The sequence below is a fragment of the Callospermophilus lateralis genome, chromosome X, assembly GCF_048772815.1.
Source record: "Callospermophilus lateralis isolate mCalLat2 chromosome X, mCalLat2.hap1, whole genome shotgun sequence".
NCBI classification, from domain to species: domain Eukaryota; kingdom Metazoa; phylum Chordata; class Mammalia; order Rodentia; family Sciuridae; genus Callospermophilus; species Callospermophilus lateralis.
Window position 1 is genome coordinate 93,164,528 of NC_135325.1, and position 144,179 is coordinate 93,308,706.

General features: G+C 37.5%; 1 protein-coding gene across 2 annotated transcripts; it reads left to right on the plus strand.

The window, feature by feature from the left end:
• Positions 1 to 21,565: 21,565 nt before the first annotated feature.
• Pls3 (plastin 3) lies at positions 21,566 to 108,015 on the plus strand. 2 transcript variants are annotated; one of them, XM_077106769.1, is made up of 16 exons: positions 21,566 to 21,683; positions 68,082 to 68,162; positions 81,023 to 81,186; positions 87,953 to 88,082; positions 88,777 to 88,909; positions 91,164 to 91,245; positions 91,944 to 92,109; positions 94,702 to 94,844; positions 98,109 to 98,204; positions 99,937 to 100,132; positions 101,003 to 101,081; positions 101,898 to 102,012; positions 102,342 to 102,475; positions 103,161 to 103,284; positions 103,494 to 103,618; positions 106,773 to 108,015. In XM_077106769.1, exons 2-16 carry the CDS (start codon positions 68,090 to 68,092, stop codon positions 106,903 to 106,905), a joined length of 1,893 nt encoding a protein of 630 aa, XP_076962884.1. In that variant the 5' UTR covers positions 21,566 to 21,683; positions 68,082 to 68,089; the 3' UTR covers positions 106,906 to 108,015. The 2 variants fall into 2 exon arrangements, with proteins under 2 accessions (XP_076962884.1, XP_076962885.1); XM_077106770.1 differs by lacking the exon at positions 21,566 to 21,683 and adding an exon at positions 54,000 to 54,079.
• Positions 108,016 to 144,179: the final 36,164 nt, after the last annotated feature.

Sequence of the window (144,179 nt, forward strand, 5' to 3'; positions counted from 1 at the left end):
CTAGCACCCCCTCCCCCACAAAAAAATAACCCTATGTATATGCTAGTCTACTTGTTACTTACTGACACTTGATGACACTGATATATAAAAATTTTGCAATGTCAACTGAAATCCTATAGAGGAGGGAAGTCAAAAGGGAAATTAAATTGTTCAGAATGCATAGCACCTATTTCCTGAGGTTTTGACAACAGAAAATATACATATACATAGATTCCTTCCACCTCCCCTCCATCCCTATATCCATCTTCTAATTCTAAGAACTTGATTTACTTATTCTCTTCTTACAGGTGTACCCTCACCTTCTACCCTAGATGAATCCTGATTCATCTAGGGACAACTTGTCAGCTATTGTTCACATCACATCACTCAGAGGGAGACCACTGAAAGAGTCCCACACCTTCCCCCTTTCTCTGATGTAGGTCTAGCAATAGCTTATGGTCCTAGTTTGAATAGCCCTTCAACTATGAGTTCTACTTGTCCCTTCTCTCTCTAACCATCTACTTCAAGTTCTCCCAGGAACTGGTTTCTTAACCCAAAACTCTACACTTGTCAACACTGAACCAGTGTTATCTGGTGCCCCATCTTCTAGATGTTCACCACCACCAGTATGTTCTTTGATTCTATCACTAAAAATTACAAAACTGATGAAGTTTACAAAGCACCATTCCATTTGTTATTTCACCCAATCCCTAAAATCTTGTATGCTTGGATATATATTTCTTCTTTTTAAAAATTGCTGTCAGTTGGTATATTTAATAGGCCATCATATTTCATTAATTTAGTAACTCATTAAGCCTAATCAGACATGGAAAACAAAAAGCTAATGATCAAAGTTAGAAAGTAAAATCTGAATTCCAGAGTTGTCATTTGCAATACAGACCCTTGAGTTCCTCAGAAATGGCTTGTTTATTCCAGAAGATTCTTCCCCCCAAATAAAGAAAATCCCTACATGATTCCTTGGCATAGTATCAGACCTTACAAAAAGAATCTTCTAGTACATGTACTTCTTTATTTTTTCCCTTGGTACTGGGGATGGGACCCAGAGCCTCATTCATGCTTGGCTAGCATTCTATCGTTGAGCTACATCCCCAGCCCCTGTTACAAGTATTTCTTATCCTCATTTTAAGGATAAGAAGCCTGAAGAATTGTGACTTCTTCTAGGACAAAAGGATATTAAGCTACCAGAACTCATTTTTCTGATAGATCTGTGCTCTTTCACCTACACCCTATTGCCTACTGACTGTCCCTCTCCCTATCTTTGACCTCAAGTTCTCACATACTTGCTTTGTGTCCTTTGCCTCCATATTCCATTTCTTAAATTACTGTACCTCCTAAACCCACAGATTCTCAAACTTTAGGGTCATCCAAAATTATCTAGGATGCTTATTCACTTGTGGATTCTGGAACCTCAACCCCAAGGAATCTGATTTAGTATAGTTGGAACAGGGACTCAGAATCTCCATTTGAGCAAGGATTCTTGGTGATTATGATGCAGAGTGTCCAAGATTTCCCTTGGAGAAATTCTGTCTTAACTATTCTGAAATAAGGCTACAATCAGATAATCCTCAAAGTAAAAATGCAGGGGGATTCTTTAGTTTGAGTGTTATGTTGCCTTGAGTTACAGGGCTCTTACCCAATGTGAAATGAATAATGTGGAACATTCAATCAACACCAGTTGTTCACCACAATAAAATGTCAACATTTCATGTCTTCTTTTCAAAATACTTCTTAAGAATTGCTCTTTCCACAGGGTCCTGTTTAAAAGAATTACAGTCATGCCTACTTTTACAACTAACACTTCCAAATCTGTCTAAAAATATATTTAAAGTGAACAAAAGTGCAGCTATAGCTATATTTGCAGTTGTGTGGAACAAATCCATTGCCTTCAAAATTATAAAGCTGGCTAATTAAAACTAGGAAACAAAAAAATCTCTACTGAATAAAAATAGAATTTTTAGGCATATAAGCAATGGAATAAATCACACATATGGAAAAATCAATAATTTGAATTATGAAAAAATGGAAAAAAATTGAAGCTCAAAAGCCATTACCGGCCAGGCACAGTGGCACACACCTATAATTCCAGCAAATCGGGAGCCTGAGGCAGGAGAATCATGATTTCAAAGCCAGCCTCAACAAAAGCAAGGTGCTAAGTAACTCAATGAGACCCTGTCTCTAAACAAAATACAAAATAGGGCTGGGGATGTGGCTCAGTGGTCAAGTGCGCCTATGTTCAATCCCTGATACCCCCCCCACAAAAAGCCATTACCAAGGAGAAGATCCCAAAAGACAAGCCACAAACTGGGAAAATATTTGCAACAAACATTGAAAAAGGATGATAGATTTGATTTTAAAAACCCACAAAAATCAAAAAAGGAAAATAACAAAAAGCAAGAGCAGAAATAAATATGCATTAGACAAGTTTAGAATTTAATGGATATTTATACATATATTTATGTATGTATGTGCTTTTCAGTGCTGGGGATAAAACCACCAACCCAGAGCATGTTAGGCAAATAATCTGCCACTGAGCTACATCTACAGCCCTGTGGATTTGTATTTTAAATGTTCAGCATTTTAAAGCACCAGTGATATGTATAATTTTGTCAATCAGATTAGGAACTTTTAAATAATTAATTAGGAGAGAGTCAGTGAAATGGACAAACACAACTCAAACATTGCTAGTAGTTAGGTAAGTTGGTACAAAATTTCTTTTAAAAAATTAAAATTTCTTATGACTGCTTCTTGAAAAAAAAACACCACACATTCTTAAACCTAGTAAGTTCCTTTCTAGGGTTTTAGTCTAAGGAAATAACAAGCAATTCAAATACAGGATTAAGAAGAGAATTATTACTATTATAATTATTATTATCATTATTATTTTTGCAGTGCTGGAGATCTAACCAAGTGCTAGGCAAGTGTTCTGCCACTGGGTTACACCCACAGCCCCAGATTTTTTTCTTTTTGTCAGTACTGGTGATTAAGCCTAAGGACATTCTACCACATTTTTATTCTGAAATAGGGTCTGGCTTGGAACTTGCAAACCTCCTGCTTCAGCCTCCCAAGTCACCGGATCACAGGCAGCACCACCACACTTGGCCTCAGAATTATTATTATTATTTTTTGCAACACGGGGAATTGAACCCAGGGCCTCATGCATGTGAGGCAAGCACTCTTATCACTGAGCTACATCTCTAGCCTCCCAGAATTTTTTTTAAAACCTACTAGAAATGTAATAAGGCCAAGTCCTCAAATAAGTTTTGGGCATTTAAAAAAATATTTTATTAGTTGTTGATAAACCTTTATTAGTTGTTGATGGACACAGTGCCTCACACACACTAGGCAAGCACTCTACCAGTGAGCCACTATCCAGCCCCCAGAATTATTTTTAAGAGGGAAAAATTATAATCAAATTACATGTCCAACAATAAAAGAATGCCTTAAAATAAACAATCCATCATATATCCACATATCAGAATGTTATGTAGCAATTTTAAATGGTGTTCTCAAGCATTTAACTTCACTTAAAAATGTTTCAAAAGGACACTTTGAAAAAGCAAGATACAGAATTTTATATATAATATGACCACAATTTTCTTCTAAAAGATTTTATATGAACATAAAAAGCTGTAAATAAATACATTAAAATGCTAACAGCTGTTATCTCTGAGTGTTGAAATTTTTATTCTCCTTTTAGTACTTTTCTGTGCTATCAATTCTCTATAATGACCATATGTTAGTTTTATAATCAGAAAATGCAATAAAAGATATTTCAAAAGTCCCTCTGAAAACATAACCAAACAAAGGAAAAGTTGTCAACTTAATTAATTTATAGTTTGCAAGTGACAGAGAACACTCACCATTTGTTTCTGTAGCAGGCACTGGAATCCATTTATGGAATGCCAGTGACCTTAGTCTCAAGACAACTGCTTATCTGTCTCCCTAATTGAAAGAGGAGGATATGGAGAAAAGACAACAGTCTCTGGGAACAGATGTCTGGAGGGAGATAAAACAAGTATCAGAATAAAGTAAAAGGAAATTTTTTACTAACAATACTTAGTCTAACTTTGTTCTTTGTTAGGATTCTTAGACCAAAACATTTGACCTTGTACACACTGGTACGCCAATTGATCGATCTAACTAACACCATTAATATTTACAATTTCTTTAATTTAACAGGAAAGACTTTCCTGCAAAATTTTTAAAAATGTAAACATGAAAAATGTTTTAACCTTAAAATATAAGGGTTAATTTTGATAACTGAAGGACTGAAAAGGAAGATGATATGTGCTAGATTACTTGACCCACCTCATCAGAAACCAACTTTGCATGAGAAAATACCAAAGTACCTAGTCAATATCTATATTCATTATTTTATTTTGCAGTACTGGGGAATCAATTCAGGGCCTCATAAATGCTAGGCAAGTGCTCTACCACTGAGCTAAATTGCCATATTGTATAGGCTAATGTAAAACTCCTGGGCTCAAATGATCCTCCTACCTCGGCCTCTAAGTAGCTATGACTGCAGGCATGGCCACTATGTTTGGTTCCATGATAATTTTATATTGATAATGCTATCTAGAAAGACCCAGGGGATAGAAATAATTCTGATATATTATTTGTTATCTGAATACTCAACTAGAACCTAAATTTCTTCATATTAAAATCAGCTGGACAGGGGCTGGGGTTATGGTTCAGCTGAAGAGCACTCGCCTAGCATGTGTGAGGCCCTGGGTTCGATCCTCAGCACCACTTAAAAATAGATAAATAAAATAAAGGTATTGTATCCAACTATAACTAAAAAATAAAAAATATTTTTTAAAAAATCAGGTAGACAAAGAAAAATAAAATGGGATTGCTTCACGTGATGCGTGGGAGGGAGGCAGAATCAACATTTTCTTCCTAGCTCCATAGGAGCTCATTATTGGAGCATTCACAAACTCAAAGGAGGAAATTTGACTTGGCAAGTATAATTGTCCATACTCAAAGGACAAGTTCAAAACTGAGGATTCTTTTGGTTTGCACTAGGATAAAAAGAGGAAAAAAACATGAGCTTTTTGTCTGTTTTTAGGTGGCCCAAATTGAAATAGGGCATGCATGTATCTGTTAAAAAAAAAATCATGAAAGAGCTGGTGGTATGGTATACACCTGCAATCCCAGGTACTCCAGGTACTGAGGCATGAGGATCCTAAATTAGTGAGACCATATCTCAAAATAAAAAATAAAAAGGATTGGGAGTGTAGTTCAGTGGTAGAGCACCCCTGTGTTCAATTGCCCAGGCCAAAAAAAAAAAAAAAAAAAAGTATAGCCAAGGGACAGAGGATGTATCTCAGTGGTAGAGCACATGACTACCATAAATGAACCTCAATCCCCAGTACTGTGAAGAAACAAATTTAAACCAAACCCAATATTTTGGTAAAACTTCTGGCAGTCAACTCAGTCTCTTAATGTTTTATCAAATATTTATTTGCTCTATAATCAAATTTAACAGCCCATCAAAAAGATCATATACCATCATCAGGTTGGCTTCATTCCAAGGATGCAAGGGTGGTTCAACATATGCAAACCAACAAAGTAATGCATCACACAAATAGAATGATGGATAAAAATCACATGATCATCCCAATAGATACAGCTGAGGTGCCTGTTAAAGAAGGATAAAAAAAGGGGGGGGGGGTGCCTATATGCACAATGGAATATTATTCAACCATAAAGAAGATTGAAAAAAAATAAAATTGAAATCTTGTTATTTGCAAGAAAATAGAACTGGAGGACATCATTTTAGTAAAATAAGCCAAACACAGAAAGACAAGTATCACATGTTCTCTGTCATATGTGGAAATTGGAGGGGGGGGGCCTGAAAGTAGGAGAGGGGTTACTAGGGACAAGGAAGGGGACTAGGAGGAGCAGAGAAGGGAGGGATGACAAAGATATAAGGATGTATAGACATGATCAATGCATAATGTATGCATGTATACAAATATCACAGTGAATCCCATTAATTTATACGATTAATATATGTTAATGACTACCATAATAAAAATATATTTATTTGTTCTATTGTATACCTGGGTCTTAGGAACCATAAATACAAAGACCCATAAGAAAGGTTCACTGCCTTTATGGAGCTATTGCAGCCAAGTAGGGGAAGTAGACAAATCAACAATAACAATAGCAATAAGAGCTATGTTATGAGAATGCAGAAATAAAGCTTTATCTCTGCCCAGAAAGGCTGAAGAACTAATCTCAAAGGCATGTCATTTGATGTAAGGATTGAAGGGTAGGTAAGGGTAGGTAAGTGAAAAAGCAACATAAGAGAGCTGAGGATATAGTTCAGTTGGTAGAGGACTTACCTGGCATGCATGAAGTCCTAGGTTCAGTCCCCAGAGGAGGGAAAAAATAGGGAACATGAAGGCAGGTCTCACAGAGGGAAAGAGGGTAAGTGGTAAGTGATGAGGTACTATGTACCAACAATTTCTATTTAGGCACTATATTCGGTACTTTATATATGTTATATTTGATCCTTCATTCAATAGCAATTTATTGAGCACATGCTATATACCTAAATCTATGATGAAGTGCTAATTTTCATGTGAGGATACCAAGGCATACAGAAACAAAGTAATTTTCCCAAAGCTACATAGATAGTAAGAGACAAACAGATTTAAAGATCTGACTCTCTTCTAAACACCCATCTTCCATTCTATCTCCCAAAGCTAGATTATACAGGTATATAGGCATATTCCGGAAATGATGGAATATCTGGTTTGGCTTGAATATATAAGGGAATGTGGGAGGGAGAGATGGGGTGAGAAATGGAAGTAGACAATTCATGAAATGTTCCACTACTTTGCATGTTAAGGTTTACATATCTGATCATTTGCATTTGATTATAGAAATGGATAAATCATTCCTTTTTTGTGACTTTCCAGGAAGATCCTGGATCGGGTACAATAAAAACTTTCTGAAGTTTTTAAAAACTTATGACCCCACAAAGTTGAAGGGAAAAAAGTCAAGAAAGAATTAAAATTGATTCTCAATGCTGCCATATTTTTTACTTGCCATTAATTTAAAACATCACAAAGCATGAATATTTATCACAATATTGCTTTCTAATCAATATTCTAGGACCTAAGCAATGATCAGAGAACAGCTATCTTCCTGGTACAGTGTCACATACCTGTAATCCCTGGGACTTGGGAGGCCAAGGCAGGAGGATTGCCAAATTGGAGACTAGCCTCAGCAACAATAGCAAGACCTGGTCTCAAAAAAAATATTTAAAAAGGACTGGAGATGTAGCACATGGGTAAAGCACCCATGGGTTAATCCTCAGTACCAAAAAAGAGAGAGGAAGAGGGAAAACGGCTATCTGAAGCAAATATGAAGAGTACTAAACAAAAATAACAGTGATATGTTGCATCATAACCACATTGTATTTAGTTATTTTAATGTTTTTACATATCTACAAATTTTCCAAAATCTGCATATTCCTTGAAAACTCATTGCTTATAAAATTATGCATCATAAAATGATCTATAAACATTTTAAGTAATGTTGCAAAGTGTTTTACAATAAAAATTGAATTGGGGGCTGGGGATGTGGCTCAGGTGGTAGCGTGTTCCCCTGACATGCGTGAGGCACTGGGTTCGATCCTCAGCACCACATAACAATAAAATAAAGATATTGTGTCCACCTAAAGCTAAAAAAAATTTTTTTAAAAATTGAGTTGTCAAGTACTACAAACCAGCAGTCATTTAATGGGATTTATATTAAGGTGTCAGGCAGTAAATGATCATGGAAAAGAATCATGCTCCATATTGAGATTGAAAACATTTGTTTTAAGTTTGTAGATGTCAATGTTTAAGCAAATATTTGGTTGCCCTGGAATATCAAAGCATTTTATTAACTTAATTTTAAAAAATTTTATTAGTTCTTTTTAGTTATACATGACAATAGAATTCATTTTTATTTTTTTTTATTAGTTGCTCAAGACAATACAATGATCTTGACATATCATACATTTGATTCAAATGGGGTATGAATTCTTATTTTTCCATGTGTACAGATTGCAGGATCACATTGATTATACGGCCACGTATATACATACAGCAATACTAGTGTCTGTTGTATTCTGCTGCCCTTCCTATCCCCCCTCCCCTCCCCTCCCCTCCCATCACCTCTCTCTACCCAATCTACTGTGACACATTTCTCTCTCTTTTTTTAATAGAAATAAAACAAATTAGCTTATGAATATGATACAATCATTTTATATAATTTTTAATAATTGAAAAATGTTATTAATAGTTATGTACTTCTTGAACTTATATAACTTTGTGCTTTCATGCATGTTATAAATTATGCATCATTTTCCCTTTTAGAAATGAAATTTGTATTTCTCATTATTTATGAAATGCTGTAAGACATTTAAAACAAAAATTACAGTACTAACCATAAGCATTCAATTAGCCCAATTTTCTGACCCTGCACTTTGGAGGCTGAGCTGCTCCAAACCTTCAGAGAGTTTTCTTACCTACAAACAATATTGGGTTGATATAAATATTAATGAAGGTGTTGATTTATTTTTGAAAATATGCATTTAATTCAAAAAAAGGAAAATAAGTATAGGAAAGACCTTAACATTCTGAATCATTTCTGGTAAAGAATAATAATAAATCGCTAATTTAAGTATTGCAAGATAAATTTAAAGGGAGAAAGAATTATCCATAACTGGTTCTAGTCTTGCACCTCCACTCTGTACATCTGGGGAGCTCCAATATATGTTGCTGGGAGATAGGCCAGGCAGGTAGTCATACTGGGATTTTAAGGATGTAGTGTGGGGCCGGGGGTATAGTTCAGTGGTAGAGCACTTGCCTAGCATATATGAGGCCCTGGGTTCCACAAGGAGGGAAAAATAGGGAATATGAAGGAGGTCTCACAGAGGGAAAGAGGGTAAACGTACCACAAAATAAATATCCATGCATGACCAAAAATCATCTCGGGCCACCAGGAACTCCAGACCTGCCTTACATACCTGTGGCACCACAAAATACTCCCAATCCTTTGCAGTTTGTTACTGATGCTTCTCTCTTTGGTGGATTTTTTTTGCTCTGTCAATGTTAAAATTTACATTAATCCAGAATGATTCTGACATTTTAACAAGAAGTACCTGCTTCAATCAAGGTAAAAAAGAAATCTAAAGGAATAAATAAGGATGAAATTTATTTCTCAGATTTGATGAAGAGAAAGGGTTTCTTTCTGCTTTAACAGAACAGAGAGGATCTTGTATATTTAAAGGGAAGGGAAGGGGAAAAAAGAGAATTAAGAAAGCAAAGTAAATGAAGTCTTCCTATTGTATGACAGAATGACTTGACATGGGACCTCTTCCTATTGATGTGAATAATTTACTTCAGCCTTCATTCAATGTAGTGAATTTCACGTCTCTTAGTTTCTTTCTTTTTTTTTTTATTTTATTTTTTATTAACAGCCTGACCAGGTGGATTTGATGCTAACCACCTGGGCTTACCGATGCTGTTTATGGTCTTGTATGTAGGTATCAAGGAAAAGAGTGCATGGGTGCAGGTCTTTATGCAGAGTAACTCTACCTCCCAGGAAGTATGTCCCTGTTGATTCCACACTGGGTTCTGGCCAGTTACACAGGGTGTTCCTCCTCTTCTTAGTTTCAAAGTCATTAGTTAGACAACAGACTGAAGGGATGCTCCAAATAAGGGATCTTTGCACTGTTGTGTGATCATTTGGGACACTGTCTCAAAACTAACAAATCAGGTTGGGGCTGTAGCTCAGTTCCATGCCCTGGGCTCTGTCCCCAGCACCTTCAGAAACAAAACAAAAACAAATACCTCTCTGCTGAGGTTCTATTCAGGTTTCCTTTGCCTTCCTTGCTTCCTTCTCAGATTAGATCTTTAAAGCTCAGATTTTGCATTTCCTTTGGTAATTCTTTACCTGCTATTTGAATTCAGCCAGTCCCCTATTGTTTGTTTGTTGAGCCAGGGTCTTCCATATTTTCCCAGGCTATCCTTGAACTCCTGGGGCCCAAGGATCCTACCTCTTCAGTCTTCCAAGCCCCTAGGACTATAGACATGTGTCACCACTGCCTGCCAGTCCCCAATGGTTGACTTATACAGGAAACCCACAACTGGAAGTAACTCCACCCTACTACATGGCATGAATTATGACAATGTCATGGGAATGCATCATTATCTAGCATATTCGCAAAGCCACACTTAAAATGGAAAAATATAGAAAGAAAATTATAATCCTCCAGAATGCCACCTGTTAAAGTAACTTTATAAAAGGACTTCAAAAGAACCAAAAGATTGAAGCAAGTCATTTTATTCCTGTGGGCCTCGGTTTTACTAATCTATAAAAGCCAGAGTGATAGTCTATGTTTTCTCTAATACAGAAAGCTTATAATTTTAGAGCTGGGGATATAGCTCAGTGGTAGAGCACTTGTCTAGCATGCACAAGGCCCTGGTTTGGATACCCAAGGACCAAAACAAAACAACAAAAGGAACAACAGCCAAAAAAAGACCACTTATGATTTTTTTAAAATTTTCTAGTTGTAGATGGACAGAATGCCTTCATTTTATTTGTATATGGTGCTAAGGATCAAACACAGTGCCTCGTACATGATAGCCAAGCGCTCTGCCACTGAGCTATAGCCCCAGCCCCCACTTATGATTTTTAATTATAAAATTAGTTACATTTTTAAAATTTATGTATATATTCACAGTGCTAAGGATCTAACCCAGGGCCTCAGATGTGCTAGGCAAATGCTGTACCTCGACCTATACCCCCACTTCTCAAATTATTTCACTTTTTAAATTTGATACTTCAGGAGACTCTATTAGGTAAAATTAAAGGGAATATCACACATGTGCTTTGGGTGTTTTGTTATAAACACATATTTTAGAATCTATTCCATTTGCTTAAGTGAATTATGATTGATGAAATCCATAATTTAGAGTTCATCAGGTAGGAGAAATTGGGCTGTACCAGTACATTTTCTGAAAAAATTGATAAATTATGCCTGTGTCTATAATGTACCTAGAGGATACATTATAGAAATTTTGTTGTTTGGTATTTGTAGCAAATGACTGGCTTAACTAAACCTTTCACTGAAATTATCTTATATTTTAATATTCTATAGAATACAGCCTAAAAATAGAACACCCTTAATTTTTGGTCTTCATAATGATGAAATAGCTCTATTATTATTCCTGAGTATAACCTAAAAATATTACTAAGTAGTAAGGTAGAATTATATTCTTTCTGCTGTCATTGGCATACATTACTATTACATGAATTCATTTGCTTAGCCTTCAAAGTTGATAATTTGATTTTGTGAAAAGAAAATACCATGAGTAGAATTATGAAAAAATAAATACATGCTATTACACACAGCTAACAGTAGATTAACCATTAGTGTATTGTCTTAGTCTTTTTGTGAAAGCTTAGACTAGGTAATTTATAAACAATTTAGATTTATTGCTCACAGTTCTATTGGCTGTGAAATTCAAAAGACAGGAGCTGATTTAGTGCCAGGTGAGGACTCTGCATAGCATAGTGCCTTCAAAAGGCCTCATCTGTCATTTGTGCAAATCAGTTCTGTGGAGTCTCTTTAATGAGGGCACCAATTGCAATCACTAGGGCTCCATCCTCATGACCTAATCACCTCCTAAAGACCTCACCTGCTAATACCATTGCCTTGGTGATTAGGTTTCAATTTGGGTGAAGAGGCACAAATATTCAGACCATAGAATTAAATAAATGTGTCTGCTAATCTACAAAATTTACTGCCAGTGGGCTAACCAATTTTCCGTGGAAGTCAAAAGAAGGTGGTCAGCAGTGTTCCCACCTGTGCTTCATTTCATAAGATAAAAGTACAATAAATATTTCCCATAAAATCCGATGGGTCTGCCAGGTGCAGTGGTGCACACCTGAAATCCCAACAGCTCTAGAGGTTGAGGCAGGAGGATTGCAAGTTCAAGGCCAGCCAGCCTCAGCAATTTACAGAGGCCCTAAGCAACTTAGCCAGACCCTATCTCAAAATAAAAAGTAAAAAGGGCTGGGGATCTGGCTCAGTGGTTAAGCACCCCTGCATTCCTAGTATCAAAAAAAAAAAAAAAAATCCTGTGGGTCTAATCACAGGCTGTAGAGTCAGATATGAAATGGGGCCATTCCCCACCTACCAGCACACCTCAGCTCCTGCATCTCTAGACAAAATGATGTCAGACAAAAGTTACTTATTCTGTAAACCTTATTTATCTCATCTTAAAATGGCAATAATGTTTTCAACTATGGGAGAGAGTTATTAATCTTAAGTGAGATAATGTATGTAAAATTTCTAGAAGGCAGCTTACCACATAGAAGCAACTCACTAAGGATTAGTCTTAATGGTTGTCATTTATCCTCCTTCCCCAGTGGAATTTTGTCATTATGGTTACATTCAAATTTAAAAGGTGAAAAAGAAGAGAGTAAATAGCTCTTTGTTGGTTGCTTGGTGTTGAAGACTGTGAAGACCTAAGATTGGCTCATTTCTATTTTATTTAATTTTTTAAATTTTTAAAAAATATTTTTAGATGTTGATTAACTTTGTTTTATTCATTTATTTATACACAGTGCTGAGAATCGAACCCAGTGCCTCACACATGCTAGGCAAGCGCTCTAATGCTGGGCCACAACCCCAGCCCTTATTTCTATTTTAATCTCTTTCATATCTTTACTCATGAACCAACTCTTAAATACCCCTTTAAGGACACAGCTCCAGGCTGAGGATATAGCTCAGTTGGTAAGAGTGCTTGCCTAGCTTGCACAAGGCCCTGGGTTCAATCCCCAGCACCACAGAAAAAAGAAGAAGAAGAAGAAGAACACAGCCCCAGATGGGTGCAGTGGTACAAGGCCTGTAATCCCAGCTACTCCAGGGACTGAGGATCAAAAATTTGAAGCTAGCCTGGGCAACTTAGTAAGACCTTGTCTCAAAATAAAATTAAAAACTGCTCAGGATATATCTCTGTGATAGAGCACATCCCCAGCATTTGTAGATCCTAGGTTCAAATCCCCAGGACCACAAAAACACAGCTCATCCAGATGCCAAGACCATACTAGAGTAAGCACAGAAATCTAGACAGTGGTTGGCAAACTATAGTCCACAAGTCCCATCTGTTGCTGCCTATTCTTGTAAACAGTTTTATTGGCATATCAACTGTGCCCATTTGTTTATTTTCTATGGCTGTTCAACAGCAAAGTTGAGAAGTTGTAACAGAGACTGTGTGGCCTGCATGCAAAAAAAAAATATTTACTATCCAGTCCTTTACAGACAATGTTTGCTGACTCTTTACCTAAAATATTTCTTAGGAGTCTGATCTCATTTCCTATGATGTTCTTTCCAAAGGACCCTCAAATGTGTTTTTAAAAATTTTAAATCTTGGGGCTGTGGTTGTGGTTCAGCGGTAGAGTGCTCGCCTAGCATGTACAAGGCCCTGTGTTCGATCCTCAGCACCACCTAAAAATATAATAAAGATATTGTGTCCAATTGCAACTAAAAATATATATATATTTTAAAAAATTAAAATCTTAGTTAAACTTAGTTATATGCCTACTCCATTCCATCCAGGGAACGAGATTTATCCTACCAGGATGCTACTCAGTATGTGATAGGAATGGAATCTTCAAATGGACAGCTTTACATTCTATTTGTGCCCTTGTTAGGTGACTCTGTGACACTGATAAACAAGCCAGTGAAAGTATTCTTGGTGTTAATTACAAAGAGATGGTGATTTGAAAGGGAACTTATATTCTCAACTCTTCTGTAACACTTCCTAAGGAATCTCTTAATTTGTTGAGATGAAATATCCAATTATCTTTATAACTACTGTTTATTAAAACCATGCCATGATTGAAATATTTAGACCAATTGTCACATGATGATTCAAACCTTTCTAAAAGTGAAAGAAGAAATATAATTCTTGTTATCTGGGTTATTTCTGGCATATTTGGCATAAAGTGGTTTTTATATACCATTTAACTTAAATCCTTTGTGGTAAATCGAAGCACTTTGTACTTCTCTCTATGACAGTGGCAAACAAGGGATCATGATGACCAAGTGACCTTTTAAATCCCTTTATGGGGGGGGGGGGTGGGCAACAGGGATGGAACTCAAGAGCACTCAACCACTGAATCACATCCCATCCCAATTTTTATTTAGACACAGGGTCTCACTGAGTTGCTTAGCGCCTGGCTTTTGCTCAGGCTGGCTTTGAAATCGCGATCTTCCTGCCTCAGCCTCCAGAGCCGCTGGGATTACAGATATGCCCCACCATGCCCCGCTCTTATCGCTTTTGACTTCTATGAGTTTAGTTCATTTTCTGCAGTTATAGATGCTTTCTCTAATTTATGTCTGCCATCATACATATCCACATTAATATGGTTTTCCATGTGCTTGAGCAGCTTAATTCTGTCAATCTCAGGGTTTTTTTAAAAAAGTAATAGCCTTATTAAGATATAATGCACATACCATGCAGTTCATTCATTTAAATGGTTCAATTCAATGGTAGAGTGAGCACTTTGCATTCCCCAGGCTCCCAGCTCCTAAAAAGAAACAACAACAACAAAAAAAAAAAAAAAAGAAGGACAAGATGATAACTCCTGTAATGCCAGCTACTCTAGAGGCTGAGGCAGGAAGACAAGAAGTTTGAGACCAGTCCGGGTAATTTTGTGAGACACTGTCTCAAAATAAAAAATAGATAAAAGGGCTGGGGATACAGCTCAGTGGAAGACAGCCACTGTGTTCAATCTTCAGTTCTATAAATAAGTAAATAACCAAAATGGTATGATTCAATAGCTTTTAGTTGATTCATAAAGTTGTACAAATACCAAACAATCTATTTTAGATTTCCATTATCACCACCCCCCCACCCCCCCACCCCCCACCCCCACACAAAAGAACCCCACACCCATTAGCAGTGACTCCCTGGTTTTCTCCAACTCTTCTCCTTTCCAGTCCCTAGCAACCATTAATTTACTTTCTGTCTCTTCAGATTTTCTCTTTTTGTACTTTTCATATAAATGGAATCGTACAATCTGAGGTCTTTTGTAAATGGCTTCTTTCAGTTAGCATAATGTTTTCAAGGTTCGTCCATGCTATAGTGCTGTCAATCTCCTTTTAAAGTCACATTTTGCATATTCAGTAGACACAGACTCAAATATTTAACCATGACCATTCTTTGAAGAATAAATAGTAATAGCATTTAAAAATGTGATTATATGCTTTCTCTCTCTCTCTCTCTCTCTCTCTCTCTCTCTCTCTCTCTCTGTGTCTCTCTGTCTGTCTCTCTGTCTTACTCTCTCTCTGGAAGACACTCCTAAGTTCACCAAAATCTATTCTAACATAGTAGACTGGACATGACTGTTTCTTTCTGGTTAATGGTGTGGAGAATCATGGATAATCTGTTCTATTTTTAAATGTGCTCTGTAATTTATCCTGAAGGGTCTTTAGGATATCTTTAACAGAACCTTCTCATCAGAAATCCCCAATATTTGAAATTACATTCTGACAAAGATTTAAATTAAAGATATCATCAAAATGAGTACCTTATATCCAAGATATACAAAAGGATAAAATCAAGATGTGTTTGAGCTGTTACACTCACCTACCTTTACATTCCTGTAAGTTTCAGGCATGTTTATATTTATTTAAGAAGCAAAATGCAATGTGTGGGACTGAGAATGTTGCTTAGTTTGTAGAGTACTTGCCTAACACACACAAGGCTCTGGGTTCCATTAATAAATCCAAACAAAAGTGATGTGTGTCAATTGGTTACATAGATCTCATAGGAGAGGTGGGGATTAATAGGCTATATAGAAAGTAACTGTCAAAATTACTGTAGCCAAAAGCAAAATTTTCTGTGACTTGTAGTTAAAATACTATAAAGTCACAAGTCTTTAATCACTAAAGTAAGTTTAACAAATACGTAGTTCTCCCTCTGTATCCACAATGGAATTGGTTCCAGGCCTCCTGCAAATAACAAAATCCTTTATATAAAAGTCCCCTATAGAAAATGGCCCACAATATTTGCATATAACCTGCATATCCTTTATCTCTAGATGTTTTATAATACCCAATACACTGCAAATGCTCTGTTAATAGTTGTTATACTGTATTGTTTAGGAAACAATGACAAGAAAAGTCTGTACATGTTCAATAGAGACACTCTTTTATTTTTCATTTTCATATTTTTTATCTGTGGTTGACTGAATCCAATGGATAGAGAGGGCTGATGGCCTACTGTATTTTATCTTTTTTAAAAAATATTTTTTAGTTGTTGATAGACCTTTATTTCATTTATTTATATGTGGTGCTTAGAATCAAACCTGGTGCCTCAAATATGCCAGGCAAGTGCTCTATCGCAGAGTCCCAGGTCCAGCCCCTGTATTTTATCTTTTAAATGATTTAAATAGAGGAGATCTCGAGTAACCTTTCCAATTGATGTTATCACTGGATCTTTATTTTAAGCAAATTCTCAGCTTTTGTTTTGCATACAGAGAAATAGAAGTCTAGAAAAGAAGCCCAATTCCAGAAAGTCACCTAAAACTTGCCCCTTTTGTTTTTTTCCCAGGAATGGCATGTTTTACATTTCTACTTAGCCTTTTAAAAATTTACCCATTTCTTTCAAGCCTCCTTGAATCCCACTGTACAAAGGATGCCTTCTCTACTTCAGCCTATCATTTTCATTCTTTTCAGAGTTCTCACAGCACCCCTTATATATTCAATCTTAAATTGTTTTCAATGATTTTAGTTGATTTTGCTATTTGAATTAGTATTAGACTATTAATTCTTTGTGTATTGAGACCATATTTTTTCTATCCTGCTTATAATACTTAATTGAATACTAGAACCTAATAGGCTCTTAAAAGAATATTGTTAATTAATTATAAATTTAATAGACAGCAAAATCAGGGAAATGCATTTGTTTTAATAATTTCCAATGATGGTAGTGATCTTCATTGGATCTACATAAATGGATCTAATTTGATGTTGATTAAATATGTCCTAATCCTAATAAATATATTCCAATTAATTTTGTCTTTAAATCTTAATTTTTCAACAATTGAAAATCTAAAGTAACCTTGGACATGTCACAGTAACTTCTTTATGACAATGGGTTTGTAAAATAATTGACCCATAATAACCTTGAATGTTTGAAAAGTGTTTGCCAAATGTCCATTAAAGGAATTAGCATTCATGTACTATGCTGGTATATATTTTGAGTTATAAACATGAAAAATATTCTACATTTACTAAACAATGGAGATAACTGTTCGAATTTTTATCCTTTGGTTGAAAAAATTTTAAGAATTTCCAGATCTACTAAGATTTCCTCAGTGCCTAATATTGTAATTATAAAAGAATTTTCTAAAAATTCATGTCACAATATGTTAATAAAAAGAAGACTAAAGGATTGATTCAATACTTTAACATGGAATATAATTATCATATAAACTATAAGATGAAAGAAAAAATAAATGAGTTCTTAGAGGCAAACTGATAAAATAAGAAACAAAACAGATTAGTATGCAATTCTATATTTATTTTTTCACATTTTTATTGGTGCAAATGATGAAATTTGTTGTGACATATTCAAACATGCACACAATGTAACAATATCACTTCCACATTTAGACACTGATAAAACAGATGAGTTAGAAAAATGATTCAGCATTAAATCAATCAAGATTCTTTAAATTATTCCTTACTTCTATTATATAAAGTTTGTGCAGCAAATTACTTTTTAAAAATGTTTATATTTCATTTTTATTTATTTATTTAGCCTAGCTGAGGATTGAACCCAGGGCCTCAAGAATGATAAGCAAGCACTTTGCCACTGAGCTACATACCTGTCCCCAAAAGGTTTTCCTGTTTTATTTATTTATTTATTTTTGTACTGGAGATTGAATCCAGGGGCACTTTACCGCTGAGCTAGATTCACAGCTCTTTTTATTTTTTTTATTTTAAGACAGGATCTCACTAAATTGATGAGGCTGGCCTTGAATTAACTATCCCCTTGCCTCAGCCTCCTGAGTCAATGGAGAACTACACCTGTGCCACTGCACCCAGCCCAGAAGGGTTTTTTTTTTTTTTTTTTAATACTTTTAGTTGTAGATGGACACAATAACTTTATTTTTTTTTAAGGTGTTTTTTTTTTTTTTTTTTTTTTTTGTGGTGCTGGGGATTGAACCCAGTGCCTCCCATGTGCTCAGCAAGCGCTGTACCACTGAAAACAATCCCAGGCCCCAGAAAGATTTTTAAAAATAGATTAAAAGGAAACTGACAGCCACAAGCGGTAGCCCACACCTGTAATTCCAACAATTTGGGAGATTGAGGCAGGAGGATGGCAAGTTCCAGGCCAGCCCAGGCAATTTAGCAAAACCCTGTCTCAAAATAAAAAATAACAAAGGCTGGGGATTAGAGCTCAGTGGCAGAGTGCCCCTGCGTTCAATCCCCAGTACTGCAATAAATAAATGAATAACAATGAAAGAAAGAACAAAGGAGCCAGGTGTGGTGGCTGGCGCACACCTGTAATCCCAGTGGCTCCTGTGCCTGAGGCAGGAGGATCACAAGTTCAAATCTAGCCTCAGCAATTTAGCGAGACCCTGTCTCAAAAATCCCTGGTACAAGGGGGGGGGGGGAAAGAAGGAACAAAAGAAAGAAAATGACAACTTACTCTAAGAAAGTTTCTAGAAAAAACTCAGACTGTATGCATTTCATAAATTTTGAACTGGCTTGGGGAGAGCGTTGGGAAAAGCAATACAAAAAAAGACCCAAGAGAAGGGGAATATGATTGTGGAAAGGGAGTAAGAAAGGTAAATTGGACAGAGAAAATCTAAAGGGGAAAATGGAGTTTCCTATGATATTCAAGAAAGATAAGAAGAAATGCTTTCAAAATTTTGTGATACTGATTTTAAGTTATTTATTACAAAGTCAAATGGGATTGAAAATTGGAGATGGAAAGAAAAGGCCAAGACTCTTAGGTTATTGATTCACAGGGTCTGTGAGAGACCTATATACTGCTTTTTGCTGCTGTTGTTTTACAAGAATAAACCCATAAAATAACCATTATTTCAACAAACATTTACTGAACTCCTAGGTGCTGGGCACTATGTATGCAAGGTGAGGTTAAGATGAACTAGAGCCCATAACCTGCCTATAAGCAGCCAGAGGGGACCCTGAAAATCATGTGATAGTCTTTTTTTATATAGCTATGGAAACTATCAACTTTGGCCTCTTTGTGAATGATCCTATGTGTGTTAAATTGATGCATGGAAGATGCAAAGAAATGCAATCTAACTAGAGCTTTGAGCCTGAGGCTCCTTTCCTAGAGCAAAATGCTAAAGTTTGAAAGGGTCTTTTTAGATTTCAGGCAACACAAACGTAGTTTAGTGACATCAAGTTGGGTATTTTAATGGTACTCATTACAAAGGCGTTTTACCTGGATTATACTGTTGGGCCTGTTAAACAGGAATCTCAACTAGAATCCAAATTGGTGCTTCGGTGCTTAAGGCATGCTTTATCTGTTGGAAAGTTACTGATGAGATAAGTAGTGCTATCACCTGGACACCCTACAGTTTTGAAGTATGGACTAAACCACTTCCATTAAAATGGAATTTAACTAAGCCAGGTGTGTTGTGGGAGGCCAAGGCAGAAGAATGGCAAATTTGAGGCCAGCCTGGGCAATTTAGTGAGATCTCCTGTCAAAAAAAAAAAAAAAAAAAAAAGTCTGGAATGTAGCACAGTGGTAGAGCACTTGCTTAGCATATACTAGCTCTGGGTTCAATCTCCAGTACCAGAAGATAAAAATAAAAATGAAAATAAAGCAGATGGAAAACTGAAGTACCCTGGTGAAAAATCTAGAAATTTTGTGTAAGGATCCCAGAAACAACACCAAGCCTTGAGCCAATTATTGAAGGTAAGAAATCTCATTTTGGAGCCTATTGTAAATGCATATGGCAATGTATTGCATGTTCAATCCAACACCAACATATTGAAGTCAGTATTTTTGTGCTGACCAAAACCTGACCCAGTACAAAATTTCTTATAACAGAAATTTAATGTTTCTGAAAGCATGATTACCGTCTCATTTCTTTTTTTACCTTCTTGTACCTTTCATAAGTTCTTTCAGTTGGTTAATCATTAATTAATATTTAACAAGGCTTTTTCCCAGTGCCAAATCCTTCTCAGCTAGTCTAGCCTTTAGGCAATGTATGAACTCCCCCACCCTTCACTTAAGAAGCCCTGGCACTCACTACAGGTTAATTTCTCTAAGGAAATTCATAATAGCAGATCAAGTTAGGGCTTTTTTTACAAGAACATTCAATTTTTTAAACCTCTCAATTTAGCATTTTTCCTGGTGCATATAAAATGGAACTTAATTGAACCAATTTTAAGTTTTCACAAAACTTTCCAAGCACACATTTCCAGAACAAAAATGATTATGACTGGAACAGGAAAGTTTTGTGAAACAGGAAAGTGCTTAGACATTTTCTTCTACAGCTGTCCCACAAATCGCTCCCTTGACTCCACCCTACAGAATACCCCCAACTCTGGCCTTCCCTCTAGACCTTTCCAATTCCAAAGGATTGGAATGCAGATAAAGAGGAGTCAGTTATGACAAGGAGGCAACCTCATGAGCAGAGGAGAAGAAATGACACTCTGGGAAGAAGGAGCACTCTCCAAATTTTCTCTGGTGAAAGGAGACTCATGAGAATTGAACCCATGTGCAAATGAATGGAACCAAGTTGCTTCCACTGCCCGCTCCCACCTCCACCTCTCACTCCTTTCCACATGGACAAACCTTGCAGACAGAGGTGATTCTGGTCAACAATTTACTTGGCTGGAAGCCAAGGGCATGAGGGCTTTGCCCTCCCTATCCCGCTCCTTTAATTTCTTAAAGAAAGGGTTGTTGGTGGGGTTTCTCTGGGTGTTGTTAGCACCTGAACAGAGCAGATGAAACAAGCAATGTTTCTTGCCAAGCCGAGATTCTTTTCGCGATTCCGTGAGAAATTGCCTGTCCCCTCTCCCAGACCTAAATAGTTGACGTTCAAACTCTTGTTCCTGCATTCCCATCTTTTCATTTCTCCCACAAGATTTTTTTTGTTTTGTTTTTGTGATATTGAGAATTGCCTATCACTGAGTCACATTCCCACCCCTTTTAGTTTTTACAAATGAGTTATTCATTTTTTTATTTCAATGTATTTGTTTAGTTGGGTTTTCCCACAAGATTTTTTGAACATATACTTCAAGTCAGGCACTGTAGACTTCTAACTTCTTAGCCCAGGTAGGAAAGAAAGAAACCAGCGCCAGAGACCGGTCTCTGCTCCCTGCCGCAGAGTCACAGTTACCATCCCTACTGAGTGCCCAACCCAGTGCCTACTCTCTCAAAGCTCCACCCAGTTGATGTGACAGGTTCGTGGCCCAATCCCCTTCCTGGTTCCCAAGCGGACTGCTAGTACTACCCGAGCCAATAGCGGCGGCCGAAGGGCGGAGGGGGCTGGCAGAAGGGGAGGGAGCGCTGGCTTTAGAACAGCAGCCGCAAAGATTCCAAGGGGCAGAAGTTGTCTGAGTGTTGGTCGGAGGCAGTCGGGCCAGACCTGGGACTCTGCGACTTTACGTAAGTGCTTTGCAGGCACTGGCGGGCACTAGGGGAGCGGGTTTCCTGGGCGTGGGCTGGAGTGGGTCCTGGGGAGAGCATCTCCGGTAAACTCAGTAGAAACGTGCCTTGCACCGACTGACGGGGTTTGGGCAGAAGGGGGAAAGATCTGAGAAATTTCAGTCTCAGCCTTTGGGCGTCCAGGCGATCATTTGCAACCGGGATGGGTAGGAGTGACTGAGGATTCACCACCACCCGCCGCAGGCATTTCTTCACTATAGAAGATAGTGTTTTCTCTCTAGTTGCTCTTAAACTTGTTGCCCACCTCGGGCTGGAGTCCTTGACGCCAACCACTGCCCAGATTCCCTTCCGCCAGGCAGCTCCGAAGTGGAAACCGAGCGACTAACTTCCCTCCACTGTCCTTCTCCAGCTCCTGCCATTCCCCCCTCCCTTTCGCCCGGACTCAGGAAATCCCGGAGCCGGCAGCCCGCGACGCCTCCAGCCCCCGCTCGCCCGCCTCGGTGACCCGGCTGCTTTACACCGACCCCGAGGCTCTGAGCCCGGACGGGGGGCGGAGTGCGGTGGCCCGGGGAAGGAATCTGGCTCGCATTGCCTGCCTTCTGCTTGCTTCCCCTCCTTGCCATTACCCAGAGCGTCGCGATCGCACCGAGTCTCCCTATGAGTAAGCACTTTTTTTCTTTCAGTAGCAGAACATCTCTGGGCCAGTAGGGCAGTACCTTCCGAAGTTCTTCTCTCCTCGGACCCGGTGCCTCTAGTGTGCTCTCTTCCTAGCTGCTCTGCAGCGGAAAGCGCGCAGTCAGGGCTGCAGCTGCCCGGGACCTCTCCCGGCTCCCTTAGAGGGTGAGCCTAAGGGGTGGTGGAAGGGGGATGATGCTGCCCCTTCCTCCGCTCAGCTGCACTTGCTTGTGTTTACTTTTCTCCACCCGCTGTACTTAAGCGCTATACTGAGAGGCCGGGGACGCCGACCACCCCCGCCAGGGCTTTTCGCCAGTAGCAAAGTTGCCGTCGCCGCCCCGCTGCTCTAAGGTGCTGGTGTTCCTACTGCCCGCCAGGCTCCAGGCAGGAGCTGGTCCCAGCCCCAGAGGTGGAGTGGAGTTAATACCACCTGACACTTCCCGTTCGAGATGCTTCTTGCTTCTCACTTGAACTGCATTACATCCCCAGTGGTGCAGAAGGTCGAGCTTGAAATTAACAGACTTCGAGAGCCTCGTCATTTAGGATCAGACAGAAGCGATGCTCGGGATGTCCGGCATATTCAAGGCAGAAGCAGGGAGAATGGAGCATGGCTGGCCACTGTAAGTAGGAAACGTAGGTGAAATTAAAAACTACTGAAGAGTTAAGTTTTTCCTCCAGTTGGATGTCACAGTGTATTTGGGAATCTAAACTTGATCCCTGCGATGCACTTTACAGTGACTTCTAACTGTGGCCGCAATCCCACACATGCCAATTGGCATCACGTGCCCCAAGTCTCCGATGCCCCTAGGGTAATGGTCACATGACATCTTTTGACTTTAAAAGTGGAATGTAGTGACTGAGGCCCTTATTCCAGAAACTACGTCGACAAAAAGGGGGGAGGGGGACTCAAGGGAATTCTACATGGATTTGGATGCCAGAAACAGAAAGGGAATTTGGTGCTCCAATTTTATCCAAAGTAAAGACCCACTTTTAAAATAAAGACTTAAAATATATTTGTGCTGGGACATGACATAGCTCTATTTTCCCCCTACAATCTCATATGGCTTTTGTAAATTTTTAAAAAAAAATATTTTTTCTAATTATTTTCTAGGAAAGGTATCCTTTTACTTATATCCCATTTTGCACCTAAATGTTAAGTCATCTTTCTCAAGGTCAAACCCATAAGATAATGTTAAAAAATAAGGCTCTGTTCATATTCCTGACATGTCCTATATTTTAATTGAACCATTCTCTATATTGGACATTTACTTAAAGATGGTACTAAGCCCTTGACTAAAATTAATTATGCAGTTATTTATGATAGGGAGTTAATTGAATCAGAAATCATGCACAAAACCAGTCCACACTGAATTTGACAAATAAGAGTTGGTTGGGGTTTTGGTTGGCCACGGTTTGGTTAAAATAATGAGAGGACTTTAAACAACTTTCCCATATTGTCCTATACCCACCCATGTGGCCCAAGTTAAGTTTGCTGCTGGGAAAACGTGGCAATTTGCTATTTAGATTATATATTGCAGAGTATAGAAACAACCAGAGGAATCTTAGAGGTCAAGAGTTTGAAAGCTTTATTTAGTTGCAAAGAAGGGATCCAGTTGATACACATTCCATCTTAAAACTAGGGCAGAAGTCCTAAAAATGAAACAGACAATTTAAGAGCTTTTTGTCTTTGTAATTTTTTTTTGTCCCAAGCCCTTTTTGTTTACTGTTGCAACCTCTGAATGAATTGGCCACTCATTTTGTTGCTGTGCCTGGATTTCTGAGCTTGAAGCTACCTTAAAGCACGGAGTTCTGTTCCTCAGGCTAGCCTTGTGGCACAGATTAACTAGCAATGGATTTAAACTGCACCTGAACTACTAGAGTTAACTACACTGGTGGATAGACCCCCCCTAGTGGAAATGAGACGACAATATAATTTTAGATTGAGCTAATAAATGTTTAACCTTAAAATATAAAAAGTGGGATACTACTGTCCCACTAGGCTACAGTGGTAGGGAGATAAGATTTTTTTTTTTTTTTCTGGCACTGGGGATCAAACCTAGAGCCTCCTACTAGCAGTCTAGTGCTCTATCACTGAGCTACAATCCGAGTCCAAAGAATTATTTTTTAAATGTTATGAGATCCTATCCATATGGAAGCATTGGCAGGGTATAGTGAGGCATGCCTGTAATCCCACAATTGGGAGGCTGAGGCAGGAGGATCACAAGTTTAAGGCCATCCTCAGCAACTTAAGCTCTAAGCAATTTGGTAAGACTCTGTCTCAAAAAGGGCTGGGATGTAGCTCAGTGGTAAAATACTCTTGAGTTTGATGTCCTATACCAAAAAAGAAAAGAATCATCATTAGGCTTTAGTCCACAGCATTTCACTGCCTTGGGATTCCCATGCATTTAAAACCACCCTCAAGAGCTCATTGGTAGAGCATTTGTCTAGCAAACATTAGACCATGGTTTCCATTCCCAGCACAAACACACAAAACCACCCTCAATATTGTTGACTTCATGTTTTAGTGATACAATCAAATTGAGCCCAAATTTTAATAAAGTTAGAGGATAGTGAGCCTAATTCTTAATTTCTACTGTTAAACCTGGCCAGATATCAACCGCTTTCTTTACCTGGGGTAGGGAGCCAAATACATTCTGCTAGGTCATGATGATCAACATTGGAGTGCAAAGTCTCTAGTCTGATACTCTTCAGATTCAGTTGCTAAAAATGACTAGACTTATGGCTTTTGGGGTAGAAGGATTAATTATAACTACTGAGCAATATTTTGAGTGAGATTAAGTCTCTTCTACCAGTGGTTATACACACATTAGACTTGACCGTGACTATTTATACTGGCAGAATGTCAGTATCCAGGGTATTATCAGAAACCCAATGAAATTTTGCTCCTAGGCAAACAGTATGACTGTTACTGAAAAGAAAGGACAGCTTGACCATGGTGCTTGAGCACTAAAGTGATTCTGTTTGGTGAAGCTGACAGGGAAAAAGAAAAAAGTCCCCTTCTGTATTCTTTTAAGCATTATTTCAGCTTGGCTTTCTGCAAAATTTACTGATATAATATTCTTAGCACATATAATAAAGACATGGCTGCTTTTTTATTTGATCTGGCATAATGTAGGTGGAATGTACATGGCAAACCTTTTTTGTTGGTGGTGCAGATTCTAAAAGTATCTGGTATAAAATAAAATTTGAACATGAATATTATCCATACAGCGCAGTTTGGGTATCTGTTTTTGAAATCATTTGTGACTTATTCATATAACAGTTTTTCTTTTGGTACAAAGTTATGCAGAGGGGAAAAATTTGATCTGTGAAAATAATAAAACTTGGGTTAGAAGAAAATAGGTCATGTTTTGAGTCTATAATTATTCCAGAGAGTGATAAACCAATTTGTTCAATTTGTTGGAGGTTTCAAAAGCTTTTTGGATGCATTACAATGTTGGAAGCTTGTTTAGATACCAGTGGTCATGACTAACTGTTTTCAGTTAGTTATATATTGGTCTTGGGAGAAGTTGTCATCATACTTTAGTCAATTTATTTTAGTTATACAGGTGAGACAGTTTCAAATTATTCACCATAAATTTTTTTAAAATTTTAGTAGATGGACCAACACCTTTATTTTTATGTGGTGCTGAGAATCGAACCCAGTGCCTTACACATACCAGGCAAGCACTCTGCCACTGAGCTACAGCCCCAGCCCTCACAATAAATTTAGTAATATTGAATTTTGCTATATTTTTAGTAGTCAAAAAACGTAAGTATAAACCATTTTTAGGGACGAAGAAGAATTGCTGTTTTATGAAAATGCTAAGGGGCGGTATATTGGACTTGACCTCAGAGGAGCTAGATTCTATACATGACTCTGCCACTGACTCATAGTTTGGCCTTGAGAAAGATGACTAACATTGGGTATATACATGTGGCAGACACCAAGCATTTTCACATTTTTGAAGTGAGGAATGGCTCAAGGACTTTTTGGTTGGCTGGGGTTTTGTTTTATTTTGTTTTGGGCACTGGGGATTGAACCCAGCAACACTTTACCACTGAGCAACATCTCTAATCCTTTCTTTTAGTGCATTTTAGTTATACATAATATCAAGGTTCATTTTGACATAATTATACAAGCATGGAATTTAATTTGCTCTGATTCAGTCCCTAGCACTTACTCTTTTCCTCCTCTCCTCTTTCCCCCATTCCCTTTCCTCTATTCTACCAGTCTTCTACTTACCTATAATTTTATTTTTAATTAGTGCATTATGGATATACATAAAGATGAAATTCACTGTGGTATATTCATATGTGTACATATGATAGTTTGGTCAGTTTCATTCCACCATTCTGGTTCCCCATCCCTCCTCCCTTCCTCACAATCCCTTTCCTCTACTCCCTTGGTCTCCAATTTTCATGGGATTCCCCTATGTCCCTACCCCGCTTATTTAGGTCTAGCTTCTGCATATGAGAGAAAATATTCAACCCTTGACTTTCTGGATCTGGCTCATTTCACTTAGCATTATTTTCTCCAGGTCCATTCTTTTACCAGCAAATGACATGATTCATTCACCTTTATAACTGAGTAAAACTCCATTGTGTATATACATCACATTTTCTTTACCATTCATCTGTTGGCGGGCATCTGAGATGGTGCCATAACTTGGCTATTATGAATTGCACTGCTATAAACATTGATATGCTTTCATAATGATGCTGATTTTAGATATTTTGGATATACTGAATAGTGGGATTCCTGGGTTATATGGTGGTTCCATCCCTAGTTTTTGGAGGAATCTCCATACTGCTTTCCAGAGTGGTTGTACTAATTTGCAGTCCCACCAACAAAGTATGAGTGTATTATTTTCCCCCACATACTCACCAGCATTTGTTATTATTTGTATTGTATTATTCTGACTGGAGTGAGATGAAATCTCAGTGTGGTTTTGATTTATATTTCCCTGATTGCTGAAGATGTTGAACTTTTTAAATAATATATGTGTTGGTCATTTGTGTTTCTTCTTAGGAGAAGCATTTGTTTAGTTTTTTGGCCCATTTTGTCCTTTCAGGTTTTTTATTTTGACACAAGGCCTCACTAAGTTGCTAAGGGTGTTACAAAGTTAGTGACGGTGGCCTCTGAAATGTGTTCAATAAAGAGGTAGTGTTGTTTATTGAAAAAGGCATTGGATATGGAATCCAGGGTCGTTTAGTCCTCTGCAGTCTGGACACATAGGTCATCTTCAGTAAATCACTGACGTTCTCTGTGGTCATATCTGGATTGTGCTTTATTTTTAAGCCATCTGTTTCTAATCTATGCATTTCACAGGAATGCTGAAAGGATAAGTGAGCTATGTGAAGCCTTGGCTCTTTAGCAGACAGGTGCTATATAAATTCAAAGTACTGTAGTAGTATATCATAGCATCTCTAACACTTGAACAAGTTTTCAGAGAGGCTGAGGTAGAGCACTTACCTAGCAGGCATGAGACCCTGAGTTTCATTCCCAGCATTGGACGAAAAAAGTCGTGCCATGTTTTTTCACTTTGTAAATGTTCTTCAGCCATCCAGTTCTATAAGCAAAGGCAAAATAAAGTAAGACGTAACATAATGAAAACTAAGAAGTAGTTGATGGCAAGAGAATCAAATTCTACATGTAATACTTTTTACATTTCTTCCCTCACCTTTTAAAGCCATTAACTCAGTAATTTTTTTCCCTTATTAATTAACTACTAAGCAGATTTACTCTTCATTGGTAATCATTACAGAGTCTATTGACTTATCATACTTCATTCTTAGTTTTATAATTACCCATATTGTGTAAAAATGCTTACGAAAAATCAAGTGTTTCTCTTCATAATTGCATTCTAAAAAAGGACAAGGTGAAGGTATGGGAAAATCACAAAAGGAAGAGATAATCTCTAATGATAAGTCATGAATAACATGGGAAATGTGAGAAGTTAATGTAGCTTTTCTTTTTAAAAATAAACATGTTGAACTGGATAAATTCTGAGGTAATTTTCAACCTCCATCCTCAAAACTGTTAACTTGGAATTAATTTCCAGTATTTATTTTCATCTTGTCAATTATACAGTGGTTCTATAACTCTAATTCTTTGCATTATTTTACTTTACATTTTGTTAATTTAAATTCCACTTGATAATATTTGTTGAAACATCGGTCAAGTGATTTTGAGTAAAGTGGAATAAGCCAAAAGCCCTGATTTAAATGACTTTGGAAAATATCAGATATCATATAACTAGTTCTAAAGAGTGGGTTTATTATACTATTACCATTTTCTTTTGTAAAGTCTGATCTCTTATTTCTCTCATCTCTGGTTTAAAAGATGTAATAGAAAAAAATTTAAATATTTTAACCCATTCACTGAAAATAGAACTTTAATTCTCAAACTATGATGCAGGTACATGAATATGTATGCATATGTATATAGATATATAAAGTTATACTATTATATAATATGTAAAAATAAAATTAAAATTTTTCCTCTATAAAATAGAATGTTAGAGCAGTATGATAGATTTGAATATTCATTATTGTGTTGTAAATCATATGTTCTAATTACATAGTACTTAGATTGACATTTCTGCTATTGATACTTGCATAATTCACTGTCTTTCATAGATGAGCATAATTTTTAGTGCTGGAGATGGAACCCAGAGCATCATGCATATTAAATACATGTTCTATCACTAAGCTACACCCTCAGCCAACACAAGTATAATTTTTAAGCTTTTATGCTGTATTTCTTAACTTGCTTGTGTTCCCATTTTTGCCACTTATTCTTCTTTTTGATATTTTTAGGCTGGTATTTCAGGTCAGGGAAAATTACTATTGTAGACTGAAAAGTGTTTGCCCACAGGTTAAATTGATATGAAATTGTTACCAGGACACATCTTATTGCTCTAATCAATATGTATAAATTGGTCAATCTACTAGGAAATAATGTTAAGTAGTATTTAAGATATTTTTAATCACTTTGAATTTAAAAAATACATGATCATTATAAAAATTAGAGGAAAACAAAAGAGTTTATAAAGAAGAAAATAATGATACTACCTGCTCATAATCTTATGTATTTATTTCACATGGACTGAGGGACATATTTTTTTAAATTGGAGGTTGGGGATATAGCTCAGTGGTAAAGCACTTGCTTAGCATGTGTGAGGCCTTGGATTCCACCTCTACCACAAGAAAGAAAAGAGAATAATACACAAACTATATATACAATATGATTTCTTTCTTCTTTTTTTCAGGCTAAGGATTGAATCTAGGGGCCTCTCCCATGCTAGGCAAGCACTCTACCACTGAGTTACAGCACCAGCCCATGTTCTTTTAATTTATTACATTGATAATATGTTTTTGAGTAATTAAACTTTTTTTTTGTCCCAAGGATTGAACCCAGGGGCACTTAACCACTGACCTACATCCCCCAACCCTTTTTATATTTAGAGACAGAGTCTCCCCACGTTGCTTAGGGCCTTGCTAAGTTGCTGAGGCTGACTGAAATTGCAATCCTCCTGCCTCAGCCTCCTGAGCAGCTGGGATTACAGGCATGTGTCACTGTGCCCAGCTAGTAATTAAACATTTTAAAAGATATTTAACAGTCACTGTATAGTATGCTCTATAATGGATATTTCATAATTTTTATTTCACTAATTTGGGGTTGTTGGATATGTAAGTTGTTACCAGAGTTTATTAATAATGTTTCTCTGAATATCCTTGGGCAAAAATAATTTTGCAGCTTTATTTCTTAGAAGATAAATTGCCAAGACTGTTTTAAAGATGAATGCCTTTGATAGTCTAGAAATTTAAACATTGACTTAAAAAAAAAAAGATTGCCTTGGGCTGGGGGTATAGCTCAGTGGGAGGGCCCTTGCCTAACTAACATTCAAGGCTCTAGCTTTGACCCTTGATTTCAAGTAGTGGCACTGGAAAACCAAAAACAAAACAACCCTATAGGCTATTCTTTCTATAGTGTATCATCTCATATATGACTCTAAACTGGAACTGGTTTGGGTAAAGTATATGTCTTGGAAATATTTTGGTTTCCTATGATTTAGTTAACAGGTGCACAGCAGGATGAAGTAGAAGCCTGCGGGAGTGTACAATCATAGGAAGTTCTGTTTTTTGAAAAGGAACTATTAATGGGGGAGGGGACAGATTTGTTTTAAGTAGCCTTTATATTTCAGGTTGCTATAAAACTCAGTTCAAGTATACAAAGGTTATTTGTGCCCATAAACATTCAGTATCCTAAAGACTTTATCCTGGAATTGATTAGGTGACTGTTGATAGGTCCTTTTATCTCAGGCTATTGATCTCTTTTTGCAGTGAGAGTTTTGGATACTAGGGATTGAACCCACGGGCACTCTACCACTCAGTTATATCCCAGCCCCTTCTCTTTTTTATTTGGAGACAGAATCTTGTCATCTTGCTGAGGCTGGCCTCAAACTTGCTATTCTCCTGCCTCAGCCTCCCAAGTCTCTGGGTTTAGAGGCCTGTATCACTATGCCTACACTATTGATTTCTTAAATTACTTTGATGTCACTAAGTAAGCTCTGAGCTAAACTCAATAACTTTTATATTTCATTTAGGTTGCTTAAATAATATAAAAAACAGGTCTGATAGTGGTAAAAATTCTGATAATGCCACTTTGTGACTGATTTCAGTACCTATGGTGACTCTCTACCTTACAAACGTGTGACTTAACAAACCTTTTGTATATTTGAATGGCTTGTACACTGCATGCCTAAACTTATCCTATACTGCTTCATAGATCCTTCCTCAGTGTTTTTCTCCTTCTTCCAGTTTACCAGCCTTACTAAGGACCCTGTTGGTCTGGGAATTCAATGATGATCCAGAAGTAACATTAAAGTTTGCCTGGCTCAACAACTCATCCCCTTCCCCTTCCCCTCCCCCGCTCTCGGATCATGTATGTGCTGTTTCATAGAATTATTTTAGCATAAAATATGAGTTTCAATGGCTTTGGTATCTGGGAGATTTCTTAACTCCCCTACATCAATTTCCCCGTCTAAAATATGGGAATAATATCACTTGCTTTTCACTGTTCTTAGAATTTAATGGTCCCATTTACAGGCTTGTTAATATTGTCTTAGATGATCCTACAGATAATTCTACCTCTTCATTTTATTTTGGTACTTGGGATTAAATCCAGGGGTGCTTTGCCACTGAGCTAAATCCCAGTCCATTTTAAATCTTATTTCATTTTTATTTTGAGACAATGTCTTGCTAACTTGCTGAGGCTGTCCTTAAATTCGGATCCTCCTGCCTCAGCCTCCTGAGTCCTGTGCACTGCTGCACTCAGCCCTCTTTATTTTCCTCTAACTCAATTTAAACATTGACTTAAAATTGTTGTACAGAGTGCTGTTGGCTTTTTTTTTTTTTCTGATTCGTGGATAATACCAAGTAACCTAACTATCACCATTAAAAATAAAGAAAATAGTTTATTTCTATTTTATTTAATGGCATTGTGAAACTATTGCTTTCCATTGTTTTCATTGTAAATATAGAGGATTTTGGCAATGTTCTGGGATAAAAGAGCTTCTTTGCTTAGCTCAGAAACCTGTTTATCATTTAAGTCATCCTTTTGTGAGGATATGCCATCCAACAGTCTAAAGAACTTTACTCTCCTTCAAAGGAAAATTGGAAACATGACTCTTAATAAGTTACAGACACCATTATAAACTCTTTGCCACTAATAAATATAGCTTAAATAAAGATGAAATAAAATAGGTAATGTTGATTCCCGATTTTTGAGGGGAAAGGGGAAAGCTTCAAATTTTTTAGTGTTGCTACAATAATAGAAAGAATAGAAATATGATGTTTATAAAGTATACTTTTAGAGAAAAAATAGGAGAAAAAAGAAAAATAGAAAGAAAAAAGAAAATAGTGAAAACTTAAAATGCTGGGGAAGTAGAGGGTTATAAATTACATCAATATTATCGGGCTGGGGCTGTAGCTCATTGGTGGAGCACCCATCTCACACGTGTGAGGCACTGGGTTCAATCCTCAGCACCATATAAAATAAAGACATTGTGTCCAACTACAACTAAAAAAATTTTAAAAAATAAATAAATTACATCAATATTATTTCTGAGATGTGGCTCAGCGGTAGAGTGCTCACCTAGCATGTGTGAGGCCCTGGGTTTGAGCTTCGGCACCACATAAAAATAAATAAATAAAATAAAGATATTGTGTCCAACTACAAATAAAAAAATAAACATTTTTTTTAAAAAGGGTGAATCCAAAACATTAATCTTAAACTTGATTCCCATTATTCCCTCTGGTGGAGGTTTTCAAAAGCAAAACCAGGAAATTATGACAGATACTGGCATATTCAACAAATATTTTAAGCAGTTTGTGCATCTCCAGTTTAGAGCTAAAGATGAATCATTTTTGCAAGTGGTTAAGAATAGTTAAAATTTTATATTTCATCTTATAATAATTTAAAAAACAAATAGTCAAGTTATCATTAAATATAGATAACAAAAAATTGTTGACAGATTTACATATTCAAAAACACAAGCCAACCCATGCATTTTGGTATCTTATCCTAAATCAAACCATTACAGCTTTTGTTGACCCTCAGAAAAAAGCAAGATAGAAGATATTTATAGATGCTAGCAGAAGGGGAAAAACTTCCCTAACTAGAGATTTGCATAAGGATGAAAGGAAGATTGATATGTCAGATTAAGTACCTTAAAATATGTAAGAATTATATAGAAGAAAGCCTGTAGGCCATTGATAGAGTAAACGTAGGGAAACTTTAAAAAGTGCCCCAGATTCTTAAGTACATATTGAGATAGTACTAAGTACACATGGAGTAATAGTTAACTGAAGTGGTAACATGAATAAAATCTTAGTCTGTGAATGGTTTCATCATCTATTCAACTAACAAAAGTTGAATGAAGACTGTTAGATGCTACAAATAGATAACATACTCCTGCAATGTAGTAGAAGAGAAAGACAGAAAAGTAATATTGGTTTTCATGAAACCTAAAAATATTCTTATGCATAGAAAATGAATCTAAATGTAGCTTTTTTATGTGGTGGTGGGGGGGAGTACTGGGGATTGAACCCAGGGCCTCAGCAACTGAAGCACTTAACCACTGAGCTATATCCCCAGCCCCCTTTTTTCTTAACATAAAATAATTTCTAAATTTAAACCTTGTGTGAACAAAGACATTCAATTATAACCCAATATAATCAAATCTAAACTAAGAACAAATCACATTTAAACATTGTTATTTCTTTGCAATAATTATTGCATCTAAAAAAGAGCCCACTATGAGTTAATTTTACTTAAATAGAACATTGCTCAACCTATAAATGAAGGTCAGCAGACACCAGTGTCTTGGAATAAAATAGCCCTTTGGCAAGAAAATGAGCCACACCCCATTTAGTTTTTACAAAAATAAAATTCTTTCCAGCTTTACTAAATTGTAGATGTTGCGCACAGCATGTACTTCTGTAGTAGTTTGTTCTGCAGCTGTGGAAATATCCATGTATGCAGAAGCCCTAAAAAAAATATCTATTTGCCGTTACTTATGCAAGCAGTGCTCAGACTTTTTGTTGTACAGAGTGCTGTTGGCTTTTTTTTTTTTTTTCTGATTCGTGGATAATACCAAGTAACCACAGTTATAGCTTATGCCTTCGTTTTCTGCCTTGAACTTCATGGTTGTCACAGACATTAAATAGGACAAACAAACCTGGAATTTCAAACCTGATGTTTGTTTCATCTGGTAGGAGGGCATCAAAACAATGTACTGTCAACTGTATATGGTTTTCTTCAAGGGCATTAAAAAATTCCTGTTATGGGGCTGGGGATGTAGCTCAGTTGGTAGAGTGCTTTCCTTGCATAAACAAGGCCCTGGGTTCGATCCCCAGTACCACCAAAAAAAAAAAAAAATCCTGTCATGTACCATGGGAAAGAACTGTATTTCTAGAGAATCAAAGAAATAAACCCTGAGGAAAAGCTCCATTTTCCTAGCTCCTTCACAGGGGTCTGGCATACAGTAGGTCTTCCTATCCACAAGGGATTAGTTCCAGGAACCCCATCTGTAATATCAAAATCCATGGATGCTCAAGTCCCTTATTAAAAATCACATAGTATTTCCACATAAGCTGCATATATCCTCCCATGCAGGTTTTTGTTGTTGTTTGTTGAGAGGTGCCTTTTGCAGAGGCGGTACAGGGAATCCAATCCAGGGACTCCTGAATGCTAATCATGTGTTCTACCTCTGAGCTACATCTCCAGCATTCCCATATACTTCCATATCTCTAGATTACTTAATACCTAGGGCAATGTATATGCTACATAAATATTTGTTATACTGTCTCTTTAGGGAATAATGGATAGAAAAAATTATGCATTCAGTACACACAATTTTTTCTGAATATTTTCTGTCTGCTGTTGGTTGAACCCATGAATATGGAGTCTGCAGGCTGTCTATATAAATACTTGAAAGAGCGAGAAATAGATGCCCATGAATTGTCCTTGCTGATAAAGATTAAATTGGAGTTCTGGGTGTGTAGCTCAGTAGTAAAGCATGTGTTTAGCATGCAGGGTTCCATTCCTAACACCAAAAAGAAAAGAAAAAAAAAACCTAATCAGTGAGTCAGTGACTTATGGATCGCATTGAATAAAATATATAAAAGTCAAACCTGTGGGAAGACTAACCAAATGGCTTTCTTGGTTTTCTTTACCTTTTAGCTGTTTTAAATGAATGGTTATGAGTTCATGGTATGGCTAGCACTTTCACCGTAAGAACTACTTAATTTTGGAGTCAAAGAGGAAATTGGGACATTAATATTTTCATGTTTTTAGCAGCTTTATTGAGATCATACTATGTACTTAAAGTATACAATTTGATAGATTTTAGTATATTCCAAGATATGTACAAACACACCACAATCAATTCTCAAGTTTTTTTTTTTCTTTTTCTTTTTGTGGTGCTGGGGATTGAACCCAGGGTTTTGTGCATGTGAGGCAAACACTCTACCAACTGAGCTATATCTCCAGCTCAATTCTTAAGTTAGTTTTTATCAGTTCAGAAAGAAATTTCACACTCTTTAATTATCATCACCTTCTCCAGCTCCCCAACCTTAAGCAACCACTAACTAATCTATTTTCTATCTCCATAAATTTCCCTATTCTGAACTTTCCCCCTTCTTTTTGCAGTATTGGGGGTTTGATCAGAGACACTCTACCACTGAGCTCCATCCCCAGCCCTATATATATATATATATATATATATATATATATATATATATATATATATATATATATATATAAATAAATTAATTTTGAGACAGACTAAGTTGCCCAGGCTGGTCTCCAACTTATGATCGTCCTGCCTCAGCCTCCCAAGTGACTGGAATTACAGTCATGTGCCACTGCATCCAGCCCCTGTTCTGCATTTTTATATTAATGAAATCATGGCATGTGATCTTTCATGTCTTTCTTATTTCCCTCAACATAATGGTTTCAAGTTCACTCACATTGTAACAGGTATTAGTATTTCATTATTTTATGGCTGAACAATATTCTGTTGTGTATATATGTACTATATTTTGCTTATCTATTAGCTTATGAATATTTACATTCTTTTGGTTTTGGTTATTATGAATAATGGAAAGTGTCAGTATTAAATGTTTAATTACACATGAGCTAATTTACAGATGAGCTAATGAGTTAGAGGTGATAGTGACAAAGTAACATTTCATTTATTACTACTCTGCTATTAATGTAAATCTTTGCTTTGATTAATATTATACTACTGATTTTTCCATCTAAGTTTGGATATTTTTTCTTTCTTCCTGAAGCTTACTGGCTTATTGGCATAGACTTGTTTCCAATAACTTTTCACTAGTAGTGTTTTTTTTTCTTTACTTGAATAGAGTGAAGTCTATAAAAGTTATAGAATCATCTTTTCTTTTGGTATAAGGGATGGGGCACTGTACCACTGAGCTACATCCCTAGCCCTTTCTTTAAGGCAGGTTCTCACTAAGTTACATTGCTAAGACTGGCCTCAAACTTGCGATTCTCCTGCCTCAGCCTCCTGAGTTGCTGGGCTTATAGGTGTGAGCCACCATTCCAGGCTCTAGAACCATTTTTTCTAAAATTTATTATATCATAGATGTTTACAAAATTTTGTTAAACATATTCTTGGTTTTTTGTTTGTTTGTTTTTGGTTTTTTTGTGTGTGTGATGCTGAACATCAAACACTCAGGGCCTTGGATGTGCTAGGCAAATGCTCTACCACTGAGCCACATCTCTAGCCCTTATCACATTTTTTGAACACTGAAGGGCAAAGGTAATCAGGTTAAGGCCTACAAAACTAATAAATAAATGCTTGGAAACATGATGATTACAGTCAACCTAAAGAATTATTGGGCTAGGTACCTGTATTCCCAGTTACCAGAGAGGATAAGGCAGGAGAATCTTAAATTCAAAGTCAGCCTGAGCAACTTAGTAAGACCTTATCTCAAAATAAAACAAAAAGGGTTGGGGATGTAGCTCAGGGGTAGAGTGCTTGCCTAGCATGCATGAGGCCCTAGGTCCCAATCCCTAATACTGAAAAAAAATAGTTTGAGAGAATCTTTACCTTTTGACTTCTTGGGAGTAAATATGAAAATGAAGGATTATCAAAGGATGATAAAATATTCATAATAACCAAAACTAGTATACAGACATTGATACAGCTAAGGTAAAGAACATTTCCTCAACCTCTGTTTCAGATGAGAGCTTATCTTTGTGTACCCTTGACCTCAGATCCACCTATGTGGCATCAAGTTAAAAAGCTAATGACCCCTAGAATTCTTCTCTGCTGTGATGTTCATTCCTGGATCTAGACTCCTTACTCATATGGGCAGTGAGAACCTTGAGGTTCTTGAGGAAATGGTAGATTTCCCCTAAGACAGGAGGGCTAGAGGTTAAGTATAAAGGTACCATTTCTTAGAGACCCATTTAGAACTTCCTACATAATTATATTAATATGCCTTTGTTAATTAGCAACAATGTGCCTGGCATACTGATAAATAAAACAATGTCCCCTCATCTTATGTGCTCAGAATCAATCCAGCCACTGATTTTACAGACAAGGCAACTGAAATCTGATTATAACTTGCCCAAGCATACAGTACCCGAGGACTTTTGGTGAAGGACTGGGTTGTCTCCATCATTGGAAAGCCAGATTTTAGTGATGGACCTAATAAATCTCTCTTCTCACTGTATATTTAAACAACACATCAAGGGTACAACTTTGTATATTAGCAGCGCCTCTTCCTCCCTGAATCAGTTTATACTAACTGATATTTTCTTTTAGACATTAACAAAATGACAGATGCTATGTCATTAAAATTGCCATGAACTCTCTGAAACTCAACATCACCTATAACTAAAGCAGCTGGGGTCTGACAGCTCTCTTCCCTAGCTAATGGAAACACATTAGCAATAGCTGTAGAGTGGTGAGCTATTTTTCTGGGTCATATTTTCAATCCAGAGTACTTGTGTGCTAACAAAACTGTAGTCCTAACCACCAGTCTTAAAGCATTTTCTATATTGTAATACATCCAAAATATTTTTAAAAACTCCAATTTCAACATATTGACTATTCCTAGTAGGGTGTATCATTCTTGATTTCTTCTAAACTAGATTTTCCCATGCACATAGACTTGGTCTTTTCTCTCTATATTAGTCTTCATCAAGAAAAAATCCATTTCATTCAGTTATACATTCACTCATTCAAATATTTGCCAAGCACCTTATATATGCCAGGTAGTATTCTAGGCATTGGGGATTAGATCTGTGAATGAAACAAATAAAACTCACTACCCTTACATTCTCCAGGGAGGACATAGAAAAACAAATCATGACACAGTATCTTAGATGCCAACACAGAGAACATTAAAGCAGGATTAACAAAACAGGGAGTGAGAAGAATGGCATTACCATCTTGAATAATGTGGTCACATAAGGCTTTACTGAGAAGAATTTTAGGCAAGATATGAAGGAAATCAAGGAATGGCCCACCTTACTATGTGGGGAGAAGTGTCACTTGAATAAGTAAAAAATAATTCTAATAACAGATACCTAAATCATCATGTATTGGTGGGATTTAGCCCTGAAATTCTTCTTTATGTAAGTTCTTTTTTATTTTGGCATTGAACAGGAAAAATATTTTACACAGATCAAATACTTGACTATAGAGTCATGATTAACTATATGTCCTAAGACAATTATGTCATAGTAGTTAGTGTTAATAATGTTTTGAAAATATTAATGGAAATACAGTTTGAAAAGGGAGTGAGATTACTGCAAGTAGATTTTCTTCCCTTTTCCCTATTGATTTAGTTTTACTATGTCCTGTATTTAATTGTGAATTTCATTTTTTATTAAACTTATGAGATAGTTATAGATTTATACATAATTGTAAGAAATGGCACAGAGTGATCTTGTGTACTCTTACCCTTTTTTCCCCAATGGTAACCTCTTGCCGAAACATAGTACAATATCAAAACTAGGATACATATATTGATACAGCTAAGATACAGAACATTCCCTCACCACTAGAATCTCTTTTGTTGTCCATTTATAACAACACAAACTTTCCTCTACCCTCAACCCTATTCCTGACAATTGGAAGCCACTAACCTACCTGTTCTCCATTTTTACAATGTCATGTTCATATTATATAATGTAACCTTTGGGGATGGCTTTTTTCACTGAGCATAATCCTCTGAAAACTCATCCAACTTGTGTTTATTTAACTGTTCACCCATTAAAAGACATCTGGGCCAGGGGCTGGGGTTGTGGCTCAGTGGTAGAGGGCTTGCTTAGCATGTGTGAGGCACTGGGTTCAATCCTCAGCACCACATAAATAAATAAAATAAAGGTATTGTCCATCTACAACTAAAAAAAAAAAACAAAAAAAAAACTTCTTAAAAAAAACATCTGGGCCGGGGCTATAGCACTTACCTGGCATGTATGAGGCCCTGGGTTTAATCCCTTAGCACCCCCTCCAAAAAAAAGGTGTCTGGGCCATTTCCATTTTCATTGTTTGTTTTTATTTGTTTTGGTGCTGATAACAGAACCTAAAGCCTGTGCATGCTAACATCCACTCTACCACTGAACTATATTCCAGCCCAGTTCTAATTTTTTAACTATCACAAAAAATTGCTGTAAATGTTGTGTAGCTATTTTTGTATAAATGTAAATTTTTGTTTCTCTGGGATTAATGCCTAAAGAGCACAATTGCTGGGTTGTATGGGAGTTGCACATTAGTTTTATAAGAAACTGACAAAATGTTTTTCCCAGAGTGACTATACCATTTTGTGCTTCCACCAGCAATGTATGAGTGATCCAGTTTTTCTATATTCTTGCCAGCATTTGGTGGTGTCACTATTTAGCTATTCTGACAGGTGTGTAGTGATAATCTCATTGAGTTTCATTTTTCATTTCTCTAATGGCTAATGATGTTGAACATCTTTTCATGTGCTTATTTCCCATCTCTATATCTTCTTCAGTGAAATGTCTGTTCATGTTGTTCATGTCTTTTGCCTATTTTCTAATTGGATTTTTTTTTTTTGCACTATTGGGAATTGAACCATTGAACCCAGGGGACCCTACCACTGAACTACACTCCCAACCTCTTTATAATTTTTAAAATATTTGAGATGGGAGTCTTGCTAAGTTGCCCAGGCTGACCTTGGACTTGTGATCATCCTGTCTCAGCTCCCCCAGTAGCTGAGATTACAGGAGTATACCATCATACCTGGGCAATTGCTTTTTGTTTTTTTGTTTTTAACTGGGTTTTGAACCCAGGAGCACTTTATCACATCTACCCAGTCCTTTTTTTACTTTTTATTTTGAAACATGGTCTCGCTTAGTTGCTGAGGGCCTCACTGAGTTCCTAAGGCTGGACTCAAACTTGGAATCCTTATGTCTCAGCCTCCTGAATTGCTAGGATCACAGGCATGTGCCTGGCCTATGTTTTTTTTATGTTGAATTTTGAGAAATCTTTATATATTCCAGATAGCAGTCCTTGATCAAATGTGTGGTATAAAATATCCTAGTCTGGATAATCAAGGTCTTTGATAGAACAAAAGTATCTTGATAAGCCCAATTTAACAATATTTCCTTTCATAGGTTGTCTTTTTTTAATGTCATGTCTAAGAACTTTTCACCAAATCTTGCTCCTGAAGAATTTCTTCTTTTTTCCCCTCTTATGGTATTTAGGCCTATGATCCATTTTGAGTTAATTTTTGTAAAGTAAAAGATTTAGGTCAAAGTCTTTCTTGTTTTTTTATTTTGACCTGTGGTTGTCCAGCTGCTCTAGCACCATTCTTCCACTAATGGGCTTTTCTTTTTAATATGTTTTTAGTTGTAGATGGACACAATACCTTTATTTTATTTATTTATTTTTTTATGTGGTGCTAAGGATCGAACCCAGTGCCTCATACTTGCAACGCAAGTGCTCTACCACTGAGCCATAACCCCAGCCCCCACTAATGGGCTTCTTATTCCCTCTACAAAATCAGTTGAAAATGGAATTAGGGGTATAGCTCAGTAGTAGAGCATATGTTTAATATGTACAAAACTTTGAATTCAATAACCAACCCAAAAAGAACAGAAAAGAAAAAGATAAAAATCCACAAACCAAGCAGAAAGAAAGGGAAAAAGAAGTTGAACATATTTGTATAGATTTATTTCTAAGTTCTCTGTTCTACTGTTCCATGTGTCTGTTGCTCACCAATGTCACACTGGATTCCTATAGTTGCACCAGGTAGAGTCATTCCACCCACCTTATTTTTCAGTATGTTTTTGCTATTCTTAGGCTTGTTCCTGTCCACATACATTTTTAGAAAAAGCTTGTCAATAGCTATAAAAAAACTGTTCTGGGATCTTGAGAGGAATTGCACTAATGAATTTGATTTTTGAAATTGCATATGTAATGTTAATAAAGTTAAAAAATGGTAATTCCATTAGGGAAGACAATTTAGTCTCTAGTCTAATACTGGGTCTTATTTTCTATAAGACTTATTTTTATAATTTGAACTGATACATGAAAACCTAATATTGTATATGGTACCATGTGATGTCTTGATACATGTGTACATTGTGTAATGTTCAAATCAGGATAAACATGTCTTCAACATTGATCATTTCTTAATTATAAAAGCATTTAAAAATAAATTTTTAAAATTTTGAAGTCACTGAATGGTTAATTGACAGTGTTTCTTTAGATATAACTTGAATGTCATTTTTAATTGCCAAAATTGAAGTTTTTCAGAGGAATAACACATCTTTGATATAAAGGTCAAGTTCTAAAATCTCAGTTTTTATTTATTTATTAGTTATTGGTACTGAGGATTGAACCTACAGTTACTTTCCCACTGAACTACATTGTAGCCCATTTTAGTTTCTATTTTGTGATAGAGTCTCACTAAATTGCTGAGACTGGTCAGGAACTTGAGATCCTCCTGCCTCAGTCTCTTTAGCTGCTAAGATTATAGGCAGCCGTGCCTGGCTCCTCCAAAATTTTTTTAAATTATACCATAGATCAGGAGCCAGGCAAGGTTCTGTATGACTATAATTCCAGCAACCTGGAAGGCTGAGACAAGAAGGATGGCAAGTTCAAGGCCAACCTCAGTAACTTAGCAAGACTCTGTCTCAAAAAGTTTTTAAAACTTGGAGGTTTGGGTCTGGGGATGTGGCTCAAGCAGTAAGGCGCTCACCTGGCATATGCGGTACGCTGGGTTCGATCCTCAGCACCACATAAAAATAAAATAAAGATGTTGTGTCCACCGAAAACTGAAAAATAAATATTAAAAAATTCCCTCTCTTTAAAAAAATGGTGTTTTACTTCTGTAATTTTTAACGACCACCCATTAAACTTCTAAGACTTTTTAATAAGACTCCTAAACCTATTATTCTGCCTAAGGAAAGTCTGGTTTATACCTTCTGTTGTCTCAAACTCATTTGCCAAAAGAATAAAATGGAATATGCTATTAAAGCATTGGGATTTGGGGTATTGGAGTTTGGGATGTACTTGCTATATATTAATATAAATCAAAAGTTTTAAAATGAAAACACTTGTGTATTCCCATGCTTTGATTATTGATTCTGTAAAATGAAATCTTAAAAATTACCAAAAGCATCTGATAAATCCCTTGACTTAAAAGAACACTTGGAAATTTACTGTTGTGTTAAAAGAGGTGGAGGGGGGCTGTCAAACTGATTATAGCTGAAGAAGAACTGAAGAGAAAATGTCACCTTGTTGGTTTGGGGTGAGGGAAAACTAAATGACATCATGCTTTCATTTCTGTCCTGCTTTCTCAAGATAAAGCTTTTTCACTGTTTTTTCCACCTAATGATTCAGAGTAGGAGGCATAAAACAAAACCTTCTGGTTCTTTTCCTATCCTGTTTATGTTCTAAATTGACTTTTATTGCTTTAATAAAATATATCAGTGTTGACCTATAACATTATGAATGTGGGATTAAGTGGTTAGACTTAAGAGAGCAGGAATAGGAAAATCACAGTCCAGATGTACTTCCCTAAGTACAGTTAGCAGAATTGCTTCTCCATAATGAAAACTTCCCTAAGTTACAGCCCATGGCTCTTGATATTATCATAGTATTATCATTATAGTGATGTTTTCCAACACTAGCAACCTCCTAACTCTCTTTAGGTAATAGCTACAGCTCTAGTTAAACCTATCCCCCAATTGAAAAAAGTGTGTGTGTGTGTGTGTGTGTGTGTGTGTGTGTGTTTGGTATGAGTGATTGAGTCCAGGGGTGTTTAACCACTGAACCACATCCCCAGCCCTTTTTATGTTTTGTTTTGAGATAAGGCCTCACTAAGTTGCTTAGGGCCTCACTAGGTTGCTAAGGCTAAAAAGTATAATTTAAAGAAGAATGTGGACTGGGTCAGTGGTAGAGCAGGCCCTAGGTTCCACCCCCAGACAAAGAAAACAGAATGATATAATGGTTTTCATCATAAAGAAATATGCAACTTTTTCTTCACATATAATTATTTCATTTTTGTATTTATCTGGTCTTTTTCTTTGTGGTGCTAGGGATGGAGCCTTGCTTCTACAGGCAAGTGCTATACCACTCAGCCATAGTCCCAGTCATTTATGTGGGCTTTTGAAAGCTCATTCTCTGAAGTGGTGAATTCTTAGAGCCAATGAGTCTAGAATAGTCTACCCTGTCAAAAGAACACAGCTATGGCTTTAGCCAATTTCTGAGGCAATAAGCTAGGAGAGGGAAGAGGTTGATTGCTCCTGTGCAAATAACATTTTGCCAACAATGTGATTTTAAGCAAGTGAAGATCACAAAAGCCTTTGACTTGTGGCAGAATTCATTACAATGAGATTTTAGCTGTGCCCAGTAACAGATTGCCAAATAAAATACTGAACAAGCAAGACTGGTCAGTTACAATACAGTGTCTAGTAATCTTAACCAACATAGTTTTATGTTTATGGATTCTATTTCATTCTCAAAGAAATATGAGGCATCTCAACAGAAATATAATAAATAAAATTTGCAAGGTGTCTCCCATATATTTGAGTGATAATGGCATATAACCATTTTATGAGACCATGGTATTTTTGCAGCCAATCTTACTGATAAATCTGCATTGTGTTCACAATTCTGTGTTGAGCCAGATTTAACAATGACTATTATGTGTAGAAAATAGCAACCATTGTTGCTGAACTAAACTCTCTCTGGAGAGTTAAAAAAAATAAAACTAATAAAGTTTTAATGGCAATGTAACCAAAGAAATTAACCTGAGAAATGTGATTAGATATAACATGGTACATTTGTTGAATTATTACCTAGCAGAGAAACAATGTATGTATGGTGACAGCTCACTTGTCTAAAGGGGTAATTCCAAATTTGCGTGCACACACGCACACACACACATTTCTAGCCAAATGTTTCTGTGAAAGGAATGTGTGTGTGTGTGTGTGTGTGTGTGTGTGTGTGTTTACACATATTCAGAATGTATTCAGAAGAGATAGAAAGCAGGCTGTTTTTGGCTAATTCTCAATGAAATGAAATGTATTTGAATTGTGTCTTGATAATGTGTGTATGTGCTTCAGAGAATTACAGGGAAGAATTCCAATGACAGCGTACTTGGTAGTGGTTCTTGCAGTGACAATTGGTAATATTCAGGGTTTTTTATCAGTCAATGACAAAATAGTTTTTCTCTGCGAACTTGTCTCTAATAATTGTAGAAGTCAGGAAATATTGTACATGCAAATATATCTGAAACCATCCATGGATGCATTTAACACTTTGAAGTGATGGTAACATCTGGTAACAAGTAGAAACCAGAATCTTAGGGGCTATGGCTTCATGTTACCACTTCATCTGAATTAGTCATTTAAAGGGGATTTTACATGTCTTCCTAAGAACTGACAAGGTTAATCTTGGACTAGGGCAGGCTGGCAGGAAATGCTAGAGCAGCTATTTCTTTTGAAGTTTTCTTTTGTTATTCCTTGTGAGGTCAAAAGTTGTCATTTTAAAGTTTGAAATCTAAAGCAATAATGTCTTAACATCTAAGATGATTTTTCTTTTTTTTTAATGTGGAAAGCTTGATTTGTTGAGTGGCTACTGCATGCCAGGCACTGTCATAGGTGTTAAAAATGGATTAATAAACAAAACAGACCAAAAATCACTGCCCTCGTAGAGCATAATAAATGTAAAAACTGTATATCAATTTAAAATAATTTAATGCTACCACTCAGATTTTAAAGACCATCATTGAATGAGTCTTGAGGACTTTTGTACATTTTATCTGGAGTTTGAATAAGGAAAATTTGACAATTTCAAATATAGGTCAAGAAACTAGCAACTGATAACTACAGTAAATATTTTCTTCTTTTATTCTTATCAGTGTTTTATTTAGATCACTTGCGAAACTGAGAAATATTACTGATTAAACTTATGGGTTTATTCTTTTTCTTTTAATATTTTTTAGTTGCCAATGGATTTTTCACTTTATTTGTTTGTTTATATGTGGTGCTGAGGATCGAACCCAGGGTCTCACACATGCCAGACAAGTGCTCTACCATTGAACCACAACCTCAGTCCCACGGATTTATTCTTTAGGATAGGTTTAATATATAGGGGGTGAAAGGACATGTTAGCCTCTAATGTGAAGGTATGGCATTTACAAATATATCTTCTGTCATTTGAAGACTTATAAAATCCTTAAATGTATTTAATGGTCACCCTGGAAAATGAATGTATTGTTCAGTTATTTTTGCCTATGTGAGTAGTACACGAGCTGACTCAAAGGAGATGACATGATGGTTCCTGTCCTGAAGTGAAATAAGATGACGGGTTGTGGTGGAAAAATGATGTGGTCATGCCCATATTTGCTCACATCTCTTGTTCGTTTCCTTTTATAGAGGAAACCCAAGGAGAGTCTCACTTCTTATTTTTTAAGTTTCCCTTTGGTCTTTTCGTTCTCATGCCAGTTTTCTTCTATTATTTCTTAAAAATTCCATAATAATGAGTTATAATTTAGTTGGCTCAAGTTTGTGCTGATTTACAACTCAGTTGGCTCAAGCATAAGTACCCTTTAGAATGGTCATAGTGGAGGCATCATGCCTATTTTAAGGAATTAATGTTGATATAATTAGTATTCTGTGCTTATAATATTAACATGTATGGACGCAGCCATGCTGAGCCCCTTGAGGATATGAAAGGCATGTTTCTTAAACCCTTGTATTTCCTGATGCCTTTTGCAGAGTGGATGCTCAATCAGTACTTTTCTATTGAATAAATAAAGCCAGGAATTTTAGTTTTGCTTCCCAACATAGTTTTGTATAAAACAATTTTATGGAAGTGTTCAAACATACAAAGTAAAAGAGTATAGGCACCCTTACCCCAAGCTTTCATGATTATTAATTAATGTTTGATGTTCTTATTTCATCTTTGACTCCCATTCTTTCTTTTTAGCTGGGTACTGTGCATTGAGCCCAGTGACATTCTATCACTGAGCAACATCCCCAAGCCTTTTTAAATTTTATTTTGAGACAAAGTCTTGCTAAGTTGCTGAGGCTGGTCTCAAACTTGGGATCCTCCTGCCTCAGCCTCCCAAGTAGCTGGTATTACAGGCATGTGAAACCATGCCTGCTCCTGTCCTGTCCTTTCTTTTTTCTTTTTTTTTAATGATTTGCTTTACAATAGTCCCCATATTATTTTATCTATAAATACTGTATACTTGGTTTTTAAATTTTTAACTTAGTAATAATTTTTGAATTGCCTACGGGGTTTTACTTTCAAAACTTTTCTGTGCTGCCTTTATGCCAGAAAAGGAAATTCTTAATGCTTATCAGAAGAAAAATCTTTATTTGATACAAATGAACTAGATGTTATTTTGTAACAAATGTTTCCTTTGTTAGTCTTTTTAATAAAATTTATTAAAAGGTTTTAAATTACACTATCATGATCAAATCATGTCTTTGAATATGAACCCAATTCTCTCCAAAATATGCTCTGGAATAGATAAGTTTTTTAGTTTTCCCCTCAAAATTGATATTAATGACATGGTTTTACTTTTTGCAGCTTAACAGCACACAGCTCAGCAAAGAGCTCAGGTTAAAACCTAGATATGTAATTTTAATAATTTTATCCTTGGATTGAAAATTCGTGCTAAAACCTACATACCTTATTTCTTCATGTGTGTGTTGAAGCATGGCGTATGCACCCATGGGAGTCAGAATTACTTTTTTGAAAAAGTGTTTGTGTTATTAGCTTTCTTTACTGTGTTGACATTTGCACTGATGATGCAAAAGTGCTAGTACCTGCCAGGCACAGTTGTATACACCTGTAATCCCAGTGATTCAGGAGGCTGAGGCATGAGGATGACAAGTTTGAGGCTGGTCTCAGCACCTTAGTGAGACCCTATCTCAAAACAAAATATAAAATGTGTAGAGGACTCAGTGGTAGAGCACCCCTGGGTTTTATCCCCAGTTTTAAACAAAACAAAACAACAACAAAACTGCTAGTGCCTTAGCAAAGCCAAGACAGGGGCACCATTCTGTATTAATAATCATTGTATTTCTTAACACCATACCTTCACTGTTTGAAAAAAAAATCTATAACATGCATTTCAGTTACCAATATCCTAGATGAAGCAGGAAACATTAATTTTATTAATTCTGAACTCTCAGGTATGCATCTTTTAAAAATCCTACATCATGAGATTGGACCCACCCATAAAACATTTCCGCTACATGGTTGTCATGAGGAAACATACTTGTGCAATTGGTTAAGTTGTGAGCTGAACTAGTTGGTGTTTTAAAAAATTGAAAATCAATCTTCCTTGAAAGGTTCAAATAATTGAATATTCAGACCTGAATATTTGACAGATACTTTATCAAAAATGAACCAGCTGTGCCTGTCATCTCAATAATGGAGAGGGCTTGTTGCCAAGGATAAAATTAGAGCTTTCAAGCAAAAAATTAAATTTTTGGAAATTTGTATTGGCCATTAAGTAGTCTTTTTGGTATCCAAGACTTTTTTCCTTTGCGAGGGTTTTGGGGATGGAACCCAGTGAGCTACATCCCCCACTCCATCAATACTTAGACTTTTCTAATGAGACTGATGGTATAATTAATAGAAAGTGATTTGTTAAATATTGTATAATGAAGTGTCGGCATTTGGATGATCTTTGTAACTTAGTGAAACAATCTTTTTCAAAGGACCAGTGCGTGATGTAACAAAATCAAGGTGGGTAAAAAGTCCAAAGTTCAACTAGAACAAAGGATTTTAATGTAACAGAAAATTTTTTTTAAAAATTGAAATACAGCAGATTCCATATTGTAACCAACATTTTAAAAAACTACCACTTCTGGAGTTTTGGTGTAGTACTAAAAAATATCTGTAATTTTCTGGAAAGATTTTTTTTAAATACTTCCTTTTTTAAAAATGTATTTGTGGGAGGACAAGTTTTCTTCCTATATGCAAATCAAATCACATATTGTTATAGATTGAATGTGAAGCAGATATAAAAATTCAACTGTCTTGTGTTAAATTAAATAAGGTAAACAGTGCATAACAAATGTCAACTAAGTGCAAAAATGTAAATAATGCTACTCTTAACTAAATTTATTATTGAAAATAGTTATTTTTTATAAAAATATTATTTATATTAGCAAGTAATGGACTTATTATGATTTTTAAAAAATTCTTTTAGTTGGTAGATGGGCACAAGACCTTTATGATTTTTAAATTACTAAATACTGGGACTGGGGATGTGGCTCAAGTGGTAGCGCGCTTGCCTGGCATGCGTGTGGCCCGGGTTCGATCCTCAACACCACATACAAACAAAGATGTTGTGTCTGCCGATAACTAAAAAATAAAATATTTTTAAAAAATTACTAAATACCTTTAACATTTCCTAATTGTAATTTTTTTTTAATGCTGGGAATGAATCCCAGGTCCTTGGGCATGGTAGGCAAGTACTCTACTATTGAACCACATCCCCAGACCCTCCAGTTGTAATTTCTAATATGATAACTACATTGACAGATCCAGCCTACCTATCAGAAAGCTCTTTGGAGCCTTCGTGTCTTTAGGTCCAAAACTTTAAGAACTACTAGGTTAGCTGGAATTTGTTGTTATTTTTCTCCTTTCCTCTCCTGTCTTCATTTCTCTGCCCTTCTCCCTCTAAGCCTTCCTGTTCTCTCATACCTTTCCTCCTCTTTGAATGAGAGATCCTCAGGATAGAAAGGTGTAGAGCATATATCCCTTATGTCTTTGTATGTTTTTATTAACTGTGAACAAAACACAGATGTCATTTATCATGTTATTTATTTGTTTAGCGGTGCTGGGGGTCTAAATGGGGGTTTCACTCATGCTAGGCAAGTACTGTACCACTGAGCTATATCTCCAGCCCTAGATGTCTTTTTTTAAATATTTTTTAGTTGTAGTTGGACACAATACCTTTATTTTATTTATTTTTTTTTAATGTGGTGCTGAGGATCGAACCCAGTGCCTCGCACGTGCTAGGCTAGTGCTCTACCGCTGAGCCACAACCCCAGCCCCCCCAGATGTCTTTTAAATCAGTCCCTGCCCCATGTGTTAACAAGTTTTAAAAATTCATAATTAAGATTGTCTTTATTTCAAACTTTTGTTTTTAATGCATTAGGACAAAGTAGATCATTCAATATACAATAATAATCCTATTTGATTTTCAACATTTGATTACTTTATTACACAAAGAGCTAATAAATATTCAGTATCTGGGGGGATGTCCCTCAGAATATTGAAATTAAAGATATTTTTGTGACTTATTTTTCTCCCCAAATGTGAAAAAAAAAAAGATTACCGGGGCTCAGGTGTAGCTCAGGTTAAAGCACTTGCCTAAGGGCATGCGCAAAGCCCTGGGTTCATTGCTTAGCACTGGAGGGAAAAAAGAAAAAAATGTTTACAGAAACCAGATCCACTTGATTGTTCAAATTGATACATCTGTGCAACAGGACGTTTGTATACTTAATATTGCTTCTAGTATAAATTTCTTAAACTTTCCAATATGGCTCAATATTACAGTAGCAGTTTCCAGCATGTTAATTTGGCTCCTGCTTTGTATGTTAGATCTCTCTGCTTTGATGTTTCACTCACTGTGTTACTTATTAGTCTGCTTTGCTTTTTAAGTGACAAAGATAGGAAAATCCTGTTCCATGAAAGGAAAATAGATGATGTTGTGGTGTGTCATTAAACACACTGGGAGAGGCCTCCAGTGTACATGTCACACACGGAAAGAGCATACCTAGTTCTGGGTGTGGTGGAGAGCATGACGTTTGGATGAAAGTTGGAAGGAGACCTTAAAAATACTATGTCTGTGTATCGTCTTCTAACTGCGTATTGCAAGTCTCCTGCTCCTGTTTTGGGTGTGTCTCTTTCCAGCCCGAGGGGTGCATATGCCCATAGGTGTGTGTGAACTTCACTGTTTTGTTTGTCACAGCTGTTAGAGTTTGGTTTCCATTAACTTTCCTTAGTATTCATTATGATGAATTTGGAATGCAATGTAAAAGTTGTTTTCATTCTGTGGCCTACTTGTAAAAAGGTAAAACTTATTACACAATCCTTGCCACCATCTTCTGTTCCCAAGCCAATTTTCCTTACCAGTAGTAAAAACAGATTCTATAACACACGAAGTCACACACAATAGACATACACAAACACACTCCCCTCTACTCTCTGCACACCCACACACACCTCAGATGGTGAATGAGATAGACTTTTACAAAATGAGCCATAGATGAAAACTGGTCACACAGTTGATGTGGCAGAACTGTCCTTTAGGAAATGCCCTCCCCAAAATTTACTAAGTTTTTAAAACTGTGCCTTGTTTTCCCTTTTGTGGTGCTGGGAATGTACCCAGAGCCGCATACCTGCTAGACAAATACTGTACCACTGAGCTATACTCCCAAGTCAATTCAAAGGGAGTATCTACTCCTAGAACATTGACTACAATATTATGCAGTTGAAAACAATTCTGTCATGGTAAATAGACTTTGAAATAAGTGACTTGAAGTTGGTAGATTTTACTCTGGTCAAAGATTAGCCTCTAGCCAGGGTTATGGCACATACCTATAACCCCAGCTACTTGGGAAGCTGAGGCAGGAGGATGGCAGATTGGAGGCCAGCCTGGGCAACTAAGCAAGACCCTGTCTCAAAATAAAATTAAATTAAAAGGTCTGGGGAATGTAGCTCAGTGGTAAAGTGCCCCTGGGTTCAATCCCCAGTACTGCCGGGACGGGGGTGGGGGTGGGGGGGTGGCAGGGGGTAAAAAAAGTATATATGTCCCAGATGAACAAGAATGGGGAAGTTTAAAACATTTTTAAGTAGCCCTAGTGTAAGGACCTGTAAATCTTGTGCATGAAAATGAGAAAGTTTCTTCTCAGAATATTTTTATGTTTAAAAATGTTAATTTCTTCAATGGTAATGCTACATCTCTGAAAAAGGTAGTTAAATAGCATTTGAGACAAAGCCATCTAAGTGGCTTGAGGTGACAGGTGTGGCTGAAGAGAAGGTAAGGCTGGGAAAAACGAACATTTCTGGTCTAACATTGATACTGTCTTTTTACCTAAGGCAGTTGCTTATGTCCCAATTTTCTCTGCCTGCAAAATGCATGCTAATGCATACATATATAATCTTCCAGTGAGCTCAAAGTGCTTGGTAGCTCCTTACTACTTCCTATACTGTACCATGACTGCAGGCAGACAGTGCTATGCTTATCGTACACATGAAGAAATTCAGAAAGTTGAAGAGGCTTCATTCACATAGTGAGTCAGCAATAAAGACAGATGGAAAAACATGTCCTCTGGTTCCTGCTGCTATGTTCCTTCTGTTCTGGATTGTGTTGCTTTTTGATATTTCACGCAGTTTTAGTGTTTGGTGCAATAAATTAAAGTACTTCCATTAAGGAGACGAGATGTAATCCAGGGTCTGCTGGTGGTGGTTAGTGATGAGGACAGGAGAACACCGCCTGCTTCATAATGGGGACTGTCCAGTGAGGGCTTCTTTTCACAGGTGAATGAACTGTGACTTGACTCCATATGCCAAGAAGCCAGTATATCATAAATAAGATGCATCACCTTGTTTTATATTTTATAAAAGACTGAGAATCTATTATCTCACTTTTTGCATTTGCAGAGGTAGACAGAGTAGATTGTCGTATTATGCTTTACTCCAGACAGATTATAATAATATCTGCCACTTACTGAGCACCTTCCTGGACCCAGATGCTCTCATGTACTTATATCTTCTTTTTGATCATCATGGCAGCCTTCTGAAGTTATGTGGAATAGCTCCATTGTTGCCAGGTGTGGTAGTACATGCCTATAATCCCAGAAGCTTGAGAGGTTGAGGCAGGAGGATCACAAGTTTGAGGCCAACCTGGGCAACTTAGTGAGACCCTGTCTCTAGATAAAAAAATAACAAAACGCTGGGAGTACTGGGGTTGTAGCTCAGCAGTACAGCGCTTGCCTCATATATGTGAGGCATTGTGTTCAATTCCCAGCACCACATATAAATAAGCAAAATAGGGTCTGGGCTGTGGTTCAGTGGGTAGAGCACTTGCTTGACATGTGTGAGGCACTGGATTCGAGTCTCAACACCGCATATAAATAAATGAATAAAATAAAGGTCCATCAACATCTAAAAAAACCCACATATTTTTAAAAATAAATAAATAAATAAGCAGATTTTTAAAAATATTTAAAAGGAGGGGGCTGGGGATGTAGCTTAATGCAAAGTGCCGCTAGGTTCAATCCCCAGTACTAAAATCAAACAAACAAACTTCTATTGCTAAAGAACATGGGGCTCAGAGAGGCTACGAAATTTGTTCCAGGTCACAGAGACTGGAAGTTTGTCAAATAGCTAAGTCCTCAATGTTTCCATTGTGCCACATTTCCTCTCAAAATTTTAACTTGTCCTATGTCAGTGTATAGAAATGGTGTCCTGAGCCTAGTCCAGTACTCCCATTGATTTTTTTTTTCTTCATTTCCATAAAGGGTGTTCACAACTAACTAGTTGCTTAATTTAGCAATTCACTGATCAGATTGCTAGACAGTTTAAAAGCAAATTTTAATAAGAGCAGTTATCATATCATGTACTTACCATGTGCCAGGCTATAATCTAAATTCATGGCATATATTAAATCATTTAAGCCCCTCAACAATAACATAGTTACTATTGAATGAATTGGTATTGATTGGTTGATTGATATTGTTGTACTGAGGATAGAACCCAGGGCCTCATGCCTGCTGGTCAAGTGGTCTACCACTGAGCTACATCCACTGCCTGAAATAGTTATTATTGTCATTATCCTGAATGAGAAAATGAGGCAGAAGAGTTTAAGCAACTTGCCCAAGGACACAATAGGTAGTAAATTGTGGAACCAGGATTTGAACCCAATCCAGCTCCAGAGCTCTTTACTTTGTAGTCCTGCTTCTCAATAGAAAATTACCCAGTTCAGAGAATATTGGCTTACTCCTATGTGCTATGAAAAAATTTTTGTCAGAAAAAAATGTAGTTCCTTCAGGAGCTTATATTTTCAATAAAAACCAAAATATACATAATTTTAAATAAATTCTTCAACAACCAGAATATGGAGTGTAAATGTTATAAATGGATCAGAATGAATCATGGAGAATATAAATGGTCTGAGACAGTTAACTTGCCTTTCTAAGTAATGTACTTGACTATGGTTGAGTGACTTGGGCACTAGGGAGAAGCTGTTCCATGCGTTCTAAAATAAGCAGGTTACTTGGCTACTGTTCAAACTCTAAATAGGTATATGGGTTGTAGCTATTTGACCTGAACCAACTTTAAATTCCCTTGGGTCCTTGTATGGTTTTAAAAGTGGAGCTGAAATGAAAAAATAAACTTTTCTCCTAGTGTCATGATTAAGTTAGAATTTATTAAATCCATGGCAAAGGATCTCAAGGCCCACAGGAAGGGGATTCATATGTATTGTATCATTCTTTTGTCAGGGTGTTCTCCTTTGCTAGCAGGAAGTGTTGTGACTTGCTCTCTAAAGATGCAATTGTAAGAAGAATGTTGGGCTTCCAGATTGCCAGTTCTGGGCGTGGGAGAAGGTTCGTTCTATTAGTGCAGCGAGAAAGGAAACAGGTTTGCTCTCGTCGCAGAAGGGTAACTATTTTAATATTATTTTGTTAGGCTCTAACTTTTATATTGCTAAATATTCAATCAGAAATTTACTTCTAAAAAAGGCTTAAATTCCTATTATTTGGTGAACATTTGGAATCATTTTCTAAGTAATATTTGCTCAAGTCAAATTTATTTTGAGTTTTTGAAGTTTGGAATCTGACCTGTTCTGTGTATATTCTGTTTTTTCCTTTAGTTTGGGAATATTCTAGTGGCTTTGTATGTTTAAAAATTGATCTAGAACTCCCTAGTTACACAGCCATATTAATAAAGTTAAATGCCCATCTTAAAGGATAGAAATTATTATCTGTGTTTCGGGGAGGAAGCAGGGAGGAGGCAGGATTTCAAATGCCTTTGATCCTTGTTAAATGGTTTTTCCAAATTCTGTGAAATAGAATTTGAGGTGTCTGTCATGACAGAACATGTCATATTTAGATTAATATTTTACTCTTAAAAATGACTTATCTCAAACAATTCTAATGTTTATGAAGTACAAAATACACAAAAGTCGCCGGTGATGAAATTTAGGTGGTATTACTATACCCTGGTAGTGATTTCCAGTGTCCATAGATTTACCAGGGTTTACTGTCAGATAAAGTAGATAATTGTTTTAAGTTTTATTTCTCAAAATTTCTGGCAAAAGGGCAGCGTAGCTAGTTACATAGTAAATCCCAACTCTGAGTTAAGCGTCATTTCTCAGATTGGTTGTAATTAATATACCTATATGAAGTAAAAAGTGAAATCTGAAACATAAAAATTTCAGTTAAATACTGTATTTGAGAGGGTATGACACTGCAGGAGGCACTTTCAGTGTTGAATAGATAAGCTTTCTGCTTAGCTGGAAGTAGGAGCTGAAACTGTGTATAGTGATTTCTGAGTTGTAAGTCATAACATTTTATGATATTTTTGTTTTGAGTTGCAGCATACTAAATAATCTTGTGTGTGCATATACACACACATATACACCTCCCTAAGATTGCCCTGAGCCTCACTCAAGCTCAGTTAATTTTCTCTAGAAAGAAGACTGGATATATTTCTCAGATGTGAAGGTTAATTAATTTCATTAGCAGATTTATTTTTCCATAATCTATTCAGATTTGTTTTGGACAGCATAAAAATGTATTTGGGAAATATGAAAGAGATAAAGCTTTTAAAAGGGGTGTGCCCAGGCTGGGGTTGTGGCTCAGTGGTAGAGCACTTACCTAGCATGTATGAGGCACTGGGTTCAATTCTGAGCACCACATAAAAAAGTAAATAAAATAAAGGTATTGTGTCCATCTATAACTAATAAAAATATTAAAAGAAGTGTGCCCCATTTCAATCCAAAGATTTAATATGAGCTTTAGCTTGGTAAAGATAGGAGAAGGAAAGGTATCTCTCTATTACATCTTTGAGTTTGATATATTTAGACCATTATTAAGACTTGCATTCAATATCTACAAAATTCTTAACTGGTAAGCACTTAAAGAATGCCTTCAATTGAAGTAAAATTAAATGTTTCTATTAATGGGAAAGTTATTTACCAACTTGTTTTAAATAGTCATGAAGAGGAAAGGAAACTTTTACTTAAAATGGAATTATTTGATACTACTCCAGGAAATGACACAGGACTGGGCACCCTTTGGGGTTTGAGTGACTCATATGTATTAGTACTAAAAAAATAAAAAATAAATAAAAAATAAATTAGAATCTAGCTTATACCTGATTCTTGCATAGAATAGAAGTATATCCAGAAAATTGAATTCATTTCTTTGTAGCTATATAGGGGTGAAATCATGGCATGTATGGGGTTTACTTTAAAATAATTCAGAGAAGGAAGGAGGAAAAAAAGGAGAGAGGACAGGAAGACAGATTAAATGAAGCAGTTGTGGATAAATCCTAATAAAGGTAGAACCTGTGGTATATTAATGGGTGTTGATTGTACTTTTTTCTCTTATTAGTGTCTATTGAAAGTGTTCATAATACAAAGCACAGCTTTAACTTGGAACAATTTATATTTATTTGTGTTAACTTTGTCTATAAATTGAAAGCCCTTCAAAACATGATCTGTACATGAAGTACATTATAGTAAAAGTGAAATGCGCTCCATGTCTGCAAAAAGTTGTTGCTTTGTTTGTTTGTTTGTTTTATTTGTTTATTGCAGTGCTGGGATTGAACCTAGGGCCTAGCACATGCTAGGCAAGTGCTTTACTACAGAGTGTATCCCCAGCCCCAGGAAAAATTGTTTCTAAACAGACCTTTGTTTGACTTTCAGCTAAATTCAAAGTACAGGTTGTAAACATCTTAAAGAGTTTTGTAGTGTCTTGAAGTATTAAACAAGAGTAGATAGGTAAGGCATGATAACAGGCCAATTGCATGTGAAGAATGTGAGAACATTATTATGTCTTGATGATTTTTTTTTCCTTTGGTACCAGGGATTAAACCCATGGGTACTTAACCACTGAGCCACATCCCAAGATCTTTTTATTGTTTATTTTGAGACAGGGTCTCACTAAGTTGCTTAGGGGCTTGCTAAATTGCTGAGGCTGGCTTTGAACTTGTGATCCTCCTGCCTCAGCCTCCCAAGCCACTGGAATTACAGATGTGTGCCACCACACTCAGCCATTTTTAAGGGGTTTTTGTTTTGTTTTGTTTTAATTTGAGACCTGTCTCGCTAAGTTGCTAAAGCTGACCTCGAAACTACAGATCCTCCTGTCTCAGTCTCCTAAGTTACTAGGATTACAGACATGCATCACTATGCCCAGGTCAAGCCTAGTATGCATATTTTAAAATAAATTTTTAGCTGTAGATAGACATAATACCTTTATTTATTTTCATGTGGTACTAAGGATTGAACCCAGTGCCTCAAAGATGCTGGGCAAGTGCTGTACCACTGAGCTATGACCCCAGCCCTCAAGACTATGCATTTTAAAAACCATATAAGAAGCCAGGCATGGGATCACAAGTCTCGGGAGGCTGAGACAGGAAGATCACAGGTTCAAAGCCAGACTCAGCAAAAGCTAGGGACTAAGCAACTTGGTGAGACCCTGTCTCTAAATAAAATACAGAATAGAGCTGGGGATGTGGCTCAGTGATCAAGTCCCCCTGAGTTCAATCCCCAGTACCAAAAAACAAACAAACAAAAAACACATGAGATAACTAGATAGTGTGCTTGATGTGTGGGTCTGCTCACCTGCCCTACTCACCCCCATCAAAATTTATTTATTCTACCAATATTCTACCAGTATTGTAAACCAAGATACAGAATCAAGTCAGATACCATCCCTGCTTTCAAGGAGCTCACAGACAACTGGAGGAGACAGAAGTAGATGGTCATCACACTGAAAGAGGCTACAGCAGCATGGGGAAGAGCAGATATTAGTTAGCAAAAACTATGATTCTATGATGTATTTCCTTTAAAATAATACAAACAGGAAATTTGAGAATTTTTAGTTGGTTTTGTATATTATAGAAATGGGAAGAGAATAAAGATATTTAAAATATTATATTAAGCTATAACTCTGTGCATGACTTCACACATAAGAATCATCTCTGCTCCTTGGGCCTTCCAAAAAAAAAAAAAAACCTTTATAGGGACAGGTGCAGTGGTGCACACCTGTGATCCCAGCAGCTCAGGAGGCTGAGGCAAGAGGCAAGTTCAAAGCCAGCCTCAGCTACTGGAGTGAGGCCCTGAGCAATTTAACAAGGCCCTGCCTCAAAATAAAACATAAAAAGGGGACTGGGCATGTGGCTCAGTGGTTAATCACCCCTGGGTTCAATCCTTGATGTAAAAAAATCTTTATAGGTCTCTTGAGCATTTTCAGGGGGCTGTGAGGCAGCACACATGCAGGAGAGAACACTTCTTGACATTTAATGGTAGAGTAGACAGGTGCATTGGTGCATGCCTGTAATCCCAACTACTTGGTAGGCCCAGCAGGTGGATGAAGCAGGAGGATCACAAGTATGAGGCCAACTTGGAAACTTAGTGAGACCCTGGCTCAAAAAAAAAAAAAAAAACTATTAAGGGCTGGCAGTGTATGTAAAATAAAATTACTAAAAGATCTAAGCATGAAAAATAACTTTGCTGAGCAAAGTTTGCTGTTTATGTGTTAGATATTGCTTTCATAGAAGTTTGTCCTCTGTGTTAACAAGCAATTTTTAATAATGTTAATGTGCTAGAATTAATGAGCTGCAAAATTCTTCATCATTTCTTCTGTCCACTTTACTGCTCTACCAAGAGTCCATGTAAGTTTTCTAAAAGGAAGTAAATGAAACTCCAAGCCTCTTTCTTTGCTCCTTGAGAAAAATTCTGTGAGGAAAAAGAATCCTAAAATGAAAAGTAAACTACATAGATACTTGAGTGTTTAGTTATGTTTATATTAAGACTAAGTTATTAGCACTGATACATTGGGAGTAGTTGTTCATAGTACTTAGCATTCAAGAGGATGAAATTAAGCAATATAAAATACAGTGACACAGAAGCTTGTCATATATAGAAATGAATGTGCCACAGAGAAGGGAAGCATTTGTGTGCTGCTTTTCTTTTTCTTAGTGCTTTGCTTTGATTTTTTTTAATTGTTTAAGTTGTCAATGGACCATTTTTTTTGTTTATTTATGTGGTGCTGAGAATCGAACCCAATGCCTCACACATGTTAATCAAACATTCCACCACTGAGCCACTACCCCAGCCCTTCTTTTGTTTTTTCTATTCTTTTTCAAGGCCTTGTGGAGGCTAAGTATGCACTCTACCAATGGGTACACCCCACCTCCGAGTGCTCATTTTCAAAGACCATGGACTGTTTTACAGTCAGGGCCAATTGTATAACAATATTTGTATGTTTTGTAGTACTGGGCATTAAACCCAGGAGTCTTCTACCATGCTACATCCCCAGCCCCATCCCTATTTTTTTTTTTTTTTTTTTTGAGACAGAATTTTGCTAAATTGCCCAGGCTGGCCTCCAACTTACAATCCTCCTGCCACAGCCTCATGAATTGCTGGGATTTTAGGCATGAGCCATTACACCTAGCCATACAAATGTTTGAAGAAACAACTTTTAGACCTCTGAATAGGCTTTGTTGAACCTATTGTGTATATTCTGTATGTTTCATACAATTCGTATTTGCTCTCAGTTAATATTTAAGTTAATCCTTTATCCTTTAAATAATGAAAACAAATTCATATTAGCTAGAGAGGTCCCTGTCTACATTTTCTGGCAACTATTCTTATTTCTCAATATGGTCACATTTGCTAAGAGTTTTGGGAAACACTGTCACTTCTATTGTTATGGTAAGAGAAGTTAATTATTTCTTTTCCCATATATTCTTTTAATTTTACATTTTATTCATTTAGTTTTACATCATAGCTCTGTCTTGGGCAAAGCCACTTAACTACTCCAGAAACTTGTTTCTTCCATATTACAATTTAGGTGATAAAATCATGGGGCCCTGCAGACTTAGCTTTTCAATCATAATTTCTGTGATTACTGGATTTTTTCTGTGATGCTGGGAATTACATTGGTTGAAATATTTTTAAAGTCAGGCCTTGAGTGTTTGGTTATGTTGAACATAACATGGGGGGAGTATGTAAGAGAAAGTTTAAACTCTGTTTTCAGAAACAATCTTAAAATAAGACTCAGCATGGAATTAGACAAGTATTTGTGTGCTTTCAGTGAAAGGATAGTTCTTTTTTATTGAGGAGGATTATTCTCTATGTCCAAGTCTGAGGATCTGTGTGGAGGAAGCAGATGAAATGAATCAAGGAGGATGATGGACATCCCAGCTAGACTCTTCTCTACTTATATAACTACAGGAGGAAGTCTATAATTAAATTGCTAAATTTCATGGCAAGATTCTAAATTCTGTGGGAGTTGAAGAGAAAGATCAGAGGGAGGTGGAATCATTGGGAAACCAGCTTTGGGAGAAGAGGAGGCTTCTGCCTAACCTTGAAGAGTGAGTCAAATTTGGATTGGCACAGAAGAAAATTTAAAAGGAGGGCATTTTAAGTGTGACAAGTAGATAAAGTGGGAGAGAAAAAAGAGGAAGAGGGCAGGATGAAACCAAAGGTGTCATTGAAGGACTTAACAGGACCTGTTGAAGACAAGACTTAAGATTAAAAGCTTCTTCTGAGTATTGTTGAAGAAAATATAAAACTGGTTAGGTGTGACTAGTTGGGAACATTCTAGAAGACTTGGAATATCAGGGAGAAACTAGGCAATTAATTTAGGCATGAGCAATTACTTCCTGAAAGGAGACTGGCATGATCAGATGGTTGTGAGTACTGTGGGCCATTCTTAATTCAAAATGTAATTATTGAGAATGCACTATTTATTTGTCTTGTAGTACTAGGAATTGAACTTGGGGTACTTTACCACTAAGCTATATATCCAGCCTATCACCTTTTTTTTTAAACTCTCCCTGCTCTTCCCCTCTCTGGTACTGCAGATTGAACCCAGGACCTCGTAAATGTTAGGGAGGTGCTCTACCACTGAGCTATACTCCCAGCCCCCCTTTAAATTTTGAGATAGGGTCTCTCTAAATTGCCCAAGCTGATCTCCAATTTGTGATCCTCCTGCCTCAGCCTCCTGAGTTCTGAAATTACAGGAGAGCACCAATGGGCCTGTTTTGAATTTCTACTCTAATGAGTCTTGTTGGGGAAGTAAATTCGTTCAATAAGTTGTTAAGGAGGCTCTCTAGGATAATGGCTCAAGAGTACTGACTTTGGTGTTAGGCCTGCATTTGAAACCTGGTCTGCTTTTTCTAACTGTGTAACATTAACCAAGTTACTCATTGTCTAAACCTGTTGCTCTTCTGTAAAATAGGAATAACATTATTACCAGGCTTGTGGATTTTTTTTTGGAGAAGTAATGTACATAAAGCATATAAAGGGTTTAGCATGGTTAGCAAATAAGTCATCTTTTACTGTTAGCTGCTATAATAAAAACTTAGAAGTGAGCCACAGAGTGTAGCTCAGTGGTAAAGCACTTGACTGGCATCTACAAGGGCCTGAGTTTGATCCCTGGCACTGCAAAACAAATAAAAAAACCAACAACTTTACAAGTTTATATTTTTATATTATCATATTAATTATTATTACCTGCTCTGTGCAGGCATTGTGATAGGGAATGGAAGTATGAGGATGAATGAGATATGGTCCCATCCATCAAAGAGCTTTGTGTAAGAGTATTAAGGTGCTATTCTTGTGACTGTACTTTCAAATTTCTTTAAAAATGGCACATGTGGTCTGACAGTGAAAGAAGATGTTTAAAATTGGAATGGTCTGAGATAATCCAGGGTTGTACAATGGAAGGAAACATACTCTTCTGTGAAAATTCTGGGAATAGAGGAATCTTATCTCTGTAGGGTCAATCTGAAGAGACTTTTTTGAAAGATGCTCTTAAAGACTAGATAGAAGGGTGTGAAGAACATTCAACTAAAGAGAATCCACAGAGGAAGAGGAATGGAAGTGGGGAAATACGTGGTATATTTGGGGAGTAGGGTATCTTTCAAGTGTGGCATTCAAGGGTGCAGTCCATGTAATGGGAGGTGACATTGGAAAGATAAGCAGGTATCAACTCAGGAAAATTTAGGATACTAAAAACTGCTAAAGAGTTAGGGCTTCCTTTTGTGTGGAACAATCATGAGATCTGATTTTTGGGAAGTTTGCAGTGGAAAGATTATATTCGAGGGAGACAGGACTAAAGGCAGATCAGCTGAAAGGCTTTTGGAATAGACTAGATCTGAAGTGATAACACAATAAGATGGAAGAATCCCAGAGTTTGCAAAGGAAGAATCCAGAGGGCTTGGTTCCTTGGTTCCATTTGTTCCTTATAGCCAAATCAGTCTCAGATTTACACAGCTGGAGACATAGGAAAATGGGGAAGTTGAAAGGGGGAAGTTGAAAGTGAGACCCAATTTGGCAGGAGGGAGGGTTGGCTACGGGTGAAGCTTAGTGATAGGGTGCTTGCCTAGCATGCACAGGGCCCTGGATTCCAGCCTCAGCACTGCAATAAACAAACATTTTAAAGAGAAGATAATGTGACATTAAGTTCAGTTGAATCCTCCTCACTGACTTTTCTTTTCCCTTGTTCACTTCTGAGTTGAACTCTGACCTGCTGTAATTATGCCTGGCACTAACCCTAGGCACAAAACCCCAGCCGCCCCATCTTTCTGCAGCTCTAGATACCATCTTCTGTTTCTGTTTCTGTGCCTAGAACACCTTCACACCAGTGATATCTATCTGAGAAAGTCTTCCCTGTGCTCTCAGATAAAGTTCAAAACTCTTCTTCTCAGAAAACATTCCCTGGCAACCACCACTCAGTTATATATGACTTTGATAGCACTAATATGATAACTTTGTTTATGCATCTGTTTCCCCTACTATAGAGTAAGCTTTTCCACAGAAAAGGGAATTTGGGCTGGGGTTGTGGCTTAGCAGTAGATCACTTGTCTAGCACGTGCGAGGCCCTGGGTTCGGTCCTCAGCACCACATAAAAATAAACAAAATTAGGGTATAGTGTCCAACTACTTCTAAAAAATAAATATTTTAAAAAGTACCTAACCGGCTATATGTACAGCACCCAACACAGTGCTCGCTCCATATTTAGCCTTTAATGAAGGCTTGATGAATATAGATGAAGAAGTGGATAAACGTGCTAGACATTCAAGTTGAAATCTTCAAGAGTCATTAGAAACATAACACTAAGAACTTTAATAATTATACTAAAGGTAGGTGAGCTTTAGCCTACAGAATGTTACAGACGCATCTAACCTGGAAACTAGTGCTATTGACCTACCTAACTTGAGAGGAGGCAGTGCAGCAGTTTCTGTTGGTACAGGTAGGTATGTGAAGTGTGGGTGTTGCAAAAGCAGTGCCTGTTTTGGATGAGAGAAGGTAACAAATCATACCCCTTCTTTGTTGCCCATTCTTGAATTGTTCACATGTAATGGTGGCTACATTGTTGGGTTATCCCCCCTCCTTCATAGTGAACTAATGAATTCTTCCATGTTTCATTCACCCTTTATTGCTTCATGATCTGAACTTTCAGTATGTATTACCCAATCTCTAATTTAAGTAATCAAGCTTCTCTTTCCCAATACTATTTACCTAGCATACTAGTGGCTAGGATAAAGTCTATGGCGAGTATACCACTTTTTTGTTTCATTGCTAAAATAGAACCCAGGGCCTCATATGTACTAGACCAGCAGTGTACCACCAAGCCATATCCCATTTTTATCCCCTTAATTGTCTTTCAATTTCAAGAAGAAAAAATGTCAAGTTGATAAAGTTGATTTTTCTACTGACTGATGTCCACACCCTTCCTCCTGACCCTGACTTGGGACTGAATAGCAATACCCTAGTAAGAAGATTATTCAGTGAGCTACTTAAGGTTAGTGGCTTAGGAGATGAAAACAGGCACCCCTCCTCTTCTTCCTCAAATACCTTTCAGAATTTGAGTAATAGTTTCAGGTAGTAGTAGGAACACCTTTCTCTGTAAAGATTTGTGTTCAGGGTTTATGTGTAGTTAAATGAGCCAGTGGAGTGGTTTCATAATTGCTGTATTGTTAGTCAAACTCTGTAATTAGGGATGACTTCATAGGCATAAGATTCTTCTATGGGTGACGCCCTGAATTCATACCCAGTTGTACACCATATCCTTTTATGAAAAAAAAAAACAAACAAACAAGGTTTTGTTTGCTTTTGCTTTATTCCCTTAGTTGAAAATCTGTTTTCCTGTGTCTCAGATGTTTAGGGAGAGAGGTTTTGCTTTTTTTTTTTTTTGTTTTCCCCCTGCTTTTTTCCTTATACAGAGGAGGTGGTCATTGGAGCTAAGGAGAAAAAAAAAAAAAAACCCGACTTGGGGCAGATCAAAATGCTTTGTAGACAGGAGAATTCAGAAAAATATAGAGGCCCTGGGAGATTTTGCTTTTGCTTTGCATTTCATTTGCTAAGTGAAAATGGAGGGAAAATATATTTCTCTTTCTTTGAATATCAGTCTTCTCTTTCTCATGACCTGTAAATATTAAGTTCACTTTTGTGGGAAGACAGACTGAGGAAAAAGAAAGACACATTTCAAAGTCAGCCTTTCCCTTTGCTGTCAGTCACATATTGTAAAATGAGGGTTAAACTTATATTCAGCAAGTACTATTTATTTTTTTCACCTCTTTGACTTTTATTTTCCATTGTTCATGGAAAAAAAGTAAATTAGGAATGTGACAATATTAACAAGTGTGAGCTCTTTTGAAAATATTTAAAATTAGCTCAATTTTTTTTTTCAATGTATCACTTCTCTACTCTTGAGGTTGTATTTAGAAATTGGCCTTATGAAGGAGCCAAACTGAATCATAGGTAAAAAGTGGCTGACAGGTTTTCTGTAGGTCCATCCTTAAATTACTTTAACTAAAGGCTTGTAATTTTTATATATTAGGGAGACCTATTATATTCTGTAGTCAATAATTATAGGGGAGATGAGATAACTTTTCATGTATCCTATTTAAAGGCTCTTAGTAAAACTAATGCCTAATATTTATGTAGCCTCTCACAATTATTTTATGGTTATTTATTCCCCATTTTCTTTCATTAAGGATTTGAAGTTGCTGTCTAATATTTTATACTTTACAGAATACCTTCACATGTACCATCTTTAATCTTCACAAGGACTCTGGGGAAATAATATTGCTATTCCCAAATGAAGAAACTGAGGCTCAGAGAGCTTAAAGAAACTTGTTCATGGTCATATTTTTAGTTAAAAAAAAAGGCAGAACCAGGGCATTGATTGATATCTTTTGATTCCATGCACAGCAGTCTTTCCATTAGCACACACATCACTTTAGGCTTTTATTAAGTCAGTTAGAAAAAAATCAACAAGTTAGAAAACTTAAAAGTGTATGTATATTTATATATGTATATATTGCATTAGAATAAATTTTTGGAGTAAACTGATGCTGTAAAATAATCTATATGAGATTTAAGCATTTCCTAATTTTGTAAGAACAAAAGAACTACCTTCCTGGTCTCCCTGTGAAGGAATTAATAATCCTTAAAGTTTCCAGAGCCTTTTCCTCTCCAAAAAAAATGAATACTTGTACCTTTTATTGTAGCCACTAATTCACTTTGTGTCCTACTGTAATTATTTACATGCTTGCCTCCCCAGATTGTAAATTCCTCAAGGGCAGGAACTAGACACATTCACAGATGTTTAAAATATGGCATGAGGATAAAAGTGGGGGTGGGAAGCATGTGGGGGGATATGAAGAAGGGAAGAATGAGATTTCTACCCTATTCAGCCCTGCTGCTACCTCTAGAGAGGAAAAATGGCAGTGAAAGATTTAGTCAAATTCCTGGTCAGCTGGAATAAGGATGGAGAGTCAGGTGATTATGTTCAGGCACATCTTTTCTAATTTTCTTTTTCATACAAAAGTGTTGAAGGAGGGACTGAGGTTGTGGCTCATTGGCAGAATGCTTGCCTAGCATGCATAAGGCACTGGGTTCAATCCTCAGTACCACATAAAAATGTATCAATCTACAACTAAAAAATATTTTTTAAAAAAATGTTACAAAAAAATGCACAGAAGCATAAGAGTAAAAACTGTGTGTCCTATTTTTGTTGTCATTTGGGGTTTTTCTTTACTCACTTTACCCTTTCATTCATTCATTTTTGTCTCTCCTATACCACCAGGGAGGACAAAAGCTAGGCCATAGTGCTCAATGCTCCAGAATTATTCAGAGTCAAATTAGTAGGAAAAACAGGTTTTATTCAAAGGAAGGTAGATGGAAGAAAATTGTTTCAAAGGTTCCATCTGGGAAATTCCTGAAAATTGGCAAAATCAGGGAAGTAACAAAAGGCCAGGAAATGTACATATGCAGGCTTAGTTAGCCTGTAGTTAGGCCTGAGTGGGCAATCTCTGCTCTCATCTTCTTTGGCACTTGTCAAAGTGGGAGAGAGTTTGCAGCCCCTCCAGCCTCCACTCTCAGCTGAAGTAATCCCCCTTGCATTCAAAAAAATTCTGAAATTGGCCAAATTTAGTCTGTTTCAGTAATGGAGATGGAACCCAGGGACGCTTTACCACTGAGCTACATCACCAGCCCTTTTTAAATTTTTTATTTTGAGACAGGGTCTTTTAACTACTTCTCTTCTGTTTAATTTCTGTTTTTTTTAAATATCTTATTTATCTTTATGTGGTTCTGAGGATCAAACCCAGTGCCTCATGTGTGTGAGGCAAACACTCTACCACTGAGCCACAACCACAGCCCTTGAGACAGGGTCTTTCTAAGTTGTTGAAGCTGGCCTCAAACTTAAGATCCTCCTGTCTCAGCCTCTGTAGCTGCTGGGATTGCAGGCATGTGCCACCATACTTGTCTACTTACCTTATTCTTTAAGGGATATGTGAACCTTGAAAGTATTAAACGGTATATTTACCCTTCCCTAATTAGCTTGGCCTTATTGACTTTTTTTAATATGATTTTAGTTGTAGATGGACACAATACCTTTATTTAATTTATTTTTTATGTGGTGCTGGGGATCGAACCCAGTGTCTCACACTCGCTAGGCAAGCACTCTGCCACTGAGCCACAACCCAGGCCCCTTATTGGCTTTTTCTTGGAGCTTCCATGCCTTTGTACAATGTAGATTATTATACTTTTCATTAAATTATTCCTGACTCAAACTGCCTAAGCTGGAAAGAACCTTTAGAAATAGACAAGCCCTGAGTTTTAGATTTTGTCACTTTCAAACTTTGTGAGCCATTATTCTGCATGATATGATTCATGAACATGGATAGTAATTTTGTATTGAAAACCCAATTGCTAACCAGGCAGGAGGATCACAAGTTCAAGGCCAATCTGGACAACTTAGGGAACCCCTTTCTCAAAATAAAAAATTTTAAAAGGGTTGCGGATGTAACTCAATGCTTGCCTAACATGTGAGACCCTAGTGGGTTCCATCCCCAGTTCTGCAGAAGAAAAAATAAACAGAAAGGTAGGGGGGACCCAAAGCACAAAAAGTGGTGGTAACATGTAACTATTTTCTTTTTCCTTTGTTCAAAATTGTTGATAGGTTTGTATTTGGAGATTATCCATTATGATCTAGACCATCTTTGTCTGTTATAGGATTAAGCAAACCCTTTCTGTAAAGGTTCATCATTGTAAATATTTTATATCAGGAGGAAAAATCAAGGACATTAAATATTTTTACAAATTTTTACTGATAAACTTAAAAACTCTATTCTGGAGGCTGAAGTAGGAGGATCACAAGTTTGAGGCCAGCTTTGGCAACTTAGGAAGAACCTGTCTCAAAAAGAACTGAGGATATAATTCAGTGGTAGAGCACCCCTGGGTTTAATCTCTACTACCAAAAAAAAATGTGTCTGTTGCTATATACTTGTGATTTCTATATCAAAACCAAAAATATTTGTTTTAATTGATTTCCTCTTGACCCTTCTTTTAATAGTATGATTGATAGATGTCAGTATGCTATTCGAAAATTTGTGTTTTCAGTGAATGGATGTGAAAGTGGCCTAAAAGTGATATTTTATATGAATCATTGGTCAAATGATTTTGACCTTAGGCTTTGGCACCATAAGCAAGAATTTCTATTATGTATCTATTTCCTGTTGTGGGGTACCTTGGCCCTTCCTTACAGGCTTTGAATGTAGTTTAAGCTGTTGTCCTTAAATGGAAGATTCAGGGCTGGGTGTGTAGGTCAGTCATACAGCTCTTGCCCAGTGTCGACCAGGCCCTGGGTTTGATTCCTAGCACTACAAGCGGGGCGGGGGAGAATGAAGAATTGGAATATTTTTTTCTGAATAATTTTCAGTAAATGAAGACTTCTCATTACTTTGTTTTCTTTTTTATGGTTATAGCTACAAATATGGTAACCTAACTGGATCCTGCAAACCTTTGGTAGTTTGCAATTCTCTTTAGATTATCTTTTAAATGAGAATTTAGCAAAAATGCTTATAGTATATTCCTCACAAACTTTTAAAGTCTGAAACCTTTTTGGTTCCTCTTTAGATCTTTAAATGGATGAGATGGCTACCACTCAGATTTCCAAAGATGAACTTGATGAACTCAAAGAGGCATTTGCAAAAGTCGGTGAGTATTTTTTTATAGTATAACTATAGGTAAACAATCTTTTTTTGATCTCAAAATTATTTCTCTAAAAAATTAAACAAATGATGAATTAATTATAATTCTTGTAGCAAGATAGTTAAAACAGGTAGATAAAGTTTTGGAAGCTTCACTTAAAAATGTATTATCTTTAACTATATCTAATATATTATGTGGTCAATGATTTTGAACCCCATCATTAAATGAGGGCTGCTATGGTTCCTGACATTTTTATAATGCATGTTGTTATTATTGTTCTTTGGGTGTCATGTTTTTCTAAGGAGAGAATTTGGATTTTTCACCACATTCTTTGTTTTTCTTCTTCTGTAGTGGGTTGGAATACAGGGCTGCTGTACCACTGAACTATATACCCAGCCCTTTTTATTTTTTATTTTGAGACTGGATCTCACAGAGTTGCTGAGGCTGTCCCCAAATTTATAACCCTCCTGCCTCAGCTTCCCCAGTTGCTGGGATTACAGTTGTGCTCCACTACACCTGGCTCTTGCACCATATTCTTAAAAGGATATGTGAACCTTGAAAATATTAAATGGTATTTTTATCTTTCCCTAATTAGCTTGGCCTTATTGGCTTTTTCTTGGATCTTCCATGTCTTTACACAATGTAAATTGTTCTACTTTTCATTAAATTAGAGCATGAGAGCTCGGAGTGTAGCTCAGTGGTAGAGCATATGCTTGGCATGTCCAGCATTGCTGTGTGTGTGTGTGTGTGTGTGTGTGTGTGTGTGTGTATGAATAAGATGGGGAGGCATAGCATGCCATTGGTTTTTCTTTTGAGATCATATAACATGTCTTATAATTGAGCAGCTATGAAAGAAGTATACAGTTATTTACATTCCAAATTTCAATGTTTGGGTCAAGTCTATGGAAGATAAAAAGGACAGTGTAAGAACTATTGATGTATATGTACCCTCATGAGTCAACATGTACTTAGAGAGGTGGGCTATCACTGTTTGGTGTCTTCCAGTCTAAGGGATATAAAGTTCGATTTTAATGATTTTTTAATTTAAGTCAGAATTTACTCTTAGAGCTGTGCAGAAAATCCCATCAATGATAAGGAAGAATACATCCCTATAGAATACATTTTTATTTCCATATATTTATCATTGATGTCTTCTATCAAGTCATTTAATTGTAACAGCATGCACTGGGAAGAATAATAACCCCCAGCCAGAGTGCATATGCATAATCCCATCAGAATTATAATTAGGAAAACATCAATGGTCCTGAATCTAACTCAATTTTGTGTGTGTACATAAAAAAAACCCAGTAAATTAACTTGCCATATAGAAATCATTTACTGTAAGAAGAGTACTACCTAGTCTGATATTAGATTGATTATGAAAAACAGCAAATGAGTTCTTGACTACACGATGGGTCCTTCCCCATTTTTTTCTATGTTGTTATTCTTTCCAAATAATCTTATCGTCATTGTTTTAGGAATGCCATTTCCTGTGTACCTCCCATTTTATTTATATTAATCTTTCAGTGTTGGGGACAGCTTAATTTGTTTCATTATGAATAGAATCTTGGGGTAGAAACATGTGCTTTACTAATGTTGTAATTGTTTAATCTTCAGTGCCTGGCCTACCCAGATAATTTTTTGTTGCTGAATATAGGTCTTGTCTTAAGATGCAACATCACGGAAATATTTAGTATACAATGTTTCTTAAAATTTAAAGCTAACTCTGCAGGGCACAGTGACCCATGCCTGTAATCCCAGTGGCTCAGGAGGCTGAGGCAGGTGGATCTTGAGTTCAAGGCCAGGATCAGAATACTTTTATCATTAAAAGAGCTTAATTGCCCCTTAGGGGTATAATGATATAAAGAGGGTTGACCAGTTATCTCATGGAAGAACTAGGCTTAAATGGTAGTGAGAGATCAATTAGAGGTTTGACTGCAAAAAAAAAAAAAAAAAAAAAGGATTTCTATGAAACTATTAAGCAGAATTTGGGGTAGGCAAATAGCTTCTCAAAGGCAAGTCTTACTGAAATCCCTACCAGGCATACATTCCTATGTACAGACTTACTTACATATATGCTAGAAATAAGAATTTTGGAGTCCAAACTTTCTGCCTGTTCTGAAAATTACTCTCTTATTACTCCTCTTGGTATCTAGCACAGTGCTGCACACATTAGGTTCTTAATAAATATTTAATTGATTGAATCCCAAGGAATCATACAGTCTTTTGATGTACTGGGATTTTGTCAATATCGACTTTACATTCAAAGGGAATTTATTAGGAAGATTTTAATTACAGTGGAATTTTTTAATTAAAGGTTTCAACCATTATACTGTAAAACTAAAATTTATACATTTTTTCAGTATAATAAAGGCTTGTTTATAGTCTGTCTTTGAGAAACTCATTAAAAGGCCAAGCTGATTTTTTTAAATTTTCCTTTAAAATCTTTATAGTTTTTAGTTGTCATTAGTTACAGAGCCCACAGGCGATTGTTAACAGTGGAAATTTATTTTTTCATTCGAGGAAGCTTTATTTTTAAATAGTCTCTATAACTTACTTTCTTCTCAAGGACGATTGTTTCCTAGTTGGGCATGGGGGGGTAGGGAGTACTACATTGTCTCAGTTCAATTGTGACAAAATATGGAAATCATTATATAATTTTCCCCATCTATTAACAATAATGGTCTTGATTGTCTCCTTAGAAATTCAGCAAAATCATAGTGTGTGGAGAAAATCTCTGTAATTATCACTAATCACAGGTTTTGTTCAATCAATTAATAGTGCTTTGAAACTCTTTACTAGCAATAAATTGAGTATTAGGATTTAAAGTTCTCCTTTTCACTCACTTTCTGCACCTGCTTAATTTCAAACTCTAATCTCATATAATTATTACCATTTTCTCAACAATTGTTTCCAGCTTCCCACTGGGATAGCAGAAATCTTAGCTCTCATTTTTTTCTACTTCATAATATTTCTGTTTTAATTTAAATGCTCCTATCCTTCATGATCTTTCTAGAGGAATAAATAAACCTTTTCAGAACACTTAGGAAGTATTTCACCAGCTAGAAAATATCTTTTACTTTTTGGCTTCAATCTTGCTATGGAAACTGTGGTCATTTGGATTATTACTAGACCCAAAGACAAATTCAGATGACATAAATCTTTTTAGTTTTGCTTTAGTCCTGCAAACACTTCCTTTTAAATCTGACGTTTTTCCCTCTCTGAATCACTTAACTGAACTTTTTTTAAACATAAAATTCAGCACTTTTGAAATACAAGAATAATGGGGTTTCTTAAGTAACTAGGAATAGTGTGGGTGTATTCCTTTGAGGTTGCCCACCAAACTAAGTCAAAAACTTTTGATTGTGGTGATTCTAGCCAGACCATATTTTTTTTTTCTCTCATCCCAGGAAGTTGAGTTGTTTCCAGTTACTTCATATTCTCTAGCATATAAAAAACCACATCAGATGATGCCACAAAAAAAAAATATGGTGGTTTAGTCAAATTTACTTTTACTACTGAATAAAATGATACAAGTGCACATTTGTTTAATTATGTCTTAAAGAATAAATAAACTAACTATGCTCTTTACCATGCCATGTGCCATTCCATTATCCCTGCGATATTAGAAGTGGATATATTGGCTCTGGGATTGTGGCTCAGAGGTAGAGCACTTGCCTAGCATGCATGAGTCACTGGGTTCGATCCTCAGCACCACATAAAAATAAATAAAGATGTGTCCACCTATAAATAAAAAATAAATATTTTTTAAAAAGAGGTGAATATTTTGGCATAGCCTGAAAAACATGGATTGACAGTGTGGAAGATAGTAGGAGTACACACATGTGGGGGAACACAGTCAGTGTACGAGTACATAGTTTTCCTTTTTATGTTTTGGTGGTACCAGGGATTGAACCTAGGACCTTGCACATGCTAGACAAGAACTCTCCCACAGAATTATACCTCCAAAATACCTACCTGTGTAGGTATTTTTAAAGTGGGAGACAGGCAGCAGATAAAAAATAATGGCCATGCTGCTAGAACATTTGTAGGAAAGGATTGTTGAACAACTTTTTTTATTTCTTTTGGTGGTATTGAGGATTGAACCTAGAGGTTCTCTACTACTGGGCTACATACATTCCCAGACTTTTTTATTTTGAAGCAGACTCTTTAAATTTCAGAGGCTGGCCTCAAACTTAATCCTCTTGTCTCAGCCTCCCGAGTAGCTGGGATTACAGGACTGTGCCACCACACCTGGCTAATACCATTTTTGATTGCCTGGTCTCAGCCCTCTAAACTTGTCCATTCTTCAGCTATACTTTTGGGGATCTGCTATTAAACTTAATGTAGCAGGCTCTAATATACCCTTAGCTGAGCCTCATTAAATCATCTCTTAGATTTGTTGTAGTAAGCTACCTCAAAAGGTATAAACTGTGAAAGACCAACCCCATTTTTAGCTAGACATCTGGAGATCTTTAGCAGCTGCCTTTTCCAAAGTTTTAATGCCTAATGAAAGTTTGACTTAACTGCTTATATCTTAGGATGGAATATAATCTAAATTCTTCTGTACAAGTCTTTTGGCCAAGTCTTTTAAATCAATATTTTGTGAACTTTCATAGACATTCAAGATTGTATTTATGCCTGTGTGAATCCATTGTTCAACATTCAGATTCCTATTGTCATTTTTTGCTAAAAATTTGTAGAATACATTGATTAGAATAAATGGAACTTCAAAAAGTCACTGAAATTTCATTTATTTTTTGCGTGTTGTATTATTCCATGTATTAAATTGAACATTTAAACCTAACTTTTTGGAAAAGATGTACATCTGCACTTGATTGATTTTCTTCTTTAAGTCCTAATGAGCGCTGTCCCGAGTGGGTTAATAAAGAGGCCACATGTGTGTTGCAGATGACAGCCCACAATATTCGACCTCTTTATAAAGAACGACACCAGATTTAGGCAGCTTCAAGGACAGTTAAAGCAATATACATATACACATTCACACACTCAACCTGAGGGTCAAAGGAAGCCCTCATCTTTCTTGCTGATGAATTTATAAGACAAAGTAGCACCCCAAAAGATGCATTTGAAGTGATAGATTGCAGAACATACCACCTGGGCAAGGGCAGTGTAAAACAGCAGCTAAAATCAAAACCACTTGAATTCTGGCTCAGCTTTCTCCAGACAAGTACTTAAAATAGCTTAAATAACAGGATGCAAGGGGAGGGAAAACATTTCCTTTTAAGGATATCCATTCTTGGTGTGATTCAAACTTCTGCAGGAACATGGCTGTATAATAAGTTTATTTACTTTGAGGTTACTTGTGGGGGGAGTATCGGGGGAGGTAACTGGCATTTAAAATAATACTTGCTAAAGGAGAATAATGAGGTTTCCTTTAAAACAAAATGCAGATGTGAACCTACATGTGTCATTTGAGAAAAAGAGAATAATTCCTTATAACAAATAGTTGATTCTTTTCTGATGAACCCAGTAGCCAAGATGAAAGATGGGACTGTCTGGTGCACTATTGGGAGCCTCTTAATGATAACAGTTTTTTTTTTTTAAGTATAGTGGGATTGTTTTGTGTTTTTAAAAAGTCAGTTTATTAAAAGTGAGCTCTCTGTTTTTTGCCAGAACTTTGTTAAGTGGTTAGGTGGTATTTCTTTGTTCCTGCTGTTTAATGTCTACCCATATCAACCATGTTTTCTAAACTAAAAAGTTGAGACATGTGTTGGCAGAAACATTGAGACTGCTGCAGATAATATAGGCTGTATGATAATTCGTATCTGCTTTATTAACTGATTGAAAATGTAATGCTGGAATAGACAAGTCTTACACACAGCCTTTTCAACCCTATGCTAATGTATAGTTACAAGAAGTGGCAAATGAACCAAAAACGGGTTCCAGAATATCAGTAGCTTTAAAGAGAATATAAAAGGCTGCCATCGTGCCTGGTGGTTATGATTTTAGTTTCCAGGGGTTAAAACTGCTTTCTTCAATCTAGATCTGTATTTTCTGGGTCCTTTTATTATTAAATTCTCATGTTTATGTCAAAACTCAGAATAGGAAAAATTCACCATCATAGGTTTGAACTCCTGATTAATAATATCACTGATGAGATAGATGCTTTCTAAATGTCATTATGCTACCTCATTTTCTGGCCTCCCAAAGCTCATTAGGTCCCTGATACTGCTTTAAAAATGTGTTTCTGTTTTTGTTTGGGGATTGGAAATAAAATTAGCATAAAACTCTAAAAATAATAGCATGCTGTTTTGTCTTTCAAGTACTTTACCAGCTGGGAGATTTTGTAAAATTAATTGCTAGTCACTGTTTTAGGCTCCCTCTGCTTTCTTATTGAAATTGAAATTATTTTCTTCAAAATATATGATTTAGGAGCTCTGAGAAAGGCTTGATAGAATTTGCTGGTGCTAACACCAAAATGCCTTTGATCACAGGAGGTGATAGAAGCTGGATTACCATCTGCTGATAAAATATAGGAAAATAGCAGAGTAGGGAGAACTTTCAAGAGATGACACATGTTCTCATTTCAGAAAACATAAAGATCTCTTAAGTAAGCCAAAATTTTTACATGGATTTTGAAGCTATTGTTTCAAGTAAGACCCAGGGGTTCTGTCTGATTCTGTATCTGGGGTGTCCAGCTTGGTACCTGCAAGAGAGTAGGTACTCAGTGTACCCTGGGGGGTAACTCAAGCACACATGGTACTTCTTTCTTTCTTTTCTTTTGAGAGGGGGTCTTGCTATGTTGCCCAGGCTAGCTTCCAACCCCTGGGCTCCATTCATCCTCCTGCCTCAGCCTCCCCAGTAGCTGGAACTATAGGCACAACCACCACACCTAGCTAATGGTATTTCATACTAAAGGCAGGGCAGGTTTCCACATTTGGAAAGAGACCTGACCTGAGAGCCAATGCTGCTTGTCTACTTGTGCCCTCCTTAGTGGGTGTGTTCACTTAGGAAACCAAATTACAGATCTGAAGGCCACTGGGTGGGGACAGGATTAGAACAAAGGGAATGAGATTGAATGTTATTTAAGGGATATTTCTGTCAAGTTTTGGTTTCCTGATGAATTGCCATTCAGGCTTTCTAGTGCTATTTCAGTATTTTTGACATTTTAGTTTCGTTTTGTTTTTAAATACTCATCTAGGATTACAGCATTCTTTCTCTGCTTCATGACTGAGAATCAGGGATTCCACAAACATTTTTTCCCATTGCTTACTGTATGCAAGTCACTGTGATATGTATTGTGGTAGGAGATTAAAAAAAAAGATTTAAGAGTATCTTTATCAAGAGATAGTCAGCCTAATAAGGAAGATTGTCTTGTAATGACAAATTATTCCTGCAACTCCCTTTCAAGTTTTCCTGTCCCTTACTAAAAGCATCTATTATTACTACCCTTACTTTGAAATGGAGTTTCCACATGTGGTTATTTTATGTTGGTTACATTTTGGGTGGCTACTTCCTGGCATCTTTTAATCACATCAGTGAGCTGTCTTGTAATTAATGCTCAACAGAGGTTATTGCAGAGAGCGTTCATGCAAGCAGTAGTTCTCCCTTTTACCCAAACCTCTGTTTCCACCTAATAGAAATAAACCACCAGATGGACTCTCAGGGCCCTGGTTAGTTTCATATAACTTTGAATCCATAGTAGTTTTCTAATATTTAGCTTAAAATTTCTCTACCTTTCCACTTCAAGTATACCAAAAGAACAATTATCCAGTACCTATTATTTGTTAGGTCTAAAATGGAATCAATAACAAAAGATTATATTATTCTCAGATAGACCATTTCAGAAGTCAAAGAAAAGGAAAATACATTTTCCATCAAAAATCATTTAAGAGCCAGGCTTGGTGGCACACACCTGTGACTCATAACTGAGGCTGAGACACGAGTGCAAGTTTGAGGCCAGCCTCAGAAACTTAGCAAGACCTTGTCTCAAAATATTTTAAAAAGAGGAGATGTGGCTCAGTGGTAAAGCGCCTCTGGGTTCAATCCCTAGTACCATAGAGTGGGGAACTATTTAAAGTGGACAAAATTTTAATAAAGATATTATAAAATGAAAAATGAAAGAATGTTATATTCAGGTAATGAGGTATAGTCATCGAATGTTAATCACTCTATATCTGTTTTTAACATACATTATTATTCTCTTATTATCAAAGTTATGTGGTGGTATGAGGTTGTGAAATCCCATGTATTCTGATGTAGAATCAGTGAAATAGAGCCCAAAAGGACCTTTTAGAGGTTGTTTCATCCAAGTCACTCCTTTTGGTTTTTGGGGGGTTTTGTGTGTTGTTTTTGTTTTTGTTTTTTTTGTTTTTTTTTTTTTTTTTTTTTTTTTGGTACCCTGGATTGAACTCAGGGGCACTGGACCACTGAGCCACATCCCCAGCCCTATTTTGTATTTTATTAAGAGACAGGGTTAGGGCTGGGGATGTGGCTCAAGCGTAGTGCGCTCGCCTGGCACGTGTGCGGCCCAGGTTCAATCCTCAGCACCACATACAAACAAAGATGTTGTGTCTGCCGAAAACTAAAAAATAAATATTGAAATTCTCTCTCTCTTTCTCTCTCTCTCTCTCTCTCTCTCTCTCTCTCTCTCTCTCTCTCTTTCTCTCTTTAAAAAAAAAGAGAGACAGGGTCTCACTGAGTTGCTTAGTGCCTCACTTTTGCTGAGGCTAACTTTTTAAACCTCCAGTCTTAGTCTCCTGAACCCCAAATCACTGGAGAAGTAACTTGTACAAATTAGTAGCCAAGTTGAAATTAGATTCCATTGTATATCCTTCAACTATGCTGTGTACCTTTCATATGTCACACTTAGTCCCTATTACTGAGCTCCATGTTAATTTTATAAGGAAAATGGAGAAACAGATTGGTATACACACGGGAGCAGGTGTGTTTAAACTCGATACTTTAATATGTAAAGAGTTGCTCAAATTCTTCCACAGTGCCATGTGGGTTGCTTCCTTCTTTTTAGCAACTGCACATGTTGTTGCCGGTTTGATTTCTAAATATAAACAGTTTATGTGTAGAAGTGAAGACTTTGATATATGACTTTTTGTAAATTCAAAGCAAAGAAAGTCAAGATAAGCCATAGCAAAATTAAGTGCTTTACCTTGAAGGAAATTTTAGTGATTTTTTTTTTCACAAATGTTGAGCAGTGTATGAATGCTGTTTTTAAAGTACAGATATTTTCCTTTGGGGGGCATATCTGGTATTGAACTCAGGGGCACTCCACTGCTGAGCTACATCCTCAGCCCTATATTGTTTTACTTAGAGACAGGGTCTCACTGAGTTGCTTAGCACCTCGCTTTTGCTGAGGCTGAGTTGAACTCGTGATCCTCCTTCCTCAGCCTCCTGAGCTACTAGGATTATAGGTGTGCACCACTGCACCCAGCCAGATATTTTCTTTCTTTCTTTTTTTGGTTTTTTTTTTTTTTTTTTTTTTTGTATTTTTTTAGTTGTCAATGTATATTTATTTATTTATTTTTAGAGGGGGGGCGGAGAGAGAATTTCAATATTTATTTTTCGGTTTTTTAGCGGACACAACATCTTTGTCTTTTTGTATGTGGTGCTGAGGATCGAACCTGGGCCGCACGCATGCCAGGTGAGCATGCTACCACTTGAGCCATATCCCCAGCCCCCTTTATTTATGTGCAGTGCTGAGAATCAAACACAGTGCCAAGCAAGCACTCTAGCATTGAGCTACAACTCCAGCCCCAGATATTTTCACTGATAGATTTTTAAATGTATTAATTAGTGTTTTAAGACTATTTGACTCTATGGGATAGGATATGCAGCACTCAGTGGTAGAGTTCTTGCTTCCCATATATGAAGCCCTGGGGTTCATTCCCAACACTGCTCCCACACCAAAATATTTATTTACTTATTTAACTCTAGAAATGTATTGCAATAAAATTAAAGATAGCTTAGCATGGAGACCCATACCTGTAATCTCAACAACTCAGGAGGCTGAGGCAGGAGGATTGCACGTTCAAAGCCAGCCTCAGCAACTTAGGGAGGCCCTAAGCAACTCAGTGAGACCCTGTCTCTAAATAAAATATAAAAAGGGCTGGGGGTATGGTTCAGTGGTTAAGTGCCTCTGGGTTCAATCCACAGTACCCCGCCCCCAAAAAAAAAAAGAAAAAGAGAAAAACTAAAGATCTAAAGATAGAATTTCATCAGCCTTTGGGCTTGGAATATAGTTCAGTGGTAAAGTGCTTGTCTAGCCTTCAACATGCCCTGGGCTTAATCTTCAGCTCTGCAAAATAAATAAATAAACAAAATGATTAGTCAACATTCAAAGTATTGGTGAAAGGGTTTCATATAGGATATTTGATATTTTAATAATTAACAAAAGTTAGCTAATATGATTGTGCTTAGATCACCCTAGATAAAAGTCTTAAAATATGTGCTATGGCCTAAAAGAATTTGCATAATCCTGCTTCTTGATCTGATCTCTTGATTTCCCTCTTACCCACTCTGCTCTCTCTGCAGTTCCCAAAATACACCAGATGTACCTTTTCTTTCTTTCTTTTTTTTTTTTTTTGTTGTTGTTGATTTGTTTTGTTTTGTTTTTCTGTTAATAGACCCTTATTTTATTTATTTATTTATTTATTTATTTATTTATTTATTTATTTATTTATATGTGATGCTGAGAGCCAAATGGTACATGCTAGGCAAGTTGTGTACCACTGCCCTACAACCCCAGCCCACCAGGTGTACTTATGTATCTGAGTTTGCATTTGCAATTTCTTCTACCAGAGCTCTCTTCCCTCAAATATTCATGATTTGCTCCTTTACCTCCTGCAAGTCTGTATTCAAATATAATCTCATAAAAGTAGTCTTCCTTGACCATTCTATCTAAGTGCATACACACACCCTCGCCAATGTTACTCTAACCCAGGCTTACTTGATGACATCAATACTCTCTGGGAATTGAACCCAGAACCTTGCACATACTTAGGAAAATGCTCTAGCACTGAGCTATATCCCAGCCCTACTGTTTACATTTTGAGCTTCATAATTCTTTGTTGAACAGTTGTAGGGGGGAATAATGTGCATTGCAGCATGTTTAACAGTAGTATCTCTAGCCTCTATCTACTAGATGCCAAAAATGTCTCCAGACCAGCATGGGCTTTGGTGCACCTGAACAATCCCGAACAGCTGAGAGAGGATTGCAAGTCCAGCCTGGGCAGCATAGTGAGACCCTATCTCAGAATAAAAGTAAAAAAGCTGAGGTATAGCTCAGTAGTAGAGCACCCCTGGATTCAATTGCAGTACTACCAAAAAAAAAAAAAAGTCTCTGGACATTTCTAGAATGTCTCTTCAGGGTCAAAATAACAGCCCCTGGTGTAACCCCTGATAGCCTGCTTTATTTACTTTATATTTTTAGCACTTATATTGGTATTTTATTATATATAGTATTTTATAGTCATATTGCCTGTTAAGTGTTGTTTATTAATTGTCATTAGAATATGAGCTGCTTGAGTGCAAGATATTCTTTTGTTGGCTATAGTATCCTCAGTCCCAAACAGTACCTAGTAATGTATCAAATAAAGTTACCTATTCACAATTCATTTCTTTGAATGCTATTGTGGTAATCTTGTGTCATTTCTGAATGCTGTTGTGGTAATCTTGTCATTTCTCTATTCAGGTTATTTGTTTCTGTTACAATTTAACTTAAATATTTGATACCACAAGTGAAAGTCAAAATTTATTCACTAAAAAATATACGCAAGTGATTACAGCCCTTAGGACATTAGCCTTCTTTCTCTTTTTCTTATGTTTTTTTTTTCCAGTGTTGGGGATGGAACCAGGACCTTGTGCATGCTAGGCAAGCGCTCTACCACTGAGCTATATCCTTAGCCCAGCTCTCTTTTTCAATAAACCAACTTTTGATTATTGTCCATGTTTTTCTTTCTCCTTTTGAAGAGTTTCAGAATAAGCATCATTCAGTGAGCACTTCAATACATATTCTGTTAAAACTGAAGTAGCACAAAGATAAAAAGTTTATTTATCAAATCATAATAAACATCTGCTTTACTTAGTACTGCATTTAGTTTTATGAATTCTATGTTTGGCTTGGATTAATTTTTGTTTACATTAACTCTTTTTTAAAAATTTATATTTGTTTTATTTCAGGTATGATTTAAAATACAATCAGTGCTGCTAGGTGCAGTGGCACACACTTGGACGCTGAGGCAGGAAATCACAAGTCAAAGCCAGCCTCAGCAACTTAGCGAGACCCTGTCTCAAAATAAAATATTAAAAGGCCTGGGGATATAGCTCCGTGGTTAAGTTTCCCTGGGTTTAATTGCTGGTACCAAAAAAATAGAATCAGTGCTAATCCATAAAACTTCTTTTAGACTAATGAAAGAATAGAAATGTAAAACTAAATAGTTATAGTAGGAATTATTTAATACCACAGTATGGCAATGTTTTGTTGGTATATAATGTATTGTTTTTTAAAAGTCCTCTTAGTTTTGTGATTTAATAATAATAGTATTATTAACTAATCATACTTTAATTATGGGAGCTTTTTTTGGGGGGGGTGCTAGAGATTGAACCCAGGGCCTTGTACATGCTAGGCAAGCACTATAGCAACTGAGCTGTGTCCCTAGCTTTAGGGGTGCCATTTGTAAGTAGAATTTCTCATACAGTTTAAAATACAAGGTAGCATGATATAAAACCTTATTCATTCTATTAAAATTTACATCTCCCTTTCAAACATCAAACATCCTTAGGTTACAAGCAATTATTCTAATATGCTTATGAACTGAGCCAAAAAGTGGGAAATACTTAGTTTATTTCTCCTAATTTTTTTTTCCTTGCCTGTCCCTTTTACATAGATCTCAACAGCAATGGATTCATTTGTGACTATGAACTCCATGAGCTTTTCAAGGAAGCTAATATGCCATTGCCGGGATATAAAGTAAGAGAAATTATTCAAAAACTCATGCTGGATGGTGACAGGAATAAAGATGGGAAGATAAGTTTTGATGAATTTGTTTATGTAAGTATGTGAAAATCCACAATTATTAAAAGTAGTGATTGTTGCTTTGTCTAGTAGGATCTTATAATTGCTATTAAGTTGTTAAATATATCATGTGGTACTCTTACAACTAATAATATCTCTGTCATCCTGCCCATTAAATTCAGTTAGTTCTTTCAGCAACCAGAATCTCTTGACAAAAGAATTGAGAAGAACACTGACAGGAACCAAGATGCAACACAATGCTCAATGTGGAAGGTGAACAGTCTCCATTGGGACATCATTACAGGGCATCTTTCGAGGTGCTAAATGACATCCTTGAAGTGTTCTTTCTTTCTCCTGTGGTGAACAGTGTGCTCCACAATTTTAATGATACACCCTGACTCACAGTCTTAGAAGCTTCCTGAGCTAAACTTTCTGATTAAAAAGATGTTTTCAACTCCTGTGGTGGTGGTATTTAACTGTACCATTTTCTCTAGGGCGATCATTTTGATAATTAAAAGTTAGAAGCATATCTTTTTAGTCGTTGGAAGAGGCATGTAAAATTTTTGTTTTCCTCTCTAGTATCATCATATGCTCCTCAAGGTTAGGGGTTGATCTCATGATTCTCCTCATCCAACCCCAAGCAATTAGGTTGGTGTTCCCTGACTGGGACTTGGAGAGTCTATATATGGTTCTTTATTGAGGCCTAATTTTTTTAGCTGCTAACAATTGAGGTCTCGATTTTCTAGACTTATGCCATTTTCAGTCTAGATTTATTGAGGAATTATTTGAGATATACATTAAAGAATACTTATTGCTTCTTGTTTCAATTAAGAACATACTTCGGATTTAATGGATTTATTTATTATTAAAGGCTGAATATGACTACATTGGGGGGGGTACTGGGGATTAAACTCAGGGGCACTCAACCACTGAGCTATATCCCCAGCCCTTTTTTTTTGTATTTTATTTAAAGACAGGGTCTCACTGAGTTGTTTAGCGCTTCGCTTTTTGCTGAGGCTGGCTTTGAACTTGTGATCCTCCTGTCTGGGCCTCCCGAGCTGCTGGGCTTACCGGGTGTGCACCACTGTGCCCAGCTTGACTACATCTTTTTTTTTTTTTTTTTTTGTACTGGGGAATAAATTCAGGGGCACTTAGCCACTGAGCTACATCCCCAACTCTTTTTGTATTTTATTTAGAGACAGGGTCTCACTGAGTTGCTTGGCACCTCGCTTTTGCTGAGACTGGCTTTGAACTCACGATACTCTCGTCTCAGCCTCCCTAGCTACTGGGATTATAGGTGTGCACCACCACACCAGCTTGACTACATCTTATTAGGCATTCTTTTCAGTATATTGCATACTAGTTGTTAATGCCTAATATTTGTCACAAACTTCTTGGCACTTCTATCTTCCTTTTCCATGGTTCATTTTTGCCCAAAGACAGCTGAAATTATAACATAAACTCCCATCAGTCACCATTGCTCACTATGGCAGGTAAAATTCTGATATTTCTCTCTAATTGGAATTAACTCCAGAGGTCAAGGAACAAATAACTAAGTAATGACCCTACTCTGCTGTTAGCATTTTGTGGGGGTGTTGCTATTTTTAAAATGCAGACTTATGTTATAATGATAATGATACAGTTCTTGCCATTTTTCTTTTGAAATCCTGATTTCCTCCCACCGTTTTTGTCTCCAGTTATGGCCAAAGCCTTTGTTTTGAATTCTATGTTCAATAGTAAGTTGCAGTTGATTTGCAATTTGAGCACTTGCATGCCTTCTGTATAACTTGCTCTCCTTGTAACTGCATGTTTAATTGTGAATTTAAAGCACCTCAGAGCAGTAGTTAACTATGATTACTTATTTTAGGCACAGTTTACAGCTCAGAAGCTTTTAATCTGCTAAGAATAGGCCTAAAACATTAAGATTTGTATTATGCTAGTGATGTTAAGGATAAAATTGTCAAAGTTTCTGTGGGAAAAAAATGATCTTGGGGAATTTTTTAAATCTGTGTGTTTTGAAACATTGTAGTTTCTACATGGCTTTTAGTGGCTTTTAAGCGATAAGGTAAGATTGCGGTCATACATTTTTTTAAAGGTTAAAGACAGGCATAATAATTTTGGTAACATCAGGGATTTTTTGAAAAACAAATATTAATAAGGATATTTTAAAATTAAATTTTAGAATTAGAAGGAACTGAAATGTTTACACTCCTTAATTCTTCAAATTCGAACAAACATCAGTTCCTGAAAAATGAAGTGACTTGACCAGAATTACCCAGAGGACTAGGGGCTTTTTCTAGTATGTCTCTGCTCGTCAAGTAACTTGAAGTCACTAATATGGCATTATGTAAAAATGTGGATGTGTAACTGATGTGATTCTGCAATCTGTATTTGGGGTAAAAATGGGAGTTCATAACCCACTTGAATCTAATGTATGAAATATGATATGTCAAGAACTCTGTAATGTTTTGAACAACCAATAATGAAAAAAAAATAAAATTTAATTTTAAAAAAAAGTCTAAAGGACAGTGAGGTTAACTGCCTGAAGTTTCAGAATGGTGCTACCATGACTGTACTGAAAGATGGGCATTGAACCAAATGTCTGTCCACGCCCATCTGCTCTGTCATCAATGAAACATCTTACAAATTGTCAAAAAAACATGAGTAAAGCTTAGTTATCCAAGAAACAGGGAGTAGGTTATTCCTGTCAGGTGTTAGCTTAAGGAAAGAGAAATAAACATGTTCTTGCATGTTAAGTTTTTGGTTTTTTATTTGAATTGCAGCCACAAGGGTGTTAATTGTAAACCAAGTTATAAAATCAGTTTATATTAATTTTGGAGAAAAATATATGATCGGTGGAAGAAGACTCCCCAAATTATATGTAAATTTTAAATGAGAAAATTAAATTTAATTATCTGCTTTTGTTTTTTCTAAGTATTTCAAAACTAAATTAGTAGAATTTTATACTTAGAAGATAATAGGACATTTTTTCCTTTAATTGTGAAAGGCTGGTATGGTAATAATTTCTCTGAGCAGAGATGACTGTATTCTCATTTTCACGGTGACACACTTGCTCTTACATAATAACAATGAGTTGTTCACCTTTTTGAGAACTTTTACTAATAGTATGGACCTCACAGGATTAGATTGCTTAATATAAGTAAAGTGCTATGTAGTTGTTGAAGTGGTTGTTTCTATTTTTTTAAATTTGTTTATTTGTTTGTTTGTTTGTTTGTTTAGAGATAGTGTCTTGCTAGGTTATCCAAACTGGCCCAAACTCATGGGCACAGGCAATCCTCCTGCCTCAGCCTCCCAAATAGCTCAGATTACAGGCCTATGCCACCATGCCTGGCTACTGTTTTCTTGTTGTTGTTGTTGTTTGGTTTTTTTTTTTTAAGAAAAAGGTAGTATTCTTTTCCAAGTGCAGGGTTTAAAACAAATTAAAAAAAAATTCAAACCTGCTACTTTGGAAACAAGCCCCAAACCATGGAATATAGTCGATTTTGGGGTTTTTGTTGTTTTATCTTTTTTTTCTAGGGGTGGGCATTTTTTCTGAAATCTTTTCTTCTTAAGTCATATGCCTCTAGATTGTTTTGGTTTGGTCACTATGCCTGTGCCAGGCTAATTTAGGGGTCAAAAGAAGCTAGCTAGTTGCTGAGGGTCTTTGAGAGGAAGGTGATGAAACAAATTCCTTTGAGAGGAACAAAAAATAAAAATGTATAGAATGAGAGTAGATATTACTGCCTGATCAGGATATACCAGGAGTTTGTTTACAGATGATAGCAAGTCCTTCCTCATGGAGGGAAAACAGCACAAAACAGTGAGCTCATTAGGATCACAATGGCAGCTTTGAAAAGATTCATTGAAAACACTCTAGCACAGTGATCAGCCTTGTACTATCTCTGATTTCTGAGATTTTTGTTAAGCCAAAGCTTGTACTCAAATAATTTTATCATCACTCCACACTCTTTACTAAACTAGAAAGGAAAGTGCAAATTGTTATATAGTGATTCAATTTAAGAGATAAAGAAATTTTCAATTTTCTACCATTGAAAAAATTTTAAATCTAAGAAACAGAGGGAAATACTATGAAATTAAAAAATAGAGGTTAACTGAAATAATTTATTTAAAAATATTTGGAAAGTAGAGGCTGGGGGCATGTATATTCCTAGTAGAACACTTGCTTAGCATGCCTGAGGCCCTGGGTTCAAGAAAGGAAAGGCAGGCAGGCAGAGTAAAAAAGGAAGAAAAGTGAAGGTCATGAAACTTTTATAAGACAATTGAGAATTAACAACTTTAATTACAATTTTGCATGTCATTCTCAGTCATTAGGAGTTTTATTAGAGCTGTGAAAGTAATTGCATTAGGATATTGTACAATAGAGACATTCTTTTTTTGTTCTCATTTGAATTATTTTACTTATCATAACAGAGAAATTTGGATTTATCATTCAAGTGAAATTGTGTTCATTGAAACAACCTAATTTTTACAAGTCAATGACACTTGAATCAAAAGCCCTCATAATAAGAAAAATGAACTTTTCATATCTCACTCTGAGACAGTAACATTTTTTTGTCATTGCAGTGAGAGATTTGTAGTATGTCAGATATGAGGAAATGCATACCAGTCAGATTTTAACTTATTTGACAATATTTTACTAAACAAAGTGCAGTTCAGAATGAGGTAGACCAGTAAATAATTGTTTTTTCACTGAGCAGGTGCATTCTTATCAAAGAGGAAGTAGTGGGATCAAAATACATTATAGTTAAGGCTTTTGTTGTATAATATTTGGAAGTGTAAGATAAAAGAAAATGAAATTAAAATTGGACTGGCCAAGTGTGATGGTGCATGCTTATAATCCCAGTGGTTTGGGAGGCTGAGACAGGAGGATCGCTAGTTCAAAGCCAGATTCAAAAACTTAGCAAAGCCCTAAGCAACTCAGAGTGACCCTGTCTCAAAATAATAAAGGACTGGGGATGTACCTCAGTGGTCAAGCACCCCAGGGTTTTTTCCCCAGTATCAAAAAAAAAAAAAAAAAAACTGGACTAATCAGATAATAAATAAAATTTTTAATAATTTCAAATTACCTGGAGTGCATGATTCAAGTACCACATTGTTGATACTTAGCACAAAAGTCAGTATAATGGCCATAGAGGGGGAAGAGTGATTTTTACTGATTGTATGCAATATTTAGAGTAGCTAATGTGTATGCATCTATGTGTATACATATATCCATTCTAAAATACCACCTCTAAAATTATAGGTGTAGCACAAAATTGCAGCTATGGGAATTGAGTAAGCTTAATTTTTTTTCAAGCATATTGCTTATTAACTGTTTTCCTAAATAAAATTATGCTGTAGAGCCAAGAAAAGGCAGGATTTAAGAAAGGTGGTAGGAAAAGATGACTTTGTAATGGGTCTACTGACAAATACAGAAGCTTTTCTACTTTCACATGACAGAGAAATTTGGATTTATCATTCAAGTGAAATTGTGTTCATTGAAATAACCTAATTTTTACAAGTCAATGACACTTGAATCAAAAGCACTCATAATAAGAAAAATGAACTTTTTAAATTTCAAAAAGCCACTTTCCCTAGGTGAAATAATTGCAAAAAGGGACCCCCTGGAAAGACGAGTCTACTTAAATAAGGGTTCTAAACAGCATTTTAATTTTTTATGTTTTTGTGCAGCAAGGGATCAAGATACCCAGAGCCTTATGTGTGCTAGGCCCTTGTGCTACCACTGAGCTGCACCCCAAGCCTCACTAAGCATTTAAATTTTATGAAGTTGCTACATCTTGTTCCTCTTACTGGCAGTGACCAAAAGCAAACTTGGGGTTAGGCTAATTCCAGTATTTAGGAAATATATGGACCTTTAGAATGTATATTCATTCAACCAAGTGGTTGCACCATGATGTAAAATTTGCTTCTTTGCAACCTGCTTTTGTACATTTAGAATGTATAAATTAACTTTATTAGTCAAGTTCTGACTGTGAAGAAAAGTTACACTCATAAATGCCCAAACAAGACAATCACTGAAAAGCCTCTGTCTGTTCTCAATAGTCATCTATTATTGACAGTTTATACATTTTTTCACCTTATTATTTTGTAACTTTTGATTGAACAAACTCTTACTGAGCTGCCCATTATACCACAAAATGTTTTTTTTTTTTTTGGGGGGGGGGGGTGCGAGTCATAAATGTTTTTTTATCTTAGTGTAGTGACACACACCTGTAATCCCAGAGACTCAGGAGGCTTAAGCTGGAGGATCACAAGTTTAAGGCCAGCCTGGACAACTATTAGTGAGACCCTGTCTCAAATTAAAAAACGGAGAATATCAGGAATGTAGCTCAGTGGTAGAGTATCCCTGGGTTTAATCCCCAATGCCAAAAATAAATAAATAATAAACTTTTACCTTTCTTTGCACTAAAAATTGTAGTTAAAGAAGGGGGAATCCTTCAGCTTTTTCTGTCCAAGAACAGAACAGAGTCATCCTTTTTCATAGAAACTTAACAGATTTACCTGTGCCTTTGAACCACACTAGTTTTTGGCTTCAAGTGGATTCAATGCATGGAGCACTTAGTGTTTTTTGACAATTGTGTTTAATTGGCTTTGGCGCTTCATCTTTAGCAGTAGTATTATACTTAATTAGCCTTGCAAAACTCAAATCAAGTTTTCTTTTTAACACTCATCACCTATGAAAAACACTCTAGGTGATCAAAATAATAAAAGAAGATAAGTGTGCTTCTTTTTGTGCCTAATTTTAAATTCATGTGGATGAAAAAATTATTTTTATCAATAGATTTTCCAAGAGGTAAAAAGCAGCGATATTGCAAAAACCTTCCGCAAGGCAATCAACAGGAAAGAAGGGATTTGTGCTCTGGGAGGAACTTCAGAGTTGTCCAGCGAAGGAACACAACATTCTTACTCAGGTAATAATTTCACATGTGTTGGGTTAACACAGTGGACATCATGATGTCATCATGTAAGGAAGGGGCTCTAGAATACATATTCTCCTAATGTCTTTATTTTATTTCATTTTTCTTTTTTTGTTGTTGTAAATAGTATGCCTTTTTTTTTTTTAATGTGGTGCTAAGAATCGAACTCAGTGCTTCACACATGCCAGACAAGTCTTTTGTGACATGTTTTGGGGCTTGGAACAGATAATTGTCATGAAGTCATGTTTTATTGTATGGCTTTGTTAGCTTTGCAAGAGACATGATACAATACATGCAATGATAGGCTTTATTACAGTGGGATTCTAAGGTGATATAAATGTGATTTTAAAAAGATTTTCGTGGGGCTGGGTTTGTGGCTAAGAGGTAGAGTGCTCGCCTAGCACACGTGAGGCATTGGATTCGATCCTCAGCACCACAACTGAGAAATAAATATTTTTTAAAAAAAAGATTTTTAGTAACTAATTTCTCTAAGGGCCAATTAACCTGCTGTGTTCTTTTAGTTGATGTTGTGGTTCCTAATGGCCACTATGTTGAGTCCAAGTATCTGAGTTTCCAAAGAGAATAACGGCATGTTTGTGATGCACTAATTTTCAATACTACCGTATGACTATTTCAGGCTTTTGAGTCAAATAATGAACTAATTTCTTGTCATTTATCATAATTTTAGAGGAAGAAAAATACGCTTTTGTTAACTGGATAAACAAAGCTTTGGAAAATGATCCTGATTGCAGACACGTTATACCAATGAATCCAAACACTGATGACCTGTTCAAAGCTGTTGGTGACGGAATTGTGCTTTGGTAATATATTAGCTTGTTTTTGATCCAGATTTCAAAACCTAGCTTTTCACATCATTGATATATTTGTTTCTGAATGCTCAAAAGCTTTACCTCAGGAAATAAAGTAAAGGGGAAATTATCCTGGTTCTGCTATTTTTATTTCATCTCTAAGTCTGTCTCTAAATCTACAACTCAGAAATTGGAGACCTACCTCTTTATATTGCAAAACTCTCAGCTTCCAGTTTCTTCTTCTCATCACTGAGCAAGCAGTACATTACAGTTGTGTTGAATTTAAGTATGTCAGTATCTATCTATTCTGAGATACCATTGCTTCCAGGTGTGTGGGGGGGCTACTCTTCAGTTCTCACTTTTCAATGACCTATTTCTGAAAAAAATGCTTTTTTCACTGCAGCTGCCCTAGAGCCAACAGTATCTTGGTAGAAATGATAAAGATTATTAGCACTGCCCATTGCTGCCCCTATTTATAGAGGTAGTCTGTAGCACCGTGGTTGAGTTTGTTCCATGGGGCTGGGGATATATCTCAGTTGGTAGAGTGCTTGCACAAGGCCCTGGGTTCAATACCCAGCACCACAAAAAAAAAAGAGTGTGCTCCATAATCAATCCACCTGGGTTCATATCTGGGCCCTTGTCACTCAGTAGCTATGTAACTATGGTCCAGACAGTTGAGCCCTTTACATTTAAGTTTCCATCTATTATAATCTCCATATTATTATAATACAGGTTAAGTATCCCTAGTTCAAAACTCTGAAATCCAAAACTGCTCCAAAATCCAAAACTCTTTGAGTGTAGACATGATGCCACAAATGGAAAACTTCACATCTAACCACTTGTGATGGGTCACCATCAAAACACAGATACACTAGAAATACTGTGTAAAATTACCTTCAGTCTTTGTGAATAAGGTGAATATGAGTCAAATAAATTCTGTGTTTAGACCTGAGTCCCATCCCTAGGATAGCTCATTAGGTATATGCAAATATTCCCAAATCCAAAAAGATACAAGGTTCAAAACAATTCTGGTCCAAGCATTTTGGATAAGGAACACTCAACTTGTACTTAGCTCATGGGCTGTTGTGAGCATTCATTAAATTGCTACATATGCAGTGCTTAGTTATCATGCAATACATATATTTCATATGACAGTCTAATAAATGTAAAATTTCTCTTTTTGTAAATTGGTCATTTTGGTTGTTTAACAGTTAAATTTTGCAAGGAAAGAAGCATGGTTTTCCAATGCAGAATAAAATTTATTAGGGCAGTATTATGAACAAAAGAAATGTTAGTCTAACTCTAAATTTTACCAAATGAGAAGATCCTTCCTGATACATCACAAAGTGTAGCCTAACCTTCCTTTCTCTCACCACTCTATTAGCAGCATCAAATACAGTGTCTGGATCATCATCAGGGCACTCAGTAAACATTTGGTGAATGACAGAATTTCAAGCTCAACTAATTTTGCTGCTTTGTGGATAAATGGCAGGCAGTATTTATTGATTGATTGATTGGTACCGGGTATTGAACTCAGGGGTACTTAACCACTGAACCACATCCCTACCCCTTTTTATTTTTTATTTTGAGAAAAGGTCTCACTGAGTTGCTTAGCATCTCACTAAGTTGTTGAAGCTGGCTTTGAACTCACGATCCTCTTGCCTCAGCCTCTTGAGCTGCTGGGATTACGGCATGCTCCACGGTGCCCAGCTAAATGGCAGTTTTTAAATGGCAAATTAAATAATTTAGAAGAGGTCCATTTTTAGTGTTGGATTTTATCAGTTATTCAGGTGGACACAGTGGCACATGCCTATAATCCTGGCAACTTGGGAGGCTGAGGCAGGAGGATGGCAAGTTTGAGGACAGCGTGGGTCATTTAGTGAGATCCTGTTTCAAAATAAAATAAAAAGGGCTGGGGCTGTAGCTCAGTGGTAGAGTGCTCCTGAATTCAAACCCCAGTACCAAAAAAATTTTATCCAATGAAATATTTTTCAATATTCGGGTCATTCAATGTAAAGAATACTCAAATCTCATAGTTTTTTTGGGGGGGGATTGTTAGCCATGTGTGTGCCAGGCCATGGTCTTTTTTTTTCCTTAGAAATTTGCATTTTTTGTATTACATCTTTTGTGATCAACATGATAAAAGCTATCTGTTGCATTTAGTTTTTTAGATTATGTGAAAGACATGTTATGATAAGCCTTAAAATATTGGTGAATATAAAGACCCTTTAAATCAATTCTTTTTTCATCCCTATTTTTATTTTAGTAAAATGATCAACCTTTCAGTGCCTGATACAATTGATGAAAGAGCAATCAACAAGAAGAAACTTACACCCTTTATCATTCAGGTATGCATTCTTCTCTCCTCTTCCATGAAATGACTGAGTCCAAATTTGTTCTCTGTACTCTCTGTGCTCTTATTTAGTCCCCACAACTCTCATTTAGTCCCCACATTATTATGTTGATATTACTTTGCAAGATTGCTTGAGGTTAATATTGGAAGGTTATGTCCCTGACTAACTTCAAAGCCCTATGATCTTTTCATAATTTGTTCAAATGTTGCAGAAATAAGTGAAAATATTTGAACTCTTAATTAACTGACATGCTTAAGGAAGGAGCATTTTTCTTTTCCATTGATTAAATACTGGACTATTAGGTAGCAAAATTCCCTCAAGCAAGAGCATCCCTTGGGATGTGGAGATTGATGACTTCTAGAATTTGGATGTATGCCATAGTATTGAACTCTCATTAAGACATTTTTAAAAACATAACACTTTGCTAATGGACATGCTTACTTTGGTTACTCAGCCTTTTCATTTAATGTCAGCATAATTCAAAAGGGACCAGATAAAAATACCATGTCAACTTCCCATGGAATTCTGCAAAAGATAATAGCAGCAAGGCAGGGATCTGATTTAACTGTGCTTTTTAACTCTGAAGTCTGGGTGAAGTTAATATAGGTTATTAATTTCTTCATTGAGTGTCATTTTCACTGAAGGAAAATTGGAAGGCCAAGAAGCAAGTGTGTAATTTGGCTGTCTTGCAGGAAAACTTGAATCTGGCACTGAACTCTGCATCTGCCATCGGGTGTCATGTTGTGAACATTGGTGCAGAGGACTTGCGGGCTGGGAAACCTCATCTGGTTTTGGGATTGCTTTGGCAGATCATTAAGATTGGTTTGTTCGCTGACATTGAATTAAGCAGGAACGAAGGTAATAGAGCACAGTATTTTGGAAATTGTTTAGTGTTTTTTTTCTCATCATGCAAACTGTCAAGCTTTTACTGTCAAGCTTGAGGTGATTAGATGATTAGAATTAACATTCATTAATGCCATAGAGTTATTTAGGAAAACAGTCTAATTATAATTCTCTTCTTTAGTAATAATTAACATTTGCCTGGCACTTGAAAATTTATTTTACAGTAAAGGTACAAAAACAGATATTAAGGAACTTGATATCCTTTTTTGCTGTGTCCACACAACCCTCATGTCATCACCATCCTCAGGTCCGCAATTGTGCACTTATTATTATTATTATTTTTTAGAGTGAGAGAGAGAATTTTTTAATATCTATTTTTCAGTTTTCGGCGGACACAACATCTTTGTTTGTATGTGGCGCTGAGGATCGAACCCGGGCCGCACGCATGCCAGGCGAGCATGCTACCGCTTGAGCCACATCCCCAGCCCTATTTTTTTTTAATTTAATTTTATTTTTTACACAAATGCAGCACAACTTCTCATTTTTCTGGTTGTACATGATGTAGAGTCACACCATTAGTGGAATCATACCCATACGTAGGGTAATTATGGCATTTACAGGTAAATGGATGGAGCTGGAGAATATCGTGCTAAGTGAAGTAATCCAATCCCAAAAAACCAAAGACCAAATGTTTCCTCTAATGAGTGGATGCTGATCCATAATGGGGGAAGGAGGGCAAGGGAAGAACGGAGGAACTTTGGATTGGGCAGAGGTTGGGGGCAAGATGGTGGAATGAGATGGACACTTATGGTTTTGGATACCTTTTGTATTCTATTATGTATTTAGACCTCTTCCAAAGTCTTCTAACTAACCCTTGATGATCCCACATTTCCTGAACCAGCAGAAACATTTTTTTAAAGATTTATTTTTTATTTGTAGATAGATACAATACCTTTATTTTATTTTTATGTGGTACTGAGGATTGAACCCAGTGCCTCACACATGCTAGGCGAGTGCTGTTTCCTCTGAGCTACAACCCCAGCCCCAGAAACATCATTTTAGTAGCATAAGGTATAGATTTTTGTATCATTTCATCAATTTATACAATGTATACTTTAAATGCAATAAAATTATTATTGGATCCTAGAAAGTGCTACACCACCCTCTCTCTCTAAAGTCGAAAATGTTAAGGATCAGGAGGTGTAACTCAGTGGTAAAGTGCTTGCCTAGCATGAGCAAGGACCTGGATTGCATCCTCCTTGAAAAGAACAAGAGAGGAGAAAAAATGAACACCACTGTAAATATTCATATTTTATTCCAGAGATTCCTACCATCACCATCTCTATCCTCAATTACCTTTGAGGACATGTATACATTTGGGAATCTAAAAATATTTCACAGGTCTTAAAATGTCTGCCAAGTCTTATTTTTTTTTAATTTTTCATGCTATTGATGTTTGTTCATTTTTATTAAGTTCATTAAGTTTTTACAACAAGTCTTATTTTTCACATAAGATTTCTTTTGTGCTTTTACAGCTTTACATTTTTAATCCACTCAAAAGGTCCTATGTTTATCCTTTTATTATTATTGTTGTTGATGGGGCCTCATTCAGGTTGGCTGTGAACTTGTGATCCTCCTGCCTTAGCATCCAGAGCAGCTGAGATTGTAGGCCCTGCTCCTACTTTTGCTGGCCTTCTTCACAGCTGTGTTAGTCTTGCTTAAAGGACTTGAAGGAAAGGGGGAAAACAAATTTTTTTTTAAAATTGGTTCATGTGATAAATCAGGTACTAGATGTGGGACTGACTATTTGATCCTTTGCAACCTTTGATTTGATGGGGTAGGGAATAGAAGGAAGGTTTTATACAAATAGCCATCTTGCCTCTGTTCTTTTTTTTTTTTTTAATCTCTAACTGCCATATTGACAGGAATCCATCAAAGATGAAATGTGCCTGATAAAATTATTACTTGGACCTCTTCAGAAATCATTTAGTTTTTCTGGGCATAGTAGTGTATAATCCTATAATCCCAGAGACTTGAGGCTGAGATAGGGGAACTGCAAGTTTGAGGCTAGCTTCAGCAACTTAGTGAGACCCTGTCTCAAAATAAAAAGGGCTGGGGATGAAACTCAGTAGTAGAGTACCTCTGGGCTCAATTTCTAGTACCAAAAATAAATAATAAGTTTAATCCTGCAAGTTAATTGATTATACTTAAATATAAGTACTATAGTGTTTCTAAGCTGCTTTAATTAAAAGGTTAAGTAAAAGGTTCCAAATTTAAATATCCTTCCCAGATTTCTGATTTTAAAAGTGTTAACAATTTATCTATAACTGTAACATGATATGAAAATATTAAGCTTAAAATCTACAACTTTGTTTGGAATGTGAAGAATTATAAAAGAAAAAATAAATTATATAACTTACTGTAATATTTGGTGTGCATTCTCATAATACTGTCTCTACCAGTTAGCTTGTTAATAATTGTCTACTTACATATTTATTTTTTAATTAGGTTCTTGCATCTCTGTTACTTACTAGGGTGTCAAAAGACTGAGTGAACTTGTCATGACCATTATTATATCATATATTGATCATGTATTTTTTTTTCTAGCTTTAGCTGCTTTGCTTCGGGATGGTGAGACCTTGGAGGAGCTTATGAAATTGTCTCCAGAAGAGCTTCTGCTTAGATGGGCAAACTTTCATTTGGAAAACTCTGGCTGGCAAAAAATCAACAACTTTAGTGCTGACATCAAGGTACCCATGCAAAAAGCCTTAACACTTTGGAAGGATATAAGATCTTGGGGGATTTCATCCCATCTTAACTGAGGGGAAAAAATCTAATAGTATATTATCAAGCCTTATTGCTTCTTGGCCTTGGTGGCTGACTTTTTTAAAATTTAGTATCACTTATTTATTTTTGCAGTGCCAGAGATTGAACCCAGGGTCTGTGGCATGCTAGGGAAGTACTCTTCCACTGGGCCACACCCCCAGTCCTCCTAATGGAAGATTCTAGTAGAGAGGTTGAGCCAAGTCAGGAGCATGAGCACCAAGTCATTTTGTAGAAAAGAGTCAAAGAATTATAGTGGTAATATTTTGTATTCTGTCTACTGTGCACCCATATGGGATATTGAATCCAGGGATACTCTACCATTAAGATACATCCCCAATCCTTTTCTTCTGAGGCAGAGTCTTTTTTGCTGAGGCTAGCCTCAAACTTTTGATCCTCTTGCTTCTGTCTCCCAAGTAACTGGGATTACAGGCCTGCATCACCATGCCTCACTTGCCTACTGTGGAACATAAGAGTATAAAACAATCATGCGTGAATTTTCTATTATTAACTGTCTTTCCCAGGCCACAGTACGTCTGTAGTAAAGACTAGAAGAGAAAGGAGGTGCCTCAAGATTCCTGTCACCTTTCTTATTCAGTTTCTGCCATGTCATATTTTCTCATCTTTAGAGGTTGAGTTCTTTGAGGGAATGATGAGCACTTTTTGTCTCCTACCTCAGCCCCTGTCCCAATACCTTCCTACTAAATCCCACCTCTAACACAATACCTACGGCATAAAAGCCCCTCGAATATTTCTTCTGTCAAATTTAATGTGGCACTCACTACTCAACCTTGAGCAGTAGAGAAAAAACAAAAGGAAAGGAAGAATTTACTCACCACATACAACCTTTGACTTTTCACATGGAGAAGGACAAAATGCCATAGCAAATACAGTTGACACTCTCATATTCTTAGGTTCCACATACACTTAAATCATCTGTAGATTATTTGTATGAAGGATGTGTGTAGGTTATATGCAAATAATATACTATTTTACATACGGGGCTTAAGCATCTCAGATTTTGGTGTCCAGGGGAGGAAGGTGCCCTAAAACCAATCCCCTGTGATACCAGGGGACAGCAGGTGCTCTGTTTTATCAACTGACTCAACTCTTGAAACTCCAGATGAAAGCAATACCCTGTGTTTGTATCAGTTTGTTCAGTGGTGAAAGGAAGCAGTGGAATACTAGCTCTACTGATTAGCAAAAATAAAGGATACCCAAATTATTAGACAGATGACCCTTTCCCTTCTTTTAACTTATACAACATATCTGGCCAGATATGTTTTGCTTCTTGCATTAGATGTGTTCCTGAAAACCATTTGTATATGGATTCATCTTTTAAATGTACAAGAGGAAAATTTTTTAATGAAGCCTGCTTTGAATTTTTTGAAATACAAATAGTTGTTTGGTAATATAAAAACTAACTTCCACTTTATATTCAAGTTCAAATTGTCCACTATAAAGCTTCCTTCAGGGTAGTAAATAAAGACTCTGCTGGGTCTACTCTACCAGTTCTTCTCAAATGCATAGGATTAAATTATAAATTGTTTATGTACATTTAGTAAGTAATTAGAAATGAAAGCACTTTTGCAACTGGAATGCACTGTTCCTTAAGAGGTAAATCCTCTGTCTACAAATCATAGAATCTGGATTGACATTTCATGAATTGCTTTGAAATGGCTTTCACTCATTGATTATCCCCATTCTTTTTTTTTTTAAAGAGAGAGTGAGAGAGAGAGAGAATTTTAATATTTATTTTTTAGTTATCGGCAGACACAACATCCTTGCTTTGTACGTGATGCTGAGGATCGAACCCGGGCCGCACGCATGCCAGGCTAGCGCGCCACCACTTGAGCCACATCCCCAGCCCGATTATCCCCATTCTTAAGAGTCTTTTATGATGCTGAATTTTAAATTTACTTACATGGCTGGTTTAAGATGCAGCCTTTGCCAGGCATGATAGCATAATGCCTATAATCCCAGAGACTTGGAAAGCTGAGGCAGGAGGATTGAAAGGTTGAGGCCAGCTTCAGCAACTCAGCAAGACCCTGTCTCAAAATGAAAAAAATAAGGGCTGGGGATATATTGCAGTGGTACAGCACTCCTAAGTTCAGTCACCAGTACTACAAAGAAAAAGAAGAAGAAGAGATACAGCTTTCTTGGCAGCTATGAGAGATTCATATCTGGCAGATCTGGGGTTGGAACCAGTCACCCACATACTGAGCAACTTCCCCAGGGGATTAGGATGCACACAGTCTATAGAGAAACACTCCTTTATAGCCTGTCTGGATATTCAAGACCCAATAATAGAAAACTGTCACAGCTAGACAGGTGGTCTTCAGATATGACAGAATTAAGGAATATTGAACTCAAGTTCTTGTCCTTTAGTATTTCAGAGAGGCAGAATTTTACCTGACCTGTGTGTTAAGAAACTTAGAATTTGCACTAGTACAGTGGTTTCCAAGATGTGTTCTATAGAGTTTCCACACAGCCTAATTCACCCATCCCACCCCCAAGATGAACAACTTCATTTTGTTTTATGTAGTCAAAAGATAAGAGTCTAGAAGCTTAAAACAAAGAGAGAAATTTGGGGATGGGAGCATAGCTCAGTGGTAGAACATTTAACTCTTGCCTGGCATGTGTGAGGCCCTGGGTTTAATCCCAGCACCTAAAAAAATAAAAAAGAGAGAGAAAGAAGCTTATTTATTTAAGTATACTCCAAATCTAAAGAGGTAAATGTTATTTTGCTAACTAAAGGGCTTCTCATTTAAGACATCATGTCATTTAAATTTATAATTAAATGTATTGTTAACATAGCAGATCTCTTCGCCATACATTATGGTATATATTGTGCCTTATAATGATATAACTTGTTTATCTTCTCTTTCCCTATGCTTCCTGGATCTCTGCTCTACTACTTTTTTTCCATGCTTATTTTAATTATCCAGCTTGTTGACTTCAGTAATTCAGTGAAGGTACAGAAATGTTTATTAGCATTATTGTATCAGTGATTTCAGTAAATTTTAAAGTCATGTCAAAATCCAGTTCATCCATATTCAAGACAGACCAGATAGATTTAAGTTTCCTGGGGGAAAGATCAGTTAAATAAGAAGATAGACTATAAGGCCCAAGCCTTACATTATTCACTCTTTATAATTGTGATCTCACTGACATTTTCAATTCATTTGTAGGATTCCAAAGCCTATTTCCATCTTCTCAATCAAATTGCGCCAAAAGGACAAAAGGAAGGTGAACCACGGATAGATATTAACATGTCAGGTTTCAATGTAAGTATCGGTGCTCTTTTGAATTCTACAGCCTTACAATATTGTTGTCTATTTCTTATAAGAATTTTATGTGCACATTTGATTAAACAACCAATGTAATTCTATATCACATATAACCAGAAGAATGAGAAGTTATACTGTATATATGTGTAATATGTCAAAATACATTCTACTATCATGTATAACTAATCAGAACAAAATTGTTAAAAGAAAGAAAAACTAGAACCAGACAGTAGTTGAAGTAATAAAAACAGATTTTTTAAAAAAAGAATTTTTATAACTGCATGTAATAATGTTGGCAATTTTAAGCATTATTTTTTTAAAGTGTTATTGTATGTATAACTCAGGGGAAAAACTAGCTTTGATTGATTTTGATCATTTATTGGTGAGTTCCATAATTATTTATTCATTTATACGAATGAAATATTCAAAGCAAGTATGCAAAAATAAGCACTAGAGACTAGTCTCTTTCAAGTATTTTGGATTATAACCAAAGTAATAGATTTAATGACTACATATTCATATCTACATCTGTAATATTCCTTTGTTGAGTAATATGAATACATTCACAAAATCCTGATTCATGAAACCCAGTTTGGGGAATCACTGTCAGGGACCATGTTTCCTGGTTATGTTACCAATTTGCTCAATGATCTTGGGCAAGTTTTGTCCTAAAATTGGATCTCACTTTGCCCACCCATGAAGGAATGGACTAGACTATTTGGTCCCAACATTTTAGAATTCTGTGTTTTTCTTTTCCCATTAGAAGCAGAATGCATTCTACTAATTAACAAAATCCACATATGTGCCCTATTATGCAGCAGAACCAAGTAGATTACATTGACCAAAGTCTTTTACTCTACCTTTACCAGAACTGAATTTATAACTGACCTATATGCTTATATTTTTGTGTGTATGTTAAATGTAAAACTCTTCGGCTCAGGTCACTCTTGGTAGGGAGAAGGGATTAAGGGAGCTGTCAGGGATGGCTGATCTGGTGGACTCATGGCTTGGGTAAATGGTGCCAGTATACTGATTCTGATACAGCCCTTCTCCAGCCAATCCTTCCTGACTGATCTTCCTAAAACACTTTTCTTTGTGTATTCCCGGCTCAGAATCCTATAAGGATTCCACCAGTGACTCTAGAGTTCAGTCTAAATGCCCTGCTTAGCATTTAAGGTCCTACACAATCATGTTCCATTTCTCCTCACCTGTGATATTCCCTTAGGAATATCAGAGACTGTCTCCAGAGACTGTCTCCCCACCACCATCCAGGTGCCTCAGTCTTCTCCAAACACTCATTTTAACCTCTGATTCTCTGTTGTTCTTTTCCCCTTGTTTTTCAATGTCCTTCATTTTTTTCAGCAGTATACCTTCCTTTGGACCTAATTTTAAAATGTGAACACTTTTAATGTTTTCTTTGTCTTCCTTTTAAAAATTCTAATTTAGGTTTTTTTCATAATGCATTTTGGCATGAGAGATGTTATCCCAATTGAGTTAAATGTACTCAGTAGTTAAAACATCATCTGGCGCCACCTAGTGTGTTTTAGAGGTACTGCATATCCTGCAGAGCCCTCCCACAGCTTTTTTTGCATTCAAGACAATTTTATAAAAAGTACCATGTGTTAGCTAAAAGAAAGTACAATTGTTTACTCAGCCTATGATTATAGGGAAATTTTCTATATTTTTAGTATAGCCTTTTAAAAAATGTCTTCTTATTCTACTTCGACAGGAAACAGATGATTTGAAGAGAGCTGAGAGTATGCTTCAACAAGCAGATAAATTAGGTTGCAGACAGTTTGTTACCCCTGCTGATGTTGTCAGTGGAAACCCCAAACTGAACTTAGCCTTTGTGGCTAACCTGTTTAATAAATACCCAGCACTAACTAAGCCAGAGAACCAGGATATTGACTGGACTCTATTAGAAGGTAACTAATTGTTTCTCAAATGCTAATGTGTGGACTATAGAGTAGAAGCAGAGAGGCCACAGTGATAACATATTCCTAACCTAAAAAGTTTCTTTATTCACTTTGCTTTAGCAAGCATATGGTAGAAGTAGACACAACGCTGAGTAAAAACTGGCAATTGCTAAAAGAGATGAATACAAGTGATCTCTTACAATAAAGTTCTGGACTTTAAATACATCAGCCAAGTGCAGTGATGCACGCCCATAATCCCAGCTACTTGGAAGGCTGAAGCAAAAGATTACAAGTTCAAGGCTAGCCTCAGCAATTTAATGAGGATCCATTTCAAAAGAAAAAAAGGACTAGGATGTAGCTCTCTGGTAAAGCTCCCCTGGGTTCAATACTCAATGCCAAAATAAATATAAATAAGTAAATATATATGCATATATATATATATGTATATATAATATCAGTTACTTTGATACATACAGATTTGAGGTGATATTGGAGAATGATTAGAGGGAAAGGAGGTTATATATATATATATAAAGTTCATAAACCTCTATGGAGCTGGGGTGTAACTTGATTGGAGAGTGCTAACCTAGCATGCTAAAGGTCCTGGGTTTAATTTCCAACACCTCAAAAAAAAAGAGTAAAAGCTTATAAACCTAAATTGCTTAACTGTTTATTACATGGTCGTTCATTAATTTTAAAATAAATTCAAAAAAAACTTTTAAAAAGCATGAATCTAGAACGAATTTAGAAAGAATGCTTAGAGATTAGAAAAACATAGATATGAATAGAGCAAATAAAATAAAGTAATACATGAGTTGATACTAAATGCATATACAAGAAGTTTAATGAATAACTAAATTTTTTAAATATTCTTAATAGGAGAAACTCGTGAAGAAAGAACCTTCCGTAACTGGATGAACTCTCTTGGTGTTAATCCCCACGTAAACCATCTCTACGCGTAAGCCATCCCACTGCTATTATAAACAGTAATGAACATCGTGGATGGATGCTACATAAATATTGACTGCCCTAATGATTTTTCTAAATGTTCATTTGTAGCAATTATTTATATTGGAAAATATTGAATGGTGGTTTGCATCATTTTCCAAACTTGCAAAAGTCTGAATTCTTTACATGATCATTAATTACAAGTGATAGAACCATATAAACGTCTTTATGGTACCCTAGGAAACAAGTACTTTATTTTGAAACAGTCCAGGGAATGATTTTAGCAGAGCATCCATGACGCCTCAGGGCCTTTGGTTCGCTATTTCCTCAACCTGAAATATTATTTGCCCACATATAATGGCTCATACCCTTATTTTATTCCATGTACTGTAATGTTCTTTGTCCACATATATTTCATGTCCTTACTATATTCCATATCCTTACTATTTTTCTGATTTCCATTTGCCTTTCTCTAATCAATAACCCAAGTTCCTTTTGCCTTCATAGTACGTACATGCAAAAATCATATTGTGTATCTGTCCAAGTACTTGTTTATTGTGTATTTCTTTGGCTCTAATGGAAGAACAGGAATTTTTTTATCCCATGCACCTAGCCTTTAGAACAGTGCCTTCTTCACAATACACACTCAATACGTACCGTCAAGTGAATCCAATAGTCTTAGCTCTGTTTTCAGCACAGATTGATAGAAAATATGAGTCTTGGGTTTTATGTATCTTGTTTGACTGTGGGATTACTGTTTTTCAGGAAAGTAAAAGCTCAGCTCTCTGAAAACACTAATTAAATTATTATTTTTTTAAATCATTAGTGACCTGCAAGATGCTCTGGTAATCTTACAGCTATATGAACGAATTAAAGTTCCTGTGGACTGGAGTAAGGTTAATAAACCTCCATACCCAAAGCTTGGAGCCAACATGAAAAAGGTAGAAATTAAGTTGGTGCATGTCTTTGTTACAGACTGTTTTTATTCTTAGTGTGTTTATTTTGTTTCAAAAACTCCTGATCTTGGGGCTGGGGATATAGCTCAGTTGGTAGGGTGCTTGCCTCGCATGCACAAGGCCCTGGGTTCAATCCCCAGCACCAAAAAGAAAAAAAAAAACAAACTCCTGATCTTGAGCTTCTTGAGAACAGGAACTGCATCTTACTTGTTTTTGTGTGCAAATTGCACAACATACACATACTCACAAATATGTATATGCACATTAAACAAATGAAAACCATTAACCATTCATTTACATTTGTATGTTTGCAGCTAGAAAATTGCAATTATGCTGTTGAATTAGGAAAGCATCCTGCTAAATTCTCCCTGGTTGGCATTGGAGGACAAGACCTGAATGATGGGAACCCAACCTTGACCTTGGCTTTAGTCTGGCAGCTGATGAGAAGGTATAGTATAGAATTTTTACTGTTTGAGCTTCACTATAATACAGATCTGTGATTTAGCTCTTATTGGGTTTTTAATAAGTAAAAATACCAATGACTACACTTTTGAACTTCATTGTATTTAGTCTCTGAAATGAGTTAAGTCATGAATGTACGTTGGATGTTCGGTTGTTAGATTCTTCTTTATAAATTAGGCAGCCGAACTGTGACACTTCCCTTTTCTTCATAGGAAACATGACATGTAGACTTAAGGCTCATTTAGTGGCGATAAATAAAAGTTGTCAGAGGGACTGAGAGTGTAGCTCAGTGGTAGACACCACACACATGTGCATGAGGCCCTGGATTTGATTCCCATCATCAAAAAAATAAATGAACTCCTCAGAAAAAATATGAACATCCCCATGCATTCATTATGACTTATTTTAAGTCATTCTCACTGTTAGAATAGTACAAAATGTGCCTGCACATTTAAGCCCCCTAGATCTTGTCCCCATCAATGCAACATGTAGATGAGTGGCAAGCCACTACTGCTTAAGATGTTTTCTCATATAATGTGAATCTCTTTCCATGAAACCTTGAGTCTTTCAAACCTAAAGAATAAAAGAAAAAGGAAATAAAGCATCTTTCACATGTTGCATTTTTCCTCATAAAGTTACATTGTGACCTCTTTTTTTGCTGCTTCATTTAGATATACCCTCAATGTCCTGGAGGATCTTGGAGAGGGTCACAAAGCTAATGATGACATCATTGTGAACTGGGTGAACAGAACATTGAGTGAAGCTGGAAAATCAACTTCCATTCAGAGTTTTAAGGTCAGAATCCATATTTGACTATTAAATATTATATTTGTTAGATATTATCTATCATTTGGAAGGAAAACCTTTGTTTACTTTGTAAGAATTAATATTGGGCCAATGGCAAAATTCTTTTTAATTTGCTGAGCTTCACTTTAGGCACTTCATATAAGGAAGCACCTGTTAATTTGTACATGCTGAAAAGATTTGTTCTCCTTTTCTATTAGGACAAGACGATCAGCTCCAGTTTGGCAGTTGTGGATTTAATTGATGCTATCCAGCCAGGCTGCATAAACTATGATCTCGTTAAGAGTGGCAATCTAACAGAAGATGACAAGCACAATAATGCCAAGTAAGGGAGAGAGCATAATATTGTGGAAAGAACACAGGCTTTGCAACCCAGAAGATCTGAATTATAATTCAGGGTTCTGTGGCTTAAGATTAATATCACCTGAAGGAATCCTGTATTTTCTTTTTTTTAAAGATCTTAACATGATTGATTGATTTATATAGGTACTGGGGATTGAACTCAAGGGCTTTACCATTGAGCCACATTCCAAGCCCTTTTCATTTTTTATTTTGAGACAGGGTCTCCCTAAGTTACTTAGGGCCTCACTGAGTTGCTGAGGTTGGCCTCAAATGTCCAGTCCTCCCACCTCAGCTCCAGGATTACAGGTGTGCACCACTGCACCTGGCTAAAAGTTATTACACTTTTTTAATAGCTTTATTGAAATACCATTCACATATTGTACAATTTACCCATTGAAAATATACATTCATTTTTAATATATTCACAGTTGTACAACCATCCCCGCAATCAATTTTAGAATAATTTCATCATCTAAGAAAAGTTTCAAGTAATCATTAGTAGTCACTATTCAAAGTGTTACCTACTTTCTATCTTTACATATTTGCCTATTTAGGACTCTGTTTTCTCTCCTGTCACTACATATCCTTTGACCAACATCTCCCCAAATACTGAGGCTTCTGATAACCACCATCATACTCTGTCCTTTGAGACCAGCTTTTTGGAATCCATGATGACAATAGAATACTATTCAGTTACTAAAAAGGATGAAATCCTGTCATTTGCAACAGCATGGGTGAACTTGAAAATATTGTGCTAAGTGAAATAAGCCAGGCACTGAAAGACAAATACTGTATGCTCTCACTTTTTTGAGTCTCAGATTCCTCATCAGTAAAATGGGGGCAATAATACTTTATTTTACAGATTTCATAAAGATTAAATGAAAAGCCAGCCACAGTGGCACATGCCTATAATCCCAGCGGCTTGGGAGGGTGAGGCAGGAGGATCACAAGTTCAAAGCCAGCCTCAGCAACTTAGCAAGACCCTGTCTCTAAATAAATTTTAAAAAGGAATGGGGTGCTGGGGTTGTGGCTCAGTGGTAGAGTGCTTGCCTAGCATGTGTGAGGCACTGGGTTTGATCCTCAGCACCACATAAAAATAAATAAAATAAAGGTATTGTGTTTATCGACAACTAAAAAATATATTTAAAAAAAAAGGAATGGGGATGTAGCTCAGTGGTTAAGTGCCTCTGGATTCAATCCTCAGTACCAAAAAAACAAAAAAAAAGAAAAGAAAAGGAAAGAAATGAAAAATAGATACAAGAACCTAGTATTGTGTCTGACCTTCAAGGTTCTCAAACTTTTGAGGAACTGGGGTTGTGGCTTGGCGGTAGAGCTCTTGCCTCAAGAGTTTGAGGCATTGGGTTTGATTCACAGCAACACATATAAATAAATGAATAAAGGCCCATCAACAACTAAAAAAAAAAAATTAAAAAGAACTCTTAAAGGGCCGGGGTTGTGGCTCAATGGTAGCGTGCTTGAGGAGTATGCGTGAGGCATCACATGAAAAAAAATAAACAAAATGAAGATATTATGTCCATCTACAACTAAATATATATATATATTTAAAAAAAAAGAAGAACTCTTGAAGCTGGGCACTATGGTGCAAATTTGTAATCCCAGCAGGGTGGGAGGTTGAGATAGGAGGATTGCAAGTTCAAAGCCAGCCTCAGCAACAACCAGGTCCTAAGCAACTCAGTGAGACCCTGTCTCTAACTAAAATACAAAAATAGGACTGGGGATGTAGCTCAATGGTCGAGTGCCCCTGGGTTCAATCCCCAGTACAAAAAAAAAAAAACCTCATGGAATTGCTCTTTCCAGGAACTTGATTTTTAATTATCTTTAAAGATTTCTTTTGGAAATGCTTTCTGGATTAGCTGAGATGTGTTCCTGCTAACTAGACATGTCAGTTCTTTTGTCACTTTATTTTCTGCCCTTTCCAGGCCTTGATCCAGGCACTCTGTCCATACCTTGTAGATTCTCTCATCTCCCTTGAATATTTGGAAGTACTCACTGCACCTACCTAAGCAACTTGAATTTTTGCATCTGGCTTAAGTTTTTTCATTCCATGTCTCTCACATCACAGGAGACAATCCATCACTACCTGTTCAATGAGAATATCAACATTGATTGTGCAAATCACATACATAATTTCTTTTTTTTTCTCTTTTCTTTTTTCTTTTTGTATTGTACTGGGGAAATAACCTAGGTGTGCTTTACCACTGAGCTACATCCCCAGCTTTTTTATTTTTATTTATTTATTTTTACGGGGGGTACCGTGATTGAACCCAGGGGCAATCAATCACTGAGCCACATCCCCAGCTCTATTTTGTATTTTATTTAGAGACAGGGGCTTATGAGTTGCTTAGAGCTTCGCTGTTGCTGAGGCTGGCTTTGAACTCTCAATCCTCATGTCTCAGCCTCCTGAGTCGCTGGGATTACAGGCATGCACCACCGTGCCTGGTTTATTTTTATTTTGAGGCTGGATCTTGCTAAATTGCTGAGCCTGGCCTCAAACTGTGAGCCACCATACCCAGCATGATTTCATTTTTATATGAAGTAAGTGCTATAAACTTAATTCTCACTTCATATTAGAGGAAAGGAGTGGAAAATATAGCATAAAAACATGGTATAGGGCTGGGGATATAGCTCATTTGGTAGAATGCTTGCCTCACATGCACAAGGCCCTGGGTTCAATCCCCAGCACTACTACAAAAAAAAAAAAAAAACCTGGTATAACCTAAAAGTGAACTCAAAGCCAAAATGAAACAAAAAAAAAAAAGTAATCATTCTGGTAGGCTCTTTCAGTGGGGCTTTTTGTATCCCAGGTATGTGATTTTATGACAGGAAATGTATCTCATATGGTGTCCTTGACAGACAAAAATTTTAATCTTGCTGGGCACAGTGGCACATGCCTGTAATCCCAGAGGCTCAGGAGGCTGAGACTGGAGGATCATGAGTTCTAAGCCAGCCTCAGCAAAAAAGAAAGGTGCTAAGCAACTCAGTGAGACCCTGTCTCTAAATAAAATACGAAATAGAGCTGGGGATGTGGCTCAGTAGTTGAGTGCCCCTGAGTTCCATCACTGGTACCAAAAAGAAAAAAAAAAATTAATCTTAATTTTTGTTTCCTCAATAAATAGGTATGCAGTGTCAATGGCCAGAAGAATTGGAGCCAGAGTATATGCCCTCCCTGAAGACCTGGTGGAAGTAAAGCCCAAGATGGTCATGACTGTGTTCGCATGTTTGATGGGCAGAGGGATGAAGAGAGTGTAAAATAACCAACCTAAGTAAAACCAACCTTCTTCCCAGGTGCATGATTAGCAAGTCAGCTATTTCCAGGTGAAGTGCTCATGGCTTAAGTAAGGTTCTTTGTCATTTAAAAGACTTAGTTTGATTAACAAGACTAGCTCATCCTGAGAGCCCTCAGTGGGAAGAGTTTTAATAAAAACAGCTCCTCTTTCCCACAGTCAAAGCTGGATTTGTCAGGCAGGCACACCTGAAATGTGCTCATAGCCAAACATTTTACTCTCTCCTCCTAGAATGCTGCCCTTGATGTTTTCCATTGCTGTGTGTTATGTCTCTCTATTGTATCATTTTCCCTCTTAGAATGTCCATCTCTTGAGATTTGCTTAGATGATTGGATATGAATATTATTAGATGGTCATTTTGCTTTCCATCCACTATGTTAATTCTTATTCAAGAACTATGGTCAGAAAGTATTTGGATGTGAGTATCCTGTGCTTACTTTGTAGTAGTGAAAATTTGCCGAAGTAACTGGCTGTGCAGAATGTAATAGAAGCTTTTCTTATTCTTTTATTCTTAAAATCAGTATCTTTTTACAGTATTCTTTCTACATGATCCTTTTTTGTACATTTAAGAATATTTTGATTACATTCAACAAGACTGCTGATTTTGCTACTTTTTTAAAGGGGTCTTCAAGTAAGTAAAAAACATACATTATAGGTAGAGGAAAAATGTACACCAAAATTTCATCTTTCCTTTCACACTCAAAATGTAAACAAAAGAAATATTTTGTCTAAATCACTTAGTTCCACATATGCTTATTTGTTTGGAAACCTGTGTCATAAAACTCTCTCTTTAAATTTTTAAAATGCTGTTTGAGGAGAGAGTGCATTCAGAACTTAAATGGGATTCGGTAGGCCAACTATGCTAAGTGTACGATATATTTTTAAATTTTACACCTAAAACAAAAAGCTGTGGTCACTAAAAAGTAAGATTATATATGTAGGATTTAATGTACTCTTGCTTTGTCAAGCTGTTTGCTATAGTTTTCAAGATCATTATGTTACTCTAACTCTGGAAAAAAAAACTGATGTAATCTGGTAGCAATGTAGTAGTTCAATAAAGGCATTTACATAATAATTAGTCTGTTCTTCCAGATTCTGTCCCTTAGTAGTATGCCAATGTTTGATGGAGTTATTTTCCCTTTTCTGATATATTCTATAAAATGGTGTTGCTCACATTTCAGCTTTTGGAACTCTAAATTAGAGGTACTAAACTAAGACGACACTGAACAAATGGGATAAAGTGATTTTCTCCAACTTTCCAAAATTTCCTTTAACTAGGGTATAGAACAGTGGCATAACAATTAACCTAGCATGCAGTGAGGCCCTGGGTTCAATCCCTACCACACACAAAAATAATTTTCTTTGTAATGGAGATTGAACCCAGGGGCACTTAACCACTGAGTGACATTCCCCAGGCCTTTTTATTTTTTATTTTGAGAGAGGGTCTTGCTACGTTGCTGAGGCTGGCCTCAAACTTGCAATCCTCCTGCCTCAGCCACCCAAGTCACTGGGATTACAGATGTACCCATCATGTCTGACAAAAATTTTCTTATCCAATATCTTCTTTTTCTTTCTTTCCCATCTCCCTTATCTTTTCAATGTGTTCTGACATGCAGACCCTGAAACAAGGTGGATCAGAATAGCCAGCGAAGAAAAATTATTTATGGCAGGTTTTCTCAACCATAACTTTATCACTATTGATATTTTGAGCTAGGTAATTCTCATTCAGAGGTGAGAGGAGAGACTATCTTCTACACTGTAGGAATATCCTTAGCCTCTATCTGTTGGATGTCAGTAGCACACCCCCGGTTGTGGCAAACAAAAATATCTCCAGCCACAGCCTATTGTCCCCTGAAGCACAAAATAATATATATTTATGATCTGAAAGTGGAAAAGACTTTTCTAATATGGTACAAATCCCAAAGACACATAAGAATGATTACTTTGACAATTCTACATTCAGAGGGGAAAAAAACTCAAATTATAAATGACCAAGAGAAAAAAGCCCAGTCTTCTGTAAGGAACTGTGGCCCAATACTTTGAAATGTCTTTGAAACAAAATAAAAAAGGTTATTCCAGCTGGGTGTGGTAATTCATGCCTGTAATCTCAGCAACACAGGAGGCTGAGGTAGGAGGATCTCAAATTCAAGGCCAGCCTCAGCAATTTTGCAAGGCCCTGTCATAAACAAAGAGCAAAGGAGGTAAATTGCAGAGTTATCCAAGTTAAAGCAACCAATAACTACCTACTTCCCCCAACCCCATCCCATTCCGGGGAAGTGATCCCAGGGCACTTCACCACTGATCTATATCCCAGCCCTTTTTTATGTTGAGGCAAAGTTACGCAAAGTTACCCAAGCTTGCCTTGAATTTGGGATCCTCCTGTCTTAGCCTCCCAAGTAGCTGGAATTATAGGCATGTGACACCACACTTGGCTTTAAAACAGACTTTATTTTTTAGTTTTAGATTCACAGTAAAACTCAACAGAAAGTACAAAGATTTTCCATATAAACTTGCTCTCCCACACATGCACAGCTTCCCCCACAATTAATGTTTTGCATTGGAGTGGTACATTTGTTACAATCAAACTTATATTGACACATAATCATTGCCACGAGTACATAGTATACTTGAGGATTCACTCTTTATTTTTAGTTATGCTAGGAATTATGTGGAAGGCTTCTTGCATGCTAGTCAAGATACTCCACACTGAGCTCTACCCCCAGCCTTCTTGGTATTGTATATTTCATGGCTTTGGACAAATATACAATAGCATAGATCCACCATTATATAATACAAAATAGTTTTGTTGTAGGGACAGGTGAGGCAAGGCACTGAAGATAGCAGGAAATAGTTTAATTTGGCTGTAGCCAGGTTCAGAGGGCACAGCTTTTGCTGTTATCAATCAATCCCCTGAACCCCAAGTTCAGGTAGTTTCAGAGTTTTATACCCAGCATGTAAGGAGAGGGGCTCAGAAGTTCACAGTCTGCAGAAGTTCACATAAAAGCAGCTTTTTTTTCCCCCACTGTTCTGGGCACGTTAACCCTTCAAGGACAACACCTGAGGAGGGGAGAGCTTCTCCACCCCCTTTTTTGCCTCTCCACCCCCCCCCCGCCCCCCGCCAGCTGTTACCATGGAGCCCAACTGGTAACTTATCTTTAAAATGTAGACATCTAGTAAGGGGGTGTCCAGTGTCAGATAGGTGGCGGTGACTTAGGACAAAGCAGCCCGCGCTGGAAAGAAACATCAATCAGGCGCCAATGGAAACGCCTGTCAATCAGCAGAGCCTGGCCAATCCTGGAGTTCAGCCAGCTCCCCTGACCAACTCCAGCGGGACAAAGGACCCTAAAAATCCCCTTTCCTGTCCCAAGCCCTTCCTTTCCTGCCATGATCCCCATAAAATCCCAGTCCCATCAAGTTCCTACGCGGTTTCTCCTCAGACCCTTCTCCTGTCCCCTCTGTGGGTCTGATCCGGTTCTGCCCTGGAGTGATATCTCAATAAAGCCTCGCTCAGCGGCCCTTTTAAATCTGCCTCCTTTGGTCACTGCCCGCCTCGCCTGATCTGACATCCAGCACCTGGCCAGTGGCCAAGTAAAACAAGGCAACACGAAAATAGGAAGTTTATCTACATTGAACTCTTTTGCAGATGCAAGACTCTTTTGCTGCAATCCCCAAATCAGCCATGGTGAAGATTTCTGGAGAAACCCAGTTAAGACTTTTCTGTGGAGAAAGGGGATGCCACTATAATTTCATTGCTCTAAAAATTCTCTATGCTCTGCCTATTCATCCCTTCTTCCCAACCTATGGCAACCTTTACCATAGTAGGTTTTCTATTTTCCTTTTTCCAGAATGTCATAGAATTGGAATCATATCCTATAAGCCTCTTCAGATTGTCTTCCACTTAGTAACAGGCATTTGTTTAATAAGAGAATCACTTTTTTTGTTGTTGTTGAACACAATACCTTTATTTTATTTTTTTATGTGGTGCTGAGGATCAAACTCAGGGCATCACATATGCTAGGCGAGTGCCACAACCCCAGCCAGAGAATTGCTTTTTTAATGAAATTATTTTTTACTTGTCAGATTGACCAAAAAATGTATGGGTATACAAGCATCCCTAATACCACAGGTGGAAGGGTGATTAGTTTATAGTTTGTTGAAAGTAACTTGGTAATACTTATCAAACTATAAACCAATATATCCTTCAACTCTGCAGTCAACAAGTATAGCAATGTTTCTTGATAGATTTTGTATTCTAATGAAGGATTAGTAAAATAAATTGTGGTCCATCTACACAATAGAGTATGTAGTTGTTTTAAGACTACTGTGGCTCCCTATATATTAACACAGGAAAATGTCCCTATATAATGACACCTTTTTTTCTGGTACTGGGGATTGAACCCAGGAGTGTTTTACCATTGAACGACATACTAAGTCTTTTTATATTTTTGAAACAGGGTCTTGCTAAATTGCTGAGGCTATCCTCTAACTTGCAATCATCCTGCCTTAACCTCCTAAATCACTGGGATTACAGGTGTATGCCACTGCACACAGATCTTTTTTTTTTTTTTCTGTAATGGTAGTACATACATAGGAGGGAAAAAACTTGCCAGGCTTTCTGGCACAGGCCTGTAAACCAAGCTACTCAAGAGGTTGAGGAAAGAGGATCGCAAGTTTAAGGCCGCCACAGTAACTTAATAAGACCCTATCTTAAAATCAAAAGTAAAAAGGGATGAGGTTGTCACTCAGTTGTAAAGTACCCCTGGTTTCAATCCCCATAGCAAAATTAAAAAAAAAAAAAAAAAAAACTAGAACTGGGATCAGTGGTACATGATGTAATCCCAGTAACTCAGAAAACTGATGCAGGAAGATCCTAAATTTAAGGCCACACTGGGCAACTTGGTGAGCCTAGTAAAAGGCTGTATTTTTTATTTTTTATTTTGAAGCAGGGTCTCAAAATAAAAAAAAAAAAGGAAGAAGAAGAAGAAGGCTGAGATCTGGCTCAGTGATGAAGTGTCCCTGATTTAATCCCCCCAGTACCAAAAACTGAATGAATGAATGATAGAAAGCCAGAGAAATGGGAGGGACTAGGCTCACTTTTTATAAAAACTCACTCTCAGAAACATTTAACTAGGGTCTCACAGGAGTAAGTACTTCATCCCTTCTTGGGACAAATGCCCCCAATGACCTTTTACTAGGTTCCAACTCTTAAAGGTCCCACTATCTCAACACTGCCACACTGGGGATCAACCTTCTAATACTTGGAACCCTTGGGGCACAAAACACAGCTAACATATCCTATTTACATGTCACCTTGAATTGTCAGGTCCCTGTATTATACTTTAAAACAAGATACTAGCTGGGCACAGTGGCACACACCTGTAATTCCAGTGGCTCCCAAGGCAGAAACAGGAAAATTTCAAACTCAGAGCCAGCCTTAGCAACTTAGGAGACCCCGCCTCAAAATTAAAAGGGCTGGAGATATGGCTCAGTGGTAAAGCACCCTGTGTTAAATATCTCCAGTACCAAAAACAAAACTCAAACCATGTTGTCTTCAAATTGGGAAAGTTTTATTTATACCCTTTCAATCTATAACTTATATAATGTTAATATGGTGTCATCATTCGTGCATGTTAATGTTTGCTAAGGATATTGTGTCCACCTAAAACTTAAGAATAAACATTTTTTAAAAAATAGTGTTCTTGAATATAAATCATTTTACTAGGACTTGGTTAGAATATATATATATGTAGTATATTATAGATTACAAAAAATATTTTACTGCTTAAAGTAAGGTGTAAAAAAACCTCAAGTCCATTTAGAACAATTCACACTATCTACTCTTCTTTGCTGCTGTTGTTGCCTGGGATGGGACTCAAGGCCTAGTGTATGCTAAGACTTGTCCTGCCATTGAGCTACATCCTCAGCCCCTTTTCCCTACCTTTTAAATGTAAAATGTCTTATGCAATTCTTCTGCATACCTTGAGCACTGTATTAGATGACACTATTTTTTTCTTGGTACTGGAGATTGATTCCAGGGATGCTTTATCACTGAGCTACATCCCTGGCCCCTTTTTTTATTAATTTATTTTTTTAGACAGAGTCTCACTATATTGCTTAGGGCCTCAATAAGTTGCTGAGACTGGCTTTGACTTGTGATCTTTCTGCCTCAGTCACTGGGAACATAGGTTTGCATCACCACACCCACCTTTATAATTTTTGCTTCAACATTGAAATAGTATTTTTAAAATTAATGAGAAGCTTAATCTATTGTATTTACCACCACTACACTCATTCTATTGTTTTTTCTTCCTTCCTGAGGTCCCACCACCCTTAGGTTACAGTTTCCTTTCTGTTTAAAGAACTTTAAACCATTAACATTAACCATTCTTTAAGAGTATGTCGAGCTGTGCACTGTGGTACTTGCTTGTAATCCCAGCTACTCAGAGTGAGGCAATGCCTGGCGCAGTGGCGCATGCCTGTAATCCCTCCCACCTTGGGAGGCTGAGGTGGGAGAATCCTAAATTCAAAGCCAGCCTCAGCAACTCAGCGAGACCCTGTCTCTAAATAAAATACAAGAAAGGGCTGAGGATGTGGCTTAGTGATTAAGCACCCCCTGGGTTCAATCCACCTTACCAAAAAAGAGGCAAGAGGACTGTAAATTCAAGGCCAGCCTCAGCAATTTATCAAGACCCTGTCTCAAAACTGTCTGGAGGGGTGTAGCTCCATGGTAAAGCAACCCTAGGTTCAATCCCCAATAGAGAGGGAAAAATATTGTGTGTGTGTGTGTGTGTGTGTGTGTGTGTGTGTGTGTGTGTGTGACATATAAATAGTATTACCATTTTTCCCTATCAGCCTAATACCAGTGATAAGAGAAAAATATCCCCTGACATATGGAGGTTGGCCTGGAAGTCACAGCTAGGCCATGTTCTCCTGGGAGCATAAACAATTTCATAGAACACTAATCTTCAACAAGGCCTTTCTGAGAATGAAGTTGAGACAAAACACACAAACAACCAATTCCATAGAAATGAACAAATATCTCCCTCTACTGACTAATAAGAGTAATTGCTACTGTTTTTGTCTCTCCGACCCCACCCCCTAGCCCCTTTTTTAAAATCATCACTGTTTAGCCTCCATATAATCTAGCATGATTTTACAATGTTCATTGTAAACAGTCTTTTTTTCTTGCAGTTTTGTGGGTCAAACCTAGGGCCTCACATTCTAGGAAACACTAGCACTATGCTGTACCCCCCAACTAATTTTAACTATGTATTCTCTTTACTTAACAACTTATACCTTGTCTCCTCTTAACAACTATTCTTGATTTTTTCTGTTTTCCCAAATCCAGGCTCCAAATTGAGAATTATAAAACAATTAAGATATCTTTTATACCTAATGATAACAATGGACTATTTGTGTCCCATGTCCCTAAATTCATATATTGAAATCCCAACCTCCAATATGATGGTATTAGGAGGCAAAACCTTTAGGAGGTAATGAGGTCATGAGGTTGGAGCATTCATAAATGGAATCAGAGTCCTTATAAGAGACCCCAGAAAGTTTTCTCATCCTTTTTTCTTCCCTATGAGGATACAAGAATGCAAAATCTGCTTTCTGGAAGAGAGCCCTCACTAGAACCAAACATTGCTGGTACCCAGATCTCAGATTTCCATCCTCCAGAACTGTGAGAAATAAATTTATGTTGTTTCTTAGTACCCAAAATGGTACTCTGACTAAGGCAGTAATACAAAGATTTGCTTCTCAATCCAATAAAAGAAAGAATAATAAGAGTACATGTCCCCAACTTTTAATTAGTCAAAACTTTGACACCTTTTGTCTGCCAAAACTTAATAGTAATGATTGATAGTGATGATAATGAAAATAAACTTGACAAAGAGTTTTACTACCTAAGTTAGTTATACATGAAATATGATAGTTAACAGGAGTTCTTTACCATGGAGCTACGTCCCCAGTCCTTTTTATTTTGTATTTTGAGACAGAATAATGCTAAGTGTTAGAGGCTGGCTTCAACCTGCTATCTTCTTGTTTCAGTCTCTAGAGTTGCTGGGATTATAGGCCTGCACCACCAAGCCTGGCTTTTTTTTCTTCTTCTTCTTTTCTTTCTTTTCCTTTTTTTATACTGGGATTTGAACCCAAGAACACTTTACTACTGAAAGTCCCAGTCCTCTTTTTTTTAATATTTTTTTAGTTGTAGTTGGACACAATACCTTTATTTTATTTATTTATTTTTATGTGGTGCTGAGGATTGAACCCAGCGCCTCATGAATGTTAGGCGAGCACTTTACCACTGAGCCACAACCCCCAGCCCCAGTCCTTTTTAGTAATTTTTTGATATTCCCTTTTTATGCCCCTGTAGCACTTAAACTTCTCTCATATCATTAGTCCTGACCATCAGCCTTATGAAAATGGACTTGACTTTATATTATCATATTCTTCTGATAAGGTTATTATATTATCAGCAAGACCATCCAGTCAAAAGCAGACAATAATATTGAGGCTTTCCTGACTATAATAATTTGTTCTCTTTATAAACACATCATCCTGTTACCATGCGAGGGTTTGATCTGCTTGTCACAGGACAGCAGCCAATTAGTTGAGGTGGGCAAGGCAGTTGATAGAGAAGGAATTTTGTTAGAATGAGCTAGCTAATGGAAAATGGCTGGATTATCATCCTAAATCCCATTTTACTAACCACTGCAAGTAAACAGCTTATAAGAAATTTAAGGAAGTGTATTTTTAGCCAGAAATGGGTGGACATTGGAATAATCATTAATTCTGCACGGTGAACATTCTGAAGAACATTCCAATGTTATCTGAAAATCACCAGATGCTCTGGGTTCTGGAAATTTAAAGAAAGATTACTGATTAGGAGGCCTTATGACCTGATGGCCCTCTTGTTCATTTTTCCTGGACTACCTGGCTATAGCAGTTAATATCTTAATCCTTTAGGGTTAGCTTTTCTTTAGAATTTAGAATGCCAGACAAAGGTAAAGAAAACAAAAGGCAAGTTTGCACAGGACACATTAACCTGTTAGGGAGCTTGTTCTGCTTTGCTGAACTACTTAAATCCACCTAAAATTTTGTCTACCTCAGCCTGGTGTAATGGCAGACATCTGTAATCCCAGTGATTCAAAAGGCTGAGGCAGGAGGATCACAAGTTTGAATCCATCCTGGGCAATGTAGAAAAACCCTGTCTCAAAATACAAATAAATAAAAAGGGCTAGAGGTATAGCTCAGTGGTAGAACACCCTTGGGCTCAATCCCAATCTCAAATTTAAAAAATGTCTACCTCACACTAATTCATCATATACTCAGGATAATTGTGATAATTTCTGATATTTAAAAATACCATCTTTCTGGTGGATCACATTTCTCAGGGAACCTCTAAAATGCAATACACACATGCTTACTTAAAAACAAATTCCCAAGAGGCAATAAGTATATCTAAAACTTTACAGAATCGAGGTCTAGGCTAGGGATATAGCTCGATTGGTAGAGTGCTTGCCTCACATGCACAAAGACATGGGTTTAATCCCCAGCACCACAAAAAAAAAAAAAAAAAAAGAATCAAGGTCCAAGAAGCCTCCCCACTCCTCAGTCAGTATTTTTTTCTACTTTAGCCTTCTTATTCCTAAAAGTTACAGAAAAACTTTTCTACTTTGCTAAAAAATAATAGTCAGAAAAGTTTACTTTTCTAATTTTCTAGTTTCTATAGTGTGTTTAGTAACAACAAAAACAACACAATAAGGCACCTGAAATGTAAGTTTTACAGGTATCTTCCACTGGACCCCTGTGTACTTCTAACCACCCAAGTGAGATAACAGGTAAATAGATATGGCTTGGGCCTGGTGTCCTATGTTATCAACTGTGAAAGGTCAAGCTTCTTGGCTCAGGGATGATCCTCAGGAATGATTGACTATTCTTGCATGTCTAAGTACACGGGCACTGAGGGAGAAATAGAAAGTCTGGTAGTAAATTTTCAAAACACATTATTTAATTTTAAATGCAAACTTACTTGGAATGTAAGAAAGGCAGCTGGAGGGGAGAGCAGAATGAAAAGTTACAAGCAGTTAACACCAGAGTATAAAAATTTGTAGCTCCCAGCCAGGCATGGTGATGCACACCTATAACCCCAGTGGTTCAGGAGGCTGAGGCAACAATATCACAAATATCAAAGCTAGCCTCAGCAATTTAGCAAGGTCCTAAGCAATTTAGTGAGACCTCATCTCAAAATAAAAAATAAAAAGGGCTGGGGATGTAGTTCTGTGGTTAAGTGCCCTTGTGTTAAATCCTCAGTACCAAAAAAAAAAAAAAACATATCCCCTTGACAAACAGGAGGTGAGAAGGAAGCCCTCCCCCACAACCTGACCAACAGATAAACTGTGCACACGTCAATGGGGACTTTCCACAAGAGAACAAAGGGAGGTGGGACAACTTAAAGATGTATTTCTTTAACCCAATAGGAGACAGTAAAACCTAGGTGACCTTGGGGAAGACTGTGCACCCCACGGTACTCAGCCAATGAGAAATCAAGGGAGGATCTTGCACACTAGGAGATAAAAATGCTTATTGTAATCATTCTGGAGGGTTCATGACCACCAGGTGCCCAATCTTGCAAGACCATCATTAAAGTAAAGCCTCACGTTTTGCTGTACCTTGTGTTTCTTAGTCCATTCTTTGAGTTTGGACAGGTCAGCATGTTTCTCACAAGTCCAAGACATGGAGAAGGGTTAATCTATAGTCTTACAAACTAAAACTCCCACACTTGCCAGCCTAGGCTGCAGCCACAATGGCAGAGTGAAGAAGCCAGGAAAGGGGACTGTCACATCCACTCTGGTCAAATCTAACAAACCAGGCAACAAGGGATCATGTATACCCATGCTTCCCCAAGGAAGCTCCCTAGCAGCCAGGACCTTTCTAAATTCCTAAAAGACTACACTGGTCTAGAAAATGTTCTGACCCAGCCTCTGAAAGGAGGCCTATAGCTATTCTGTACACCATGGTCTTCTCACCTCAGCTTATGTTCCGCTATGGCTCACTAATGACAAGCTAGAAGCTTTGACAAAGCTCCAAGGCCCTAGGATGTCCATCCTTTCACAGGGTGAGACCTTTGTCTTAGAAACTGGAAAGGGAACACTGGGCTCCAGGCTTGGAGGTTATTTTAGGATGTACCCACCAACAACTCACTGTGCTTTAGGGAATGTGGAATCATTCTTTTTTCTTTCCTGGCTATTTATTTATGACACTGGAAATTGAACCCAAGGGCACTTTACCACTGAGCTACATCCTCAGCCCTATTTATTTATTTTTTTATTGTGGTGCTAGGGATTGATCCAAGGCCTTGTGCATGCGAGGCAAGAACTCTACCAACTGATCTATATCCCCAGCCCCGCCCTTTTTATTTTTTATTTTGAGACACCGTCTCTGTCTCTCTAAATTGCTGAAGATCTTGCTAAATTGCTGAGGCTCCAGAGTCTCTGGGATTACAGGTCTGGGCCACCGCACCCAACTCTTTCCTGACTTTTTAAACAGGAGTTATTGAACATCCCACTTTGTTGTTGTTGACCCAAATTAAACACTAAAATATTAAATACTAGCATGAAATGGGAGGACACCACTGGAGCAGGGTTATTTGCCTTTCCTCTGAACAGTCCCATCCTGCTGAACAAGGTTAAGTTTGTTTAAACATTTTAATAATTTTTTCTGCATGTCTTTCCTTAAAAACAAGCTGTCACTTTTCAAAATTACCAGTGTTTTTTTCCTCTTGAATACCCACTGCATGCTCAAATTCTTTCCTAAATTATTACTCAACTGCTATAAATTGGGAAAACAAATAGCTGAGTTATTAGAGTTGGATGGAAATAAGAAAAAAAAAGACTGATCAAGGGGGTGAGGGGCCCTCTGGTGAATAAAATATTCAAGGGTCAGGCACAGTGGCACACGCCTATAATCCCAGCAGCTCAGGAGACTGAGGCAGGAGGATCACGAGTTCAAAGCCAGCCTTAGCAAAAAGCAAGACACTAAGTAACTCAATGAGATCCTGTCTCTAAATAATACAGTATAGGGCTGGGGATGTGGCTCAGTGGGCAAGTGCCCCTGAGTTCAATCCCTGGTACCAAAAAAAAAAAAAAAATGTATCCAAGGATCTGACATAAAAAAAATAAATAAATAAAAGTTTATCCCAGAAGGCATAAACTGACTCCCTTTTCATGCATACTGATAATGACCAAGGGCTCACTGCATAAATTGTGCACAGAAGCCAATATTATGGCACTGGGTTTTTGCAAAAGAAAAGGCTTTATAGCATAGGCAACCTGCAAGGAACTGACATAGAACTCAAATCTGCCTTCCTGATCAGTATGTAGTGTGGGAATTTATTAGAAAGGATAGGAAAGAAGTTGTTTATTAATTGAATAGTGTGCAGGGGAAATTTTAGAGTTATTTTGTACAGGCTGAAATAGTCATTATGTCTCTTCACAGGCTGTATGTTTCTTTTCTGGGGAAGTTATCATGTTCTACTTGGGGAATTTTGAGCTTGTGAAGTCAAAAGGTCATTGAGCAGACAAACTGGCTTCTTCTGCATATGTCCATTCTTGAAAAGTCCATTCCAAATCATCCTTGAGTGGATTCTGGAGGATTTTCCTGAATGATAACTTAAGAGCTTTGTTATTTAAGGAATTTATGTCTGGGTGTATCCAGTTCCTAGCTAATTTCAATATTTAGTAATGTCCACTTTCCTTATAAGCATTAATACTACTGGCAAACATGGTCCAAAATGTGCCTCAGACCCCAACAAAAGTCATAAATAACACAACTTCAACTCTAAAAGACAAACAAGTTAATCTAAATTCATTAGCCACAATTATTGGACAATGACATAGTCTTTGATTACCTCTTTAACTAGTCAAGGGGAAATTTATGCTCTAGCAAATCTTCTTTATGCACCTGTATACTACAAAACAGACTCATGAATAAGTTAAAAAATTTGATGGGGTGCTTGAGAATGGAGAATGGGGTGTGTGGCTCAGTGGTAGAGGGCTTGCCTAACATGCATAAAGCCCCAGGTTCAATTCCCAGCAAAATAATCATTATGCAGATTAAAGAAAATGCCTTCTTCATTGACAAGAGTTTATAGTGATTTAGAATCATTCTTCTTGTCCTGGTGCCCAGGGGAGACAGGTTTACCATTAAACTACACCCCAGTCCCAAAAAGTTAATTTCTACTCTTTTTTTTTTTGGGGGGGGGTGATGGGGATTGAACTCAGGGGCATTAACCACTGAGACTCATCCCCAGCCCTATATTGTAATTTATTTAGAGACAGGGTCTCACTGAGTTGCTTAGCAACTCACTAAGTTGCTGAGGCTGGCTTTGAATTCACCATCCTCCTGCCTCAGCCTTCAGAGAAGCTGGGATTATAGGCATGGGCCACCCCACAGCGCCTGGCATAATTTCTACTCTTGACTTTAGAGCTTCTCCTGCGCCTGCTATTTCCCAAAATTATCAGCTCAAAATAATCTTTATTTTAGGGTGGCATATTTTAAGGTGACATAATCTAATCTCCTAGTCATATTTGGGGAGTGGGATGTCCTATATCCTGTCAGTCTTAAATGTTATCCCGCAACCATTGTTCAATCAGAGAAGTCAACAATTCACCCTGCAATAAAAGGATCAGGATACAGATGTAACTCCAAATTTAGATTATATTCTCTGCAATCTAAACTAAAATCTTGGCTAATGTGAAAATCTGTGGACATCATGAGTGAATGCTGCAGGCTGACTTCATCTGCCCTTGGCCTAAAGAAGAGATGGAGGAAGAGCCAGTCATCCCCTTGACATCCAGGAGCTGGCCTGGTACAAGCAGCCAGGCCTTGGTGTTGCTAGGGGGTGACCCTGTGCTCACAACTGGGCCACAGTGACCTCTTGTTGGACATGAACAATCTCACAGAACAGCAGCATCAGACAAGGCCACACTCACAATGATGGGCCTAGGGGAAAATAAGACCACTCTGCACCACTGACCTATATTCCCCGGCCCCACCCTTTTTTCTTTCTTTCTTTTATTTAATATTATTTTGAGACAAGTTCTCACTGAATTGCCCAGGCTGGCCTCAAATTTACTATCCTCCTACTTCAATCTCACCGGTAGCTAGGATTACAGGCCCGCGCCACCATGCCTGACTTGGAATCACAGACTTAATGACAAAGGAATTAGGGGATACAGATAAGATATATGGAATCTCAAAAGAAGCTCCCATAAACCACAAGAATGCAGGAAACCTTTGAAATGCAAAACAAGAAACTCCTGAGCAACCCAGCCCATGTCCTTGACCTGTGTCCTTGCCCACAAATGTAACAGGATGTAAAGGCAATATGCACGCACTGGAAAAAATTGTGTAACTCTGCCCTGACTCCACTCTAGCTCAGTCCCTAGCTACTATCCTTCTATAATTAATAACATCCCAGACCAAGACAATGCTGTCTCTCCCTCACAAGATGGCCCACAGTCTCCCTTGATTATATATCTTTTTAAAATTTTTATTAGTTATTGATGGACCTTTATTTATTCATTTGTTTATATACAGTGCTGAGAATCGAACCCAGTGCCTCACACATACTAGGCAAGTGCTCTACCACTGAGCCATAACTCCAGCCCCTTGATTGTATATCTTTTGCTTTACCCCAAAAGGCTTCTCTCTCATGGGATAGCCTGCATTCTCCCATAAATGTATATCTGCTTTCCTAAATAAATATGTCTGTGTCCCTGTCTGGTACATGCTGAAATCCTTTTCTGTCACATAAGCCAAGGTCTGTGTCCCTGTCTGGTACATGCTAAAATCCTTTTCTGTCACATAAGCCAAGGACTCCACTTATCCTGAGTTGAGGTTCTTCTCTATGGGATCTCCTCCAGCGACTAAACATAAATATTGTCTGATCTACCATAATGACTAACATCCTTGGCTTTTTTTTTTTTTTCTTAGACAGGGTCTTGCTAATTTGCTGAGGTTGGCATCAAGTTTGGGATACTCCTTCCTCAGCCTCCTGAGTATCTGGGATCACAGGTGTGCACCACCACACCCAGCTACCCCCACTATGTATTCTTGTGCCCTTCTAGACAGACTTACCAAGATTCACAGTCATAGAATTACCTTTACTCTCTATGGCATCATGTTCAGAGCAAATCACTAAATCTTATTCTTTCCACATTTTTTGTTGGTGCATATAGTTGTACATAATGATGGGATTTGTTGTTACATATTTGTACGTGCACACAATATAACAACATAATTTGGCCAATCACTCCCCAGCACTTCCCCGTCCCTCCTCCCATCACACCCACTGTTCCCTTTCCTCTACTGATCTCCCTTTGATTTTTAAGAGATCCCTGCTCCCCCCACCTTTCTTTTCTTTTCTTTTTTAGTTGTAGATGGACACAGTATCTTTATTTTATTTTTTTTAATGTGGTCCTGAGGATCGAACCCAGTGCTTCACATGTGCTAGGCAAGCACTCCACCACAGAGCCCCAGCCCCAGCTCCCTGACCTTTCTTTTCCTTTTTTCTCTCTAGCTTCCACATGAGAGAAAAAAACATCTGACCCTTGACCTTCTGAGTTTGGTTTATTTTGCTTAACATAATGGTCTGTAGTTCCATCCATTTTCCTGCAAATGATATAATTTCATTTTTCTGAATAAAATTCTATTTGTATATATACCACAATTTCTTTACCTATTCATCCATTGATGGACACCTAGGCTGGTTCCATAATTTGCTATTGTGAATTGTGTTGGTATAAACATGTGTATGCATGTATCAGTGTAGTGTGTTGACTAATTCTTCAGGATAAATACTAAGGATAAATATCTGGGTCATATGGTGGTTCCATGCCTAGTCTTTTGAGGAACCTCCAGACTGATTTCCACAGTGGTTGTAGTAATTTACAATCCCACCAACAGTATAAAAGAGTTCCTTTTTCCTCCACATCTTCTCTAGCATTTATTATTATTTGTATTCTTTTTTTCCACTTTTTTTTTTATTTGTGGTGCTGATGTTTGAACCCAGGGCCTTGTGCACACTAGGTAAGTGCTCAACCAAGGAGCTACATCCCAATATCTATCTATCTATCTATCTCTCTCTCTCTCTCTCTCTCTCTCTTCTGGTTCTTAGGATTGAATTCAGGGATACTCAAACACTGAGCCACAACCCAACCCTATTTTGTATTTTATTTAGAATCAGGGTCTCACTGGGTTGCTTAGTGCCTCGCTGTTGCTGAGGCTGACTTCAAACCCATGATCCTTTTGTCTCAGCCTCCCAATCCACTGGGATTACAGGTGTGCTCTACCTTCCCAGCTCTATTATTTGTATTCTTGATGACTGCCATTCTGACTGGTGTGAGATGAAATGTCAGCTTAGTTTTGATTTGTACTTCCCTAATTACTAATGATGTTGAATAGTTTTTCATATTTGTTGGCCATTTGTATTTTTTCATTTGAAAATTAGTTGTTTAACTCATTTCCCCATTTATCAATTGGGTTACTTGATTTTTTTTTTTTGGTGTTGAGTTTTTTGAATTCTTTATATATTCTAGATATTAACCCTCTGTCAGAATTCTGAGTAGCTAGCAAAGATTTTCTCCCATTCTGTAGGTTCTCTCTTCACATTTCTAATTGTTCCCTTTGCTGTGCAGAAGTTTTTTAATTTGATGCCATCCAATTTGTTAACTCTTGGCATTATTCCCTGAGCTTTAGCAGTCCTAATGAGAAAATCCTTGCCTGTGCCTATATGCTGTAGTGTTTACCCTACAAGCAAAACACTAATTTTTAAATCCTTTCTAAAACAATGTAATACAATCCCAAATCTTAAAATAAGTCCTTTCTGATATTATTTTGCAGAGGTACTGCATATTTTCTTCAACAAGCAATAAATCTCATTTGCTTCACTATAGGGTCTTTCAGGGGTTGTTAACCCTGAAAGACCCTATAGTTATCTTTATAGTTGTTGATTGTTTGTAGCCAGGACAATAAAACACACTGAAGATCTTACCCTATTCATATACCTCAGAACTAGTTTCTTCTCCCCATTTCTTTCAGCCCACTCCTTTGTCTCTTCTGACTTTCCATTCTCAAAAGAGGAAAATAATTTCTGATATACCTGTTTCATCCTTGGGAAGAGTTCGAAGTACTTAGTATGCAATTAATTATTGTAAAGGTCTGTGGGGTTTTTGTTGTTTGTTTGTTTGTTTGTTTGTTTTTGAGGTGCTAGGGATTAAAACCTGGGCCTTAGCACATGCTAGGGAAATATTCTACCAACTGAGTTACACCCCCAGTCCATAAAAGCTAAACTGTGAATAATTGTTCTAATTGAAATTTGGAATCAGTTCTTCTCTGAAATGGCCCATATTCAAGAAGTTTACTGAGGATTCCTAAGACTTCTTTTCTCTCTTTTTTTATTTCATCAGTGCTGCTGGGGATTGAACCCACTAGGTAAGGTAAGCACTCTACCAACTAAGCTACATCCCCAGCCCTGTGGGACTTCCTTTCAAAAATATCTTTTCTGCTGGGTTCGGTGGTGCAGGCCTGTAATTTCAATGGTTACAGGGCTGAGACAGGAGGATTGCCAGCCTCAGCAAGGGCAAGGCACTAAGCAAGTCAGTGAGACCCTGTATAAGGTCCTTGCTTAGCATCTGGATGGCCATCTTAAGTGATAGCCACCATTTTAAGGAAAAAGTTTCGATTTCCCACCTAAGGGCATTTCTGAGAAAGGCTCACTACTCCCTCATACCAACCCAACCCTTCAGCACCCACATTAGGACCCGCTGGGCTCTGATTCCTGAGCCTCCCGGATAAAAGTCCCAGAACTCAAGCCTGTTTTGCCTCTCTCTCCTATAGAGAGATGGCCTTTATTTGTCAACTCTGACAAATAAACTCTCGTGTGTATCTCTATCTGGTCTCTGTCTTTCATTTCTCACTTACCTGTCTCTCAATCCTCGCTTTCCCTTCACCCTGTCTCTAAATAAAATACAAAATAATGTTGTAGGGACAAACGAGGCAAGGCACCGAAGATAGCAGGAAACAATTTTATTTGGCTGTAGCCAGGTTCAGAGGGTACAGCCTTTGCTATAATCAATCAATCCCATGAACCCCGAGTTCAGGGAGTTTCAGAGTTTTATACACAGTGTGTAAGGGGAGGGGCTCAGAAGTTCACAGTCTGCAGAAGTTCACATAAAAGCAGCTTTTGCTTTCACTATTCTAGGCAAGTTAACTCTTCAAGGACAACACCTGAGAAGGGAAGAGCCTCTTTTCCCCTTTCTTTCCTCCCCCTGCCAGCTGTTGCCATGGAGCCCATTTATAACTTATCTTAAAAATGTAGACATCCCTGTGAAGCCCAGCTCAAGGCCAGAGGCCTTGTTTGCACATTTCTTCAAAGTACTATACTGGATATGTTTGTGAAAAACTAGTAAGGGGGTGTCCAGCACCTGGAGTGCTGATATCTTCTCTGCCAGTGGCCAAGTAAACAGGGCGACATGAAAATAGGAAGTTTATCTACAAAGGACTCTTTTTCTGACAGTCCTAAAATCAGCCATGGTGAAGAGGGCTTTTCTGTGGAGAAAGGAGGTGCCACTTCAATAAGGCTGGGGATGTGGGTCAGTGGCCGAGTGCCCCTGAGTTCAATCCCTGGTACCCTCCCACCCCCCCCAAAAAAAATCTTTTCTTCAAAAGTGGACTCTGAATCCACCCTGAATTTCCATTAAAATGCTCAGATTTTCTCTCTTTTTTTTTTTTCCTGAGTAAAGAGAAGTGGTATTTGTTTGTTTGTTTGTTTTTGGCAGGGAGAAATAGAACCCAGAGGTTCTTTGCCACTGAGCTGCATCCCTAGCCTATTTATTTATTTATTTATTTAAGGCAAGATCTCCCTAAATTGCTGAGGGTCTCTCTAAATTGACAAGGCTGGCCTCAAACTTTCAATTCTCCTCGCTCAGCCTCTGGAGTTGTTGGGATTAAGGCATGCTTTACCTCCCAGGTAGTTGAGTGTGGAGAGAGACTTTACTGAGGAAAGACTTATCACTATGGAAACAATCTAGATGATCAAAATTACATTCACTTAATATCATTGTCAAAATAAGGATTAATTTGAGAAGATAGGCACATGGAGAAGTGTTCTCAAAACTTGGTGAATTCCTTTTGTTTTGCCTGGGGTTGGTTAGCATTACCACTTAGGGGTTTTCTGAGTCAGTTTCATGTTATACTCAGGTTGAGGATGTCCGGCCATCTAGTGGCCAAATTGCAAAGTGCGCCTAGTTTATTTAAAATTGAACAGGATACTTGGATTTAGTTGGAATACTAAGAAAACCTCATGCATTTCAAGATGCAAAACACACCCTAAGAGGCTGGGGTTGTGGCACGTGTGGGGCCCTGGGTTCTATCTTCAGCACCACATTAAAAAAATGAAGGTATTGTGTCCCTTCATTTTTTTATGACTGAAACACACACACACACACACACACATACACACACACACACACACACACTTTAAGTTTTTTGGGGGAAACAGGGGTTTGGGAGGTAACTCAGTGGTAGAGCACTTGCTTAGTATGCAAGAGACCCTGGGCTCCATACCCAGCAACACACACACACACACACACACACACACACACAAACGGGGGTGAGGAATAGTCTGACTTTGCTGAGAAAACAAAAATCTTCATATGGGAAAGCTAATGATTTGACTTTGAAGCTGAGGGTCCCATTTACCATGACTATGTATGACAATGTGTTTTTTGCCTTAAAATAAAAACATTTAGGAGCTGGGGCTGTAGCCCAGTAGCAGAGTGCTTGCCTGGAATGCGTGAGGCACTGGGTTCAATCCTCAGCACCACATAAAAATAAATAAATAAATAAAATAAAGGCACTGTGTACAACTGCAAAAAAATTTTTTAATCTAGGCATTTAGGAACTAGACAGGTGAGCAGGTAGATTTCAACCTGTGCTTATCCTACACCCTGCAAGAGTGCAGCCAAGCAAGGAGGAAACATAATTTTTGGCCCAGGAAGCCACAGATAATTGTGGAGTTCTAAGAAATACAGAACCAAGAGAGGAGATTTTTTTTTTTTTTTTTTTTTTTTTTTTGGTACTGGGGATTGAACTCATGGGCACTCAACCACTGAGCCACATCCCCAGCCCTATTTTGTATTTTATTTAGAGACAGGGTCTCACTGAGTTGCTTAGCGCCTAGCCTGGCCGTTGCTGAGGCTGGCTTTGAACTGCGATTTTCCTAACTCTGCCTCCTGAGCCCCTAAGATTACAGGAGTGTGCCATGGCACTCTGCAGAAAGGGGATCTTGATGCATTGAGATTAGAGCTTGGAAAATAAAATCTGTCCTCAGACAGGTACTGCAACATGAGGGGACCTGATCCTCAGGGCTCTGAGAGGAGGTGAAAATGGAAAGAATAGGACCAAATCATAAACCAAGTCAAAAAGATCCTGGCCTCTAAATGAGAAAGGAATTAGAGCTAGGTGTAGTGGCACATGCCTGTAATCAGTGACTCAGGGGGCTGAGGCAGGAGGATTGCAAGTTCTAGACCAGCCTCAGAAAATTAGCAAGACCCTCTTTCAAATTTTGAAATAAGAAGGGTTGAGGAGGGAACTCAGTGGCAAAGTGCCCCTCAGTTCAAAATAAACCACAGGGAGGGAGGGAGGGAGGGAGAGAGAGAGAGAGAGAGAGAGAGGAATTAGAGTAATCTAAGCTTGGTTTTATTGGACAGTCTAAGCTCAAAACTGGACAAGCACAGAGAAGGAAAGTTGGAGCTAGTGCAAGGGCAAGGTAGTTGAGAAGTATCAAGTGCAGGTAAAGCTGGTCTCCACTCTAAGGTGAAAATTATAAAAAACAAAACAACAACAACAGCAACAAAAACACTTAAAGCATGGAGAGAACAAAGGATTTGCAGCCTGGGATCCCCGCAAATGTGCATCCATTCTATTCGCCCTGGACAAACCATTCAACTTTTGAACCTTGGTTTCCTGGCAAAATCAGTAGTTATTGAATCTGTCTGTCCAGGAAATGGGGACAGAAAAAGAGGCCTTGACTTGAATCTCTACCTAGGGGAATGGCCACTAATTCCTAAAGTGAAGAGGAGAGAAACAGAGGAATCCCATAAAGGGGACCCTGAGATTCATAGCCCAAGTGTTTGTGGTTTAATTCCCCCTGGGAGGAATTAGTTTAGCTCTTTTCCCTTCCCACTTTCTCCCAGGTAGCAGTGTTAATTCCTCCCCCAAATCACTCCTCACCTGGAGAAGACAGCTGCCTGGCAAGGTTGATGCACCTTTCCTTCCCCTGTCCTGATAACTCCCACCTACTTTTTCCTAAACAGCAAAGGAAAGGATAAGAAAAACAGGGCTCTGAATCAGACCTGAGAAAGCTGGAAGTAGCAGCCAGCAAGTGGTCATAGGAGAGCCTGACATGGTGAGACTGCTAGAGAGTAATGGAACTGAGGTGGGAAATTTTGAGGAGATAGTGTAACAGGGACTTAGGCTGCTTTTGAATTATGAAAATGCAAATTAAAACTACACTATGGTTTTATCTCCAGTCAGAATGGCAATTATCAAGGACACAAATAATAATGAACACTGGCAAGGATATGGGGAAAGAAGCACACTCTTACATTGTTGGTGGGACTGCAAATTAGTACAGCCACTCTGAAAAGCATTGTGAATATTCCTCCAAAAACTAGGAATAAAACCTCATAAGACCCAGCTATCCCACTCTTCTGTACATATCTGAAAGATCTAAAACCAGCATACTATAGGGATACAGCCACTTCAATGTTTATAGCAGCACAATTCACAATAGACAAATTATGGAATCAGCCCAGAACCCATCAATAGATGAATAGATCAAGAAAATGTGATATATATGTACACAATGGAGTTCTACTCACCCATAAAGAAGAATGAAATAATGGCATTTGCCAGTAAATGGATGGAAATGGAGAACATCATGCTAAGTAAAATGAGTCAGACTCAGAAAATCAAGGGTCAAATGTTTTCTCTCATGTGTGGAAGCTAGAGAAAAATAAGGAAAAGAAAGTAGGGGAATTGGAGATCATAAATATATAAGGAAGATCAGTGGAGTAAAAGGAGAATGGAAGTGAGGGAAGAAGGAAGAGAAAGGGGAAGATATAAGGAATGAATTTAACAAAATCATATTATATGCCTATATAAATGTACCAAAAGGATTTTCACCTTTTTTAAAATTTATTTTTTAGTTGTAGTTGGACACAATATCTTTATTTTATTTTTATGTGGTGCTAAGGATCGAACCCAGAGCCTCACACGTACTAGGCAAGCACTTTGCCGCTGAGCCACAGTCCCAGCCCCAGGACTTTCACCTTTATGCATATATAGAAAGTGCTAATCAAAAATAAATAAATTGGGGGCTGGGGGTAGTGGCTCAGCAGTAGAGTGCTCACCTAGCAAATGTGGGGCACTGGGTTCAATCCTCAGCACCACATAAAAATAAATAAATAGAATAAAGGTATAAAATAAATAGATAAATTGGCCTGGCTCGGTGGCACACACCTGTAATCACAGTGGCTAGGGAGACTGAGACAGGAGGATCACAAGTTCAAAGCCAGCCTCAGCAAAGGCAAGGCACTAAGCAACTCAGTGAGACCCTGTCTCTATATAAAATACAAAATAGGGCTGGGGATGTGGCTCAGTGGTAAAGTGTCCCTGAGTTCAATCACTGGTACCCCAAAATAAATAAATAGATAAATAAATTGCTGTTGCCATGGCACACCCCTGTAATCCCAGCGGCTCAGGAGGCTGAGGCAGGAAAATTGTAATTCCAAAGCCAGCCTCAGCAATTTAGCAAGGCCCTAAGGAACTTAGTGAGACCCTGTCTCAAAATAAAAAAAAAAAAAATAAGAAACAGCTGAGGATGTGGCTCAGCGGTGAAACACCCCTGGGTAAAATCCCTGGTACCAATAAATAAATAATAAAAGGAAGTCAGTAGAGTAGAGGAGGGAGAACAGGGAGAAGAAGGAGAGGAGGAAAAAAGGGGAATAAGGATTGAAATAAAATTCCTTTCATGTATGATTTTGTCAAAATGCATCAAATCAACTACTATATATACTTATAATGCTCCAATAAAAATAAAATTTAAAAAAGAAAGGCTGATTGGATAAAAAACGGGAACTCTTCACTCAGGCATGCAGATACCCAATGGGTAACTAAAAGCAGGATAAAGCTTGGTATCTCTGCCTTCATTTTTTTTTCTGCCTTCATTTTGCATCATATCTCTTTTATTATCTTAAACGTTGTGACTCTCTCAGCTCTACACATAATCATGTTAATCATTTAAGTAGTGTTCTAAATTTACCTAATTTATCTCATCCTTCTTGAAGACCCAGACAAGATTTGCAGCATCCTGTTTCAGAACCCTCAAGTGGCACTTAAAAGATTTTGTCTTTCCACAGGACTAGGCATCATGGTGCATGCTTGTAATCCAGGTGATTTGGGAGGAGGATCGCAAGTTCAAGACCAGCCTCAGCAAATTAGAGAGTGTTGGCTGTGTGGGAGACTCTTCCTTCTCAGAGAACATCAAGGAATCCCTTACCCCTCCCCCTCCTCTCTGAAGAGCTCCAAATTCAAAAGTTTCCTCGACCAATCCCCACAGGACACAGTGTCCGCTTGCTCTTCCAGAGCTTGTAAGCACAAGCTCTCTTCTCTCTGCCCTCTGCCCTTTTCCTCTCTTACTCTTTTTTCTTTTCCTCTCTGCCCTCTTCCTCTTCTTTCTCTCCTCTCTCTACCCTTTCTCTTTCTCTCTGCTCTCTTCCTTTGCTCTCTTTCTCTCTGCTTCTCCTTTTCTTTCCCTTTGGGCAGCTCCTCAATAAAATCTCTTGGTTGAATCTCCATCTCCGGGTGAGTCACTTGCCTTTCAGAGAGGCCCTAAGCAAAGTAGTGAGACCCTGTCTCAAAATAAAAAATAAAAAGGGCTGGGAATGTGGCTCAGTTGTAAGACACCACTGGGTTAAATCCCCAGTTCCCACTCCCCCCCAAAAAATCAACAACAACAACAAAAACTAAAAAGGGTTGGGGATGTAGCTCAATGATAAAACACCCCTGGGTTCAATCCCCTGTAACCCCAAAAATTTTTTAAAGATTTTGTCCTTCCAAATCACCCCATGATGAAACTGTTTCCTTAAGCAGGAGCAGTCATCTTGTAAAAACTGGATTGCCCCCTTCTAGGATCATAGATCTGATGGATAAACATCCTGACCAACAAACTAAAACTGCCCTCTCAGGGGATAAGGACTTTGGAGGAATATCCTAGAAGAAGGAGAACTGAGAGAATGATCAACCAGACTATAGTTTGACCAAGACTGTTTTATTATGCATACCTCTTGTCCCCTTCCCTAATTCTTCCTGAATTTAAACCTAAAGCTTCTGTTAGCCACCCAAAGACAAGGATAAGATGCTAGATCTCACTTTGCCTTCCCATTATGGACATATTGATTTTAAAAAGTTTTCTTCTTCTGTGTGACTTTTGGGGCAAGTGGCCTGACCTGGTTTGTTGAGACTCTCTGATTCAGGCCTCGGGCTTAGGATTCCCTTAACAACAGAGGCATTCAAGAGGCATTTGTGCCTCTGGGGGTATAGCTCAATGGTAGTTATGTGTGAGAACCTGGGTTAAACCCCAGCAGTGCAAAAATACATACATACATACATACATACATACCATACCCTCTTTGGGATTTGGCTTACATTTTTACTTTCTACCATGATTCTAGTTTTGAAATAAGACGTCTAGATCAGGGCTGGGGATGTGGCTTAAGCGATACCCCGCTCGCCTGGCATGCGTGTGACGCTGGGTTGGACCCTCAGCACCACATACAAATAAAGATGTTGTGTCCGCCGAAAACTAAAAAATAAATATTAAAAATTCTCTCTCTCTCTCTCCAAAGGGGGAAAAAAAAAAACGTCTAGATCAGACATCAGTAAGAGAAAGTATAATAAAAAAAAAATTCTCTTTCAGAAGTCTGTATTGATCATGCCTTTTTATCTGCAGTAATTCTGATGCTGTGCTTTCCTAAGGATTTGCTGAGCCCAAAGACACTGCCTTTCCCAGAGCTAAACAATTCCTAGGATAGTAAACAACTGTTTGAGAAGCATATTTTTCATTTGCAAATTAACCAATCTCAAGCCCACCCCCCTCAACCCCCCTCCCCTACTGGGCTCCTTTACTTTGGACCAATAATCCTCTTCACTAATCACCTTAGGGCCAGGCAACAGAGGAAGCTAGTCCTCCTCTACATCCTAGACCTGTGGAGTCATTCAAACTAGCCAGTTCTAAACCTGTTAACCCTGACTCACCCCCTTTCTTCCCACAGAAACCATAACAAAGGCCTCTGCTTAGGTTTTTTTCCCCTTTTCCCTCTACTATTGACCAACCTTGGTGATTTCAGTGTTGCAGTTTTCCTCTTGGGAACTATAAACAAGGAACTATATTCTCAATAAATTATCTTCTAAACAGTTGGTCTCACCATAGCTGAAAATAATAGAACCTACTTTGTGTGTGTGTGTGTGTGTGTGTGTGTGTGCGCACATGCGTCTGTGTGGTGCTGGAGACACAACCCAGGGCCTCACACATGTGAAACTACTACCTAAATCCCCAGCACCCTCCCCCAACCTTTTTTTTTTTTTCCCAATACTAGAGATTGAATCCAGGGGTGCTCTACTATTGAGCTACATGCTCAGTTCCTTTTATTTTGTATTTTAAGACAGGGTCTCACTAAATTGCCCAGTCTAGTCGCAAATTTGCCATTCTCCTGCCTCTGCCTCCTCAGTAACTGGGATTACAAGTGTGCACCACCACACCCAACATGAGGGATTCTTCTTTGCATGTTTATCATGAAATCAATTTTTTTCTTTGTTTTGGAATAGTTTTTCACAATTCCTTTGATGAGGATGTCTTCTTTTCTAGAAGTAGAGTGTTAGCAGATGTCATTGCATAGAATTTATATGCTAATCATTGCTGGGTGCAATGGTATACTCCTGTAATCCCAGCAACTTGCAAAACCCAGGAAGGATGACTGCAAATTGCAGGCCAGCATCAGAAATTTAGCAAGACCCTAAGCAACTCAGCAACACCCTGTCTCAAAATAAGAAATATAAAGGGCTGGGGATGTTAACTCAGTGGTAAAGTGCCCCTGGGTTCACTCCTCAGTACCAAATAAAAAATAATAAAAATAAAATGTTTATCATTTATCTATACAAGTCTTTTGCACGTACTGTTAGGTCTTTAGAAGTTGATAAATTGGAGTTTAATACATCCATGCTGGGAATTGAACCCAGAGTCTTATGCATACTAGATAATCACTCTATCACTGAATGTATACCCCCAACTCCTCAACATGTAATAAATTTGTATTACAGGAGCATAGCCTCTCAGGTTGCTCATAAATTTCTGGATCTTTCCAAATACAATCCACAGGCAAATAGAGGGCCATCCCCAACACCAACCCCTCACTATCCCTTCTACCTGGATAATAAGATTATTAAATACTTCAACTTCTAACTTTACTATACTTAACTGTTTAAACAAATTACTATATGAGATGCTCAAATTTATGCCCTCAATAAAAATTAGAATTTTTCTATTGCACCGTGAATTGTCTAGCATCCAAAAAGAGATGCTACACAAAATCAGATGGCAGAATTATATACACTACAATGGCATTATCCCTGCACTGGCTAACCAAAACACACATGTAAAATATTACAAGTGGAATGTGCAAGGTTAAAATGCAGTGGTGTTTGCATGTATTTTGGCACATATCCACCATTATAGGTACCATACACAAGTGCAGTATTGTGCCAGAAAGACCATCTGGCCAGGTGCAATGGCGCACGCCTGTAATCTCAGCACCTCAGGAGGATTGCAAGTTCAAAGCCATCTTCAGCAACAGCGAGGCGCTAAGTAACTCAGTATAACTCTGTCTCTAAATAAACTACAAAATAGGTCTAGGGATGTGGCTCAGTGGTCTAGTACCCCTGAGTTCAACACCTGGTAGCAAAAAAAAAAAAAAAAAAAAGACCATCTGAAAGGTGAACATTGAACATTCTTCTAAAGCATCCTGTTCCAGCCCCTACCTCTGCCAGTTCTCAAAATAGGTCCAAATAAGCCTGAATATTTATAATGAACACTCTCAAGTCCTGTCATAGAAAGATAACACATTTATTTATTTTGGTACCAAGGATCGAACCCAGGTCCTTATACATGCAGGGCAAGCACTCTACCAACTGAGCTATATCCCAAGCCCCACATGTCTTATTTGATCTTGGTTGCCAATGCCATCTCAAGCCAGGAGGACACACAGGATGACCTCAAATTCTTTCCCAGATCTAAGTCTTCATTCACATCTGGCTACCCTGATAGCTTTGAAAGATCTTTGGTTACTGAAGTAGCCTTATCTTTCTGTACTCCAAGTTAAGCACTAACAACATAGCCAAGGTACTGATTGAAGACTAATGGACACACAATTTCTACCAAACCTATACAAGTTGAACTAAGATAGTTCAGAAAGTCTTGCCTCTAAAACTCAGGAATTCTGCTTTAATTAAATAATGGCTCTGAGCCTAAACTGGTTCAGGGGTGTTGGAACTTATCAAATTAAGTTGATCTTTCCGATTGCACAGGGAGGATTCTCACAATCATCACAATTAACAATGAATAGCTATTGAGTATACATAGACACAGTGCCTACCCCAATATTAACAAAGAAGGTTTTGATGGTATAGGGAAGATAGTAATGCTGCTGAAAGGCATATTTGTAACATGTGACCAATGCTGCCAGTGGACCAGACTTAGGACCTTGACACAAGGCACTGTGTCAGGGTATTGACATATGCATAAGACTCTGGGTTCAAGCAGAACCCCTTGGTGGTGTTTCCATCTGCACAGGTGGTGGAATGGAAGCAGGCTCCCAGAATGTAGTCCCACAAGACCCTGTCTAAGGCCCATTCCCAGAAGCAGCAACAGAAGGAGCTGCTTCTGATGTCCCTGTCCCATAAACCCAGATCTAAGTCTTCATTCACATCTGGCTACCCTGGGAAGAGGCGGGGCTTCGTTAAAAATATAAAGCTTTTCCTGGGGACAGAAGGCAGAGATGATGTGTTCTTGAGAGTTGTCTATCCCCATTTTTCTTCCTGCTTCAGAGCAGGACCTTAACTTTCTTTTCCATCTCATGGAGGAGGTTTTTTCAGTACAATCTGCTGGGTTTTATTATTTTTATTTTATTTTTTGCATTATGCAGAATAGGTGTCCCCTTTGGAATTTGTTTCTGTCACTATGAAGCTCTTTGGGTCTGTTTCAGTAAAAGGATATTGGTAATTACCCACCTTTTTGTTTCCACCCACAACAGTGTAATGACTACAGTTAAGTTCAGGCCATTTCTGGAAAAGCAAAGGAAGATCCTGTTGGAAGGAAGGTCACAGGATAATTGACCCAAAAGTTTTCTTCTTTTCGCCATCTGGAGTGCATAAAGGTATTGCCAGTTGACAAGCTGAAAAGTATTACTCTTAGTAATTTGAAATTTGATGCTATCAAGGATTGATACAACCTAAAAGCCCCACAAAAAATAATTGGTCAGTGGTTACACATTGTGTCACTAGGTGCAGAGAACTAGAATTTCTTGTTTGAATCTTATGGCAACTTATCTTAGGACAACAAATTTTATTTAAACAAAATTCAAAATGCTACTGCATTTTTCTCTTTTTTGTGTGTGGTTCTGGGGATTGAACCCAGGGCCTTGTGCATGCAAAGTAAGCACTCTACCAACTGAATTTATACTCTCAGCCCACCTAATCTCTTCTTGAACACTTTATACCTATGTTATCTTTGGAAAGAATCCTAAATTTTTCATTTTATTAGGTTTCAGGGCAGTAACTCATTTTAGTGCGGGGAGGGTACCAGAGATTGAACTCAGGGGCACTCAACCACTGAGCCATATCCCCAGCCCTATTTTGTGTTTTTATTAGAGACAGGGTGTTGAGAGCCACAGCCGAAGGGGGCCCCAGCTGGCTTCTGAATTGTGCCCAGCCAGACTGCGGCACAGGGTGTCACTGAGTTGCTTAGTGCCTCACTGTTGCTGAGGCTGGCTTTGAACTTGAGATCCTCCTGCCTTAGTCTCTCAAACTGCTGGGATTACAGGTATATGCCACCATGCCCGGTTGCTAGTGAAATTTTTAAAAGTATATAGTCCTTTGGCATCGTACTTACAAAAGGAATTGAATTTTTATTTGATAGTAATTTATAGAAAGAGTTTAGAACTTTTTTTTTCTTTTTGGTACTGGGGATTGAATCCAGTGGCATTTTCCCACTGAGCTATATCCACACCCTTTTTATTTTTTTATTGGGGGACAGGGTCTTGCTAAGTTGCCAAGGTTTCCAAGGCTGGTGTTGAATTTATGATTCTTTCTTAGCCTCTTCAGTAGCTGAGATTACAGGTGTGTACCACTGGGCCCTGCTAGAGTTTTCATTTTTCCAGTTATCCCAAACCCATTTGTATTTATTTGTAATACACTGAGGACAGAGAGTTAACTAGGTAAATAAGGCTGTGCTTGGCTTAAATCAGTGTCCAATCTTCATCTGAGCTTGTCCAGGAGTCCAGATCACTGCAAGTTGGCACTAGCTGTGAATTTTCTTTAATACCAAATTAAACTATCTTTAATTTTCTTATAATACCATGACTTGAACAACAAAACAAGTATTATTGAATACCTTTGCTACAGATACAAACTGGAAGGTGTAAACCCCATATTTACCTCATACAGTTTCCTTCTCCTGCTCAGTTTGTTGCATAGAATATGGAACTAGTCATCATTATTGATATCTTATTGGTTGTATTGACAGCTTATTAACTGTATTTTCTCAGTCTCCCCTAGTAGAATGTGAACTCCATTTGAGCAGGGACTTATTTTTGTCTCTTTCAGGGCTGTACTTCCAACATGAGAAACATGACTGGCATATAGTAGGTGCTCAACAAATGTTATTGAAGGAATTAATGAAAGTCATCTTTGGCCAAACACCCTAACACTTATATCATTCCCAGAAATGACCCTGTTAACACTATAGTGTGCTTCTTTCATAATTTCCTTCCACATATATATGTACAAATCTCCATTAAAAATGAATACCATGTCCCTCAAATAAGGTGCTGAATATTTCTACAAGTTTTCTTTCTTTCTCTCTTTCTCTCTTTCTTTCTTTTTAAGATACTGGGGATCAACTCAGGGTCTTGTGCATATCAGGCAAACACTCTACCAGTGAGTTATACTCCCAGCCCTCTATAATTTCTTATTTTTTTTTTTAGGTGAACACAATATCTTTATTTTTATTTTTGTGTGGTGCTGAGAATCAAACCCAGTGCCTTATGAATGCCAGGCGATAGCACTACCACTTGAGCCACATCCCCAGCCCCCTCTACAATTCTTTAAACAAAAATTACCTTTCTCCATTCCCACTTGGAGACATAACCAATTAAAGCTATAAATGTAGCTATAATCAGTTCTTTTAATTTTGGTATTTTCACCCATATTTCTCAGTAATGTAGTTACATTATAATTTAGTTATTCTTGTTTACTTTAATTTTTTTTTTTTTTGTACCAGGGATTGAGCCCAGAGGCACTTAACAACTGAGTCACATCCCTAGTCTTTCTTATTTATTTTACTTTGAGACAGGGTCTTTCTAAAATTGCTTAAGAGTTCACTAAATTGTTGAGGCTTGCCTCAAACTTGCAGTCCTCCTGTCTCAGCCTCCCAGGTTGCTGGGATTACAAGTGTGCACCACCACACCCCGCTCTTATTTATTCTTTACCATGGATACTTTTAAACAAAATAAATGGAACAATATATGGAAAACTTCACATACCCATGAACCAGCTTAATAGTAATGAATATTTAACCAATAATATTTTATTTGCTATTTTTTTACTAAAGTTGTATTTTTTTCTTTTTTCTTTTGTACTGGGATTTAACCTAGGGGCTCTTCACCACAGAACTACATCCCCAGTCCCTCAGTCCTTTTTTTTTTTTTTTTTTTTCCAGACAAGGTCCCACTAAGTTTCTGAGTTGGCCTCAAACTTGGGAACTTGGGATCCTTCTTCCTTCTGCCTCAGCCTCGTGAGTTGCTGGATTACAAGCATGCACCATTGCACAGGGCTTTACTGGATTATTTCAAATTATATTCCAAGTATCATATAATTTTATGCATGAAACCAAACAAATTATACAATTCTTAGTCTATTTTATTTTTACTATTATTATTTGGTATGAGGGACTGAACTCAGGGGCACTTTACCACTGAGCTGGATCCTCAGTCCTTTTTATTTATCTTTTAAATTTTTAAAAAATATTTATTTTTTAGATGTAGATGGACACAATATCTTTATTTCATTTTTATGTGGTGCTGAGTTTCGAAGCCAGTGCCTCATATGTGCTAGGTGAGCACTCTACCACTGAGCCACAACCCCAGCCCCTATCTTTTTAAATTTTGAGACAGGTTCTCACTAAGTTGCTGAGGCTGGTCTCAAATTTGTGATCCTCTTGTCTCAGCCTCCCAAGTCACTGGAATTACAGATATGCACCACTGTGTCAGGTGTCCATACAATCTATTTTAATATACACTCTAACCGATAAGGACTTTGGATAAAATGATCAAAATAGCATTACTGTATTTAATAACATTATAATTATTCTCTAATGACACATGAAAACTTCCATATCCAATTTTACTGTTTGACCTAAATGTATATCTTAAATTTAATGTGCTATTATTAGGATTCAAAAATTATTGTACATGAAATTGTCAAATAAATATTTCCTGTTCTTTTAATCTACAACACATCCTCCCCTTTTGTCTTTGTTATTCCTTTAAAGAGAGACATTATTATTATTATTATTATTATTATTATTATTATTATTATTATTATTTTGCCAATACTGTGGATTGAACCCAATTTCTCATGTATGCTAGGTAAGAATCCTATCACTGAACTATATCCCCGGCGTGTGTGTGTGTGTGTGTGTGTGTGTGTGTGTGTGTACACCAGGGATTGAACTCAGGGGCACTGGACAACTGAGCCACATCCCCAGCCCTATTTTGTATTTTATTTAGAGACAGGGTCTCACTGAGTTGCTTAGCACCTCGCTTTTGCTGAAGCTGGCTTTGAACTCTCAATCCTCCTGTCTCAGCCTCCTGAGCTGCTGGGATTATAGGTGTGCGCCACTGCTCCCAGCCAGTTTAATTTTTATTAAAAAAAAAAAAAGGTACTGAGTATTGAACCCAGGGGGAATGATACCATGTTCCCACTGAACTATATCCCTAGATAGATTTTATTTTTATCTTGCAACAGGGTCTAAGTTGCCAAGGGTCTCACTAAAATTGCAAAGGCTGGCCTCAAACTTGAAATTCTCTTGCCTCTGCCTACCCAGTCACTGGGATTACATGCATACACCCCCACACTTTGGTCAGAGGGGATTATTTTTGTCCTATAGAGTTATTCTCATTCTATATTTCACTGTGCATATCTTTGTGCTGAATGTGTTCTACTACAAAGTGCATATATTGTACTCATATGTATGCACTTGGTTAGATTTAGGCTCAATTATTCTAGGAAGAATAGTTGATGCTTTATACTCCAATTGCATCAGATTACAGCCAAAGTTTCCCATATTTCCCTTCATTTTACTGTAAAGATTGATCTGTGGTTTGCATATTCTTACCTTGATTTGACCACATTATAAATTTTGCCATCAATATTTTGCCTGAATTTTATTCATTGGTGTACTAGTTTGCTATTTTGTTGATGTACAGTTCATGTATCATATAATTCACAATATTGAAGTGTACCAGTCATTGTCTTTAGTATGTGCACAAAATTGTATATCACAGTCAATTTTAAGCACTTCCATTCCCAGAAAATAGCCCAAACCCAATACCTGTCATTCCTCATTCTCTCCTTCTCCAGACCCTGGCAACACTAATCAACTTTCTTTTTATTTATTTACTTTTTTGATGTGTGGGGGACACCAGGGATTGAACTCAGGGGCACTGAACCACTGAGCCACACCCTCAGCTCTATTCTGTATTTTATTTAGAGACTGGGTCTCATTGAATAGTTTAGTGCCTCACTTTTGCTGAGGCTGGCTTTGAACCCATGATCCTCCTGCCTCAACTTCTAGAGCTCCTGGAATTACAGGTGTGCACCACCAACGCCAGCCAATCAATTTTCTTTATCTATTGTAAAGATAAAGAAAATTCCATAATTTTATAATTATACAATCAGCCATAGTGTGGATTAAACATTTTGTTTCACATTCATCAGCTGATGGGCATTTGGGTTTTGTTTCCCCTTTTGGCCTTATGAATAATGCTGCCATAGTCATTTTTGTGACAAGTTTTTGTTTGAATATCTGCTTTTAATTTTCTTGGCTGTATAACTAAGAGGAAAATTGCTGGATTATGTGGTAACTCTATGTTTAACTGTTAGTGGAAGTGCCAAACTGCTTTTCACATTGTTTGTACCATTTTTATTTCCCACCAGCAGTGCATGAGGATTCCAAAGTTTTTCCACAACCTCACCATTCTTGTGATTTTACTTTTTTTTTTTTTCTTATTCTAGCCATCCTAGTAGCCATGAAGTGGTATCACCTAATGGCTTTGATTTGTATTCCTCTAATGACTGGTGATGTTGAGTACATGGAGAGAGCAAAGGATTTGCAGCCTGGAAGCCCTGTGCATGTGAATCCCCTCTGGTTCACTTTGGCAAAGCCATTCATCCACTGTGGACCTCAGTTTCCTCGTACAATGAGTAGTTACTGAATCTGTGTCTGTCCAGGATATAAGGATAGGAAAAAAAAAAAAAAAAGGCTTTGACTTGGTTGAAGGAGAAGAAAAATTGGAAAGAATCCCATAAAGGGGGTCCTTATTCATAGCCCAGGTGTTTGCGGTATAATTCCCCCTGGGAGGAGTTGGAAGCTCTTTTCCCTTCCTACTACCTAGAAAGTGGAATTTTGACAGAGTGTTAACCCCTCCCCCAACATGTCCCTCACCAAAAGGTAGGTGGGTGGTGTAAGATTTCCTGTTTACCTGAAAGCTGGAAAAAAGGCCTTTGCTTATTCAGGAGTTAGTACCACATAGGCCTCTTTATTCTCCTCACCCTGCCCTGGTTAATTCCTACCCATTTTTGTCTAAACAGCAATAGAATGGATAAGAAAAAAGGAGTTTGAATCAGAGCTGAACCCAAGGCTGAGAGTAACAGCCAGCAGGTGGTCTTGAGAGCAGGGTTCAGATGGTGAGGGTTGGGGAGGAGAGAAGAGTAATGGAGGCAGGAAGTAATGTTGAGTTACAGATGGTCAATGCCCAGTTGTGCTGCCCTGGGGGTTGATGTGGTGAATTTCTTTTAAAAGTGTTTATGAGTAGTTACACTGGAGAATGTGACTGGGGCAGGAGTGACTTAATATCTCACTGGAAACACTCCTATATTTGTGAAGGTTTCTTTTGTTGTTGTTAAAAACAAACAAGAAACAAGGACTACATTGTCTGTGGAAATAAAATAAGGATTAACAAAAATGCTTCAGAGGTCAATTGTTTGGTAACCAAATACCTGGTAGGCTACACAGGGCCTAAGGAGCTCAGAGATTAATGTTTTAAAAGACTGCCCCCCCAACCCATTCCACCCCTTAGATAAGATGCTGGGTGGTTACAAGCCATACTTCAATATTTTCATCTTCTTAAACATAAATACATGTGTCTCCATTATGTGAACATTTTGTTGCAAGAGGACATATCCCTTTTTTTCAAAAGAAAGGAAGATATATTTAGGGCACCAGTTTGGCAGAGGAAACCTAAGAGTTTTTGCATTCCCTTGGACCCAGCACATCCCCACCCACCTAGGTGGTGTGCATGCCACCTTGAAGCAGCCCCTGAAAGGGCTCAGAAAAGGTGCTGATCGCTTACCAGTTCCAAGGAATGAATGGGAGGTGACACCTGGTCTTGGGAACTCACTTCTCAATTGGGGAAGGGCCAGTTAATTCTTTATACAAATGGTAAATTTAGAACAACATCATTTGAAAGTGTACTTTTTAAACTTCTTTTTCCTCTAAATATTTTTGCGAATGTTGAATGGTATTTTTTTTTTTTTTTTTTTTTGGTGGTGCTGGGGATTGAACCCAGGGCTTTGTGCATGCAAGGCAAGCACTCTACCAACTGAATTATATTCCCAACCCTTGAATGGTAAATTTTCTGTCTTATTGTACCTTCAGTAATCCTTTGACCTCTCGTCAGTAGGGGACCTTACTTAAAGGTGACAAAATAGGTTCTTCTGAGCAACTAGCAAGAAGAGATATTTGCCCCTGGAGTTTCTCAAGCCCACCTTTCCCCGCCCCTACATGCACCTGGAGTCCTCTAGGATTTCCCACTCCTCCCCTGGGCGGGGCCGGTACTTAAGATTTCTCCTGCCTCTTTGCTCCTTGGATTCTTTCAGCCCTCACCCCCAACCGTGAATGAGAAGTAAGCGTGAAGCGCACTGAGAGCTGTCGGTGTCAGCCACCTCAGGACCTCAGGCAGCATGGCCTCATCCAGGTAAGTCCTCAGAGCCCTTCCTTTCATTGATACGGAAGGCTGAGGCCGGCCCGGGTTGTGGCCAGGGCAGAGCCGGGGCCTGGGTCAGAATCAGGGGTGCTCAAGTATCAGGGGATGTCGTGGGCCAAAATAGGGTGATTTGGACCCGCCCGTGTTTGGGGGGCATTAAATTTTTACCATTGCTTAATTTGGGGGCTCTGGCAAGGGTAGGGAGAAACTCTAAGAAGAGCCCCTTTGGCAGGCCCCATCGGTGGGCCCGGTAGGTGTCCCTGTGGCCAGAAGGCCTGCGGGAAACCAAAGGAGAGGATGTTCTGGAGGTATTCCTTCGCTGCAAGCAATTTCTCTGCACCCACTGCACTGGAATTGGAATCTTGGTCGCTTTGGGCTGAGTGGTGAAACGGCACTGATGCCCTTCGCTCAGTGTCCCAGGCTCTCCAGAACTTACCTCTAGAGCAGGAACGTTTAGTTTAATTAATGTTTGATCTAAAAGAAAGACGACTTCGTTTCTGCCTTTTTTTTTCCTATTTATTTATTTATTAAACCCAGGGGAAGTGAGCCACTGAGCCACATCCCCAGCCCTTTTTATATTTTTAGAGACAGGGTATCCCTAAATTGCTTAGGGCCTCGCTAAATTACTGAGGCTGATCTCGAACATGTGATCCTGCTGCCTCAGCCTCCTGAGTCACTGGAATTACAGGCGCAGACCACCATGCCTGGCTTCATATCTTAATCAGAAAGACAAATCCCCAAATTTTCAGGGGGGTCTCACAATTTCATCTTTCTAGTTTTGTAAAATAGGAGGATCTGAAATATTGATCAGCAATACTATTATTTTTCTGAGCTGAGGCAGGAAGCCAGAACCTCTGGCATGCTAGTCAAGCAGTCAGCCATTTTGCTACACCCTCAGTTCATAATTAGTAATGAAAGAAATAAATAATGAAGCTATTCAAAGAAATAATTTCAGATACCAAAGATTGTGAAACTTAATGGGAATAATAAAAGATATCTCTAAGTTGAACAAATTATATGAAGTCAAAACCTTCAAAAGCAAAGAAAACACATGATGGTTATTTCTTTTAAAAAATATTTATTTTTAGTTTTTGGTAGACACAATTTCTTTATTTTTTTTTATTTTTATGTGGTGTTGAGGATCGGGATGGAACCCAGCACCCTGAGCATGCCAGGCAAGCCCGCTACCACTTGAGCCACATCCCCAGCCCCATAATGGTTATTTCTAGTCAAGTGTCTGTGTGTGTGTGTGTGTGTGTTTGGGCTGGGAAAGTATTCCTGTGTATGCTTGTGTTTCTTGTTACCTTTATTGAGGCAGAAGCATGATATTATTACAAAAAAAATTTTTTTTTTTTTTTTGTTAAAGAGAGTGAGAGAGGGAGAGAGAGAATTTTTTTAATATTTATTTTTTAGTTTTCGGCGGACACAACATCTTTGTATGTGGTGTTGAGGATCGAACCCGGGCCGCATGCATGCCAGGCGAGCGCGCTACCGCTTGAGCCACATCCCCAGCCCTTATTACAAAATTTTTAAAACCCATGGAAGTTCTAAGGATTTTTAAATATTTTTTTCC

What these genes read in the sequence shown, in the direction of transcription:
- Pls3 (XM_077106769.1), top strand. Translation starts at nt 68,090, where the DNA reads ATGGATGAGATGGCTACCACTCAGATTTCCAAAGATGAACTTGATGAA. An exon ending in AACACAACATTCTTACTCAG is followed by an intron (nt 88,083 to 88,776) that starts GTAATAATTTCA and finishes TCATAATTTTAG; the next exon opens with AGGAAGAAAAATACGCTTTT. An exon ending in GGTGACGGAATTGTGCTTTG is followed by an intron (nt 88,910 to 91,163) that starts GTAATATATTAG and finishes TTTTTATTTTAG; the next exon opens with TAAAATGATCAACCTTTCAG.